Here is a 144179-nt window from a genome sequence, read left to right on the forward strand (position 1 = left end):
TTCACATTTATGTGATCATAGCCTTTGTGGCAGATGTGGTAATATCTCATTGTGGTTTTGATTTGCATTTCCCTGATCCATGATGTTGAGCATCTTTATAAACCTGTTGCCTATCTGTATGTGTTCTTTGGGAAAGATGTCTATTTGAGTCCTCTGCTCATTTTTCCTTATTTTTTTAATATTGCACGAGTTCTTTATATATTTTGGATGTTAATCCCTATTAAACATTTGATTTGCAAAAATATTCTCCCATTCGATAGGCTGCCTTTTCATATTGATGGTTTCCTTTACTGTGAAAAAAAGCTTTTTAGTTTGTTTTAGTCCTGTTTGTTTTCCCCTTCTACTCCTTGCCTGACAAAATCAGTTCAAAAAAGTATTGCTGAGACCAATGTTTAAGAGCTTATTGCTTGTTTTCTCTAGGAGTTTTATGGCTTCCAGTATTTAAGTCTTAAACCAATTTTAAGTTCTTTCATTTACGATGGAGGAAAGTCATACAGTTTTACTCTTTGGCATGTAGCTGTCCAGGTTTCCCAGCACAGTTTATTGAAGACCTGGTCTTTTTTCCATTTATCTTGTTGCCTCACTTATCCATAGGTTAATTGGCCTTATAAGTGTCAGTTTATTTCTGGGCTCTCTAATCTGGTTTAATTTACATGTCTGTTTTTGTGCCAACTCCATTCTGTTTTGATTACTGCCATTTTATTGTGCAGTCTAAAATTCAGGAGTGTGATACACTCTCTTTGTTCTCCATTCCCAAGATTGTTTTGTCTATTTTGTGGCTTTTGTAGTTCCATACAGACTTTAGTATCTTTTTGTTCTGGTTTTGTGAAAAATGCCTTTGGTACTTTGATAGGAATTGCATTGAATCTGCTTTGAGTAGAATGGACATCTTAACAAAATTATTTCAATCTGGAAATACAGAATATCTTCCCATTTGTTTCATTATTAATTTCTGTCATCAAAGTATAGTTTTCAGAGTACCTGTCTTTCATCTCCTTGGATAAATTTGTTCTTAGTATTTTTTTGTTAAAATTATAAATGGGAATTGTTTCTGAATTTCTCTGAAAGTTTATTAGAGTATAGAAACACAATAGATTTTTTTTATATATTAAATTTATATTCTACAGTTTTACTGAATTTCTTCTAAGGTGTATGTGTATGTGCTGTCTTTAGGGCTTTCTATATGGGTATCCTGTCATCTGCAAATAGTGAGATTTACTATTTTCTTTCTTATCGAACGGCTTAAATATTTTTCTCCCCTAATTGCTGTGGCTAGTACTTCCAATACTACATTGAATAAAAAAGGACATTGGGAATCCTTGCCTTATTCCTGATCTTAGAAGAACTTTCTGCTTTTCACTGTCAAATATGATGTTAGCAGTGGATTTGTCATATTTCATTATGTTGAATATGTTCCTTCTATACCAACTTTGTTGCTACCTTAAGTTTTTTTTTTTTTTTAGATTTTATTTATTTATTTGAGAGAGAGACAGTGAGAGAGAGCATGAGCGAGGAGAAGGTCAGAGAGAGAAGCAGACTCCCCGTGGAGCTGGGAGCCCGATGCGGGCCTCGATCCTGGGACTCCGGGATCATGACCTGAGCCGAAGGCAGTCGTCCAACCAACTGAGCCACCCAGGCATCCCCCTTTTTAAGTTTTTAAATTCCAGTTACTATACAATATAGTATTAGTTTCAGCTGTAGATTTCAGTGATGATAACTTATAATACCCAGCATTATCACAGCAAGTGTCCTCCCTAATCCTCATCACCAGTTTAATCCATCCTTCCCCCCACCCCCTACCCATCTCTCCTCCAGCAACCCTCAATTTCTTTTCTACAGTTGAGTCTATTTTTATGATTTGCTTTCCCCCTAGTGTTCATCTGTTTCTTAATTCCACATATAAATAAAGTCATATGATATTTATTTTTCTCTGACTGACTTATTTTGCTTAGCTAATACTCTCTAGCTCTATCAACATCAATGAAAATGACAAGATTTCATTCTTTCTGATGGCTGAGTAATATTCCATATATCAACATACCATAGCTTCTTTATTCACTAGTCAATGAACATTTGGGCTATTTCCATAATTTGACTATTGTTGATAATGTTGCTATAAATATCAGGTTGCATGTGCCCCTTTCCATTAGTATTTTGTATCCTACCCAGTAGGGTAATTGCTGGATCATAGGGTAGTTCCATCTTTAACTTTTTGAGGAAACTCTGTACTGTTTTCCAGAGTGGCTGCACCAGTTTGCATTCCCACCAATAGTGTAAGAGGGTTCCACTTTCTCCGCATCCCTGCCAACATCTTTTGTTTCCTGTGTTGTTAATTTTAACCATTCTGACAGGTAAGGTGAGAGCTCATTGCAGTTTTGACTGGCATTTCTATGATGAGTGATGTTAAACATTTTTCATGTATCTGTTGGACATCTATGTTTTGTCCTTGGAAAAATGTCTATTCATGTCTTCTGCCTATTTTTTAATTGGATTATTCATTCTTTTGAGTGTTGAGTTTGATAAGTTCTTTATATATTTTGGGTATTAACCTTTTATCATATTGTCACTTGCAAATATCTTCTCCCATTTTGAAGATTGCCTTTTGGTTTTGATTTTTTCCTTTGCTGTGTAGAAGCTTTTTACCTTGAAGTCCCAATATTGTTTGCTTTTGTGGCCATTGTCTCAGGAGATGTATCTGGTAAGAAGTTGCTACAGTTTATATCAAAGAGGTACTGCCTGTGTTCTTTCCAGGATTTTGATGTTTCCCATCTCACATTTAGGTCTTTCATCCATTTTGAATTTATTGTGTATGGTGTAAGAAGGTGATCCAGTTTCATTTCTTTTTGCATATTGCTGTCCAGTGTTCCCAACAGTGTCAAAGGGATTTTTTTGCCACTGGACATTCTTTCCTGCTTTGTTGAAGATTAGTTGGCCATGGAGTTGTGGGTCCATTTCTGGGGTTTATACTCTGTTACGTTGACCTGTGTGACTATTTTTGTGCCACTACCATACTGTCTTGATCACTACAGCTTTATAATAGAATGTGAAGTCCAGAATGGTGCTGCCTCCAGCTTTGCTTTTCTTTTTCAAAATTGCTGTTCATGGTCTTTGTGGTTCCATACACATTTTTGCATTGTTTGCTACTTTTTATTGGAAATAATTGCTGAATTTTGGCAAGTTTTTTTTCTTAAATGAAAAAAACTTAAATAATCACATTTATCCTTTGTTTTATTTTGTGGTGTATCCTGTTGACTTGTGATACTAAGCCACTCTTGCTTCCCTGGTGTATAATCCTTTTAAAGTATTATTGAATTCTGTTTGCTGATATTATGTTGAATATTTTTGTATCTCGATTGATCAGGAATATTGGCCTGTAATTATCTTTTCTGTGGTGTCTTTGTTTGGTTTGGTATCAGGTTAATGCTGTCCTCATAAAATAACTTGGGGACATTTTATCCTCTTCAAGGATGGAATAAATTAAGAAGAATAGGTAGTAACTTTTTTTTTCCCTAAAGATTTGTCAGAGGAGGGCGGAAACAGAGCACAAGCAGGGGGAGTGGCAGACAGGGTAGAAGCAGACTCCCCACTGAGTAGGGAACCCGATGTGGGATTCAATCTCAGGATCCTGGGATCATGACTTCAGCCAAAGGCAGATGCTTAAACAATTGAGCCACCCAGGCACCCCGATATTAACTCTGCTTTAAAGTTCACCTATAAAGCATCCTAGACTTTCGTTTGAGAGTTGATTTATTGATTCAGTATCATTATCAGTAACTCGTCTTCAAATTTTCTCTTCAATATTCAGTCTTGGCAGATTGTAGGTTTCTAGAAACTTACCTGTTTCTTCTTCTAGATTGTCCAATTCGTAGTGTGTAATTGCTCATATCAGATATTTAAGAAGTTTTGTATTTCTGTGTTATTCATGGCAACTTCTTTCAGTTCTGATTTTATTTGAATCCTCATTTTTCTTGCTGTGTCTGACTAAAGGCTTCTTAACCTTTTTTCAAAGAACTGGCTGTAGTATCCTTGATCATTTCTTTTTTTTTCTTTTTCTTTTTTCTTCTTTTCCTTTTTCTTTTTATTTTGTGGTGTATTTTTTGTCTATTTCTGCTCTGATCTTTTAATTTTCTTCTAATTTGGGGGTTTTGTTTTACTTTTTCTAGTTCTTTTGAGTATAAAATTTTAGATGGTTTTTTTTGTTTTGTTTTGTTTTTTCATGTAAGCCTCTATCATTATGAACTTGTGTTTTTGCTACATCCCATAGGTTTTTGGAATGTTGCATTTCCACTTAGTTTGTCTCAAGGTATTTTTTGATTTCCTCTTTAATTTCTTTTGAACCACTGGTTGTGCAAGTTTCTGCTCGCCTAATGTTACAGAGAAATGGCTGTATGATTATGGTGTGTGGGTTTTCCCCATCTCAGCTGTCTGAGGTTCCAGCAGTATTTAGGGCTCTCCCTTTGGCCTGACTGGTTGGGGTACCCCACCTATCTGCTGTGGCTATGGTGGTAGATGGAGTTCTACCCAGGCCTGGCTGGCTGAGTAGCTGTGTTTGCTGCTACAGCTGTGGTAGTGGGTGGGGCCTTCTCTCCCAGCCAAGTTTGCAGAGGTGCCTCAGTAGCTATCTTAGCTGCCGGGGTTGGCAAGGATCTCAGCAGGGCATGCCCACCAATATTAGCAGGTTAGAGCCTTCAAAGATGATATCCACAGAGGTCAGATATACCAAAATAGAATGTGATTACAAAAATGGTGCTCAACAGTCTCCTTTCCCAGAGGATATCTCAGCAATTTCTGCCTCTGACAGAGGTCTCATGACTAGTAAGTCTCTGTCACCTATGTTCTAGGCACTTTGGCAACTGGTGGTTTATCACTGGGTCCTAGAGAAAATGAGTCTGTGTGCAAGAACTTTAGGTAATGTATAGCCCAGTATCATAGCTCTATGGATTTTCTTGACATAATCCGTATTAGTTTTCAAGGTTTGGCTTTGGGGTTTCATCTCTCCTGTGTAAGATCTAAGGGATGGAATGCCTGATGAGCTCCAACCCACTATTCCTCAGGGAAAAGGTTTCTCTCTTTTAATAATATAGTGGACACACAATGTTACGTTAGTCTTAGATGTAACTTAATGATTTGACAAGTTCATACCTTATGCTATGTTCATCACAAGTGTACCAACCATCTTGTTACATTGCTATTACAGTATTATTGACTGTATTCCTTAGGCTGTGCCTCTTATTCTGTGACTTATTCATTCCATAACTGGAAGCCTGGATCTTCTGCTTCCCTTCAACCATTTTTCCCAACGCTTTCCCCTCTGGCAACTATTAGTTCTCTCTATTGGTTGGATTCTACTTTTTGGTTATTCATTTGCTTTTGTTGTTGTTTTGTAGATTCCACTTATAACTGGAGTCCTAAGGTATTTGTCTTTCCCAGCCTGAGTTCACGTAGCATAATAACCTTCTGGGTCCACGCGTTGTCTCAAATGGCATGATCCCATCATTTTTATGGCTGCATAATATTCCATTGTATATCTATACCACATTTTCCTTATCCATTTATCTGTTGATAGACACTTATGGTACTTCCATATCTTGACCATTATAAATAATGCTTCCATAAACATAGGGACACATATATCCTTTTGAATCAATGTTTTCATTTTCTTTGGGTTGATACCCAATAGTGAACTTTTTGCATCATATGGTATTTCTGTTTTCCACACTGTTTTTCACAGTGGCTGTAACCATTTACATTCCTACCAGCAGTACATAAAAGTTCCCTTTTATTCACTTCCTCACCAATGCTAGCTATTTCTGTTAATTTGATTTTAGTCATTCTATTTGGTGTATGTGATAGTGCATTGTGATTTTGACTTGCATTGCTTGGATGATTAGTGATGTCGGGCATCTTTTCATGTCTATTGTCCATCTATAAGTCTTCATTGGCAAAATGTCTGTTCAGATCCTCTGCCTATTTATTGAGTTGGTTTGTTTTGTTTTGGAGGTTGAATTGTATGAGTTCTTTATATATTTGAGATATTAATCTCTTTATCAGATATGTCATTAGCAAATGTCTTCTTCCATTCAATAAATTGTCCTTTTGTTTGATTGACGGTTTCTTTCACTGTACAGAAACTTTTTATTTTGATCCAGTTTCAGTGTTGTTTTTTTTTTTTAAGAATTTATTTATTTGTCAGAGAGAGAGCGCGAGCACAGGCAGACAGAATGGCAGGCAGAGGCAGAGGGAGAAGCGGGGTCCCTGCCAAGCAAGGAGCCCGATGTGGGACTCAATCCCAGGACGCCGGGATCATGACCTGAGCCGAAGTCAGCTGTTTAACCAACTAAGCCACCAAGGTGTCCCCAGTTTCAGTGGTTTATTTTGGCTTTTTGTTTCCCAGGCTTTAGAAGACCATGTAGAAAAATATTTCTATAGCTGATGTTAGAGAAATTACTGTCTATGTTTTTCTCTAGGATTTCTAGGTTTTAACGGTTTCGGATCTCACATTGAAAACTTCAATTCATTTTGATTTTGTTTTTGGTGTATGGTATTAGAGAGTGGTCCAGTTTCATTCTTTTGCATGTAGGTGTCCATTTTTCACAACACCATTTATTGAAGAGATTGTCCTTTTTTTTTCTAATTGTATATTCTTAACTCCTTTTTCATAGATTAGTTGATTATATAATCATGAGTTTAACTCTGGGGTGTCTATTCTGTTCCATTAATTTCTGTGTCTGTTTCTATGCCAGTACTGTACTATTTTGATTACTATGGCTTTGATGTTTATCTTAAAATCTGATATTGTGATAACTCCAGCTTTGTTCTTTTTTTCTCAAGATTGCTTCAGTTATTTGGGGGTCTTCTGTAGTTCCATAAAAATTTTAGTATTTTGTAAAGAAAAATAAATGCTGTGGGTATTTTGGTAGGGATTGAATTAAATCTATAGATTTGCTTTTCAAAATATTTCAAAATATTAGTTACTCTAGTCTGTGAACACCTTTACATGTGTGTCATCTTCAACTGCTTTCATCAGTGTTATATAATTTTCAGAGTACAAGTCTTTCACCTCTTAAGGTAAATTTTATCCCTAGGTATTCTTTTTCTCAATTGTAAATTTTTAAAAAATTTCTTCTATTTCATCGCTAGTATGTAGAAATCCTACCTATTACTAGGTATTAATCTTGTATCCTGCAACTTCATTGAATTTTTCTAGTAGTTTTTTGGTGGATATTTGAGAATTTTCTATATATAGTATTATGTCATCAGCAAATATAACTGGTTTTTTTTTTTAAATAAACATATAATATATTTTTATCCCCAGGGGTACAGGTCTGTGAATCGCCAGGTTTACACACGTCACAGCACTCAACTAAACACATACCCCCCCCAATGTCCATAACCCCCCCTCTCCCAACCCCCCTCCCCCCATCAACGCTCAGTTTGTTTTGTGAGATTAAGAGTCAATTATGGTTTGTCTCCCTCCCAATCCCATCTTGTTTCATTAACTCTTCTCCTACCCCCTTAACCCCCCATGTTGCATCTCCTCTCCCTCATATCAGGGAGATCATATGATAGTTGTCTTTCTCCGATGGACTTATTTCGCTAAGCATGATACCCTCTAGTTCCATCCACGACGTCGCAAAAGGCAAGATTTCATTTATTTTGATGGCTGCATAGTATTCCATTGTGTATATATACCATTTCTTTATCCATTCGTCTGTTGATGGACATCTAGGTTCTTTCCATAGTTTGGCTATTATAGACATTGCTGCTATAAACATTCGGGTGCACGTGCCCCTTCGGATCACTACGTTTGTATCTTTAGGGTAAATACCCAGCAGTGCAATTGCTGGGTCATAGGGTAGTTCTATTTTCAACATTTTGAGGAACCTCCATGCTGTTTTCCAGAGTGGTTGCACAAGCTTGCATTCCCACCAACGTTGTAGGAGGGTTCCCCTTTCTCCGCATCCTCGCCAGCATCTGTCATTTCCTGACTTGTTCATTTTAGCCATTCTGACTGGTGTGAGGTGATATCTCATTGTGGTTTTGATTTGTATTTCCCTGATGCCGAGTGATGTGGAGCACTTTTTCATGTGTCTGTTGGCCATCTGGATGTCTTCTTTGCAGAGATGTCTATTCATGTCCTCTGCCCATTTCTTTTTTTTTTTTTTAAAGATTTTTATTTATTTATTTGACAGAGAGAGATCACAAGCAGGCAGAGAGGCAAGTAGAGAGAGAGGAGGAAGCAGGCTCCCTGCTGAGCAGAGAGCCCGATGCGGGGCTCGATCCCAGGACCCTGAGATCATGACCTGAGCCGAAGGCAGCAGCTTAACCCACTGAGCCACCCAGGCGCCCCGGCCTCTGCTCATTTCTTGATTGGATTATTTGTTCTTTGGGTATTGAGTTTTCTAAGTTCTTTAGAGCTTTTAGACACCAGCCCTTTATCTGATATGTCATTTGCAAATATCTTCTCCCATTCTGTCAGTTGTCTTTTGGTTTTGTTCACTGTTTCCTTTGCTGTGCAAAAGCTTTTGATCTTGATAAAATCCCAATAGTTCATTTTTGCCCTTGCTTCCCTTGCCTTTGGAGATGTTCCTAGGAATATGTTGCTGCGACTGAGGTCAAAGAGGTTGCTGCCTGTGTTCTCCTCAAGGATTTTGATGGATTCCTTTCTCACATTGAGATCCTTCATCCATTTTGAGTCTATTTTCGTGTGTGGTGTAAGGAAATGATCCAATTTCATTTTTCTGCATGTGGCTGTCCAATTTTCCCAACACCATTTATTGAAGAGGCTGTCTTTTTTCCATTGGACATTCTTTCCTGCTTTGTCGAAGACGAGTTGACCATAGAGTTGAGGGTCTATTTCTGGGCTCTCTATTCTGTTCCATTGAACTATGTGTCTGTTTTTGTGCCAGTACCATGCTGTCTTGATGATGACAGCTTTGTAATAGAGCTTGATCCGGAATTGTGATGCCACCAACGTTGGCTTTCTTTTTCAATATTGCTTTGGCTATTCAAGGTCTTTTCTGGTTCCATATACATTTTAGGATTATTTGTTCCATTTCTTTGAAAAAAATGGATGGTACTTTGATAGGAATGGCATTAAATGTGTAGATTGCTTTAGGTGGCATAGACATTTTCACAATATTTAATCTTCCAATCCAGGAGCATGGAACATTTTTCCATTTCTTGGTGTCTTCCTCAATTTCTTTCATGAGTACTTTATAGTTTTCTGTGTATAGATTCTTAGTCTCTTTGGTTAGGTTTATTCCTAGGTATCTTATAGTTTTGGGTGCAATTGTAAATGGGATGGACCCCTTAATTTCTCTTTCTTCTGTCTTCTTGTTGGTGTAGAGAAATGCAACTGATTCTGTGCATCGATTTTATATCCTGACACTTTACTGAATTCCTGTACAAGTTCTAGCAGTTTTGGAGTGGAGTCTTTTGGGTTTTCCACATATAGTATCATATCATCTGCGAAGAGTGATAGTTTGACTTCTTCTTTGCCGATTTGGATGCCTTTAATTTCCTTTTGTTGTCTGATTGCTGAGGCTAGGACTTCTAGTAGTATGTTGAATAGCAGTGGTGATAACGGACATCCCTGTCGTGTTCCTGACCTCAGCGGAAAAGCTTTCAGTTTTTCTCCATTGAGATGATATTTGCGGTGGGTTTTTCATAGATGGCTTTGATAATATTGAGGTATGTACCTTCTATCACTACTCTTTGAAGAGTTTTGATCAGGAAGGGATGCTGTACTTTGCAAATGCTTTTTCAGCATCTATGGAGAGTATCATATGGTTCTTGTTCTTTCTTTTATTAATGTGTTGTATCACATTGATTGATTTGCGGATGTTGAACCAACCTTGCAGCCCTGGAATAAATCCCACTTGGTCGTGGTGAATAATCCTTTTAATGTACTGTTGAATCCTATTGGCTAGTATTTTGGTGAGAATATTTGCACCTGTGTTCATCAAGGATATTGGTCTGTAGTTCTCTTTTTTGATGGGATCCTTGTCTGGTTTTGGGATCAAGGTGATGCTGGCCTCATGAAATGAGTTTGGAAGTTTTCCTTCCATTTCTATTTTTTGGAACAGTTTCAGGAGAATAGGAATTAGTTCTTCTTTAAATGTTTGGTAGAATTTCCCCTGGAAGCCGTCTGGCCCTGGGCTTTTGTTTGTTTGGAGATTTTTTTTTTTAATTTTATTTATCCACTTGACAGACAGAGATCACAAGCAGGCAGAGAGGCTGGCAGAGAGAGAGGAAGGGAAGCAGGCTCCCTGCCGAGCAGAGAGCCCGATGCGGGACTCGATCCCAGGACCCGGAGATCATGACCTGAGTTGCAGGCAGCGGCCCAACCCACTGAGCCACCCAGGCGCCCTGTTTGGAGATATTTGATGACTCTTTCAATCTCCTTACTGGTTATGGGTCTGTTCAGGCTTTCTATTTCTTCCTGGTTCACTTGTGGTAGTTTATATGTCTCTAGGAATGCATCCATTTCTTCCAGATTGTCCAATTTGTTGGCATAGGGTTGCTCATAGTATGTTCTTATAATTGTCTCTATTTCTTTGGTGTTAGTTGTGATCTCTCCTCTTTCATTCATGATTTGATTTATTTGGGTCCTTTCTCTTTTCTTTTTGAGAAGTCTGGCCAGGGGTTTATCAATCTTATTAATTCTTTCAAAGAACCAGCTCCTAGTTTCGTTGATTTGTTCTATTGTTTTTTTTGGTTTCTATTTCATTGATTTCTGCTCTGATCTTTATGATTTCTCTTCTCCTGCTGGGTTTAGGGTTTCTTTCTTGTTCTTTCTCCAGCTCCTTTAGGTGTAGGGTTAGGTTGTGTACCTGAGACCTTTCTTGTTTCTTGAGAAAGGCTTGTACCGCTATATATTTTCCTCTCAGGACTGCCTTTGTTGTGTCCCACAGATTTTGAACTGTTGTGTTTTTATTATCATTTGTTTCCATGAATTCTTTCAATTCTTCCTTAATTTCCTGGTTGACCCATTCATTCTTTAGAAGGATGCTGTTTAGTCTCCATGTATTTGGGTTCTTTCCAAATTTCCTCTTGTGATTGAGTTCTCGCTTCAGAGCATTGTGGTCTGAAAATATGCAGGGAATTATTCCAATCTTTTGATACCAGTTGAGACCTGATTTAGGACCCAGGATGTGATCTATTCTGGAGAATGTTCCATGTGCACTAGAGAAGAATGTGTATTCTGTTGCTTTGGGATGAAATGTTCTGAATAGATCTGTGATGTCCATCTGGTCCAGTGTGTCATTTAAGGCCTTTATTTCCTTGTTGATCTTTGGCTTGGATGATCTGTCCATTTCAGGGAGGGGAGTGTTAAAGTCACCTACGATTATTGGATTATTGTTGATGTGTTTCTTTGATTTTGTTATTAATTGGTTTATATAGTTGGCTGCTCCCACGTTAGGGGCATAGATATTTAAAATTGTTAGATCTTCTTGTTGGACAGATCCTTTGAGTATGATATAGTGTCCTTCCTCATCTCTTATTATAGTCTTTGGCTTAAAATCTAATTGATCTGATATAAGGATTGCCACTCCTGCTTTCTTCTGATGGCTATTAGCATGGTAAATTCTTTTCCACCCCCTTACTTTAAAACTGGAGGTGTCTTCGGGTTTAAGATGAGTTTCTTGTAGGCAACATATAGATGGTTTTTTTTTTTTACTTTATTTATTTGAGAGACAGAGAGAGAGAATGAGAGGGGAAGTCAGAGGGAGAAGCAGACTCCCCATGGAGTTGGGAGCCCGATGTGGGCCTCGATCCGAAGACTCCAGGATCATGACCTGAGCCGAAGGCAGTTGCTTAACCAACTGAGCCAACCAGGCGCCCCGATGGGTTTTGTTTTTTGATCCATTCTGATACCCTGTGTCTTTTGATTGGGGCATTTAGCCCATTAACATTCAGGGTAAGTATTGAGAGATATGAATTTAGTGCTATTGTATTGCCTGTAAGGTGACTGTTATTGTATATTGTCTCTGTTCCTTTCTGATCTACTACTTTTAGGGTCTCTCTTTGCTTAGAGGACCCCTTTCAATATTTCCTGTAGAGCTGGCTTGGTGTTGGCAAATTCTTTCAGTTTTTGTTTGTCCTGGAAGCTTTTAATCTCTCCTTCTATTTTCAATGATAGCCTAGCTGGATATAGTATTCTTGGCTGCATGTTTTTCTCGTTTAGTGCTCTGAATATATCATGCCAGCTCTTTCTGGCCTGCCAGGTCTCTGTGGATAAGTCTGCTGCCAATCTAATATTTTTACCATTGTACGTTACAGACTTCTTTTCCCGGGCTGTTTTCAGGATCTTCTCTTTGTCACTAAGACTTGTAAATTTTACTATTAGGTGACGGGGTGTGGACCTATTCTTATTGATTTTGAGGGGGGTTCTCTGAACCTCCTGGATTTTCATGCTTGTTCCCTTTGCCATATTGGGGAAATTCTCTCCATTAATTCTCTCCAATATACCTTCTGCTCCCCTCTCTGTTTCCTCTTCTTCTGGAATCCCAATTATTCTAATGTTGTTTCGTCTTATGATGTCACTTATCTCTCGAATTCTCCCCTCGTGGTCCAGTAAATGTGTGTCCCTTTTTTGCTCAGCTTCTTTATTCTCTGTCATTTGGTCTTCTATATCGCTAATTCTTTCTTCTGCCTCATTTATCCTAGCAATGGGAGCCTCCATTTTTTATTGCACCTCATTAATAGCTTTTTTTATTTCAACTTGGTTAGATTTTAGTTCTTTTATTTCTCCAGAAAGGGCTTTTATATCTCCGAGAGGGTTTCTCTAATATCTTCCATGCCTTTTTCGAGCCCAGCTAGAACCTTGAGATTCGTCATTCTGAACTCTAGATCTGACATATTACCAATGTCTGTATTGATTAGGTCCCTAGCCTTTGGTACTGCCTCTTGTTCTTTTTTTTTTTGTGGTGAATTTTTCCGCCTTGTCATTTATTCCAGATAAGAGTATATGAAGGAGCAAGTAAAATACTCAAAGGGTGGCAACAACCCCAGGAAAATATGCTTTAGCCAAATCAGAAGAGATCCCAAATCATGACGGGGGAGAAAGGGGATAAAAAGAGGTTCAGAAAGAAAAAAAAAAAGAAACAATTAAAAAAAGAAAACCAATAAAGAAAAAATAGAAAAAGGAAAAAAATTATATATATATATATATTAGATAAACTAGTTAAAAAACGTTAAAAAAGAAAAGGGTAAAAGTTAAAAAGATTTAGCAGAAGAAGAAAAAAAATTGAAAAAGAAAAAAAAATTAAATTAACTGCAAGGCTAAAGAATCATGGGGAGAAAACCATGAGTTCCATGCTTTGCCTTCTCCTCCTCTGGAATTCCGCTGCTCTCCTTGGTATTGAAACTGTACTCCTTGGTAGGTGAACTTGGTCCTGGCTGGGTTTCTTGTTGATCTTCTGGGGGAGGGGCCTATTGTAGTGATTCTCAAGTGTCTTTGCCCCAGGCAGGGTTGCACTGCCCTTACCTGGGGCCGGTCTAAGTAATCTGCTCAGGTTTGCTTTCTGGAGCTTTTGTTCCCTGAGCGCTTTCCATAGAGTTCCGGAGGGCGTGAATGAAGATGGCGGCCTCCAGGTCTCCGGCCCGGAGGAGCCGAGAGCCCAGGGCCCCACTCCTCAGTGCACCCTCAGAGAACAGCGCCCAATTACTCCCGTCACCCTGGCTTCTGGCCATGCTCCGAGCTGACCGAGCCTGCGACCGGTTCAAGGTAACCCCGAGATTAGAACTCACTCATTGGCTCTGTCTCTGTAGCTGACTTCCCCATTCTAATACCTGTAAACTCTGCGACACTCTGACACCCCCGATCCTTCTGTGACCCTGCGGGACCTGAGGACTTGGTGACCCTGCGTGGGCTTCACCCCAGTTAAGCCTCTGGAGCGATGTTCCTCAGCGGAACAGACTTTTAAAAGTCCTGATGTTGTGCTCCGTTTCTCCGCTGCTTGCCGGGAGCTGGCCTGTACCCCCGTGGTCTCTCTTCCCATCGCCCTGGAATCACTTCTCCGCCAGTCCTACCTTTCAGAAAGTGGTTGATTTTCTGTTTCTAGAGTTGCTGTTCTTCTTCTCTTCGATCCCATTGGATTTGTAGGTGTTTGCAATCTTTAGATAAGCAATCTTTAGATAAGCTATCTAGCTGATCTCCCACTACCTGAAGTAGTCTCAGCCTGCTACTTCTCCGCCATCTTGACTCCTCCTCCCTAATATAACTGTTTTAACGCCTTTACCAATATAGATGCCTCATTTGTTTTTCTTGTCTTATTGCTGTGGCTAGGATTTATAGTGCTCTGTTGAAAAAAAAGATTTCAAGAGTAGACCTCATCATCTTATTCCTGACTTGAGAAGGAAAGCTCTCAGGTTTTTACCATTGTGTAAGATGTTAGCTGTGGGTTTTTTATAAATGGCATTTAACATATTGAGGTATGTTTCCCACTAACTCCACTTTGTTGAATTTTTATCCTGAGTATGTTAAATCTTGTCAAATGCTTTTTCTGTGTCTATTGAGATGATCATGGTTTTTATTGTTGATGTGATCTAGGACATTGATTTGAATATTAAACCACCCTTGCATCCTGGAATAAATCCCACATGATTATAGTGAAATGATCTTAAATATATTATGTGTGGTTTGCTACTATTTTGTTGAGGATTTTTGCATCTTCATTGGGGATACTGGCCTACAGTTGTTTTTGTTTTGTTTTGTTTTGCTTTGTTTTGTTTGTGGTGTCTTTAGTTTTGGTATCAGGGCAATGCTGGCCTTGTAGAATGTATTGGGAAGCTTTCCTTCCTATTGTACTTTCTGGAATAGTTTGAGGTGAATAAGTATTACCTCTTAAATATCTGGTAGAATTCATCTGTGAATCCATGTGGTCCTGGACTATTATTTTTTTTTTTCTATTACTGTTTCAATTCTGTTACTTGTAACTGGTATGTTTGATTTTTCTGTTCCTAGTTGAGTTTTGTAGGATTATATATTTTTAGGAATTTACCCATTTCTTCTGGGTTGTCCAGTTTGTTGGCATATAATTGTTCTTAATATTCTCTCATCCTTTTGTATTTCTGTGTGGTATCAGTTGTTCTTCTCATTTCTGATCTTAATTATTTGGGTCCTTTCTTGATGAGTCTGGCTAAGAGTTGGTCAATTTTATTTTTCCTTTCAAAGAACCAGCTCTTGATTTCCTTTTTTCCTTTTATGTGGTTTATTTCTGTTCTGATCATTTATTTCTTTTTTTCTACTAACCTTGGATTTTGTTCTTTTTCTAGTTCAGTTCCTGTTAGGTATAAGGTTGCTTATTTCAACTTTACCTTTTTCTTGAGGCAGGCCTGTATTGCTACATATTTCCCTCTTAGAAGTGTTTTTGCTGTGTCCCAGAATTTTTTGGTGGAACTTTGTGTTTTTTATTTTCATGTGTCTCCATGTATTTTATTTCTTCTTTGATTGCTTGGCTGACCCATTGAGTGTTAAGTATCATGTTGTCAAATCTCCATATGTTGGTGTTTTCTTTTTAGTTTATTTTTCTTGTACTTATTTCTAGTTTCATACCATTGTGATAAAGAAAGATGCATGATATGATTTCTGTCTTCTTAAATTTATTAAGACCTATTTTATGGTCTAATATGTGACCTCTTTTGGAAAATGTTCCATGTGTACTTGAAAAGAATGTGTATTTTATATTTTGGATAGAACATTCCATGCATATCTGTTACGTCCATCTGGTTCAAGATGTCATTCAAAGACATTGTTACCTTACTAATTTTTCTTTCTGGGTGATCTGTTCATTGTTATAAGTAGGGTGTTAAATTCCCCTACTATTGTATTACTATCAATTACTTCCTCTATGTCTGTTGATACTTGATTTATGTATTTAGGTGCTCCAGTGTTCGTTGTATAGTTACTGATGATTGTTATATCTTCCTTTGGACTTATCCCTTTATCATTATATAATTGTCCTTCTTTGTCTCTTTTACAGTCTTTTTTTTTTTTTAAGCCTATCTTGTCTGATGACTGCCTTTTTTTTTTTTTCCACTTCCATTTGCATGGTGAATATTTTTCCACCCTTTTACTTTCAGTCTGTATGTGTCTTTAGGTCTGAGGTAAGTCTCTTATAGGCAGCGTATAGATGGGTCTTGGTTTTTGTTGCTATTATTGTTTTTATCAATTCTGCCACCCTGTGCCTTTTGATGGAGCCTTTAGACCAGCCCTCCTCTTTGCCAAGTTTTATTTCCAAGAAACCATGTTCATTCTGTACTCCATCATTTTTAACACATAACTTTGAACTCAATATATTTGTATCAACTGACAAAGGCGAATAACCATGTTCTATCTCATCTGGAACTTTTTGATGGGCTAGTTCCTTTTTTATCTTCTTGCCTTTCTTCCCTTCCTTTTTCCCTATTTTCATGCATCCTTTTCCCGCCCTTTGGTTGGTCTAGTTGCCAAGATTGCTTTATTTTATATTTTGCTCCTTTTTTTGAAGTTTCTATCCACACATGCTATTTACTGTGATTTATTGTAGTTAACTTTTAGACTTTCTCCAGAAGTCTATTTTTTTTTCTTTTCACCATGAACTATAGTGAGAAAAGAATACTTTGTATTATTTCCATTTTTGTACAGCCTGAGGAAATGGCAAAGAAATGGATAAAACTCAGCTGAGGTGATATGTATTCCAGTTGGAATAGCTCAGATTGGTTTCCCCTCCTGAGATGTAGGAAGTAATAACATTTATTCTTCCCAGCTCTGGCTATGGTAAGTTGGTTACAACATTCCAATGGGAACAGACCAGAGAGATGGGTTTTCCAAGATTCATTGTACTTAATCAAGTTGTGTGAGGGCGGGAGTCATTACTCCCTTAGCAGCCCGCCTTCAACTCTAGATCATATTTTGTCTTCATTTTATAGCCATCAAGCCCTTCCATCTTTCCAAGATCAATTACCTACTTTATTTTTTTTTATTTCTTATCATAGGGATTCTCAGTATTTCCAGTATTTTACTTTCCAGAATTTCCAAAGTGTTCTCAAGCATTAAAGTTTTTCAGTTCCTCTAGAACCATGAAAGCTGGGGTGAACATCCATTGTCATATGTCACATGAAGCAAAATATGTCAGTGATATTCCTAGATGATAAATAGGTCACAAATAATAGGTTCCTGATAGATTAAAAAAAAAGCCACTTTAAGAATGGATGTGTCCCCTCTCCCCACTTCCCTAATACAGGAGAAGTGATTCCTAAATCATATACCTTCTAGTTGGGCTTTTTAGTTACGTTTGTGCAAAGCCATCCAGAACACTATGCCTTCCCTAATGAGAAAGATTGCCTTAGACAAATTAGATTGAGCCCTGTGTTAAAGGAGTGTTTCTACCTTAAAACTCTCCCTTTGGCAAGTAAATAGTATGTAAGGATAAGGTATTTATAGGCAAATTAGATTTATTAATGAAAAATGGAAACAGCTTTAATATTTCCCAAAAGATAATTATGTGGACAGTGGTTGTTCTCAATCATGTGAGATCATGAAAACTTAAAGTATTTAAATACTTTAAATGACAGTAAAAACTGATAAAATGTTATAACTAAGCTGTCAGCTCTACAAGGTCAAATACAGTGTCTATGCTGTTCACCATTTTATCCTCATGTCTATTATAGTGTCTGACAGTATAAATGGACTAAAAAAGGAATAAAATGAAGAATGAATCTGACTATTCTCCTGCAAGAAAGGGGGAGGAAGTGAAAGATGCTATAGTGTAATCAATTCTGAGATGCCACTTATGAATAGACTCACATCTAAAGTATACTACAGACCTGATACTACAGACTTTTTTTCCCCTCCCAAAGGAACTTGAAGTTTTTGAGTCTTCTAATGAATTCAGACCATTTAAAAGTCTCAAAAGAAATCTACATCACATTGAAATTCTACCAAGTTCTAAGAAGCCGCATTTTTCTTAGCTTAGCTCCTAATTACTATGAAATTTTGACAAGTATTTCACACATTCAAGATTTTGTGCTCTATTTTTCAGATCCTTTAATCATCTCTCCATATCAACATGTCAGTGCAGAACCAGGGAGGGATACCACAGTCAATAAGGAGTGGAACAACCCAGTGCTTCCTCCTTTCAAGCCTGGAGTAACAGACAAGATACAAAATAAAGCATAGCCACAAAGCCAGGCTGTCTTTTTCAAAGACCAACTGAAATTTAATAAAAGAGGAAAGTTTTCATTAAGCTGTAGAAACAGAAAACAAAGTTTGAGACATTGTACTTTTTAGAGAAGTCAGAAGAATAGAAATTGAAATTTTAAAAAGTTAGGGTTTTGTAACACATGGTCAGGTATCTTTAAAGTACCTACTCTGCAAAGATTCATGTAGGATTACAAAGAGGGAGAACAATATGACACTTCTCATTTTTCAGCGCTTCAAAGTTTACTCATCTGATCCTCACAGTTTTGTGAACTGTTAGGCTTACTCTCAATGAGGTAATAATTCCTAAGAGATTGTCCATTCATTTATTCACTCATTCAGCAAAGTAGTGTGGAGTCACTTGGCTAAGCACAGGATAAAATACAGAACCTGACCATGTTGTGGACAGGCAGACAAATGAACAGATAAATAAGAACAATAAAATTCTGGCTATCAGGTAGAAATTCATAGTTCAATCACAACCTCATTCTCTGCTAAAATAAATCATACCAAAAATATTCATGAGGCCTTGCTTGAAATACATACAAAAAGGTTCAACCTAAATGTTTTGAATGATGGGAGCAGATTAAAAAAGTAGAAAACATGCTATTTCACATAAAAACTTGAAATTTTTCGGCTTTTCCAGTGGTAAGCCCGTGGAGGGAGAATGAAGAACATGAACTCTGGGACTTGTATTTGCCCTGCTTTCCAGCTGTGCAAACTGGCCAAATTATTTAATTCCAGATACTTACTTTCGTTGTCCTGAAATTTGAGTAGTAATAGCACTTTTCTTATGTGTTTTGTGCGGATGACCTCAAGTTAGGATATAAAGGACTTAGAATGTTGCCTGGTTAATATGAAGTAGTTTTTTTTTTTTTTTTACTTTTTTTTTTTTTTTTAAAGATTTTATGTATTTGACAGAGACACAGCAAGGGAGGGAACACAAGCAGGGGGAGTGCGAGAAGGAGAAACAGGCTCCCCGCCCAGCAGGGAGGCCAATGCGGGGCTCCATCCTAGGACCCTGAGATTATGACCTGAGCAGAAGGTAGAGACTTAGTGACTGAGCCACCCAGGCACCCCTAAAAAGTAGTTTATAAGTGAAAGCTGTTACTCAAGATATGTCATTTCATAAATGGCAAACACAACACAGTCTGAACATATTTTTTAAAAAACTATATTTGTTTATTTTCACTTATGTATGTAAACGCACATATAAAACTATTTTGGAAGCCTATATATTCAACTATTAACAATAGTTAACATTTGAGTGAGGACTAGAGGTCTGGGGTAATTTTTTTTTTTTTTAATGAGGGATTTTTCCAGTTGTCCCAGCATCATGTATTGAAAAGACTGTTATTCCCCCATTCTATTAAATGATTTTTGGCACTGTATTTGAAAATCAATTGACCATACACAGGTGGGTGTACGGACTCTCAATTCTATTTCTTTGATCTATAGATGCTTCTGCCAGCACTACCCTGTCTTAATTACTCTAGCTTTGTAGTAAGTTTTGAAATTAGGAAGAGTGAGTCTTCCTACTTTGTTTTGTAATTTTTTTTAATTGTTTTGGCTACTCTGGGTCCCTTAGAATTCCATGTGACTGTTTGACTGTTAAAATCATGTTGACAATTCAAAAAATCAACTAGTTATCTGTCAGATTGCCTTGAATCTCTAAATCGATTTGAGGAATATTCCCATCTTAATAATATTCTAACCCTTGAATATGACGTTTCTTATTATTTAGATCTTTGATTTTTTTTCAAATATTTTGTAATATTCAACATATCTATTGTGCACTTTTATTAAATTTATATGTAAGTATTCTTTGGGATGCTACTGTAAATGGAAATTTATTTTGGATTGTTTGTTGCAAGTATATAGAAAAGCGATAGATTTTTTTTTTTTTTTTTTGGTATGTTCTTGTATCCTGGACACAAGAATGTATTTGTTAGCTCTAATAGTTTTTAAATGAATTCCTTAAGCTCATCTGTATGCAGGATTTTGACATCTGCAAATAGTTTTACTTTTTCCTTTCCAATCTGGATGCCATTTATTTCTTAATTGCCCTGGCTAGAACCTCTATTGCAATGTTTAATAGAAGTGGTAAGAGTGAACATTTTGTAGTTCCTGATCTTAGAAGAAGCTAGTCTTTCACCATTCAGAATAATGTTGGCTATCCATTTTTCAGAGATGCAGCTCATCAGATTGAGGAAGTTCGCTTATATTTCTACTTTTCTGTGTGTTTTCATCATGAAAGAGTAGACTGTCAAATTCTTATGTATTGAGATTATCATGTAGTTTTTTGTTTATGCTTTATTGATAATGGTGTATTACATCATTTTTCAGATGTTAAATCAACTTTTCATTCCTGGGACAAGTACCACTTAATCATGTTATATAATTCTTTATATGTTATAATGTAGTTTGTTAATGTTTTGTTGAGGATTTTGATGTCCATATATAAATGAGAAATTGGTTTGTAATTGGTGATTTTTTTTTTTTTTGATCTGTTAACAAGGAAATACCAGCCACACAGAGTTGGAGAGTGTTTTCTTTGGTAGACCTTGTGGCAAAAAGGGTATTTTTTTTTTTTTTAAAGGCTGGATAAATTCAGCCATGAAGCCATCTGTTCCTGGGTTTTTCTTTGTTGGCAGTTTTTTTAGTCCTAATTAAAACTGTTTGCTTACTATCAATTTCCTTAGGTTGTTTATCTTTTCTGACATTAGTTTTAGGAGTTTGTGACTTCTTAGGAGATGTATCCATTTCATTACAGTTATTTAATAACCTGCAATGCTTCAGTATTGATTTATAATCATTTGTGTTAGATCAGTCCTAATGTTCCCTTTCACTTCTGATTCTAGTAATTGGAGTCACTTTCCCACCTCCCCACCCCCCAGTTAATCCAGATGGAGGTTTGTGAATTTCGTTGACCTTTTCAAAGAAACCTGCTATTTGTTTCATCAGTTTTCTATATTTTTTTCTATTTTCTACTTCGCTAATATCTATTCTAATTTTATTTTTTGCTGTTTAGTTTAGGTTGATTTCTCTTCTTGCCAGTTGCTAAAATTGGAAGGATTAAGTTTTTAACATTATTTAAATATGAGTTCCCTCTAAGGACTGTTTTAGCTTTGTCCTGTATGGTTGATATGTTGTGTCTTCATTTTCTTTACCATCAAAGTAGTTTTCCAACATCTTTGAATTCATATGACCCACTAGTTATTTAGGAGTGTGTTTTTAAATTTCCACATATTTTTGATTGCTCCAAATTTCTCTTGTTGTTTCTAAATGTTTTATGCATACTTTACCACAAAAAAAAAAAAAGCCAAAGGAAAAGAAAAGTACTATGTTAACTGTAAGAAGAAATTAGCAATAAAAGAGTAACATGGTAAACTTAAATCCAAGCATAGCAAAAATAGAAGTGGGCAATACACTTTAAAGGACAGAGATCATCACACTGGATAAAAACAAGATCTGACTTTTTTATATTTATAAAGGAAACAGATAAATCTAGACATTCCAAATATTAGATTATTTAAAATATATTTTTATCCTTTAATTTTAATGTTTTTAGATTATGCAAATATCAAACTTAAGATAGCTAGTATGACTGCATTAATATCAAACTAGGGTTGAAGACCAGGAATAAACTGTAGAAAAAGAGAAGGCTTTGTCATAATTACAGAAAGGAAACAAATCCTGCCGAAAACATGGATGTACTTAATAAGATAATTTGAGAAAACATCAAACCAAAAGAAATAAGACTGACTAAAAGGAAAATGGGCAATTCCATAAACCTATTTGGATATTTTTTACTAATTGATTTTTTTTAAAGCAATAGATGATTAAGTATACAGAAGATATGAGTAATACCTGGGTTGTTTTAAGGTTGGATTTCCTGAGAAACAGACTCAAACTGATATTTGCATACAGAAATCTAATGAAGAATACTTTTGTAGATAACTTTAAAGATGGAAGAAGATTGAACAGAACTGAATTGCTACAGAATAAAATTAAATTAAGTGTAGTTTTGGTATAAGGATAAATATTGGAGTTCAAAAATGACCAATATATATATAGTCAATAGAGGACAAGATGCCAACGTAATAAGGAAAGGACTCTTTACAACAAATGTGATTTGACAAACTGCTTATGCAGGCAGGAAAAAAGAACACATAAAAATATAAGATAAATACATAACTGTTACATATGACAAAGGACTTTTATCTAGCATGTATAAACAACTACTACAAATCAATTATAAGAAAGTTGATCCATTTTTAAATGAGAAGTCTAGAACAGACACTTTGCAAAATAAGAATAGCTAATAAGCACATGATAGGATTTTCAACCTCATTAGTCATCAAGAAAATGCATACTGAAATCATGACCCACCATTCTGCCACACACTATAAAGAATAAAATTAATATTTACAATGTCAAACATTGAGCAGCATATGAAGCAACTAGATCTCTCAAACACTGATTTGAGTGTAACATTGTTCCATTACTTGGAAAAAGAGCTTAGTAATTTCTAAAATACCAACATAAAGACCCATAAATTTCACTCCTGTTTACCAAAGAGAAATGAAAATGTCCACAAAAAAAATTGTAAAAAAATGTTTATTTCAGCCATATTCATTACCGCCTCAAACTGGAAAATACTCCACTATCCCTCAACTGGTTAAAAAAAAAAAAAAAAGACCTTTTGGGAAAACTTATACAATCATTCTCAGCAATAACAACAAGAAATGAATCACTGATACACTCAGCAGTACAGATGGATTTTTAAAAAATGATACTGAACAAAAGGCAAACAAAATAATATACTGTACAATTTTTTTAAAGATTTTATTTATTTATCTGAGAGAGAGAGAGCACAAGCAGGCAGAGTGGCAGGCAGAGGCTGGAGAGGGAAGCAGGCTCCCTTCCGAGCAAGGAGCCCGAAGCGGGACTCGATTCCAGGACCCTGGCATCCTGACCTGAGCCGAAGGCAGCAGCTTAACTGACCGAGCCACCAGGCATCCCTACTATACAAATTTTAAAAAGATTTTGGGAGAGTGGGGGAAAGTGCCAGACTGAGCAGAGAGCTCTGCAAGAGGCTTGATTGCAGGACCCTGAGATCATGATCTGAGCTGAAGGCAGACACCCAACTGAAACACCCAGGCACCCCCGCTGTACAAATCCTAAAATGAAGTTCTAGGAAAGACAAAAGTAAGCTATGGTGATAGGGTAACAAACCCTATCAGTGGCTGTTTCTGTGCCAAGAGTAGGAAGTAACAGGGGAGGTCATTGTTTGGAAAAAGCCCAAGGGAACTTTCTGGGGTCATGGAAATATTCTGTATCTTGATTGCAGTGACAGTTACATTGGTAGATTAATTTCTTTAAACTTACTGAAATGTACACTTAAAATAGTGCATTTTATTATATGTAAAGTACCTCATTTTAAGCCAAAATTTAATACATTTCCCCTTGAAAAATAAAACTAGTTAAAAATGAAACCTCGTAAATCAAAAATCAAATCTAAGACACCAGTGATAGAGGAAGTTATGGTTTAAAAAGTACTAATCTAGTTAAATATAGGATTAAATGATTGTCATAATTATGGTATAGAATATAAATTTTGAAAATTTGATTATGAAATATTAGCATACATGATGGGGTTAGGAGTAGGGAGAGAAAGCTTAGGACATTACTTTCATCAGCTTATTTCAGGTAAATCGTTCTAATTATAAACTTTTATTCCAGATTTCAAATGTACACTTACACATGTAAAACCTCTTTTGGTCAAAATTTTTTAAATAACTTCTATACATATATAAAGGCACTGTTAATGTGAGAGGGTCCAAGGATACATTTACATTGAAATACCATGTTTAGTCATTATATATTAGGCTCAACCATTAAAGGTGTGCTTTAAAGTTAATAAAGATCTTTCCTGGACACAAAAACTGAAGATTTAAATTAAATAGTAAAGCTGGAAAAAATATCCCCAGAAAGCAGAGATACTAAGAGTAAGGTTAAAAGAGTACCATATATTTGAAGTAAGCCTGGGACTGGCAAAAACTAAAGCATTTTTGCCAAACTCAGTGACATGAGTATATATGAATATTCTAAGAGGTTTGCCATCACAACAGAATGATTTAGCTCCAAACTCCCAACCTCTGTACTCTTCTGTTAAAGTACATATTCCCTGAAAGAAGACTCTAGTGAGACCTCTTGGATCAACATCAAAAGTGGATTCATTGTCTATGGCCAGAAAGGGCTAGGGTGCTGTTAAATGGACCTGAGCAGATGGCACCTACTCCAGTGTAATTCCCACAGAAGGGAAATTAGTTGTGAGCTGGGAAGACACCCCAAAATGTGCCTACTGCATCAGATACTTAGTTTTCTTTTATTCTTCATATTTTATTCCCTATTTACAACATTTGTTTCTTTTGTTGAAATTATGTTCTTCCAAGTATCTCAGAGAAAGTCCACCTGGGTTTATCTAGTTCTTTGCAAGTCCTTTTGCTCCAGTTCTAACAGTGGTAACAGGTTTTGGTTTTTTTGTTTTGTTTTGTTTTTAAGCATTTATTAGAAGAATTCTCTAGATCAATTAAACAAAAAAACTAAAGATGACGTTCACATAATCTGTCTTATATTGTTAAATTATTAAACAGTTCTAGGCTTATCTGAAGTAACCTAGTTCAGCCCCCAAATAATTATTAAATAGGCCATGTGAAATTAAACTTTTTAAAAGTTAAATTGTAAGGCAGCTGATTAATTTTTATCAACTTATTTACCTTAAGCTTTTAATAATTTTATAACATTAAACTAATGGTCAATAACTTTAAAGATACACAGATTAGGAGTAAAGGTTTTCTTTAAAATTCATTGGTATCTCATTAATATTTCTTTGCACATATTTCTGGCTTCATGAGGAAATTAGATTTGACAATCTATGTAGTTTTCTCATGCTATCATGTATGATAATTGTGTAGTGGAAGAATCAGGTTTTAGGACTTAGACAAACGGAATTCAAATCTTAGTTCTGCTCTTTGATCAGGTATATAATTGTCTTCAATTTCCTTAGCCACTCTGAATCTCCATTTGAGTCTTAGAATAGAAAAAAGAGGCATAACATGATTTGTAACTATACAATACTGATAATGAAAACGTGATTGCTTCATAAAAGGCTACACTTACCAGTTTTTCCTACAACATATAAAAGGATGAAGAAAGAAAAGCTAACACATGGCTGAACATAATGGATATCGAATGAATCTTTGCTTAAGAAGGGAAGAAAGGAATGAGAATAGAGTTTTGTGATTCCTAGCAGCAGATATGAACAAAGGCATGGAATAGACTATCTTAAGAGCAAATGAAAAAGGAGGGAAAGCTAATAGCTTTCTATTTCTAGAAGTTGTATTCTTTGAATGTACAGACTTTGTGGTGCTTTAGAACTAAAGTGTACTTTGGTAATTTTATCTACCATCTGTGGTCATACCTTTTCCATTGTCCCCATGTCAGACATCTCAGACTAACTTCTGCCTCAGTGTCAACCCCCTAAATATCAGTGACTTCAGAAATTAGGTGACTTGAGCCAACACCATTCTGTCATGGATTAAGCAACTCATTGTCTTCATTCTGAGACACAGGATGAAGGGACAATTCCTATTTGGGACATTTTTGATGTTAAGGTAGAGGGAAAAGGGAATAATTTCAGAAGGACATGAAAGTTCCAAAAGCTTGTACTCATCAATAACCCATATCATTTCTGCTAAAATTTTATTGTTCAAAACAAGTTCCAGGTAAGACTGAAGTTGCTAAGTTGGGGTATGTTATCCTCAAATAAGAAAAGATAGAGAATATTTTGTGTAATACTCTATTAGAGGCTCCATTCTTTCTCTTAAGATTTTATTTATGTATTTGGGAGGGAGAAGAGGGAAGGAGACCAGCAGACTCTGTGCTGACCATGCAGAGCTCAATCCTACGACCCTGAGATCATGACCAAAGCCAAAATCAAGAGTCAGATGCTCAACCAACTGAGCCAACCAGGTGTTTAAAAAACAACAGCAGCAAAAAAGCAACTTATGAATTAGATAAGTACTTAAATATTGCTATAGATATAAATTTGTACTTCATTCTGATTTTAATGATAGATCCAGTATCCTATCATTATATGTCCAGTATACCTTAAACAAGAACTCCCTCAATGTCTGGCTGATGTATCAACATATATAAAGGTTTGAGTATTGGCCTTCATTATGCAATGAAAATATTATCTTTAACTGTCATGAATTGTTACATGACCAAAAGTTATGGATAACTATTGAAACCCAATTCTAAGGAGAATTTCTCAAGTCTAAAATATGAATTAGGAAAGAGCTGACTTTAGAAGGGAAGTGAAAATTAGCTTTGTCAGCTTAGTAAGATTACCATTGACATCTATTGGGTAGAAAATTAAGCAAAAAATTTAGTCACCTTGTGAGAACTATTGTTCTGATTGGCATGTGTTAAATGAAAACCCTTCCAGAACTAGCTATTAATTTCCTTTTGGCCACCCAATTATACTTGGAAGTCATCTTTTATGGCATTATTATAATGGCTATTTCACAGTAATTTCATTGAAACATGTACCAATCCCTCTGTTCATATATATTAAGCATCCCTGTGTGCTGGTTGTTGCAATATGCATGGGAAATAATATCCAACAGCTTCTAATATTAGGGTTATTCATTGTACAAGAAACAATATTAGCTGCTATGTATAATGCTGAAGGCTTGGAGACTTTACTCTTCTTGTAAACTAACTGGTTTCCTGTCAGTTTCATTGGTGCAGATAGACTACATGAGAACCCTGGTTCAGAAAATAACTGTTTCACTTACACCAGTAGCTAGAGTAGTTGCATTTATGTTTGCATTGTGTTTCCAAGTCCCAATTTCTACATGGCTAAGTGCAGAAAAACAGCACTTGCACCTGCTATGTGTTAGAGGAGAAGAACTTTGTGATTAGGACCCTAATATATCATAATATGCCTGTCCTTTGCTCCAGAGGGAAATGTTATGTTTGAGAATAAGCGTGCTTGCTCTTAACTTTGGGTGGGAACCCTATCTCTGTTTTTCAAGGCTGTTCTCCCTATAAACATCCTTACAAAGATAGCTCAAATAAAGAATAGTAACTGCCTTTTTTGAGACTTGCCAAAACATGAGAGCACCCTGGAGACTCCTCTTTCAACAGTATCTCCTCCTCATTGATGCTGTCTGAGTTCCTGGTGGATTTCTCCAGGTGTACCACTCTCTGTTGCCCACCTTTATTAATTTGAACAATTCAGGCTAGAACCAAGTTCATTAATTTCTTTCATATATTATTGAAGATGGCCATCATCAGGACTCAAAATAGCAGGAGGAGACCAATCTGCAGTATCAACAATTCCCCCGAGCTGTATTTAGCTAGCTGAATAAATTCCATAAACTACCAGGGTCTACCATAGAATCTCAGGTAATTTTCTTCTTAAATTTCTGAATTTAATCTTTTTGGTCTAAAACCTTTAATCCAGGTACAAAAAAGTGTAACCTTGATGACACAGACTTAATCTAATCCCACAAGGGGGAATGTTTTGTACAATTTGGCCATGTATCAAAACTCTAGCCATTGAGTTGTTGGTTATCTGAATGTGTTCCATAGCTAAGATAACGTTACTGATCGTGTCAGCTAAATTAGGGATAACTTTTTTTCCTTTTTTAAAATTTAAAGTCAGCCAACAGATAGTACATTACTAGTTTCAAAGGTAGAATTTAGTGATTCCTCAGTTGCATATAACACCCAGTGCTTTTCACATCACATGGCCTTCTTAAGAAGGCATTAATGCCCATCACCTAATTACCCCATCCCCCTACCCACCTCCCCTCCAGAAACCCTCAGTTTATTTCCTATAGTTAAGAGTCTCTCATGATTTTTCTGACTTCCCATTCAGTTTTCCCTCCCATCCACTATGATTCTTTGTACTCTTTGTTATGTTCCACTTATGAGTGAAAACCTGATAATTGCCTTTCTTTGACTTACTTCACTCAGCATAATACCCTTCAGTTCCATCCATATTGATGTAAATGATAAGTATTCATTCTTAATGATGGCTGAATAGTATTCCATTATATACACACCCACATAATGGCTTACCATATATGTGTGTGTGAGTTTAGACACATACACATATATATAGTATCACATCTTATGTATTCATCTGTCGATGGACCTCTCAGCTTTTTCCCAGTTTGGCTATTATGGACATTGCTGCTATGAACACTGGGTACATGTGGCCCTTTGGATCATTACATTTGTATCTTTGGGGTAAATACCCAGTAGTGCAATTGCTGGGTCACAGAGTAGCTCTATTTTTAACTTCTTGAGGAACCTTCCTATTGTTTTCCAGAGCAACTGTACCAGCTTGCATTCCCACCCACAGTGTAAAAGGGTTCTCTTTCCCCACAGCCTCACCAGCAATTGTTTCTTGTTAATTTTAGTCATTTTGACTGGTGTATGGTGGTATCTCACCGTGGTTTTAATTTGTATTTCCCTGATACCAAGGGATGTGGAGCATTTTTTCATATGTCTGTTGGCCATTTGTATGTCTTCTTTGGAGAGATGTCCATGTCTTCTGCCCATTTCTTGACTGGATTATTTGGTTTTTGGGTGTTGAGTTTGATAAGTTCTTTATAGACCTTGGATACCATCCCATTATTTGATATGTCATTTGTGAATATCTTCTCCTGTAGGTTGCCTTTCAGTTTTGTTGACTGGTTCCTTTGCTGTGCAGAAGACTTTTATCTTGAGGAAGTCACAATAGTTCACATTCACATTTGTTTCTCTTGCATTTGGAGACATCTCTAGCAAGAAGTTGCTGTGGCTGAGGTTGAAGACGTTGCTGCCTTCATTCTCTAGGATTTTGAAGGATGCCTATCTCACACTTAGGTTTTTCATCATTTTGAGTTTATGGTGTAAGGAAATGATCCAGTTTCATTTTTCTATATGTGGTTGTCCAATTTCCACAGTACCTCTTTCCACTGGATAGTCTTTCTGCTTTGTTGAAGATTGGTTGACCATAGATCTGAGGGTACATTTATGGGTTCCCTGTTGATCTATGTGTTTGTTTCTATGCCAGTTCCATACTGTCTTGAAGATTATAGCTTTGTAATAGAGCTTGAAGTCCAGCTTTGGTGTTTTTTGTTTTGTTTTTGTTTTTAATATCCCTATTAGGGTCTTTCTGGTTCCATGCAATTTTTAGTATTATTTGTTCCAGTTCTATGAAAAATGTCAATGGTATTTTGATAGGTATTGCATTGAATGCATAGATTGCTCTGGGTAGTATAGGCATTTTAACAATTTTTATTCTTCTAATCCATGAGCATACAATATTTTTCCATTTCTTTGGGTCTTCCTGAATTTCCTTCATAAGTGTTCTGTAGTTTTTAGAGTGCAGTTCCTTTACCTCTTTGGTTCAGTTTATTCCTTGGTATCTTACAGTTTGGGGTGAAATTGTAAATGGGATCAACTCCTTAATTTCTCTTTTTTCAGTCTCATTGCTAGTGTATAGAAATGCAACTGGGGGCGCCTGGGTGGCTCAGTGGGTTAAGGCCTCTGCCTTCGGCTTGGGTCATGGTCCTAGGGTTCTGGGATTGAGCCCCACATTGGGATCTCTGCTCCGCGGGGAGCCTGCTTCCTCCTCTCTCTCTGCCTGCCTCTCTGCCTACTTGTGATCTCTGTCAAATAAGTAAATAATATCTTTAAAAAAAAAAAGAAATGCAGCTGATTTCTGTGCACTGATTTTGTATCCTGCCACATTACTGAATTGCTGTATGAGTTCTAGCAATTTGAGGGTGGAGTTTTTTGGGTTTTCCACATAAAGTATCATGTCATCTGTGAACAGTGAGAGTTTGACTACTTCTTTTCCAATTTGAAAAACTTTTGTTTCTTTTTGTTGTCTGATTGCTGAGGCTAGGACTTCTAATACTATGTTGAACAAAATGGTGAGAGTAGGTCACCCCTGTCATGTTCCTGACCTTAGGGGGAAAGCTCTGTTTTTCCCCCATTGAGAATGGTAGTCCCAGTGGACTTTTCATTATGATATTGAGATATATTCCTTCTGTCCCTACACTGAGAATAGTTTTAATCAAGAAAGGATGCTGTACTTCGTCAAATGCTTCTTCTGCATCAGTTGAGAGGATCATATATTGTTTGTCTCTTCTTTTGTTAATGTGATCTATCACATTGATTGATTTGTGAATGTTGAATCACCCTTGCAGCTCAGGAATAAATCCCACTTGGTGGTGGTGAATAATCCTTTTAATGTACTGTTGGATCCTATTTGCTAGTATCTTGGTGAGGATTTTGGCATCCATGCTCATCAGGGATACTGGTCTATAATTCTTCCTGGTGGAGTTTTTGTCTTGTTTTGGGATCAAGGTATTGGTGGCCTCCTAGAGTGAGTCTAGAGGTTTTCCTTCCATGCTTATTTTTTGAAACAGTCTCAGAATATATGTTCTTTAAATGTTTGGTAGAATTCCCCTGGGAAGTCATCTGGCCCTGGGCTCTTGTTTTTTGGGAGATTTTTGATGAGTGCTTCAATTTCCTTGCTGCGTATGGGTTTCTTCAGGTTTTCTATTTCTCTTTCAATTCTGGTAATTTATAAGTCTCCAGGAATGAATCTGTTTCTTCCAGAATGCCTAATTTGTTGGTGTATAGCTGCTCATATGTTCTTAAAATTGTCAGAACTTCCTTGGTGTTGGTTGTGATCGTTCCTCTTTCATTCATGATTTTATTAATTTGGGTCCTTTCTCTTTTCTTTTTGATAAGTCTGGCCAAGGGCTTATCAATCTTATTAAATCTTTCAAAGAACCAGCTCCTAGTTTTGTTGATCTATTCTACTGTTCTTTTGGTTTCTATTTCATTGATTTCTGCTCCAAACTTTATTATTTCTCTTTTCCTGCTTGGTTTAGGCTTTATTTGCTATTTTCCAGTCCTTTAGGTATAAGGTTAGCTTGTATATTTGAGACTTTCTAATTTTTTGAGAAAAGCTTGTATTGCTATGTAATTCCCTCTTAGAACCACCTTTACTGTATCCCAAAGGTTTTGTTTTCATTTTTACTTGTTTTTGTGATTCTTTTTACTTCTTTAATTTCTTGATTGACCCATTCATTCTTTAGTAGGATGTTCTTTAACCTCTAAGTGTTTGAGTTCCTTCCAAAGTTCCTCTTGTGTTTGAGTTTGAATTTCAAAGCATTGTGGTCTAAAAATAAGCAGGGAACAGTATCAGTCTTTTGGTATTGGTTGAGACCTGATTTGTGACCCAGTATGCAATCTATTCTGGAAATGTTCCACATGCACTTGATATGAATGTATATTAATGTTGCCTTAGGATGGAATGTTCTGTGTATATCTGTGAAGTCTGTCTGGTCCAGTGTGTCATTCAAAGCCCTTGTTTCTTTGATGAGCCACCCATTGCTATGAGTGGGGTGTTGAAGTCCCCTACTATTATGTGTTATCAATGTGTTTCTATAATTTTGTTATTAATTAGTTTCTGTAAGTGACTTCTCCCAAATTAGGAGCATAAATATTTATAATTCATCTTCTTGTTGGATAGACCCTTTAAGTATTTTATAGTATCACTCTACATCCCTTACTACAGTGTTTGGTTTAAAGTCTAATTTGTCTAATATAAGGATTGCTACCCCAGTTTTCTTTTGATGTCCATTAACATGAGAAATTTTTCTCCACCCTCTCACTTTCAACTACAGGTGTCTTTGCGTCGAAAATGAGTCTCATAGACAGCGTATCAATGGATCTTGCTTTTTTATCCAATCTGATACCCTGTGTCTTTTTTTTTCTTTTTTTTAAATAAACATATAATGTATTATTAGCCCCAGGGGTACAGGTCTGTGAGTCACCAGGTTTACACACTTTATAGCACTCACCATAGCACATACCCTCCCCAATGTCCATAACCCCACCACCCTCTTCCTGTGTCTTTTCATTGGAACATTTAGCCCATTTACATTCAAAGTAACTATTGGAAGTGATGAATTTAGTGCCATTGTATTATCTGTTAAGTCCTTGCTTCTGTAGATTGTCTCTGTTCTTTTCTGGTCTATGTTACTTTTGGGATCTCTCTTCACTTACAGGATCCCCTTTAATATCTCTTGCAGTATAGTGATCATAAATTCCTTTAGTTTCTGTCTGTCCTGGAAGCTTTTAATCTTTCCTCCATTCTGAATGGCAGCTTTCTGGATAAAGTATTCTTGGCTGCATGTTTTTCTCTTTTAGTACCTTGGATATATCATTCCAGACCTTTCTGGCCTGCCATGTCTCTGTGGATATGTCTGATGCCAGTCTAATGTTTCTACCCTTGTACATTAAGGACCTCTTATCTCTTTCAGGATTTTTCTTTTATCTCTGAGATTTGCAAGCTTCACTATTATATGACAGGGTTTTGATTTATTTTTATTGACTGTTTTAGAGGGGAATTCTCTTGTTCCTCCTGGACTTGAATGCCTATTACCTTTCCTAGATTAGGGAAGTTCTCAGCTGTGATTTGCTCAAATATACTTTCTGTCCCTCTCTCTCTTCTTCCTCTGTATCCCCAATAATTCTGTTTTCCTTTATGGTATTGCTGACTTCTCAAAGCCTCCCATCATGATCAATTAGCTGTTTTTCTTTTTTTCTCAGCTTCCTTTCCATGATTTTATCTTCTATGTCACTGACTCTTCTGTTTCATTTACCCTAGCTATTAGAGCATCCATTTTAGCTGCATCTCAGTTTAAGTATTTTTAGTTTTGGCTTGATCAGATTTTAGTTCTTTAATTTCTACACTAAGGGATTCTGTAGTGATTTTTTTATGCTTTTTTCAACCCCAGCTAGTATCTCTATAATCATTTCTCTGAATTCTAACACACTTATAATCCATTTCTTTTTTTTTTTTCTTATAATCCATTTCAATTATATCTGTGACAGAGTATCCCCTCCAGGTCTCTCTTTTGCTGTGAATTTCTCCCTCTAGTCATTTCATCCAGAGAAAAATAGATGAATGAAAGAACAAAATAATAACTATCAACCTAATAAAAATATCAATATTTCAATGGCCTATCAATGATGCCAGTGAAATACACACTAGACAAACCCTAAGAGATCCAAAACCAAAAAAAGAAAAAGAGACTATAACCTCACAGGTGGACAAAACAACATGATACACTTTGTCCTGGAAGCATTTTGGTGTTTGTTAGAAGACACTCCCAAAATTGTAAAGAATACAAAACTTACAAACACACACACACACACACAAACACACACACAAAATAATTGAATACAGTAAAAGGAAGCAAAAAAAATGAATATACCTATAAAGTGTAAATGTAAAAGAGAAAGTTAAAAACTTAAAAACCAAGAGTTAAAGAGTTAATAAAATAAGGAACTAGTTTAAAAGTGAAAAAAATATTAAATTGAAAGACTAAAGACTCATAAAGGGGGGGGAAAAAAACCCTCGAAATTGATATCCTATTTTCCCCTGCCACAGTTTTTCAGTTTTGTGTGATCCATAAATTAGGTATTAGCCTAATGTTCCTGCTGTTCTTCTGGTGGAGAGGGTCCTGTTGCACTGATTCTCAGGTATCTTTGCCTGGGTCAAGTTGCACTGGCCCTTGCCAAGGGGCTGGACTCGGTGTAAGCTGCTTTTGGTTCCTCTGTTTGGCTTTTGTTCCCTGAAGGCTTCCTGCACTGTTTTTGCAAAATGTGGTGGTTTTTCTATTTGTAGAATTGTAGCAATTCTTTTCTTAGATCTTAGGTTGAATTCACGGTGTTCAGAATGATTTGATAGCTATCTAGGTGAATTTAAGGGACCAGATGAATCAAGGGCCCCCTATTCTTCTGGATCTTCTCAGAAATGAGGGATAAATTTCATACCACCTTTTCAAATTAGATAACTCCCATTTAGGAATAACTGCCCATGGGGTATGTATAAATAATGAGAACTTTATCCCTTGAAGAATCTCTTCTGAGTAATGGTGACCAAATTTTAGAGAGATTTGCACAGTGGTATAAGGGCTACATGAGCTACTGGTAGTGTTCTCTTAAATACTTGAATGTCTTCTAAGGTCAAGTCACCACGTTTTGAGGAAGAGGTCAAATTAATGCCTGGCTTACACATAAGCAAATGTACATGGTACCCTTGGAATAAAGTACTGTTTATAATTGTTGGTTCCTCCAAAGTAGAACCTGTATTGGTCAGAGATATAGGTTGACTGGAGTTCTACCTGGTTTCCTATCTGGCTGATAGATTTTAGGGTCCCCAGTTCTGTTAATTTAGTCAAGTCCTTATTGGGGAGGAATTGCTTAAGGGAAGTCAGTCCAACCTGTTCTGTTTGTCCGTGTTACAAGTTGGATTTAATTAGTCTGCCTCATGGGACTGAGCAAGGGCTGTAAAAGTGGGGGTGGGGAAAACATCCAGATGTGTTGGCAGATACTTTCCATGGGAGGTATAGGAGCTGCTTTTTCTAATAGGCTTCTCGGTAAGGTTAAGGGAGATGATGATCAAATCATGGTCACTGATGAGGGATGATATATCAAGTGGCCATTTCAATTTAAAGCTCTTATAACATTCTTGGAATGCAAAATCAAAGAACATTCCTTTGTGAAATAGGCTCCAGGGTTGATTCTGAGAAACACTTATTTGTAATGTACCTCTCTTCTGGTGTCTTTAGAGTGTTCTTCCACTTGATACCAGCATGCTAATTTACTGTTACCACACAATCAATATGTCCCAATTGTATGCCTCATCAGTAACTTCACCTTTTTAATAATCATGCTTGCTCACACCTAGCCTTCTCATTTAGAAAGGTTAAATATGAAAGAAAAAAAATGTATATTTCTAAAACTTATAGAAACCTATTTCCTCCCATTGGTCTGGGGTGGGCCCCTGAAAAGGGACTCAGTGTATAACATAGTCAGCCAGGATATTATTATCCTATGATCTAGGACAGTCAGTCCAACAGGAGAATCTGGGTGGCTGAAGCAGAATTAAACTCATTTCCTTTATGCCACTATTTTAAGTGAGCTGCCATCCAAATAGCATACCAGCCAAATTGGCCTGGGTTTTCCATTAGGAGAAAGTGAAAAGCTTTATGCCCAGGAGTGGTATGGGAGGAAATCTGAATTTTCAAAACAGGTCTATATAACCTTCTACCCTTTGATTTTAATCATTACCCAAAAGTAGCCACAAGGACATAATATCTTTCTGGTGGCAGTTGCAGTCAGTGACCAAACTGCCTTACTACGATGTGTGGATCAGGAGGAAGTGAGAAAGGGTAGTGTCAAAATTGTCATTTCTTGAGGAGGCTGTTGCAATGTATAATATCAGATATGTGGGGGTAAAAGGAGATACGGAAACTCTATTACCTCAATAAGCAACTCATTAAGTGCTTTTTATGAGAGCTCCCTATCAGACTGCAAATGATTTAGAAGTCCAAACATATGAGAAGGATTTTTAAGGATCATAATTGTGGCCAGATATACCTGAATATACAGAAATATCATAAAGAAAGTATAGAGTGACAAAACACCATTATTGCCTTCATAATGAATCAGTTTTGCTCTAGTCAATTTACAGGTATGGTTAAGAGTCCTGTGCTGTCCAATATGGTCTCTGAAACAAGATAAATAGGTGAACTTTTAGCATGTGTCATAAATCTAGCAAGTGGTAGAAACCTCTGCATCAGAAATAGTCCTTTATATTGCTCCAACCTATGGTGGTGAATGTATTGCCCTAATTGGTGATGAATCCAGGCAGCAATAGTGGCAATCTGAATAGTGCGAACTCAAGCAATCTAGCAATCTATCTCATCAGAGAATGGACCCTGACCGGGGACCTGTGCATGAGTCCAAGATGGTTCCATTGTTAGCCATGATTTGTTTCACTGTTTGTGGCTTCAGAAGGGGATTACTTTAAACTGCTAGTCTGTAGTGTACCAAATGGTATACTAAGCGGATAGGCCATTGCCAAAAGCCCAAAAGCCAGTGGAAATTAGAAGGCTCTGCAGGGGAAGTATTACCCATGCACCGGCCAGAATTATCACATCCCTTTTGGTTCTTCATAGCTGGTGCTTACATTGAATAGCTGCAGCAGCCCAGTGGGCACCACTGGGTTTCAGCTTAGGTGTCCCATCAGTGTAGTGAGAGTGAGCTGAGCTAGCAACTTTGTTTTAGATAATGAAGAAGATAAAAATTTCCCCCAAAGCAATAGTTGTCAGGTTTAATGCAAAGCCAAGATGACTCCCCAGGTCAGGCTTGCTGTGTTCTTATGTATATTACTTTCATTTGACAAATTAGACTTGATGGACCTTTCATACCTTGTTGGACACTGAATCTAAACTGACCAAAATAGGAAGGATGAGGCTGAAGAGTCCTTCAAACCTCCATGGGTTTGATGTTCAATATCAATAAGAACCCAATAGCAACCTGATAGCTTCTATAGCAATGTACCTGGTAACCATATCAAGAAGGCAGCAAGTCCAAAATCCAAATAGGTATATTCAGATGGAGGCTGCCTCTCTTTCAAGGAGATACAACCAAAAAATCATTTGTCTTAGATTTGTAGCTTAAAAGGTCTTTAGAGAAACCCAAGCAAAATACAGTGAATATAGTGAAGACACAACATAACCCATCTGCTCAAATCCAGGGATTAATAATAAAGTCTTTAAAGCAGTAAGAGAAAAAAGGTCCATTACCTAAGGGGTAATAACAACAAGAATAATAGTCCTCTTGTCAGAAACAATAAAGGTCAGAAGGAAATGGAAAGGCATGTTTAAACTGCTGAAGGAAAAAATTCATTTAGAAAAACTATCTTTCAAAACAGGGCAAAATAAAAACATTTTTAGTTGAAGAAAAGAGTAGAAAATTCATCTCAAGCACCTTGAATTGCAAGAAAAGTTAGAAAAAAATTCTTCACGCTGAAGGGAAGTGACGTCAGACAACTTGAATCCCTAGAAACCAAGGTTACTGGAAATGGTTAAACACAGAATATTGTCATTTTATTCTCCATTTTTTATAATCTATTTAAAGCAAAATTTTAAATGCTGAATGATATGTTTATAATGTATACAGATATAAATGCCTGGGGGTTAAATGAAAATATTCTATTTTTATAAAGTCCCTATATTTTACACAAAATAATAAGCAGATTGTGATAATGTAATGATTTCTATTGTAATCTTTAGAGCAACCACTGAAGGAAATAATGCAGGAAAGCTCAGCAAAAAAGCCAAATGATGAATCAAAATAGAATATTAAAATAAACTTCTTTAACCTAAAAGTAGAAAGGAAATAGTAACAACAAAGTAGATGAGTCAAATTGAATACAAATATCAAATGGCATATTTGATAATACTAACATAAAAGTAGACTATAGACTTGAATTAAAAGGCAGAAATGATCAGACTAGATAAAAACCAAGACTCAACCATTGTCACTGAGTTGTGTTCTAAATATGGAATAATCTAAACTTGACATTTTCATAGACCATAGGGACACTGTTAAGTAACTAAACTTAAATCTTAAATCAGCAAATATGAACAGATGAAAAATGAGACTGAGCAAGAGTCAGACTAAAATTTGTTATTGTTATCACAAGAGTGCAGTCCTAAATCCTGAAGAGAGAAAAGTGAAATCTGAAAGGTATTTTAAAAGAAAAAACTGGAAATGGTGACAAATTGGATACAAAATGGGAAGAAAGGATGAAAAATAATTTTGAACTTATTATGAAAGCATTTTGAAATTAACATATTGTGCAACGCTTTTTCTGTGAATTCAGTGATTTTTAGTGGTTGCCATAAAGGAAGCAAATATATTTGTTTATCCGATTGCCACCCACCCCCTTTGGCCACAATTAGTGCAAATGGGTTCCAGAATGGGAGAGAGTCACTATCCAGAGCCTTGAATTATGGGAAATGGCAGAACCCAATTAATTCATGAGAGAAATTGAGTTGCTACCAATTTTGTTCAGGAAGTTTGTTCTCTGTTCCTCAGTGAATTTCACCTTCTGATACTATCAAAATACTCAGCTGTCATTTTCTTTTTCCTAATCTTACTAATTCTTACATGTGATTCTGTATGTAATGGAAAAGCTTATCTTGCTGAGGAAGTAAAACTCCAGATAACTTGGTTATAATACAAAGAACCCACAGTGTGTTTGCCATCACCACTCAGTATGTAGAGATGTGCACAACATGTTGTGAGAATCCAGAGTAAATTCCACACATAAATCACATTCAACCTCAGTATGTCTAACTTACAAGTAAGTGATACCTGCAATTAAATCTGCTTTGGTTTTTCCATGAAATGAAAATGTTACTCTTAAAATCATTTTAGGAATTTCCCTGGAGTGCTGGATTGATTCAAGAGCACATTGTGTTTCATTTTTTTGTTTTTGTTTTTGTTTTTTTTTGCCAAATCTCATGGGGATGTTTGGCTGAACAGAATTTCCTTTAATGTCAAAGGCGTCCCTATGTTTAGATCAGCTTTATAAGCTCCTATCAGAACAAGAAATAGCCTAGTGGAGATAATACCCCTGTAAAGGAAACATTAATAATCCAAATAAATCCCAACTGTCCTGAGGAGATAAGATGTGAAGACATGACTAGAAGGCTGAATGTAGATTGAGAAAGAGATGTCAAGTACACAAAAGACTATTCTAAGAAGGAACCCACCTACTATTCTCGATATGAATACATGGTTTTAGACATTGTTATAGTGGTTTACTAAAGCAAACACTGCAAGGCTGATAAGAGTTATTGTGTTTCCTAAAAGCACATATCCCCCATCTCAGAACATACATTGCATTATAAAGTCAGGTGAACGAGCATCATGTAAAGTAATTCTTCAGTTTTCTTCCCTTTCCAGTCCTGCTGAGATGTCCTCACCTAAAGCAAAGGGATTTTACATTCAATGGTAAATATAAATTATTTAAGAAAGTAAATTTGTTTCTAGATAGTTAAAGCACAGTCTTGGATAAAATATGTATTTTTGATTATAATTACTGATTTTTGTTTCTTGGGCTATATTGTTCTCATTTAGGTAGCATGTACAAGGACAGAATTAATCCCCATTAGGACTGTGTCCTATATACATAGCTGCTTACCTGATTAGTCCAATCAGGGTACCAGAATCTTGAGTCTAATTTTATAAAGTGGTCATAACAAAATAGAGTGTTTTTTAATTGGGAAATATTATCTCCCTTTTATTCTCTCCTATAAGAACTATATAAAATTTCATCTACACACATAAAATGAACTGTAAAGTAATTCAGTGGCTCTTGGTCTATTTGTAGTTCTAATTACCATGGAGCTGATGATAATCTCTAAGCATGTGATAAGGGACTAGTTTTGCTCTTCTGAGTTCTCTTTTTTGGATATGCTCTGATGTCTGCTTCTTTCTTTGGGTCCTAATGACTTATTTCTCCTTTTGCTTATGGGACAGCCATTGGCAACTGATTTCTATAGAAGCTGTGTTTTACTCCCACAGGTTCTGTACAATGTTAGCTTCCTCGTTCTCATATTATCAAAAATAGTTGTGGGCTCTTGCAGGCCTCTACTCTCTACCTTAGGGATGTGGCTGTGCTCTGTGTCACCCTTGTCCTCTGAAATCAGTATTATCTTGGGTGCTATGGAGATGCAAGGACATCTAAAATCTCTTCAGTGGAAAAAGTCATTTTCTGCCCAGAGATTTTATAGAAGTTGTGCTGCAATCTAGTGTGAGCCAGTGTATGAGGTTCTTTCTGGGTTGATAATGGGAAGTCTCCAATAGCTTAGAGGCAGTTGGGAGCTATAATCTTACTACTACAGGTAGCAGGTTATAGTGGAAAAATCCTGTCATAAAGGATCAAGGTGTATTAGCAAGCATGCACAAAAACCATGGAATGTGGGGCGCCTGGGTAGCTCAGTGGGTTAAGCCTCTGCCTTCAGCTCAGGTCATGATCTCAGGGTCCTGGGATCGAGCCCCGCATTGGGCTCTCTGCTCAGCGGGGAGCCTGCTTTCCCCCCTCTCTCTGTCTGTCTCTCTGCCTACTTGTGATCTCTCTTTTTGTGTCAAATAAATAAATAAAGTCTTTTTAAAAAAATCATGGAATGTGTTCAGTATTAATAATGTAATTCCAGGTCTCTGACCATGTCATTGTGCCAACATAACTATACATAATTATTAGAGATGGATGTGACATCATTCTAGAGCATCACTGACTTAATGTTTTGGTTGGGATAGATGTCAAAACTCACAGGTAATTGTGATGGTTAATTTTATGTATTAACTTGACTGGGCTTTGGGGTGACCAGATACTTGTTCATACATTATCCTATTTCCATAAGGGTGTTTTTAAATGAGTTTAATACTTAAATAGATAAACTAAGTAAAGCAGATTGCTCTTCCTAATGTGGATGGGCCTTATGTCATCAATTGAAGGTCTGACTAAAGCAAACAGGCTGGCCTTTCCCCAGGTAATAGGGAATTCCTTCTGCCTGTCTCTGAGGAGAGACACCGGTTTTATCTTTATTTCAGACTTAGAGACTGAAACATCAATCGTTGAGTTTTGAGCCAGCCAGCCTTCAGACTAGAACTTACATCATTAGCTCTCCTGGATCTCCAGCTTGTCTGCTATAGATCTTGGATCTTGTCAGCCTTTGTACTTGTTTTAGCCAATTCTTTATAATAATTATATATTTGATATCCTATTTTTTCTATTTCTCTGGAGAATGCTAATACAGTGGTAAAATACAAATCTCATTTCAGAACCCTAAATCTAAGATTACATCCTGTAGGACTGATCCTATTGGGTATGCTGATTCTTATTCTCTGTTCTTCGGAGTGAAACATGTCACCATGAACAATAACTCCACACCTATCTTAACTGACACTTAGTGCACTGATGAAAACCATTTTCTCATCCAATACGTTAGCTTTTAAGGGCTCTGATTTGATTGGGGATAAAAACACAAAGCTTCTTGACTAGAAACTCAAATGGTTACAGGCTTGTGCAGTCCAGTCAAGGAACTTGAAATGTTCATTCATTGACCCTAAATAATAGATTAAAAACAACACATGTTGTCTATGCTGAAGTATTTTAAAATCAAGTACAGACAATATAACATAACCAACTCCTTACCACTAGCACATTGGCAGTAAAACCCTTCCTATATAGCTCACTAACTTTCTCTCAGTGACAGTAACTTGAGGTCCTTTATTCCTTTTATTCCTTTATTCTTCTATAATTCCATGTCCCATATTTGGGGCTATCCAATAACTATGACATTTCATAATTTGTATAAGACCAAATATTCAGATCAACTCTATTCACACTTTTAAAAGCATTTAGAGATAGGTGTCTTAATGTGACACAATCTTACACATACTCACATCTCAGCTCATGAGCTTCTTTGAAGATAAAGTTTCATTGCCCAAGTATAACGTTCCGGCAAAATCTCATGGAAGCAAATTTCATGGTTTCTGGGTTCCTTTGAATGTATGAATTTAGAGACGCAAAACCAACATTCACTCCATATTATTCTAGCCTCAGTTGGTTAGCTCTTTCTTTAAACTGATTCCAATTCCTTTATTTTTTTAGAGAACTTGTGAGGGGGTATGATGTAGAGTCTGAAGCAGGCTCCACACTCAGCACAGAGCCCAACGTGGGCTTGATTTTATGACCCCAAGATCATGACCTGAGCCAAAATTAAGAGCTGAATGCTTAACCAACTGAGCCACCTACCAAGTGCCCCCAAATATTTCTGATTCCTAAACAGACTGATTCATATTTATTTATTTATTTGAGGAAGGAAATAACATATTTCTCAGTCTCTTTACATTTAAAAAAGAATACCACAGAAGCCGGGGCTGGTGTTGATCGCCTCCTATGAAACTCTGGCATATAGACTAAATCATCTAGAAACTAAAAATCTCTTCCCTTTAGATAATAGCTTTTGTATTTTAACAAAACCATTGCTGGTAACCTTCTGATACTGACTTAGTTTAGCAATGCCATTAAGGCTCTTAGTCTGATTACTACTAACTGCACTAGTTTTCAGCCTCCAGTGCAGTGACCAATATAAATTCCAAATATATGAAAAAAGTACTACTACAAGCCAAAGGCCATATCCAAATAAATTATCTCTCCCATAAGTTGACATTTAACACCGGAAAGCAACAAATTAAGAGAATTTCCAGGTCTAATCTGAGTGCTTCTGGGGGAACAATTGGTTCCTTTCTCCTTCCTCCTTCTCACATCATACTGGGCTATCAGGAAACCTTCAGCTCCATTTTGAGTTTTAAGGTATAATAACACTATACTCCTTAATTAACCTCACAACTCATTATTTGACCTAAAATTTGGGCCATCTCAACCTGAATTCAATCTGAAATGGAAGCATCAGACATCTGGTCCCCAAGTTTAGTCAACTAATGTGCAAAATATTTTCATAATTCCTTAATAAATAGACCAGCTAGCTAGAAAAGGCCAAGCAGTTATTTGAGTGGATTCCTGTTATCTGATTAAATTTTGCAGACTGTTTAACTTGCTATTTCCAGGTTATTTTAAGTGGGTTCCTTTCTAGTAGGTCAGAATTTACTACTAATTTCTATGGCCTAATTGGATAGACTATTCTAGCACTTTCTAGACTTGATGACCCAAACTGTAGGGGAGGAAACAGATGTTATGATTAATTTCACTCTTGCATCCTCTTCTTCTCTCCAGAATGATTTGGAAGCCCCTACCAAATCCAGAGAGGCCACTACAGGCTATGAAGGTCAGGCAGTTTTGTTTTAGCAGGTTTAGTATTACTCTGTAAACCTGGAGGGTAAAGGAGGGTAAAGCACTGCAGGGTCACTCCCTCCAGGGTCTAGGTCAGAAAAAATTACATTGATTCACAATTTCAGGGAAGAAGAGAGCATAGTTAAAGCCTTGATGGTAGCAGGGAAGAAATTAGAGGCAGAAGATGAGGAGCACAATGGCATAAGGAAATGTGGCGTCACCCCCATCATCCCAAAAAGTAGCAGGGCTGAACTGGTTGGTAGAGATTAGAGCGCCTGTGTAGGCAGAAGCAGCTGATGAAGTACCTGTTTAATAATCAGATCAGTAGCTGCCTGTGCATTGCGATAAGGTAATGCAAATGCCATGAGGTTAAGTGGGGGGAGAATGATGCTGAGTCTTCAACTGACAAGTTCTAATTGTCCTGTAGGACTGGCAAAGGATCAGCCTCCTAAGGAATACCCTTCAAAAAATACCAAGTGGAAACTTCAGGGCTTTCAGGCTGCTTAGAAATCTATGTACTTTTTCAGTGTCTGTCATTTAAAGGAGCACTCAGCCCGGCAGTGTTTGCCCGTGTTAACATGACTGAGGGGAAGGAGCTAAACAAATGGGCACAGAACAGGCTGAATTTCAAAGTTAGCAATTGGGAAGCCATATTTAAGGCTGGTTTGTTTCTTTCTGAAATCGGTATTGATAATTGTTCAGAAGAACGCTCTGGAATCCTATAGATTCACATTCTCGCTCCACTACCCACTGTGTAACCTTGACAATTTCTCTGTCTTGGTTTACTTAACCTATAAAATGAGGAAACCAATGTTGAGAGGATAAAAGGGATGAAGGGTATGGAGGGCTTGGACCAGTGCCCAAAGCCAAATGATTGATAACAGATTTTCATTGGGATTTCTCATGGCTCCCACATGCTGCTTGGTCTGAAAGAAAAGCTTTTAGAATTCTGTTTTCTCTTGACAAGGAGAATGAGCGCGATTGGATGCCCCCTTTCTGTGTGCCTTTTTAGGTGGGGAGATTTGGGTGGAGATTAGAAGAAGGAAGTTTCCAATGAGACCTCCAGGGAATGGTAACACCCACGGAAGTCTACTTAGAAGAGGGTGACAGGCTCCCACACAGATGGGAGTAAGAGTTTACTGCTGTTTTGTTCTTTTCATATTTGAGGCAGAAAAGCCTCCTGATGACCACTTTTGGCATTTTCATCACACTGCCAGTTCCAGATGTCACAATGGATAACTTGGTGGCGCTAAGCTATTTCCAGAAATCTGTTGGAAAATGGTTTTTGAATGAAAGAGGCCCAGCACCTTACACAGCTAAACTATTACAGGTTTTGTGAAGGGTCAAAACCTTTTGCTAAGTTAATGAAGTAATAGTCTTTCACCTACAGCTTATGTCACCCTCTCAGTTCCATTTACTTCCTTGCCCATTTTCTCTTCAGAATGCAAGGCCGTTGCAACTGAGCTTCATCTCTTTCTGTTGAGGCACCTGTTCTTTATTCATTTAGTTACTGTGTAGCATTTTCATGTTCAGAAAACCACAACTGCTGTCATGAAATGACCCTAAGGTAATAAACCATGGATTATCTTTAATACCTGGTAAAGAATTTTGAAGTTATAAACAAGTAAAACAATTTGCTGTCACTGTTATGTCCACATCAGATTTACCTAATGAGACAATTTTGTGGCAAAATCGTTTGATGACACAAATCATTGTAAAGATGGTGAATGGATATCCCAATTTTTATGTACTTTGCTTTCAAACTGGATGAGAACTGGAGGTGGGAGTTGTGCAGGGAATGCTCCAAAATCAAGTTCACTAAAGAATTAGAGAAATAATTTTAAAGTGAGCAAGCACCTGTAAGACTCACATCATGTTTAGTATAAGAAATGTGTAAATTGCTTTAAATCTGTTATGGAATAAAATTTTTAAGTGCATGTCGTACATGCATTCACATTGATATTTTATACCAAGTTCTATGTTATCCTATGAAAATCACTGGGATCAAGAAGTACCAAAAGAACTTTCTTATTTTTCTTTTTTGCAGTGATGTGTTACCATTTTGTAACAAAGCTCTCTCTAAAGAACACCAACCAGTTTATATAATGTGTATATATACATGTATATACATTTATACATGAATTATGGGGGGGTGTATAGTCAGTTCACTGACAGTATTATTCATTGTATTTGCCTGCTAAAATGACTTTTTAAAATATTTCCCATAGTTTCAGTAGCTTAAACATCTGGAATGGTGGGAGACAGAATAAAATAACTGATTTTTCAGAATTGTAATATACATTTAAAAATGCATAAAATGGAAAAAGAAAAGACAAAATAGAGGTAAAGGCAAGCTAAGAGAAGAGATAAAAGCAAAGGAGAAGTGTAGAGTAAGAAGGAAAGTAATGGGGTATTGAAGAAAAATAATCAGAAATTAGGGAAAGGAACTAAAAAAGAATGTGGAGACAGTCTCTCAATTATCTATGATTGAGAGGCTCAGAAATAGTTCCCTGAGGGAAGACCTCTTCACTAAAGAATAGTTGAAGAAGAAGAGAATGCTACAAGCTACTCCTAGGAATGAAGACATACTGGGAAGATATCTTGCCAATCATCAATTAAAAGTACAGAAAAGCAGACTTGAAAATAGCCCTTAAAAATGATCATTTCTTATACTTCACCTCCTAAAATACACGTAATTTGCATCCTTTCTATTTATTTATTTTTCCTTGTAGCCCTGTAACTCTTAGAGATGGAATTTGCCTGCGTGGTGTCCTATAATTTTAATTGGGAATTTATAGTCCACTTACACAGTAAGTCCAAAGGCAAGCATTTGTGGGCATTGGGCCCACTACTAAAAATATCTGAGTCCAGGTTTCTGTGACTTTTCTTGGCTTTTCATTAATGGTCTTAAGCTGGCTGCTCCAACCTCAGCTCTCATACTCATATCAGACAGAAGGAAAGGAGATGGTAAAAGGTAAAAGGACATGATTGTGCTGACTCCGTTCACTTTAAAGGAGATTTTCAGGAAGATCGGTCAGCTACTTACATTTTTATTTCCTTGGCCAAAATTGCATTACTTGGCCTTTGCTGTTTGAGTGAAGGACAAGGTAGTGCACATTTTTAAAACTGAGCCCATTGGTTGCTGCCTACACAATTGGAATGTCAGTAACAAAAAGGAGAAGACCCCTCCTTTTGAATTAAGTAAATTTACTGAAACTAAAATAATACAACTGGCTTTACCATTTCTTTCATATTAAAGTATTAGATTTTTCAGTGAATACCTACATCTTATTAAAAAAAAATCCTGAAGCCTAACTCAATGTTTAATAATTGCTATATTTTCTTTTCTTTTAATATATTCCCAATAATCACCAGGGAAAATTGAAAACCTAAATGCAGATGAAGGGGTGCCTGAGTGGTTCGGTCAATTAAGCGTCTGCCTTTGGCTCAGGTCATGATCTCAGGGTCTTGGGATTGAGTCCCGCATTGGGCTTCCTGCTCAGCAGAATATCTGCTTCTCCCTCTCCTTCTGCCCTTCTCCCCTGTTTGTGTGTGCTTGCTCACTCTCAAATAAATAAAACCTATAGAAAAGTAAAAATAAATGCAAATGAATAAACTTACATGAATAAAATCAACATGAATAAAAAAGGATGAAAATACTTCTTGCATCAGTGGTATGGATGTCCACAGTCTCTGGAAATATTTAGGAATTGTCAACAAAACTCCTTATTTTAAATGTTTGGCAGCTTATAAAGGGATATGATTATGAATTGGAATAGTTTGGCTGCATGAAAGAAAAAGTCTGAAATAGCAATGAGGTTAAAAACACAAGTATGTAGGCCAGTCTCAGTTATGGTTTGATGAATTACTCAGCCACCTAACTCGCTCCAGGTTTCTGCTCAAGTATCTTCATTACCGGGCTCCTATCTGCAAGGCTGCTTTCTTGACAAAGATGAATTCTGGGTTCAAGCCATCTTATGTTCAATACAGGTCATAAGAAAAGTGAAAAGGACAGAAGCTGGGGATTTGAGTCAGCACCTCCCATCTGCAACTTTGCAGGAAACCCCTTCCCACACTCCTGCATATGTTTTATGACAGCGACATAGTCACGTGCCCATACCTTGTTGAAAGCTGGAAAAGGAAGGGAAAAATTGATTATGTTGTCACTCTAAATAAACATTTAAAGAATTCAGTTTATATGGAAGAAATGGAAAATAAATGGGTGGTAATTAGTGGCATCTGCCAGAGCAAGTTAAACTTCTACATGTAGCAATTTTCAAGGGATCTTGACCCGAGTAACTAGGGCAGTGTCCACCCAGCCACATTTGTGATTGGAAATAGTAGCTTAATGGCACAGATAACACAGAAACAACAAAAAAGGCTTGGGTTGCATACTGTAGCACATGTACCTTTGCAGCTCTGCTCTTGCCTTCTGCTCCTGTTCAGACAAGGTGGAGCATTTGGTAACCTCTCCTACAAATCCCACATATTCAACCTTGGAAGACTGGCTGAATAATAGAGATGTCAGGGAAGGTTTGTGCAGGGAAAAAGATGATCACTTTGCCTGTAATGCGAGAGATGTCCTTGTATGCCACATCAAACCACTTGGTCTTCCTTCATGGGCTTTTTCCCCTTGGTAGCCATATCTCTACCCTCTTTTCCAACTCTTGCTTCTTCAGAAGCTCCTCCTGTCTTCTGTTTGGCCAGACCCTTAGTCAAATTTTCAGAGCCTTCATATCTTATCCATGGCGACACCAACAACAAACCTGGAATTCCTCTCCTCCCAACCTCCACCCACTAAATGAAGACCACACAGTGTCCCTTAATTAACATCACTACATATTGGATAATTATTACATTTTTGCTATTATATATAGCAAGGTTCTCAATTCTTAGCAAAGTACAAATGTATATAAATTGGTGTCTTGTGGCTCTAGGACTTTGAGCTCCAGTGTAATGTAGAATGTAAATTCCACAAGGACTAAGGCTGTTCTGCTTGACTACCAGTGAGAGCTATGAGCATCAGTGAAGAAAATCATTACCAAGTGTTGATTTTATTCCTCATGGGGCCCAACATACCTTCTCTGTAGCTATGTGTACTCTCCTTGGTGGTTGCTTTCAACAAATGTTATTCCAGAGTCTTTTCCGCTTATATTTTTCCAGCTGCTTTTGTGGTGAACATTAGAAAAAAAAATCTGATTTTTTTTTTCTTCCAATAGTACTAGAAAGTGTGTGCTCCCCATAGGACTAATAGAAATGGCCACCATTGGGGCACCCAGGTGGCTCAGTGGGTTAATCACCTGATTCTTGATTTCAACTCAGGTCATGATCTCAGGGTCATGAGATTGAGACTTACCCTGGGCTCCGCACTCAGTGGGAACTGTGCTTGAGAGTCTATCCCTTTGCCCCTCCCCCTCCTCACAGTTATTTGTGTGTGCTGGCTCTCCAATAAATCTTAAAAAAAAAAGCGAGAAATAGCTACCATTTATTATACTTTACTATATGTGAAGCATAGTGCTAGGTGCCTTATAGGTATTATTTCATCCTTTATATGGCGCTTTAAGCTAGTTATCTTTTATCTTAATTTTTAAAATTTAAATATAGTTGAAATACAATATTATATTGGTTTCAGATGTACAACACAGTGATTTGACATTTATATACATTACAAAATGATCAATGTGAAAAGTCTAGTCACCGTCTGTTACTATACATAGTTATTCAGTATTATTAACCCATCTCCCCCCCCGCCCCACCTCCTCCCCTCTGGCAACCACCAGTTCTCTGTATTTATGAGTCTATTTCAGTTTTGTTTTATTGGTTCATATTTTGATTTTCAAATTCCATATGTAAATGAAATCATATATAGTATTTGTCTTTCTTTCACTTATTTAACCTAGCATAATACCCTCTAGGTCCATCCATTGTATAGCAAATAACAAGTTTTTATTTTTTTATATCTGAGTAGTAGTCTATTATATATCCGTATGTATGTATATACTGTATCTTCTGTATCCATTCATCTCCCAGGAGACACTTAGGTTGCTTCCATATCTTGGCTATTGTAAATAATGCTACAATAAAAGTCTTTATGAATTAGTGTTTACATTTTCTTCAGGTAAATACTCAGAATTTCTGGATTTTGATATTTCTATATTTCTATATTTAATTTTTTTAAAGATTTCATTTATTTGAGAGAGGGGTGGGGGAAACACAGAAGGAGAATGAGAGGGAGAAGTAGACTCCCTTGGACAATGTAGGACTCAATGTCCTCAATGTAGGACAATGTAGGACTCAATGTAGGACTCCAAGTAGACTGCTTGGACAATGTAGGACTCAATCCCAGGACCCTGGGATCATGACCTGAGCTGGAGGTAGACACTTAACTGACTGAGACACCCAGATGCCCTCTGTATTTAATTTTTGAGAAACCTCCATAATGTTTCCCACAGTGGCTATACCAGTTCACAGTCCACCAACAGTGCATGAGGATTAGTTTTCTCTGCGTCCTTGCCAACATTTGTTATTTCTTTTCTTTTTGATGCTAGCCATTTTGACAGGTTTGGGGTGATTATCTTATTGTAGTTTTGATTTGCATTTACCCAATGACTAGTGATACTGAACATCTTTTCATCTGTCTGTGACCATCTGTATGTCTTCTTTGGCAAAAAGTCTATTTAGGTCCTGTGCAATTATTTAATTGGATTTTTTTTTAGTGTGGAGTTGTATAGGTCCCTTACATATTTTTGTTATTAACCCCTTATCAGATACATAATTTGCAAATATATTCTCCCTTTTAGTAGGTTGCTTTATTTGATTTATTAATGGTTTCCTCTGCTGTGCAAAAGCTTAGTTTGATGTTGTCCCTGTTGTTTTTTGTTTTTTGTTTTTTTTTTTTTGCTTTCATGGTTTAGGGTCTTTCATGGTTCCTCATAAATTTTAGGATTCTTGTTCTAGTTCTATGAAAAATGCCATTGATAGTTTGATGAGAAATGCTTGAATCTGTAGATTGCCTTGGGTAGTACAGACAATTTAATAATATTTTTCCAATCCATGAGCATGATATATCTTTCTGTTTGTGTCATCTTCACTTTCTTTCATCAATGACTTATACAATTATATTCTTATATTCAGAGTATCAGTCTTTCATCTTGTAGGCTAAATTTATTCTAGGAATTTTATTCTTCTTGATGCAATCATGTTGTTTTCTAAATTTCTGTTTTTGCTAGTTCATTATTAGTGTATAGAAATGCAACAAATGGGCACCTGGGTGGTGCCCAGGTGGGTGGCTCAGTGGGTTAAGCCTCTGCCTTCGGCTCAGGTCATGATCTCAGGGTTCTGGGATTGAGCCCCGCATCCGCTTCAGTCTCTCTGCTCAGCTGGGATCCTGCTTCCCCCTTTCTCTCTGCCTGCCTCTCTGCCTACTTGTGATCTCTCTCTCTAATAAAATCTTTAAAAATAAATGAATAAAATCTTTAAATAATGCAACAAATTTCAGATGTTCTGTATTTTGCAACTTTACTGAGTTTATAAGTACAAAGAGTTTTTTGGTGGTCTTTGGGTTTTCTGTGTATAGTATCCTGTCATCTGCAAATAGTGACAGTTTTGCTTCTTCCTTTCCAAATTTTTTTTTAAGATTTTTTATTTATTTATTTGACAGAGAGAGATCACAAGCAGGCAGAGAGGCAGGCAGAGAGAGGAGGAAGCAGGCTCCCTGCTGAGCAGAGAGCCTGATGCAGGGCTCGATCCCAGGACCCTGAGACCACGACCTGAGCCGAAGGCAGCGGCTTAACCCACTGAGCCACCCAGGCGCGCCCCCCTTCCTTTCCAATTTTGATGCCTTTTATTTTATTTCCTTGTCTGATTGCTATAGGTAGGACTTCCAGTACTATGTTCCATAAAGTTGGCAAGAGTGGAAATTCTTGTCTTGTCCCTGATCTTAGAAAAAAAGCTTTCAGCTTTCTACCACTGAAAATGTTAACAGTGTGTTTGTTAAATGTGACTTACATTATGTTGAGGTATGTTCCTCTGATATTCACTTGTTAAGAGTTTTACTGTAAATGGATGTTGAATATTGTCAAATCATTTTTCTGCACCTATTGAGATGATCTTATGATTTATGTCTTAATGTGGTTTATCACATTGATTTATTTGGAGATAATGAACCATCTTGTATCCCTGTAATATTGTATCTCACTTGATTGTGGTGTATTTCTTTTTAATGTATTGTTGAATTTTGTTTGCGAATATTTTATTGCATATTCTCAAATTTATGTTTATTAAGGATATTGGCCTGTAAAATTTTTGGGTTGGGGGAGACGTGTGCTTGTCTGGCTTACTGTCAGGTTAATGCTGGCCTGGTAGAATACATTTGGAAGCATCCCTTCCTCTTCAATGTTTTGGAATAGTTTGAGAAAGATATGCATTAGCTCTTCCTTAAATATTTAGTAAATTCACCTGGGAAGCCATCTCCTGGACTTTTATTTCCTGGGACTTTTTGATTACTGATTTAATTTCATTTCTAGGAATGAATATATTCAGACTTTCTATTTTTTCCTAATACAGTCAGAAAATTTCATGCTTCTAGGAATTTATCCATTTCTTCTGGGTTTCCCAAATCACATATAAGTGTATATAAAATTTTCTTAATCTTTTTTTATTTTTGTGGTGTCAGTTGTCTTTCTATTCCATTTCTGACTTTATTTGAATTCTCTTTTACTTGATGAGTCTGGCTAAAGTTTTATCAATTTTGTTTATATTTTCAAAGAACCAGCTCTTATTTTCATTGAAAAAATTTTTTGTCTTTTTCACTCTAGTATTTATTCTTTCCTTCCTTCTACTAACTTTAGGCTTTTTTTTGTTCTCCTTTTATGAATTCTTTCAGGTGTAAAATCAGGTTTGGTTTGGTGTTCTTGTTGTTTAGATTTTTCTGATTTCTTGACATGGACCTGTGTTAATATAAATTTCCCCCCTAAGACTGTTTTAGCTTGGGTACCTGGGTGGCTCAGTTGGTTAAGCATCTGCCTTTGGCTCAGGTCATGATTTCAGGGACCTGGGATCAAGTACCATGTCAGGCTCCCTGCTCAGCAATGAATCAATTTCCCCCTCTTCTTCTGACCCTCTGCCTGCTTATACTCACTCACTCACTTACTCTAAATAAATAAATAAATAAATCTTAAAAATAAATAAATAAATAAAAACCACACACTTTTTCCTGCATCTCATAGATTTGGAGATGTTGTGTTTTCATTTTCATTTGTCTTCAGGTATTTTTTTATTTCTTCTTTGATTTCTTTGTTGGCCTGTTGTTTAGTAGCATGTTGTTTAGCCTCCATGTGTTTGTTTTTCCATTTATTTTGTTGTCATTGATTTCTAGTTTTATACTATTGTGGTTGGAAAAGGTGCTTGATAGGATTTATATCTTAAATTTATTGAGGTTTGTTGTAGCCTAACTTGGGATCTATCCTAGATGCACTGGAAAATAATATGTATTCTGCTGGTTTTGGTTGGAAATTTATGTATCTATCTGTTAAGTATATCTGGTCTAATGTGTTATTCAAAGCCAATGTTTCCTTTCCAAAGCCAATTTTCTGACTGGGTTATCTACCTATTGATGTAAGTAGGGGTATTAAAGTCCCCTACTATTACCATATGACTGTCATTTTTATCCCTTTACATCTTTTAATACTTGCCTCATATATTTGGGTGCTTTTGTATTGGGTACATAGATATTTATAATTGTCATATTCTCTTACTGGAGTGATCCCTTTATCATTATGTAGTACTCTTTTTTTGTCTCTTGTTAGTCTTTGATTTTATTTTGGCTGATATGACTATTTTTACCTTAGCTTTCTGTTTCCATTTGCAAAAATAACTTTTCTATCCTTTCACTTTCAGTCTATGTATGTCCTTCAGTATAAATTGAATCTTTGGTAGATGGTCTTGTTTTTTACCCATTCAGTCATACTATGTCTTGGGGCATTTATTCCATTTACATTTAAAGTAATTATTGATAGGTATATACTTACTGCTATTTGTTAATGGTTTCCTGCTGCTTTTATAGTTGTTCTCAGCTATTCTATTTCTTCTATGGCATGTGATTTGATGATTTTCATAGTGTTATGTTTGTATTCTTTTCATGTTATTTTTGGTGTATCTGTTACAAAGTTTTGGTTTGTGATTACCATGAGATTTATATATAACACCCAGTGTATATAGAAGTCTATTTTAAGTTTTTGGTCACTTAAATTTAAATAAATTCTTGAAGACTTAGATTTTCACTACTCCCTTCTTTTATGTGTTTAATGTCATATTTTACATCTTTTTGTATATCCCTTAACTAAATAATACAGATATAGTTGATTTTACTCCTTTTATCTTTTAGCCTTCATAGTACTTTTGTAAATAGTTAATGCACCACCTTTAATATGTGTTTACTTTTACCTATAATTTTTTTTCTTTCAAAATTTTCTTACTTATAGTTACGGTCTTTTTAGTCCCTTTGACATTTCTTAAATCTGGCTTAGTGATGAACTCCTTTAATTTTTGTCTGGGAAACTCAAATCTGAATGGTAATTTTACTGGAAAGAATATTCTTGGTTGTTGACTTTTTTCTTTTCAGCACTTGAACATATTATGTCACTCCCTTCTGGCCTGCAAAGTTTCTGCTAAAAAATCAGATCATAGTCTTATGAAGTTTCTCTTGTATGTAACTACTGGCCTTTCTCTTGCTGCTTTTGAAATTCCTTATCTTTTACTTTTGCCATTCTAATTATTATGTATCTTGGTGTGGCCTTCTTTGGGTTTATCTTTTTGGGGGCTCTTTGTGCCTCCTGGAACTGGATGTCTATTTTCTTCCCCAGGTTAGGGACAATTCAGCTATTATTTCTTCAAATATATTTTCTGCCCCTTTCTCTCTTTTCCCTTTCTGAGACCCCTATAATGTAAATTTTACTATGCTTGATGTTGTCCTGGAGACACTTTAAGCTATCCTAATCTTTATTTGTATTTGTTTTATTTATTTAATTTTTTTAAGACTTGATTTTGTCAGAAAGAGACCAAAAGAGAGGGAGGATGTGCACAAGCAGGGGGGCACACAAGCAGAGGGAGAAGCAGGCAGAGGGAGATGCAATTTCCCCAATGAGGAAGGAGCTCAATACAGGACTCAGTCCTAGGACCCTGGGATCATGATCTGAGCCAAAGGCAGATGCTTAACTGACTGAGCCATCCAGGCATCCCTATCCCCTTTAGTTGTTGTATTCTTCATCTCTGATTGGTTCTTTTTTAATTATCTCTATCTCTTTGTTGAAGCTCCCTGTTTATTCTTCTCTCAAGGTCAGTGATTATCTTCATTACCATTACTTTGAACTCTTTATCAGATAGATGGCTCATTTCTATTTCTTTTAGTCTTTTTTTCTGAGCTTTTTTCCTAATGTCTTTCATTTAGACCTTATCTTCTGTCTCATTTTTTTTGCCTGGTTCTCTGTATTTGTTTCTATGTAATAGGTACATCAGTTATGTCTCCTGGTCAAAGGCAAAAGGAATTGCCTTTTGTAGAAAGCATCCTGTGGTGCCTAAAAGTGCAATCCTTCATGGTCACCAGAATCAGGTGCTCTAAGAGTGCCCCATATTTTTGGTTGTATATTTTCTCCTATTACAGGTAGGTTGCTACAGATGCACTCGCTGATGGGGCTGACCCCCTGCCCAGCTCCTGTGACTTCTACAGACTCACTGCTAGATGGGGTTGCTCATCCCCACCCCCCTTTTCACATGACTGGCTGAGTGTGTCAGCTGCAGTTGCTATAGATGCACTATTAGGCAGGGCTGCCACCTCTCCTCAGGGGTCAGCCTCTTTGGAGGGGCACCAGTCTCAGCTGATATCACCTGCTGGGTGTGGTGGGGTGGGAACCTCTTGGGGGATGCCAGTAATGCCCAGTTTTCCTACTGGTATGGCAGATTGCTGGCTACTTCAGAGGGACACCTTGGCAGGTGGAGTGGGTGGTGGTCAGTCTGCTGAGGAATATCAGGTTGAATGAAGATTGCTAGTATAGCAATGGAAAGTATCAGAACTAGTGCCACCAGTGTCACACCAGCTTGGCAAAGCTGGGCAAGAAAAATGTTACTCACTAGTGCTTCTGTTTCCAGAGAAAGTTTCCATAAACCCCTGCCCCTCTTGTATATACCCTAAAATTAGTCAATAAATCTTTTTCACATAGGGCTCAGATGTTTTTTCAAACTGCTCCCTCTGTGCTAGTTATTGGACCAAGTAAAATTGCATGTGAGTCCTTTAAGAGCAGTCTGTTTCCTATAGCCCTGTGGCTCTCCCAAGAGTAAACCCCACAGACATTCAAAACTCCTACCATTAAGCCCACTGATTTTCAAAGCTAGATGTTATCGGGGCTCATCTTCCCCAGTGTGGGGCTTGAAACCTTTGCTCCTCTGTACCTCTGTACCTCTGACCACTTGTACATCACCATGCCAGTAGTGTAGGTCCCAATCAGATCATGTCTCCAATACTCCTATGCTTCCCAGTGTGGATTTTTCTTTATATGTTTGTGGAAGAGCTATTCTGCTGGTCTTCAGCTCAGTTCTCAGAAAGTTGCTCCATATGTAACTACAGACTTGGTATGTCCATAGGAAAAAGTGGGCTCAGGATCCTCCTATTCCACCATTGTGATTGGGCGAGTGTAGTATCTAAGCAGATCATAACTAAAATGTTTGAAAAGAAGCCTTTATTAAAATTGTATGTTTATACTAATACAGAAAAAATAAAATCATAAACTATGTTTTATTATTTACATAGTTTTTTTCTCTACTTGTGACAATTTTATCATAGTCTTGGTAGTTAAAACATTTCCTATCCAGTAATCCCTTTCTTCCTTCTAGGAGATTAAGAGTAAGGTACTTGCCTCTGTTCTCTCCCTGGGACCTCTATGCCTTACTTATGATAATTAACAACTCTGTGACATAAAGATGAAGAAGAAACTTAGATATTAAGTAACATCCCCAAGGTTATGTAATTAGTAACAAGACAGGAATTTAAAGTGAACTATCAACCACAAATTTCATCCTCCTTATCATTAATATATTCAGTCCTTTACATTCTTAGTATTGGAAGAGGCTTTCCCATAAACAAATAATAAAATCTTGAATGGGCTAAACCTCAAATGACCATATTACTCATTAAAAAGAGTAAGCCAGTATGTGCTCTCTTGCTCTTTCTGTCAAATAAATAAAATATTTTTTTAAAATGTGCTGGTAATGTTTAATGACTGGCTATCCAAATACCTGTCATTTTTAGCATTTGCTGATTTCCATGATATAAACATTCCCTCTATGGCTGATATCAAGCAATCAATCTGATGGAACTGAAAGGAGTTGAGAAAAGATATGCAGAAGAGGCTGTCATTATCCAGTGTGAGCCAGCACATCAGTGACTCTATGAGAATTAAAAACATTGTCTATGCTTTGCTTCAACAATTACGTCATTAATCTGTGAGCTAAATAAGGTGTATGTGGTATGGAAAAGAGTTAGAATTTTCAGCAAGGTCAATTAAAATTGAATCCTGGCTATGCTACTAAATAACTTATAGTTAATATACATGTGTATATATCTACACACATATCACACACGATTTCATTTTATTCATCCATCAACAAGCATTTAGGTTGTATCCATATCTTAGTTTTTATAAGTAAAGCTGCAGTGAACATGGGGATACTGATACCTTTTTGAGTTAGTTTTTATTTCCTTCCAACAAATAACCTAGCAGTGGAATTACTAGATCATATGGTAATTCTACTTTTAATTTGTTGAGGAGCCTTCATACTGTTCTCCATAGTGACTTCACCAATTTACATTCCTACCAAAAACATACAAATGTTGTCCTTCTTCCACATCCTGTCCAACACTTGTTATTTCTTGTCTTTCTTGATAATAGCCATTCTAACAAATATGGGGTAATATCTCATCGTAGTTTTGATTTGCACTTCCCTAAGTAGTGAGGATGGGCACTTTTTCATATACCTATTGCCCATCTGTATATCTTCTTTGGAAAAATGTTTAGATCCCCTGCCCATATTTTAATTGAATTGTTTTTTGTTCTTATTATTTGCAATTGAGTTGTATGAGCTTTTTAATATATTTTGGATATTAACCCCAATGAGATCTGTGATTTACAAATGTGTTCTCCCACTTGTTAGGTTGCCTTTTAATTTTGATGATTTCCCTTGCTGTGAGGAAGCTTTTTATTTGATGTAGTCCCACTTGTTCGTTTTGCTTTTGGTGCCTTTGCTTTTGGTGTCAAATCCAAAAAATTATCACCAAGATCAACAACAAGGAGCTTATGGACACTTTTTTCCCCCCTAGGGGTTTGATGGTTTTAGAGCTTATAGTCAAGTCTTTAATCCATTTTAAGTTGATGTTTGTGTATTGTATAAGACAGTGGCCCTGTTTTATGCTGATTTTTAAATACTTTCTTTTAAAACACCATAAAACCTGTGCTGGATTAGCGCAGGTCTGACAGATTGACTATGAGTTTTCAGCTTCTAAATTAGTGAATGAGGAGGGCTTGGATAGCAAAAAAGTAGAGGAGTCTGAACAAGAAGATACAGAGACAAGAATAATGAAGAGAGGGGCATTTGGGGCATTCTTCAGGCAGAGTAGAAAGTCTGCTGCTGCTGGAGAGAAGCACTCTTGAAGTAGACAAGCTTGGATCAGTATCACTGGGAGAAATTGAGTGTGGTCTAGAATTCCAAGAAATATGATTTTTCCACTGTAGGAAATGAGTTTTTATCAAAGAAAGTGGGATAATTAATCTGGTAGTTTAGATGAATTGAGAATGGGAAAGCAGTACATGTTTTTTTGTTGTTTTTTTTTTTAGATTTTATTTATTTATTTGACAGAGAGATCACAAGTAGGCAGAAAGGCAGGCAGAGAGAGAAGGGGAAGCAGGCTCCCTGCTGAGCAGAGAGCCTGATGCGGGGCTTGATCCCAGGACCCTGAGATCATGACCTGAGCCGAAGGCAGAGGCCAACCCACTGAGCCACCCAGGCACTCCAAGTATCTGTATTTTTTTTAAGTGCCTTCTCCTTGGAGTGCTGCTGTGGTGTAGTCAGTTAAGCTTCTGACTCTTGGTTTCAGTTTGGTTTCCTGGTTGTGATCTCAGGGTCCTGGGTTTAAGCCATGTGTTGGGCTCCATACTCAGTGCAGAATCTGCTTAAGACTCTTCCTCTCTTTCCCTCTGCCTCTCCCCCTGCACAGTCTCTCTCTAAAATAAATAAATCTTAAAAAACCAAAACAACAACAACAACAACAACAACAACAACTGGTCAGGCTGACTGGATTTGCAGCTGGCTTATCACTTTATAATGCTGCTCCTGTGAAAAAGACATTTTATCTTTCTGGGTCTCATGATCTGATTATTGTGAAGATTAAATGAATTACTGATTATGAAGTATTTAGGTAGTGTCTAGCACATAGGAAGCATTCCAAACAATGTTAATTGTTACTAGCTGTGTTCAGATAAAGGAAATGAGCAGCGGAAACATTGGTTAAGAAGTCACTAGAACTAGAGGGTATCATACTTAGTGAAATAAGTCAGTCAGAGAAAGACAACTATCACGTGATCTCCCTGATATGAGGAAGTAGAGATGCAACATGGGGGGTTTGGGGGGTAGGTGAAGAATAAATGAAACAAGATGGGATCAAGAGGGAGACAAACCGTAAGTGACTCTTAATCTCACAAAACAAACTGAGGGTTGCTGGGGGGAGGGGGGTCGGGAGAGAGGGGTGGGGTTATGGACATTGGGGAGGGTATGTGCTATGGTGAGTGCTGTGAAGTGTGTAAACCTGGCGATTCACAGACCTGTACCCCTGGGGATAAAAATACATTATATGTTTATAAAAAATAATAATAATAAAAAGAAATAAAATTGGATATTAAAGAAAAAAAAAAGAAGTCACTAGAAAATGCAGGTGCCAAGAGTTAAATGAAAGAATCAAAGGCATTTGATGGATTTAAAAAGTATAAAAGTAAGGGAGGAGTCAAGATGGCGGAGAAGTAGCAGGCTGAGACTACTTCAGGTAGCGGAGATCAGCTAGATACCTTATCTAAAGATTGCAAACACCTACAAATCCAACGGGAGATCAAAAGAAGAAGAACAGCGATTCTAGAAACAGAAAATCAACCACTTTCTGAAAGGTCGGACTGGCGGAGAAGTGAATCCAGGGCGACGGGAAGATAGACTGCGGGGGGGACAGGCCGGCTCCCAGCAAGTGGCAGAGCAACGGAGCACAAAATCAGGACTTTTAAAAGTTTGTTCCGCTGAGGGACATTGCTCCAGAGGCTAAACCAGGGTGAAGCCCAGGCGGGGTCAGCGTGGCCTCGGGTTCCGCAGGTCACAGAAAGATCGGGGGTGTCTGAGTGTCGCAGAGTTTACAGGTATTAGAATGGGGAAGCCGGCTTCAGAGACAGAGCCGAGGAGTGAGCTCTAAGCTTGGGGTTACCTTGAACCGGTCGCAGGCTCAGTCAGCTCGGAGCGCGGCCGGAGGCAGGGTGACGGGAGTAATTGGGCGCTGTTCTCTGAGGGTGCACTGAGGAGTGGGGCTCTGGGCTCTCGGCTCCTCCGGGCCAGAGACTGGGAGGCCGCCATCTCCATTCCCGTCCTCCGGAACTCTACAGAAAGCCTCAGGCAATAAAAGCTCCTGAAAGCAAACCCGAGTGGATTACTCACCCAGCCCCTGGTAAGGGCGGTGCAACTCCTCCTGGGGCAAAGACACTTGAGAATCACTACAACAGGCCCCTCCCCCAGAAGATCAACAAGAAACCCAGCCAGGACCAAGTTCACCTACCAAGGAGTGCAGTTTCAATACCAAGGAGAGCAGCAAAATTCCAGAGGAGGAGAAAGCAAAGCACGGAACTCATGGCTTTCTTCCCATGATTCTTTAGCCGTGCAGTTAATTTAATTTTTTTTCCTTTTTCAAGTTTTTTTTCTCTTCTTCTGCTGAATTTTTTTTAACTTTTCCCCTTTTCGTTTTTAACTAGTTTATCTAATATATATTTTTTTTTCAGTTTTTATATTTTTGCTTTATTGGTTTTCATTTTTTAATTGTTTTTTTTTTCTTTCTGAACCTTTTTATCCCTTCTCCCCCCCCTCACGATTTGGGATCTCTTCTGATTTGGCTAAAGCATATTTTCCTGGGGTTGTTGCCACCCTTTGAGTATTTTACTTGCTCCTTCATGTACTCTTATCTGGACAAAATGACAAGGCGGAAAAATTCACCACAAAAAAAAGAACAAGAGGCAGTACCAAAGGCTAGGGACCTAATCAATACAGACATTGGTAATATGTCAGATCTAGAGTTCAGAATGACGATTCTCAAGGTTCTAGCCGAGCTCGGAAAAGGCATGGAAGATATTAGAGAAACCCTCTCGGGAGATATAAAAGCCCTTTCTGGAGAAATAAAAGAACAAAAAATTTAACCAAGTTGAAATAAAAAAAAGCTATTAATGAGGTGCAATAAAAAATGGAGGCTCCCACTGCTAGGATAAATGAGGCAGAAGAAAGAATTAGCGATATAGAAGACCAAATGACAGAGAATAAAGAAGCTGAGCAAAAGAGGGACACACAGCTACTGGACCACGAGGGGAGAATTCGAGAGATAAGTGACACCATAAGACGAAACAACATTAGAATAATTGGGATTCCAGAAGAAGAGGAAACGGAGAGGGGAGCAGAAGGTATATTGGAGAGAGTTATTGGAGAGAATTTCCCCAATATGGCAAAGGGAACAAGCATGAAAATCCAGGAGGTTCAGAGAACCCCCCTCAAAATCAATAAGAATAGGTCCACACCCCGTCACCTAATAGTAAAATTTACAAGTCTTAGTGACAAAGAGAAGATCCTGAAAGCAGCCCGGGAAAAGAAGTCTGTAACGTACAATGGTAAAAATATTAGATTGGCAGCAGACTTATCCACAGAGACCTGGCAGGCCAGAAAGAGCTGGCATGATATATTCAGAGCACTAAACGAGAACAACATGCAGCCAAGAATACTATATCCAGCTAGGCTATCATTGAAAATAGAAGGAGAGATTAAAAGCTTCCAGGACAAACAAAAACTGAAAGAATTTGCCAACACCAAGCCAGCTCTACAGCAAATATTGAAAGGGGTTCTCTAAGCAAAGAGAGACCCTAAAAGTAGTAGATCAGAAAGGAACAGAGACAATATACAATAACAGTCACCTTACAGGCAATACAATGGCACTAAATTCATATCTCTCAATACTTACCCTGAATGTTAATGGGCTAAATGCCCCAATCAAAAGACACAGGGTATCAGAATGGATCAAAAAACAAAACCCATCTATATGTTGCCTACAAGAAACTCATCTTAAACCCGAAGACACCTCCAGATTTAAAGTAAGGGGGTGGGAAAGAATTTACCATGCTAATGGACAGCAGAAGAAAGCAGGAGTGGCAATCCTTATATCAGATCAATTAGATTTTAAGCCAAAGACTATAATAAGAGATGAGGAAGGACACTATATCATACTCAAAGGATCTGTCCAACAAGAAGATCTAACAATTTTAAATATCTATGCCCCTAACGTGGGAGCAGCCAACTATATAAACCAATTAATAACAAAATCAAAGAAACACATCAACAATAATCCAATAATCGTAGGTGACTTTAACACTCCCCTCCCTGAAATGGACAGATCATCCAAGCCAAAGATCAACAAGGAAATAAAGGCCTTAAATGACACACTGGACCAGATGGACATCACAGATCTATTCAGAACATTTCATCCCAAAGCAACAGAATACACATTCTTCTCTAGTGCACATGGAACATTCTCCAGAATAGATCACATTCTTGGTCCTAAATCAGGTCTCAACTGGTATCAAAAGATTGGGGTCATTCCCTGCATATTTTCAGACCACAATGCTCTGAAGCGAGAACTCAATCACAAGAGGAAATTTGGAAAGAACCCAAATACATGGAGACTAAACAGCATCCTTCTAAAGAATGAATGGGTCAACCAGGAAATTAAAGAAGAATTGAAAAAAATTCATGGAAACAAATGATAATGAAAACACAACAGTTCAAAATCTGTGGAACACAGCAAAGGCAGTCCTGAGAGGAAAGTATATAGTGGTACAAGCCTTTCTCAAGAAACAAGAAAGGTCTCAGGTACACAACCTAACCCTACACCTAAAGGAGCTAGAGAAAGAACAAGAAAGAAAGCCTAAACCCAGCAGGAGAAGAGAAATCATAAAGATCAGAGCAGAAATCAATGAAATAGAAACCAAAAAAAACAATAGAACAAATCAACAAAACTAGGAGCTGGTTCTTTGAAAGAATTAATAAGATTGATAAACCCCTGGCCAGACTTATCAAAAAGAAAAGAGAAAGGAGCCAAATAAATCAAATCATGAATGAAAGAGGAGAGATCACAAATAACACCAAAGAAATAGAGACAATTATAAGAACATACTATGAGCAACTCTACACCACCAAATTGGACAATCTGGAAGAAATGGATGCATTCCTAGAGACATATAAACTACCACAAGTGAACCAGGAAGAAATAGAAAGCCTGAACAGACCCATATCCAGTAAGGAGATTGAAACAGTCATCAAAAATCTCCAAACAAACAAAAGCCCAGGGCCAGACGGCTTCCCGGGGGGAATTCTACCAAACATTTAAAGAAGAACTAATTCCTATTCTCCTGAAACTGTTCCAAAAAATAGAAATGGAAGGGAAACTTCCAAACTCATTTTATGAGGCCAGCATCACCTTGATCCCAAAACCAGACAAGGATCCCATCAAAAAAGAGAACTACAGACCAATATCCTTGATGAACACAGAACAAAAATTCTCGCCAAAATACTAGCCAATAGGATTCAACAGTACATTAAAAGGATTATTCACCACGACCAAGTGGGATTTATTCCAGGGCTGCAAGGTTGGTTCAACATCCGCAAATCAATCAATGTGATACAACACATTAATAAAGAAAGAACAAGAACCATATGATACTCTCCATAGATGCTGAAAAAGCATTTGCAAAGTACAGCATCCCTTCCTGATCAAAACTCTTCAAAGAGTAGTGATAGAAGGTACATACCTCAATATTATCAAAGCCATCTATGAAAAACCCACCGCAAATATCATCTCAATGGAGAAAAACTGAAAGCTTTTCCGCTGAGGTCAGGAACACAACAGGGATGTCCGTTATCACCACTGCTATTCAACATACTACTAGAAGTCCTAGCCTCAGCAATCAGACAACAAAAGGAAATTAAAGGCATCCAAATCGGCAAAGAAGAAGTCAAACTATCACTCTTCGCAGATGATATGATACTATATGTGGAAAACCCAAAAGACTCCACTCCAAAACTGCTAGAACTTGTACAGGAATTCAGTAAAGTGTCAGGATATAAAATCGATGCACAGAAATCAGTTGCATTTCTCTACACCAACAAGAAGACAGAAGAAAGAGAAATTAAGGGGTCCATCCCATTTACAATTGCACCCAAAACTATAAGATACCTAGGAATAAACCTAACCAAAGAGACTAAGAATCTATACACAGAAAACTATAAAGTACTCATGAAAGAAATTGAGGAAGACACCAAGAAATGGAAAAATGTTCCATGCTCCTGGATTGGAAGAATAAATATTGTGAATATGTCTATGCCACCTAAAGCAATCTACACATTTAATGCAATTCCTATCAAAGTACCATCCATTTTTTTCAAAGAAATGGAACAAATAATCCTAAAATGTATATGGAACCAGAAAAGACCTCGAATAGCCAAAGCAATATTGAAAAAGAAAGCCAAAGTTGGTGGCATCACAATTCCGGACTTCAAGCTCTATTACAAAGCTGTCATCATCAAGACAGCATGGTACTGGCACAAAAACAGACACATAGATCAATGGAACAGAATAGAGAGCCCAGAAATAGACCTTCAACTCTATGGTCAACTCATCTTCGACAAAGCAGGAAAGAATGTCCAATGGAAAAAAGACAGCCTCTTCAATAAATGGTGTTGGGAAAATTGGACAGCCACATGCAGAAAAATGAAATTGGATCATTTCCTTACACCACACACGAAAATATACTCAAAATGGATGAAGGACCTCAATGTGAGAAAGGAATCCATCAAAATCCTTGAGGAGAACACAGGCAGCAACCTCTTCGACCTCAGCCACAGCAACATCTTCCTAGGAACATCGCCAAAGGCAAGGGAAGCAAGGGCAAAAATGAACTATTGGGATTTCATCAAGAGCAAAAGCTTTTGCACAGCAAAGGAAACAGTGAACAAAACCAAAAGACAACTGACAGAATGGGAGAAGATATTTGCAAACGACATATCAGATAAAGGGCTAGTGTCAAAAATCTATAAAGAACTTAGCAAACTCAACACCCAAAGAACAAATAATCCAATCAAGAAATGGGCAGAGGACATGAACAGACATTTCTGCAAAGAAGACATCCAGATGGCCAACAGACACATGAAAAAGTGCTCCATATCACTCGGCATCAGGGAAATACAAATCAAAACCACCATGAGATATCACCTCACACCAGTCAGAATGGCTAAAATGAACAAGTCAGGAAATGACAGATGCTGGCGAGGATGCGGAGAAAGGGGAACCCTCCTACACTGTTGGTGGGAATGCAAGCTGGTGCAACCACTCTGGAAAACAGCATGGAGGTTCCTCAAAATGTTGAAAATAGAACTACCCTATGACCCAGCAATTGCACTACTGGGTATTTACCCTAAAGATACAAACGTAGTGATCCGAAGGGGCACGTGCACCCGAATGTTTATAGCAGCAATGTCTATAATAGCCAAACTATGGAAAGAACCTAGATGTCCATCAACAGACGAATGTATAAAGAAGAAGTGGTATATATACACAATGAAATACTATGCAGCCATCAAAAGAAATGAAATCTTGCCATTTGCGACGACGTGGATGGAACTAGAGGGTATCATGCTTAGCGAAATAAGTCCATCGGAGAAAGACAACTATCATATGATCTCCCTGATATGAGGGAGGGGAGATGCAACATGGGGGGTTAAGGGGGTAGGAGAAATGTAAATGAAACAAGATGGGATTGCGAGGGAGACAAACCATAAGTGACTCTCAATCTCACAAAACAAACTGAGGGTTGATGGGGGGGAGGGGTGTTGGGAGAGGGGGTGGGGTTATGGACATTGGGGAGGGTATGTGCTATGGTGAGTGCTGTGAAGTGTGTAAACCTGGCGATTCACAGACCTGTACCCCTGGGGATAAAAATATATGTTAATAAAAAATAAAATTTAAAAACAAAACAAAAAAAAGGTATAAAAGTAAAGACAGTTTTTTTTCTTTTTTAACTTAACTAATAAGAACAATGTGCCAACCTGACAAAAATAAGAAATTCTCAATGAAGAATCTTGTGATCAGGGAAGATGCGTTCAACTTCCCATGTGAGTAGAATTTGAGATGAAATATACAAATGTGCTGTGAGCAGTTAAAGATCTAGGACAAGAGGTAGATTGCAATTTAAATACGACCTATTTACTGAACCTTGAGTGATGTGTAGCATTTTATGTTTAGTGCTTTGGGAAAAAAACAGATCAGCAAAGCAAAATCTATGTTGTCCATCTAACAAGATGCAGTCTATTTAACACAGAAAATTAGACAAGGATGACCATTCCACCAGGTAAGCATTAAAGACAATGTGGCAACAGAGCTCTGGATGTTCACAGAAGAGAACGATCATGTTGGAGATGGAGGAACATCAGAAGCTTCGAGAAAGGCTTCCCACATGATATGCAGTGATGTGGTACACAGTTGGAGGGGGGCAAGTAAGCTTGAAAAAACACATACTGTGGAATACATAGGGCATATTGGGGATCCAGGCTCAAGTTAGTTGGGCTGGAATGTGGAGTTTCTTTGGGTGTACACATTGTTAAAGCAGGAAATAAATGGTTAGGAACATATTACAGAAGGTCTTAATGTCAGGATGATGACTTTCTTTTAATGCATTAGTGAAGAGTTGGCACTGAGCATTTTGGCAGTGTAGTAATTCAAGGAATCTCTGCTTTTGAGAGAATGCCATTTTCAAATAGTACTCAGTAGATGGAAAAGGCAGATAATTACATGTGATACAATCTGCGTGATTTAGCACAGACTATGTGAAGGTGGTGAGCCTGAAGATGAGATGTGCATTTAAGGAAAGCACAGTTGGGCAAGGCAGCTGGTACCCAGGAAAACATCTGCAACTCAGAAAAAGAGACTGAGCTTTAAACTGCAAGTCTAATAATCACCTAGAAATCACTATTGAAACCATAAGGTGAATGGAATTGTCATAGGAGCAAATTCAGAAGAAAGGAATTCAGTGTGAGAGCCTTGGGTGATGCATACACATAAAGAATGGGAAGAAGAAGAAAACTTAGTGAAAAGGACAGAAAAAAGTGTTCATTTCAAAGGAGAAGCCAATATAGGTCACTGTCATGGATAACAAAGACACAAGAATGCCAGACAACAGAGAGCCAAAATCATGATAGAGGATGAGTTCCTGCGCTGCCTCCACTTTTTTCCTTCAAAGAAAAGGATGTCTTCTGGGAAACCGCACACAGCTCCATCCAACGAAGGGGAAAGCCCTACACTGGGGGATGGAATAGGAACAACCAGAAAGAAATCAGAAGTCTAAAACATTCCCAATTACAAATAAAAAATGTAATTGGATTTCTTGGAATTTATCTACATAATATATACCTATATAAATTATTTAGATTTTTAAAGTTGTTTACTTTCAATGGAAATGCGAGGTTCTATATAGACATATCTTGATAATGTCACTCCATAACACTAAGGAACCATTCTGTAGTTCAAGATTTTACCAGCCTTGGGACTAATGACATTTTGGGCTAGATATTTGGTTGTTTAGGACTGTTCTGTGATTATAGGATGTTCAGTAGTATCCCTAGCCTCTGCCCACTAGATGCCAGTAGCATCCCTCAGCAGTTGTGACAACCCAGAATTTCTTCAGTTACCAAATATCCTTTGAAGGGCAAAATTGCCTTCTCTCCCCACTGCATTGGAAACCACTGCTATAGTTTAATAGTAGACAGAATAAGGTTTTTTTTTTTTCCCTTCTTCTTCCTCTTTTCCTTCTACATGAGAAAGAAAGCATACCTAGGCAATGAATTTCCTGGAGAATAAAATTATAGTTACCAGATTTGTGACATAAAGATGTTACATACATATACATAAACATATACATATATTGGCAGAAAGAAAAAAGTTAGCTTTTAAGTATCTAACGAGTGGAAGAGACTGAAGTTATAAAACCACAAAATAAATTAACCATTATATCTAAACAGATATGCCAGAGGGTAGTATTTCCATTTAGTGGCAAATACAATTAAGCAGACATTCAGTTTGAAGCAAATAAAATTCTCCATATATCTGGTGGCATCTTTACACTGATACAAATTGCAGTGAGAACCAATTTGTATAAATCACTATTATTCCTCAGAGAGATATATAGACCAAGCAAATCTAATGTGACAGATGTTATAAATGTCATCATTATGTTTTTTCATTTCAATTCAAACAGTTCATAGACTTCCTGCACTGATTGTATTAAATAGGAGATTGGATCTTCTCACATCAAAAAAGACAACAGCCTTGTCACATAGTAAATTAGTTCACTCAAGTTGAACCATTTACCTTCCTGTGGATAAAATGGGCTCCATAATACGGTAAAACAAATACCTTGGATCAGAAATAGTCTGAGAATCTACCTGGAATCACAGATCAAGACAAAACAAAAGAAATCTAGTCCAAATGTAAGCAATCTTAGATAAGTCTGTGCAAAATAAATATTTATATTTTTTCATATCAGTACATATCAAAATGTACAATATAAGGCCATATCAGTGGATTATAAAGGTCCCAATTCCCATATGCAGACACTGTAAGAGCAGTCTTGCAGCAGAAGTTGGCAATTTCTTTTCATTCCCTCAAATGCAGTGGATGATGTAGAGCAGAATTTATCTGTCTGCATATGTAGGTCTGTAAAGCTATTTCATGAGAAATATTATTTCCTCCTAAGATATTTCTTAAAATAATAATATACTACTATCTCTTAGGGGTGAGTTGACTATGTAATCTTAACCACAAAATGCAGACTCTATTTTAAGATCTTTCTCAGAATAGTAAGTTTCATACTTAAAATATTTATATACATATTTCTGTACATTTATGAATGTGATGTATTATATATATCTATATATATAGATATATATATATATAAAATCAAAATAAAGCAACATTAAAGATTATTCTTTGAATGAGTAGCTACCTATGTAACCAGTGTATCCTGGGGTTTATTAGATGTTATGGACTGAGTTGTGTTTCCTAAAAATTCATATATTGAAGCCCTGCCCCCCACTGTGACTGTATTTGGAAATAGGGCCTATAAGAAGGTAATTAAGATTAAATGAGGTCTTGAGATTAAGGCCCAAATCCAATATGACTGGTTGTCTTTATAAGAGGAAGAGGCACTAGGGAGGCATATGTGCAGAGAAAAGGCCATCTGTAAACCAGGGAGAGGGGCCTCAGGAGAAACCTAAACTGCTGAACCCTTAATCTTGGACTTCCAGCTTCTAGAACTGTGAGAAAATAAATTTCTGTTGCTTAAGGCACCCAGTTTATGATCGCCATATTCTGTTATAGCCACCCTAACAAACGAACACACCAGAGATGGTTATGTTTACCTAAATTTCCCCAAACCTCTGTGCTCACTGCTATCAACTCTTAGATGTATAAGAATTTGAAAGATTCTACCTCTGTAAATAGTCCCCAAAGGCCTTACGAATTCATATGCTTCTATGCAAAATGAGAATCAAGTAAAACTCTATCCTTTCCCAGTTGAATAGCAAGGAATGTAACCCTGTCAAGACAGGACTTGAAACCGCTGGTTTTAAGGTCAGTTGCCCAAGAAAGTTCAGGCTGCTGTCATCTCAGGGTATTGCCTTACAGTGATGGTAGTAGAAAATCTGACACAGATGCTACTGTCTTAAAGGACTAGCTTGGAAAATGCACTGCCGCCATCATATTCTAGATGTCATTTCTACAGAAAAAAATTGTGGCCGTTGTTGAATACAGATCTAAAAGCAGCAGAGACAAAACACCTAGCCACATGGAGCTTGTAATTCTAACGAGAGAAGTAGCAATTCGGTAAATTATCTTGTGTTTAAATAAGAGCGTTTTCATGTAACTAGAGTACCTAATGTAATTCTGGAGGCTGAAGAGGTTTCTTTGAAGAATGCTGTGCCCAGAATTATGACTAAGTCAACTACTTGGAGAGTTAACCAATGAACCACATCAGTGAAGACGTGAGGAAGCACAGAGCTGGGGGAAACCAAGCAACAGAATGCCTGTATGCTAGACAGCAGTGAATATGAATGAAGGCACTAGACAGGCAGTGGGAGAAAAGGCTGGTGAGAATATGTGCTCGAGTAGGTAGGACAGGAGCAAAGCCCATGCAATGTGATGCTTGCAAACCACTTTTTGTGTCTGGCAAAACCTGAAATCTACTTTGTGATGCTTTCAGGTGATTAATTCTATGTCAAATAATTTCGAAACAAATTACCTTGAAGTGATAATTTAATGTGTACATTGGCAATAATTGAGCGATCAAATGAGATTAATTCAGTTGGGTATGTGAGAGGAGTTCTGTGGAGCAATAATTGAGCGGTCAAATGAGATTAATTCAGTTGGGTATGTGAGAGGAGTTCTGTGGAGCAGGTGCAGAAATTTCCTGTGTTTGCTCCGTTGCTTAAAATGTATGCTGGTAGATATGTGAAATACTTAAGGTATTTGGAATGGAGCTAGAGAGTATGTTCAAAATGTGCAAAACTCTTTGACTTCTGATAATTGTCTTCACTTGCCCACAAAGGAATGGGTTGTTTCCTAGTTTGTTACAGCCTCAGATGTCAGCTGCTTGATGAATTACAACTTCTGAGACTAATTCTTTGCCAAACTAGAGTTGCCCAGAGTTTGGGAGTTAAGACTTCTAAGACCAGAACACCACCCACCTGCCACATGCTGTGCTCCTGGCAGAAAGGCAAAAGCATGTAATTCCCACTGCTATGCTAAACACCCTACTTGGTCTTAGACGTAAGAATTGTATCTTCAGTGGCAGGTCAACTAATCTAGTAAGTATATCCTCAGTACGTGCTATTACTAAAGATTCTGGCTTACTTTTGAAATAATTTCCAAGTCAGAGTAGTTTCTGAAAGTCTAAAGCAGCCACTGCTTCAGTCCCAATCTATTATAACCCAGCCTGATGATTTCAGCAAATGAGTCTTAAATGCAAATGGCTCAACAATGCTTTTAGCCTATAATTTATTTCCAAGACACGTATTATTGTCTACCCTAGAGCTGCTGAAATTGTTAAAGCCTGAAAAATAGTGATGCCTTTAAAAATGAAAACTAAGTCATTAGGGATGGCCCTCAAAATACCCCCCAGGTAATCATGGGATTCATAAAGCAAAGACAATTGGTGAAATAAGACTTTAAGTCCTTATTATTGAGCTACTTGATAGTCTATATAGTAAAGATTTAAACTTTACTAGGTAAAAAGTACTGGTTTGTCCAAATCTTATTCTCACACATTTCCACTCAATCCTGCACTAAAAGTAAAACAAAAACAAGAAATTTCTCCCAGGCTACATCCATAGTACTTCTATAACTTACAAACAGGCAATACTCAGTAAAAAGACATGTGTTATAGGCTACCTGGGTATGATGCATAAGAGAACCAATTTCCCTCCAAGGGGAATACTGTCTAATGGAAGGGAAAGATATCATTATAAATATAATAACCAACTATGAACTGACAGGTGCTAAAACTGAAGGATAAGAAGGTTTGGTGCCAGTTGATCATGAAATAAGAAAAATAAGAAAAACATAGAGATTTTTCATAAAGTTAAATATATTTAGTTGAAAAAACTCAACTTAGGGACACCTCAGTCAGTTAAGCCTCTGACTCCTAATTTTAGCTCAGGTCATGATCTTAGGGTTGTGAGATCCTGCTCTAGGCTCGAGCACTGGGTGTGGAGCCTATTTAAGTTTCTCTCTCTCACTCTCCCTCCGTCCCTCCCTATTCCTGAGTGTGCCTGCATGTACCTACTCTCTCAAAAAAAAAAAAAAATCAAAATCTTAAAATTAGATAAAGGTCCTTCCTGATTTTTTAGGGGGTAAACATAATAATTTTATATAAAGATGGTGTTATAGATAGTAAGATGAAAAATCCAGTGATGTACCAGAATCTCTTTCCTGAACATGTTCCCCTAAGTATCTGAGATCCACAGTGACTCCTGAGCTCTCATACCTGTGAATCAGAGAACAATTCCTTCAAAAAGAGGAATCCTTGCAAGCTGGAGAGACTATAAAATAAAAGCTGTTCTAATTGTAAGCACTGAAAGTTTCAGTCATCAAAATGGTGAAAGAGCTTTAGTTTTTCAAGACCACTACAAATGAAAATTGAGTTTTTAGAATGTGCAATTAGAGTATGAACTCGATACAGCATATTATTAAACTTACTCTGATGTTGATGAAGTTATGCAAATATGTTCTACTTGACAGAAAAAACAATTAGTGTCAAAATAGGAATAATTGTCATGCTGAATCTTGCTCCTAGAAACTGCAATGCTCCAGCAAAATTAGAATAACAATTTACAGAGATTTTAGTATCTGCATTTTAATAAATACTGCTGTTTTGGACATCAGAATATATCTTAACCATGGACTTTCATAGAGCAGTTACAAACATCAAGTTACCTTAAATACCAAATGACAACTAGTGCAGACTATCATTGTGATGAAAGCCAACATCCAAGATGATCTGGGGAAATATAAAAGTACTTTAAAAATATAAATAGGTATAAAGAGATGCTGGTAAACTCTCCTGATCTAAGAAAATAAGCTGACAAAGTTGAGTTTGCTATGAAGAAACTATGATGTATCTCAATATCTTAAATATCCAAGGAAAAGTACTAAGTAACTAAAAGGTGGAAGGAGTCAATTTTCTTGCAAGCTAAAAGGTAAAATGAATATAAATAAAATCATATCAAACAGGATTTGTTTATTGCAATATATTTTCCCAAAAAAGAAAAGGAAGAACAAGAATATATTCCTAAGGAAGATAAAAAAGTTAGAAAAAAGAAAAATAAAATCCTGGATCCATTTATTAGCTACTGAAGTACATTGAGAGTTTCAGAGCACATGTAGCTGAAGACACATTTCCATTGAAATTAGTAGATACATGTATCAATTATAAAATTTAAATTATTTCCATCATGAAAATCTTTTGAAAAATACATTAACACTTGAGTAAACCTGAATAAAAAGTGAACTTTTATTTTTAATTTTATTTTTTATTAACATATATTTTTATCCCCAGGGGTACAGGTCTGTGAATCGCCAGGTTTACACACTTCACAGCACTCACCATAGCACATACCCTCCCCAATGTCCATAACCCCACCCCCCTCTCCCAACACCCCTCCCCCCCATCAACCCTCAGTTTGTTTTGTGAGATTGAGAGTCACTTATGGTTTGTCTCCCTCCCAATCCCATCTTGTTTCATTTACTTTTCTCCTACCCCCTTAACCCCCCATGTTGCATCTCCTCTCCCTCATATCAGGGAGATCATATGATAGTTGTCTTTCTCCGATGGACTTATTTCGCTAAGCATGATACCCTCTAGTTCCATCCACGTCGTCGCAAATGGCAAGATTTCATTTCTTTTGATGGCTGCATAGTATTCCATTGTGTATATATACCACTTCTTCTTTATACATTCGTCTGTTGATGGACATCTAGGTTCTTTCCATAGTTTGGCTATTATAGACATTGCTGCTATAAACATTCGGGTGCACGTGCCCCTTCGGATCACTACGTTTGTATCTTTAGGGTAAATACCCAGTAGTGCAATTGCTGGGTCATAGGGTAGTTCTATTTTCAACATTTTGAGGAACCTCCATGCTGTTTTCCAGAGTGGTTGCACCAGCTTGCATTCCCACCAACAGTGTAGGAGGGTTCCCCTTTCTCCGCATCCTCGCCAGCATCTGTCATTTCCTGACTTGTTCATTTTAGCCATTCTGACTGGTGTGAGGTGATATCTCATGGTGGTTTTGATTTGTATTTCCCTGATGCCGAGTGATATGGAGCACTTTTTCATGTGTCTGTTGGCCATCTGGATGTCTTCTTTGCAGAAATGTCTGTTCATGTCCTCTGCCCATTTCTTGATTGGATTATTTGTTCTTTGGGTGTTGAGTTTGCTAAGTTCTTTATAGATTTTTGACACTAGCCCTTTATCTGATATGTCGTTTGCAAATATCTTCTCCCATTCTGTCAGTTGTCTTTTGGTTTTGTTCACTGTTTCCTTTGCTGTGCAAAAGCTTTTGCTCTTGATGAAATCCCAATAGTTCATTTTTGCCCTTGCTTCCCTTGCCTTTGGCGATGTTCCTAGGAAGATGTTGCTGTGGCTGAGGTCGAAGAGGTTGCTGCCTGTGTTCTCCTCAAGGATTTTGATGGATTCCTTTCTCACATTGAGGTCCTTCATCCATTTTGAGTCTATTTTCGTGTGTGGTGTAAGGAAATGATCCAATTTCATTTTTCTGCATGTGGCTGTCCAATTTTCCCAACACCATTTATTGAAGAGGCTGTCTTTTTTCCATTGGACATTCTTTCCTGCTTTGTCGAAGATGAGTTGACCATAGAGTTGAGGGTCTATTTCTGGGCTCTCTATTCTGTTCCATTGATCTATGTGTCTGTTTTTGTGCCAGTACCATGCTGTCTTGATGATGACAGCTTTGTAATAGAGCTTGAAGTCCGGAATTGTGATGCCACCAACTTTGGCTTTCTTTTTCAATATTGCTTTGGCTATTCGAGGTCTTTTCTGGTTCCATATACATTTTAGGATTATTTGTTCCATTTCTTTGAAAAAAATGGATGGTACTTTGATAGGAATTGCATTAAATGTGTAGATTGCTTTAGGTGGCATAGACATTTTCACAATATTTATTCTTCCAATCCAGGAGCATGGAACATTTTTCCCTTTCTTGGTGTCTTCCTCAATTTCTTTCATGAGTACTTTATAGTTTTCTGTGTATAGATTCTTAGTCTCTTTGGTTAGGTTTATTCCTAGGTATCTTATAGTTTTGGGTGCAATTGTAAATGGGATGGACCCCTTAATTTCTCTTTCTTCTGTCTTCTTGTTGGTGTAGAGAAATGCAACTGATTTCTGTGCATCGATTTTATATCCTGACACTTTACTGAATTCCTGTACAAGTTCTAGCAGTTTTGGAGTGGAGTCTTTTGGGTTTTCCACATATAGTATCATATCATCTGCGAAGAGTGATAGTTTGACTTCTTCTTTGCCGATTTGGATGCCTTTAATTTCCTTTTGTTGTCTGATTGCTGAGGCTAGGACTTCTAGTAGTATGTTGAATAGCAGTGGTGATAACGGACATCCCTGTCGTGTTCCTGACCTCAGCGGAAAAGCTTTCAGTTTTTCTCCATTGAGATGATATTTGCGGTGGGTTTTTCATAGATGGCTTTGATAATATTGAGGTATGTACCTTCTATCACTACTCTTTGAAGAGTTTTGATCAGGAAGGGATGCTGTACTTTGCAAATGCTTTTTCAGCATCTATGGAGAGTATCATATGGTTCTTGTTCTTTCTTTTATTAATGTGTTGTATCACATTGATTGATTTGCGGATGTTGAACCAACCTTGCAGCCCTGGAATAAATCCCACTTGGTCGTGGTGAATAATCCTTTTAATGTACTGTTGAATCCTATTGGCTAGTATTTTGGCGAGAATTTTTGTTCTGTGTTCATCAAGGATATTGGTCTGTAGTTCTCTTTTTTGATGGGATCCTTGTCTGGTTTTGGGATCAAGGTGATGCTGGCCTCATAAAATGAGTTTGGAAGTTTCCCTTCCATTTCTATTTTTTGGAACAGTTTCAGGAGAATAGGAATTAGTTCTTCTTTAAATGTTTGGTAGAATTCCCCCCGGGAAGCCGTCTGGCCCTGGGCTTTTGTTTGTTTGGAGAATTTTGATGACTGTTTCAATCTCCTTACTGGTGATGGGTCTGTTCAGGCTTTCTATTTCTTCCTGGTTCACTTGTGGTAGTTTATATGTCTCTAGGAATGCATCCATTTCTTCCAGATTGTCCAATTTGGTGGCGTAGAGTTGCTCATAGTATGTTCTTATAATTGTCTGTATTTCTTTGGTGTTAGTTGTGATCTCTCCTCTTTCATTCATGATTTGATTTATTTGGGTCCTTTCTCTTTTCTTTTTGATAAGTCTGGCCAGGGGTTTATCAACCTTATTAATTCTTTCAAAGAACCAGCTCCTAGTTTCGTTGATTTGTTCTATTGTTTTTTTTGGTTTCTATTTCATTGATTTCTGCTCTGATCTTTATGATTTCTCTTCTCCTGCTGGGTTTAGGCTTTCTTTCTTGTTCTTTCTCTAGCTCCTTTAGGTGTAGGGTTAGGTTGTGTACCTGAGACCTTTCTTGTTTCTTGAGAAAGGCTTGTACCACTATATACTTTCCTCTCAGGACTGCCTTTGCTGTGTTCCACAGATTTTGAACTGTTGTGTTTTCATTATCATTTGTTTCCATGAATTTTTTTCAATTCTTCTTTAATTTCCTGGTTGACCCATTCATTCTTTAGAAGGATGCTGTTTAGTCTCCATGTATTTGGGTTCTTTCCAAATTTCCTCTTGTGATTGAGTTCTCGCTTCAGAGCATTGTGGTCTGAAAATATGCAGGGAATGACCCCAATCTTTTGATACCAGTTGAGACCTGATTTAGGACCAAGAATGTGATCTATTCTGGAGAATGTTCCATGTGCACTAGAGAAGAATGTGTATTCTGTTGCTTTGGGATGAAATGTTCTGAATAGATCTGTGATGTCCATCTGGTCCAGTGTGTCATTTAAGGCCTTTATTTCCTTGTTGATCTTTGGCTTGGATGATCTGTCCATTTCAGGGAGGGGAGTGTTAAAGTCACCTACGATTATTGGATTATTGTTGATGTGTTTCTTTGATTTTGTTATTAATTGGTTTATATAGTTGGCTGCTCCCACGTTAGGGGCATAGATATTTAAAATTGTTAGATCTTCTTGTTGGACAGATCCTTTGAGTATGATATAGTGTCCTTCCTCATCTCTTATTATAGTCTTTGGCTTAAAATCTAATTGATCTGATATAAGGATTGCCACTCCTGCTTTCTTCTGCTGTCCATTAGCATGGTAAATTCTTTCCCACCCCCTTACTTTAAATCTGGAGGTGTCTTCGGGTTTAAGATGAGTTTCTTGTAGGCAACATATAGATGGGTTTTGTTTTTTGATCCATTCTGATACCCTGTGTCTTTTGATTGGGGCATTTAGCCCATTAACATTCAGGGTAAGTATTGAGAGATATGAATTTAGTGCCATTGTATTGCCTGTAAGGTGACTGTTATTGTATATTGTCTCTGTTCCTTTCTGATCTACTACTTTTAGGGTCTCTCTTTGCTTAGAGAACCCCTTTCAATATTTGCTGTAGAGCTGGCTTGGTGTTGGCAAATTCTTTCAGTTTTTGTTTGTCCTGGAAGCTTTTAATCTCTCCTTCTATTTTCAATGATAGCCTAGCTGGATATAGTATTCTTGGCTGCATGTTGTTCTCGTTTAGTGCTCTGAATATATCATGCCAGCTCTTTCTGGCCTGCCAGGTCTCTGTGGATAAGTCTGCTGCCAATCTAATATTTTTACCATTGTACGTTACAGACTTCTTTTCCCGGGCTGCTTTCAGGATCTTCTCTTTGTCACTAAGACTTGTAAATTTTACTATTAGGTGACGGGGTGTGGACCTATTCTTATTGATTTTGAGGGGGGTTCTCTGAACCTCCTGGATTTTCATGCTTGTTCCCTTTGCCATATTGGGGAAATTCTCTCCAATAACTCTCTCCAATATACCTTCTGCTCCCCTCTCTGTTTCCTCTTCTTCTGGAATCCCAATTATTCTAATGTTGTTTCATCTTATGGTGTCACTTATCTCTCGAATTCTCCCCTCGTGGTCCAGTAGCTGTGTGTCCCTCTTTTGCTCAGCTTCTTTATTCTCTGTCATTTGGTCTTCTATATTGCTAATTCTTTCTTCTGCCTCATTTATCCTAGCAGTGGGAGCCTCCATTTTTTATTGCACCTCATTAATAGCTTTTTTTTATTTCAACTTGGTTAAATTTTTTGTTCTTTTATTTCTCCAGAAAGGGCTTTTATATCTCCCGAGAGGGTTTCTCTAATATCTTCCATGCCTTTTTCGAGCTCGGCTAGAACCTTGAGAATCGTCATTCTGAACTCTAGATCTGACATATTACCAATGTCTGTATTGATTAGGTCCCTAGCCTTTGGTACTGCCTCTTGTTCTTTTTTTTTGTGGTGAATTTTTCCGCCTTGTCATTTTGTCCAGATAAGAGTACATGAAGGAGCAAGTAAAATACTCAAAGGGTGGCAACAACCCCAGGAAAATATGCTTTAGCCAAATCAGAAGAGATCCCAAATCGTGAGGGGGGGGGGGAGAAGGGATAAAAAGGTTCAGAAAGAAAAAAAAAAATTAAAAAATGAAAACCAATAAAGCAAAAATATAAAAACTGAATATATATATATATATATATATATATATATATATATATTAGATAAACTAGTTAAAAACGAAAAGGGGAAAAGTTAAAAAAAATTTAGCAGAAGAAGAGAAAAAAAACTTGAAAAAGGAAAAAAAATTAAATTAACTGCACGGCTAAAGAATCATGGGAAGAAAGCCATGAGTTCCGTGCTTTGCTTTCTCCTCCTCTGGAATTTTGATGCTCTCCTTGGTATTGAAACTGCACTCCTTGGTAGGTGAACTTGGTCTTGGCTGGGTTTCTTGTTGATCTTCTGGGGGATGGTCCTGTTGTAGTGATTCTCAAGTGTCTTTGCCCCAGGCGGAGTTGCACCTCCCTTACGCAGGGCTGGGCTGAATAATCAGCTTGGGTTTGCTTTCGGGAGCTTTTGTTCCCTGAGAGCTTTCCATAGAGTTCCGGAGGATGGGAATGAAGATGGCAGCTTCCCAGTCTCCGGCCCAGAGGAGCCGAGAGCCTGGGGCCCCGCTCCTCAGTGCGCCCTCAGAGAACAGCACCCAATTACTCCCGTCACCCTGGCCTCTGGCCATGCTCTGAGCTGACCGAGCCTGCGACCAGTTCAAGGTAACCCCGAGCTTAGAGCTCACTCCTCGGCTCTGTCTCTGTAGCTGACTTCCCTGTTCTAATACCTGAAAGCTCTGTGACACTCAGACACCCCCAATCCTTCTGTGACCCTGCAGGACCTAAGGCCACGCTGACCCAGCGTGGGCTTCACCCCGGTGAAGCCTCTGGAACCCTGTCCCTCACTGGTACAGACTTTTAAAAGTCCTGATTTTGTGCTCCGTTTCTCCACCACTTGCCGGGAGCTGGCCCATCCCCCCCGTGGTCTATCTTCCCGTCGCTGTGGATTCACTTCTTCGCCAGTCCTACCTTTCAGAAAGTGGTTGATTTTCTGTTTCTAGAATTGCTGTTCTTCTTCTTTTGATCTCCTGTTGGATTTGTAGGTGTTTGCAATCTTTAGATAAGCTATCTAGCTGATCTCCCGCTACCTGAAGTAGTCTCAGCCTGCTACTTCTCCGCCATCTTGAACCCTCCCCGTGAACTTATTTTTAATCTAAAGTGAACACACAGAGGTTTTCAATCCTGTTGGGGTTGGAAATAGGAGAAAAAGAATCCTAGAGGTAGGATCCCCTTTTTCACCATTACAGGGCTAGAGATCTTGGCCTGGGGATGCTAGAGGAACCTTCAGTTAGATGTGTCCCCAACTCTTCTCATCCTCTTTTTCCTCAAACCAAAGCCACACGTCTTTATGGTTCATCTACTTTTTGTTTCCACAGCCACCTCCCTTTTTCCTCTATTACCTTGTCTCCTGTTCCATGCTACAAAAATATAGATCTGAATTGTGTTCTACTTAAGCACATGGAATTGATCTCCATGCCTTTGTGTAATGTCCACACTTCTTATTAGGCTATGGATAACTCTCTACAGTCCAGCTCTTTTCTCCCTCTCAAGAAGTCCATTCCCTAGTTCCACTTACACCTATCCTTCTGTCCTACTGGTCTAATTTCCAAATTACATCAGGTATCTTATACCCCCATGATACTCTAACTCTAGTATCCTTTGTCCGGAATGCCATTCCCCAATCTGTCTCAAAACTTAACTCCAAATCCTTTGTGCAGACATCACCTAGTCATTCTAAGCAATCTTACATCTTTGGTCTTTCAACATATTCTGAACATGCTTTTATAATATTACCTAAACTTTTTATTGTGTCATAGCATTTATGAGTCCTCCTTCTCCATAATAGATTATAAATTCCTTGAGGGTAACATTCCTATCCCAATGCCTAACGGACAATGTTGCTAAGTAGATGTGGTTACATCCTACTATCCTACCAATTGTTACTGCACAAAGTCCTAGATAAGCTAGAAAAGATAGAGACACTTCAGATTGTAATAACAAGTTGTAATTTTGTTATCCTCTCACAGTCAAGACTCTACCAAAGCAAGTAAATGGAATTCTCATAGTCATCTCAAAGGTGCATATTTTGTCCTAACTTTATATCGTAAATACTTTTCTCCTCCATTTTTATAATTTGCTTTATAGATTTTGGCCTTTTCCATATGTTAACAATCCCATTATTTTGAATAGGGAGAATGTGTTAGAATAATACTGAATTAGAGCAATCATACTGGGAACCCTTGACATATTCCTGACATGTTTCCATTAGCAATGATAACTCATGCAGATGACTTATGAGTAGGCTAAGGAACTGTCCAGTTACTAGTTTGCTAGCAGTTATTAATCATTAATAGGTATTTAATTTAATAAAATATTTTTCATATTTGAGGCAATTGTTTCTCTTAATTTTTAAGAGATGTAGCAAACTACATCTATAAATCTGCTTTTGAATGTTAAGCATCATTACATTCTTGAGAAAACCTAGTATGGTCATGATACATTTTTTTAAAACAAATGTTTGGTTTGGATGCTTATATTTTTCTAAAGATATTTGCATCAATGAGCAGAGTTGGCTGTAATTTTCCTTTTTAGTTATTTTTGTTTTTTTATTCTAAGTCTTCATTTTCATTTTCTATTTATCTTATATTTATACATCTATTTATTCACTATAACAAAAACTGTTACTGTTAGGGTTGTATTTTTCTTAACATAAATTTGTATAATCCCCTTGTTCTCATCTTTCCACCCATGTCAGTCCTCACCTCCTATCCAAAAATGTAGGCATTATTCAGATTTCTCCGTGATCTCACAATAACATATAAAATTTGTGAATGTAAAATATATACACACACACATACACACATATATGTATTCAAACAAATTAATTTGGGGTGATTTTTTTAATGAAAATTGAATATTCTACATCTTTTTCCTACCTTTTAGCACTTCACTTTTATTCATTTGATAGTTCATAGAAATATTTCCAAATCAAATAGTAACTCTAATTCTTTCTAATGGCTGTGTTATATTCCATGATGGGCAGATATCGTTATATAATAAGCAGTCTTTATTACCAGGCATTTGCCTCTTTTCTTTTTCTATGAAAGCTGCAGTTAATACCATTGTACTTGTGCTTTAATTTCTATTATGGTTTCCTAGGAAATATATTTTTGGAGACCTATAAATGTATATTTGTAAATGTATCAGTAAATGTTTAGTAATATATCATGCATACCAAGTAATGCACAAACTATAAATGTACACCACCAAATTTAACATAAACAAGATACTCCATTGTTGAACTTCACATAAGATCATATAGCGTACATTTCATTGTGTATGATGACTTTTGCTTAAAATGTGTGTGAAATGAATCCGTGTTTCACATAAAAATATTTGCATCATTCTCATTGTATGGCACTCCATTGTATTAACTGACCACACTTTATCCAATCCTCCATTAAACATTTGGGTTGTTTCTAGTTTACGGTGGTAAGTACTGGTGCAGTAATGTACATCCTTCTACATATCTTTTGGTGCACATAGGCCCACTTATACAAAGAAATGGAATCAGTGGGTCATTGGATGTACTTTTATTCCACTTTAGTGGAAAATGCTGTGAAGTTATCTAAGGTTGGAGTACCAATTTACACTTCCTGTGGTAGTATACAAGGCTTTCCATTATGTCACACTCTTACTGACACTTGATACTAGCTTATTTTACTTTTTTTTTTTTTTAGCCATTTTACAAATGTGTCATGATAGCTCATTATGTTTTCACTTTCGGTGTGTTGAAGGCTAATGAAATTTAGCAGTTTTTTATTTATTGGCCATTTGGATATTGTTTAATAAATTGGTCAGATCTTTGGTTTATTTTCCTATTGTATTGTCTTCCTTTTATTGGTTCATAGTAGTTCATATATTCTGGATTCATATATCTTTTCATTTTACCTTTTCACTTTCTGTAATAGAATCTTTTGATGAATCGATACTTTAAATTTTAATATAGTTTGTCTATCAGTTTTTTATTTCATGGTTTATGTTTTTATGTCCACCATAAGAAATCTTTGCCAACCCAAAGCTTATTGAGATATTCTAACATATTTGCTTCCAGAAGTGTTATTGCTTTATCTATGACATTTAGATTTACAGTCCTTCTGGAATTGATTTTTGCATATGGTGTGAGGTAAGTGCCAAGATTAAATATTTTTCTATATGGGTACCCAGTAGACTCAGCATCAATTACTGAAGAGACTTTTCTTTCCATGCTATATTACAGGGTCATCTTTGATCTTAATCAAAGATGTGTGGAGTCTCTTTTAGATTCTCTATTTTGTTCATTTATTTTTATTAGTCTGTTTTGCATCAACAACACATGGCCTTAATTAGTGTTGCTTTATAATAAGTTTTAGATACCTAGTAGTAACATTCCTTCAACTGTGTTCTTTTACTGATTTGTCCATTCTTGGCCCATTGGATTTTCATATATATTTAAGAACCAACTTGTGAATTTATACACCTATATTTGGGGATTTTCTTTAATTTACAGATAAATTTGGAAATAACTGGCATTTTTGCAGTTCTTAATATTGCAATTCATTAAGTTCCATTTACTTGGACAGGTCACCTTTATATTCTCTCAAAAATGTCTTGTGATTTTTAGGTCTTAAACAACTTTTAGTTTTACTCTTTGATATTTGGTTCTTGATGCTAATGTAAATAGTATAATTTCAAGAGGACATGAGTTTGTAATCGTATGTTATTACATAGAAATATATATAATGACTTTGTATCTAGAGATCTTGTTAAGTTCATTTTTCAATTCTATTTTAATATTTTGGTTTTTCTGTGTACATAGTGACATGAGATGTGAATTATGACCATTCTATTATTTTTTCCTAAACTGTATGCTTTGTTGTTCTTGCCATATTGTAGAAGAGCAGAATTTTCATAATGTTATACAGTGTTGGTCAGCAGTAGTAGTAATGGACATCTTCATCTTATTTATTTCACAAGGAAAATTCAAAAGTTCACCATTAAATAGAATGTTATATATGTATTTTTATATATTATATATAATTCTATATTACATATTATTGATATATTTATATACAATATATAAATGTCATCTATAAATTATATATATTTATATTATATTTATATATATTATAATGTTATAAATATATAAATTTTGGGTTGTTTAAAGTTTTTATTTAAATTCTAATTAGTGAGCCTATAGGGTATTATTGGTTTCAGGAGTAGAATTAAGTGATTCATCACTTACATATAACACCCAGTGCTCTTTACAAGTTGGAGCTTACATACACAGTGAAGTCCACAAATACTAAGTTTTCAACCTATCTAATATTTACATGTGTGTATACTTTTGAAGCCACCACTGAATCAACCATCTTGAATCCTGGTACACTGCAGGTATCTCAGGATGCTCAGATGTGGTCTCCTCCCATTTCTACCAATATGTCTTGCCTAGTGGCTGAGCCAAATTAGTGTTAAATGGGTAAGGGAGTTCACTGGTGAAATTTAAAAATTATTTTCTGGAGCACAGAGTATGATGAGAAATGTGAAGTTAACATTTGCAGGACAAAGATTCAGCCTTTTTTTCCTCTTCAGGGTTCATTTTTCCCTTCTGTTCTGTTGAAAACATCTAGCTCCATGCAAAATCCTAAAAGCTACCTTATCATCCTGAGATGATACCAATTCAATGAAATTTAAAACACTGCTCTTTGCTCTTCATATGTGACAGCAGGGAAAAAAATATAGTGAAGTGGGGAGCAAAGTGAATTAACATAAAATATGTATGTTGGGGATCTGATCTCAAAATAGAGTCACAAGAGAATTGAGCACACTAATACTAAGAAAAAACCTAAAACTTTAAAAATTACATACCTTTTAAAATCATGAAAGAATGACCGACACAAAGTTTAAAAAAATAATATCTGAAAAATGATGGCCCCTCAGAGATGAGAAAGACCAGCAACACTCTTCTTCTTCTTTTTTTTTTTTTTCTTAAAATGTATTTACTTGAGAGAAAGAGAGGGGGAGGGAGAAGCAGACTCCCAACTGAGCAGAGAGCCCAACATGGGACTCAATCCCAAGACCCTGAGACCATAACCTGAGCTGAAGTCAGGTACTTAACCAACTGGGTGGCTTTTTACTCTTTACTTCTTTATGCCCCAACACTCTTTACTTCTTTATGCAGTTGTTGAGTCTACAGAAAAAAGAAAATGGGTGAAAAAGTAAGACCATTATAGGCAAAGGAACATTAAGGAGAAATCAGCTGAGATTTTTCTACTACAATTTGGCTCAAATGGTTGCTAACCAATTCTCCACATTTAAAAAATCTGGGTAACTGAGCCATGGTCCTAGAAACTTGGAAGCTGATTAAATGTCAAAGCCTTGTGAGAGGGCAGGATCTAATAATCCCACTGTGAAAAACTAGGATATTCACCTAACCACTGGTTAAAGTGAAGATAAAAGTATCTGAGTATCAAAAGAGCAAAGCAAGTCCCTTCTGGAAGAACTTATTATCCACTTGACTCTTTACTGATATTTTATACCTAAAGTACAGGACACACAAAAATAACTTAGAAGGACATCTGGGTGGTTCAGTCGGCTAAGTGCCTGCCTTCAGCTCAGGTCATGATCCCAGGGTCCTGGGCTTGAGTCCCACATTGGGCTCCCTGTGCAATGAGAAATCTGCTTCTCCCTCTCCCTCTGCTTCTCCCCCTGCTTGTGCATGCCCACTCACTCTCCTAACAGATAAATAAATAAAAAAGAAGAAGAAGAAGAAGACCTGCAAAGTGGCAGGTCAATGTGACCACAGTAAAAAGTTAAAAAGTCCCAAGAAGCAGAACCATAGATGAGACACAAATGCAAGAATTAATAAAGTAAAATAAATAAATAAGAATTATAAATAAGTGATTTAGAGTAAAATGTGGATGGAATGGTGTAAAGATGGAGAGTTTAAATAGCAAAACCAATGCTAGAGCTAAAAATTATATTTGAAATGAAGCATTAATTTGATTGGCTTAAAAGTAGATTGGATACTAAAGAAAATTATATTAACTTCAAAGGTCATCTGAAATTAAAAGCACAGAGAGAAAAAAATATAAATTTAAAAATTGGGGGTGAGAGCCTTTTAAGAGACTGTCAATATTTCCCTATATGCATAGTAACAAATAATTAGGAAATAAAATTGAAAATATAGTTTACAGTAGCAGCCAAAAAAAATAATTTTAACCACATGTAAGAACTATACATTGAAAATTGGTGCAGGAAGTTTAAAGGCCTAAATAAAACTAGAGAGATACTCTTGTCATATTGTCATAAATTGAAAGTCTGAATATTAAGATGTCATTTCTCCTGAAGTTGATCTATAGAATCACATTTAACCCCTTCCAAATTCTAGTAGGTTTTTATTTTAGAACTTAAAGTTGAAGAGTGCCTGGGTGGCTCAGTTGGTTAAGCAACTGCCTTTGGCTCAGTTCATGATCCCAGGGTCCTAGGATCGAGCCCCACATCAGATTCCCTGTTCCACAGGGAACTTGCTACAAACAAACAAAACAACAACAACCGAAAAAACACCTTAAAGTTGAAGGGCACGTAAGTGCTCAATTGGTTAAGCACCTGCCTTTGGCTCAGATCAGGATCCCAGAATTCTGGGATCCAGCCCCACACTGGGCACTCTGCTTGTCAGGGGAGTCTGCTTTTTCTGCCTCTCCAGCTCACTTGTGCACGTGCTCTCTCTCTCTCTTGCTCTCTCTCAATTCATTAAAAAAAAAAAAAAAGCTTAAAGTTGATTGCTCATAAAAGAATTATAAACCTTATAATAGATACATAATTACATATTAATATATTTTAAATAATCCTATATGTTACATATTATTGAATTAGATTCTAAAACTTTTAATACATAATTATAAGTTTATATTTTATATACAAATTTAAAGAAGAGCCAAGGCAGTCTGGAAAGAGAAGGCTGATGTACTGTATCTCAACATTTAGAATAAAACTACATTAATTGAGCCAATGAAATACTAGCATATATGTGAGCAAATAGAGTAATGGAACAACAACAAAAAAGTCTAGAAATAAACCCCTGTATGTAATTACTTGATTTTGAGAGCAGTTCAGTAAGGTAAGGGGAGGTTTATTCAATTAAAAAAAAATTTATTAGGGTTCCCCAGAGAAACAGAACCAATTGGATATCTATAGATATAGGTGTAGATAAAAGGAAATTTATTATAGGAATTATCTCGTGCAGTTGTGGAGTCTAGGTTTCACAAAATACTTCCTCTGCAAGCTGGAGTACCAAGAAAGCCAGTGACATCATATAGTCTAAATCTTAAGGGTAGGTGCTTATGTAAGTCCCAAAGTCTAAAGACTCAAGAACCAGTAGTTCCATGAGTTTAAGAGCAGGAAAAGATGAATGTCTTAGCTCAAGATAAGAGAATTAACTCTTCCTTCACTTTTTTGTTCTATTCAGACCTTCAGTATATTGTATGATGCCCACCCACCTTGGTGAAGGCGGATGTCTTTTTTTTTTTTTTTTTCTGTTAGGGTCAGGGGAAGGACAGAGGAGGGGAGATAAAATTTTAAGCAGGCTCCATATGCATCACAGTCCTGGTATGGGGTCCCGTCTCACAACCTTGAGATCTCACAACCCTGAGATCATGACCTGAACTGCAATCAAGATTTGGATGCTTAACCACTGGAGCCACGCGGGAGCTCCATGGGTGGATGTCTTTAGCACTTTGATTCAGTAGACTGAGTTATCTCTTACAGATACATCCTTACAGGTACACCCAGAGATAATGTTTTACCAACTAGCTGGGCCTCCCTTTACTCAGCGAGGTTGACACATAAAATTAATCATCATAACACATATTGATGGAGAAATATATATCCAAATGGAAAAAAAAAGTTTATAAAATTTGTTACTATTGATCCCCCACATCAACCTTTCCACCAAAATTAATACAAAATGGATTTAAATGTCAAAGATAATATTTTAAGCTTCTAAAGAAAATATAAATATGGCATAGGCAAATATTTCTTAATTAGGACAAAAAAGATGCTAAGCCTAAAAATAATTTGACTTAAAATTTAAATCTACACACCAAAAGATAGATTTAAGGAAGTAAAAAAACAAACCATAGACTTGGAAAGTATATTTACAAAACATGTATCTGACAAAGGATTTATATCCAGAACATATTAAAAAGAGCCTACAAATAATTAAAATGCTAACTTTTTTTTTTTCAAATAACCAAATTATTTGGGCAAACACTTCAGAAAACAAGATATCCACATGGTCAATAAGCATATGAAAAGCTTCTCAATGCCATGACTATAATACAAATTACATTCACAATGAGACTTTAAAATTAATAACAAACACCATACATACAAACCAGCTAACGTTAAACTCCAAGGATTTGTAAGGATGTAGAGTAACAAGAACTTTTATATTTAGAGTCTAATGTTGTACAACCACTTTGGAAAACCATCTGCTAGTCTCTAATATCAAGTTTTGATCATATGAACCAGCAACTCTCTGTGACAATGCACATCTTGCACAGGAATCTTCATTAAAATTTAATTTACAGGGGCGCCTGGGTGGCTCAGTGAGTTAAAGCCTCTGCCTTCAGCTCGGGTCATGATCCCAGTGTCCTGGGATCGAGCCCCGTATAGAGCTCTTCGCTCAGCGGGGAACCTGCTTCCTCCTCTCTCTCTGCCTGCCTCTCTGCCTACTTGTGATCTCTGTCAAATAAATAAATAAAATCTTTAAAAAAAATTTAATTTACAGAAGTTTATAACTAGAAAGAACCTGAATTTTAGGCAATGATATATTGAGTCAATAAATTGAGGGCTCTAAGACCTCCAAACATACTAATCCCCAGCTGCTATGAAGAGGAAGCAAAAATTTGTTAGGTGATTTGGTGAAATCTAAGAGTAATTATTCCTGCCCTGCAATGGACTGAACATTTATCTGCCCAAAATTCATATGTTGAAACCCAATCCCCATGGTGATATTTGGAGATGAGGCCTTTGGGAGGGGTTAGGCCATGAGAGTAGAGCTCTCACAAATAGCATTAATGCCCTGATAAAAAAGACCCCAGAGATGTCTCCCACCCATTCCTCTCATGTTGAGATCAAAGTGAAAGTAGAGCTCTCTAGGGGATGAAAGTGCAGCATGGGGAATATAGTCAGTGACATTATAGTAGTGTTGATTGGTGATAGATGGGAGCTACACTTGTGGTGAGCAGAGAGTTTCACAGAGTTGTTGAATCGCTGTTACATACCTGAAACTAATGTAACATTATCAGCTGTATTAAAAACGGGGCGGGGGGGGGGGGGCAAGCTTATTAAGGAAATGAGCTCTTACCAGACACAGAATTGCTAGTGCCTTTATCTTAGACTTCCCAGAACTGCAAGTTCATACAGTTCCCAGAATTTTAAGAAATTTCTGTTGTTTATAAGCCATGCAGTATGTGTTATTGTGTTAAAGCAGCCCAAACAGACTAAGACATACACCCCACACTTCATTTTACAACCCATATATGGGGCAGACAATTACTGGTGAGCAACTTATAGGGGCTCCTTTTGACCTTGAAGCAATCTCCCAAATGTTTCCATCCATTAGCAATTCCACCTTCAACTGAGCTTCTCATGAGACACAGGAGCATGTGGTGAGACTTCTGAATTTAGTCGGTCTATTAGGACACTTCATGTGTATGAAATGAGTTCTCTAGTCCCAGGTGACATTGTGTAATATACCTTACAAATAATAATTCTGTAAGTCCATTAGTAGAGGTACTGGAAAAGGTAATTGATAGTATATTTCTATCTTTGTGAGATCAGCCCCTTTTTCCCCTCTATAAACAATCAGTCTGGTGTCAGGGTGCCTGGGGGAGTCAGTTAAATGTCTGCCTTCAGCTCAGGTCATGATCCCAGGGTCCTGGCATCAAGCACCTCATGGGGCTCCCTGCTCAGCAGAAAGAACCTGAAGTAGGAGCCTACTTCTCCCTCTCCTCCCAGCTTGGGCTCTCTCTTGCTAACTCTGTCACTATCTGTCTCTGTCTCAAATAAATAAATAAAAATAAAAATTTTAAAAAATATATAAACAATCAGCGGTTAGCTGGTTTCTTTGGAAATGGTGACATTTTGGTCTCAATATTGGTCTCTGTTATTAGCAGGTTTTGCACTCAACAATAATGATATGTAGCTAAGCTTTTGCAAGGGAAGGTACTGAGCCTCAATCCCTTTATCAGGGCCTCATTGTATGTGAGTTCATGGGCAAACACCAGAGTGCCTGGGGGAAAAGGCTGACATCCAAGAATGAATCTTATGCATTAATTATTAAGAATGTCTACTATTGTGGATATTCTTGATCGGTGTTTATGTAGAACATGAATACCTTTATATCCTGTGCCAAGATATTCATCAACTTACTTCACTCAGACTTAGTTGTCACCAATTTTCCAATTTTAAGTCCCTGATTTAACAGGCAACATATAGGATCACATATGAATTAGTGTTAGTCCTTACCATGGGTTTTCTCTATGTTATGTAAGTGAACAACCAGCTCACTGGGAAGATACCCATCACTACTGTCTTTCTCTTTTTTCCTTTTCCACCTAGGGAGAGAATACTATGTTGATTTATTTATAATCCAGATCTTTCCTTTTTTTCTTTTCTAACTCATTTCACAGCACTTTCCATGAGGCCGTAACCGGGATGAAGAAGACACAGTGAAGCAGCAGGAGTAGGCATTGAAATCTCAACCACTTTGTGCATTTTAACCCATACATTCTGGACCTGCTAGTGCAGGATTTTATGCTATTTCCATTTTATAATACAATTACTGCTGAAAATGTTCCAGTTCTATGATTTGGTAAATTATGTAACACCAAATATATAGCAGGTACATAACAAGCGATTTAGATTGCGTAAATACTTAACTGCCCCGTAGTCATGTGTTCAGTTTCTCCTAGTGCCCAGTAGCAAACCAGGGGCTGCTTTTCAAATGGGGTAGAGTTGTTAGTTGAAGAGCGCAAAGAGGACAAAACTGAACCCCAGAGTTCGCAGGGTCCGCACTGCAGTTCTTCGGCGGGGGCTTGCTAGATGTTTCATTAAGCATCTCTCTGGCACAGATTTTCTCCAAAACAGCATGTGTATGGGTCACTTCCCAATGACAGGCAGCTTACACTGCAGCCTGTACTTCCTGCAGAGATTTTTTGCAGCAGGGCCACACCCAAATCAGGAGTCTTCCAGTTAACCCAGTAAACACCCTGAAACAGTGTGCCTTAATAAATGATAGCCCCAAATCTAGAGTACCATCACAATTGGATCTCTTTCTTCACTGATGAGCAGGGCAAATTATAGCAGTTTCTTTTTTACTTTATAGGAGATACCCAGCTTGCTGCAGATCAGTGGGTCCAGAATTTCACCATGGCCAGCCTCTGAGTGTTTGTAGATCTTGCCCACCCTCTGGCACACATGTATTACTTTGTACTCTTTAAGTGCAATGAGGAAAGCTTATTAGAATAATGAGCTAGCATAATGTTATGTGGGATATCAGGAAAATCAAGCTCCCTTTGGACTATATAATGAAAGAACAAGAGGGTTAATATGGTCCAGTGACAAGATTATGATCATCCACCATTGCCAATATGTGAAGATAAACAACTTCTAACCACCCTTACTCATACCAATAAGGGGAAAACTTTCCAAGTTAATATCTGTATACTAGGTTGCCAAGGACTGTGTTGTTTTTCTCCAAAAAAATCAAGAAAGATAGCTGTAGTTAACATCACTGTCTAATTAAGCTTGTGCTGATGTATAACAGAAGACCTCTGGCTTTTGCACTGTTCAAATAAGATAAAAGGGAATAAATGGTTCCCATTCCATGTATTAGAAGATGGTACCTTGAGAACCACTAAGTTAGAAAAATACCTGATTGCTTATCCGAACCATAGAACAAGGTATATGATGGTGAGTAGAGTTCTCAAAGTATGATCCCCAGACTGGAAGCATCACTACCACTTACAGACTTAGATGTGCAGATTGGTGGGCTCCATAAGAGACCTAGACTCAGAGACTTGGGGCAGAGGCAGATTGGCTAATCTTCCAGGCAACTCTGGTGTATGGCAAGTTTTGAAAGCCACATTCTCTTTACTTATTAGACTAAGTCTCAATTCTTGGACAGGGAAAATCCAGCACAGGATATGTACAAGCTTTCAATGGACTCATTACAAGATAATGGATTGGAGTCAGAAGTTTATCACCTAAACTTCATCATTCCCCTCTTTGACTTGTGAAACGTAGTAATGTTTTCCGTACCTAGGGGATTTGCCTCAGTGAATAGCCAGTACCTAATTATGCCCCAAAGTCCAGAATTATGTATGGTGTTATCATTTCTAAAGTCCAAAAAGCTGATGGCAAGTGGCCATACGTATCTCTGGAGAAGACTTGAGCGATGATTAATAGTATATTGTACTAGTTACATTGTAGATCTCCTTTCCTATTAAGGGGCCCTAGGTCCATAAATTAGCCTAAATCTGTGTATTGTGTAAGAGATCACAGTTCTCCAATATACTTAGCAGATCTGTGCCACAGATCTAGAATTTGTCTTTCTATAAATGTAAAGGAGAGCTGTAAAGACCCTCCAATGTATTTCTAGGGATCTTGTAGTCAATTAACAATCACCTCACAGATCCTTATGTATTGAAATATTCTGATTACCACTCTGTCCCTGTGAATTTCTGTGAAAATTGTTCCCAATTTCCATTGCTGATTTTTTAAGTACAGCAGCCTGAGCTTTCCCATGTAGAAACTTATTCTTTTTAAAAATAAGGGACATAATTTCATTTCAGTATTATTCACCATTATCTCTGGTCTACAGAAGTCAGGTACCACAGAACTTACTATGGAAACTGGAGCCACGACAATACTTACTATGGAAACTGGAGCTCTCTTTTCAAAGCATTTTTAAAAATTTTCTTTTTGCTTTATTGAGACATAATTGGCATAGAGTACTATATAAATTTTAAAACTACAATATGATGACTTACATATATTGCAAAATGTTTACTGCAGTAGGTTAATATCCAGCACCCCATATAGGTATGTTTTTTCTTATATTTTTCTTTCTTTTCAGTGTGACAGTATTCATTGTTTTTGCACCACACCCAGTGCTCCATGAAATCCATACCCTCTCTAATACCCACCACCTGGTTCCCCCAACCTCCCACCCCCCACCCCTTCAAAACCCTCAGATTGTTTTTCAGAATCCATAGTCTTTCATGGTTCATCTCCCCTTCCAATTTTCCTCAACTCCTTTCTCTCCATCTCCCCTTGTCTTCCATGCTATTTGTTATGCTCCACAAATAAGTGAAACCATATGATAATTGACTCTCTCTGCTTGACTTATTTCACTCAGCATAATCTCTTCCAGTCCCATCCAAGTTGCTACAAAAGTTGGGTATTCATCCTTTCTGATGGAGGCATAATACTCCATAGTGAATATGGACCACATCTTCCTTATCCATTCATCCGTTGAAGGGCATCTTGGTTCCTTCCACAGTTTGGCGACCATGGCCATTGCTGCTATAAACATTGGGGTACAGATGGCCCTTCTTTTCACTACATCTGTATCTTTGGGGTAAATACCCAGTAGTGCAATGGCAGGGTCATAGGGAAGCTCTATTATTAATTTCTTGAGCAATCTCCACACTGTTCTCCAAAGTGGCTGCACCAACTTGCATTCCCACCAACAGTGTAAGAGGGTTCCCCTTTCTCCACATCCTCTCCAACACATGTTGTTTCCGGTCTTGCTAATTTTGGCCATTCTAAGTGGTGTAAGGTGGTATCTCAATGTGGTTTTAATTTGAATCTCCCCAATGGCTAGTGATGATTCACATTTTTGCATGTGTCTGATAGCCATTTGTATGTCTTCATTGGAGAAGTGTCTGTTCATATCTTCTGCCCATTTTTTTTATATGATTGTCTGTTTTGTGTGTGTTGAGTTTGAAGAGTTCTTTATAGATCCTGGATATCAACCTTTTGTCTGTACTGTCATTTGCAAATATCTTCTCCCATTCCGTGGGTTGCCTCTTTGTTTTGTTGACTGTTTCCTTTGCTGTGCAGAAGCTTTTGATCTTGATGAAGTCCCCAAAATTCATCTTCGCTTTTGTTTCCTTTGCCTTTGGAAACATATCTTGAAAGAAGTTGCTGTGGCTGATATCAAAGAGGTTACTGCCTATGTTCTCCTCTAGGATTCTGATGGATTCCTGTCTCACATTGAGGTCTTTTATCCATTTTGAGTTTATCTTTGTGTACGGTGTTAATGAATGGTCGAGTTTCATTCTTCTACATATAGCTGTCCAGTTTTCCCAGCACCATTTATTGAAGAGACTGTCTTTTTTCCACTGTATATTTTTTCCTGTTTTGTCAAAGATTATTTGCCCATAGAGTTGAGGGTCCATATCTGGGCTCTCTACTCTGTTCCACTGGTCTATGTGTCTGTTTTTATGCCAGTACCATGCTGTCTTGGTGATCACAGCTTTGTAGTAAAGCTTGAAATCAGGTAACGTGATGTCCCCAGTTTTATTTTTGTTTTTCAACATTTCCTTAGCGTTTTGGGGTCAATTCTGATTCCATACAAATTTTAGGATTATTTGCTCCAGTTCTTTGAAAAATACCGATGGAATTTTGATCAGAATGGTATTAAAAGTATAGATTGCTCTAGGCAGTATAGACATTTTAACAATGTTTATTCTTCCAATCCAAGAGCGTGGAATGGTCTTCCATCTTTTTGTGTCTTCTTCAATTTCTTTCATGAGTGTGCTGTAGTTCCTCAAGTACAGTTCCTTTACCTCTTTGGTTAGGTTTATTCCCAGGTATCTTATGGTTCTTGGTGCTCTAGTAAATGGAATGGATTATCTAATTTCCCTTTCTGTATTTTCATTGTTAGTGTATAAGAAAGCCACTGATTTCTGTACATTGACTTTGTATCCTGCCACGTTGCTGAATTGCTGTATGAGTTCTAGTAGTTTGGGGGTGGAGTCTTTTGGGTTTTCCATATAAAGAATCATGTCGTCTGTGAAGAGAGAATGTTGACTTCTTCGTTGCCAATTTGGATACCTTTTATTTCTCTTTGTTGTCTGATTGCTGTTGCTAGGACTTCTATTACTATGTTGAACAAGAGTGGTGAGAGTGGGCATCCTTGTCGTGTTCCTGATCTCAAAAGGAAGGCTGCAAGCTTTTTCCCATTGAGGATGATATTTGCTGTGGGTCTTTCATAGATAGATTTGATGAAGTTCAGGAATGTTCCCTCTATCCCTATACTTTGAAGCATTTTAATCAGGAACGGATGCTGGATTTTGTCAAATGCTTTTTCTGCATCAATTGAGAGGACCATGTGGTTCTTCTCTCTTCTCTTATTAATTTGTTCTGTCACATTGGTTGATTTGCGAATGTTGAACCATCCTTGTAGCCCAGGGATGAATCCCGCCTGGTCATGGTGGATAAACTTTTTAATGTGCTGTTGGATCCTGTTTGCTAGGATCTTGTTGAGAATCTTAGCATCCATATTCATCAGTGATATTGGTCTGAAATTCTCCTTTTGGGTAGGGTCTTTGCCTGGTTTGGGGATCAGGGTAATGCTGGCTTCATAGAAAGAGTCTGGAAGTTTTCCTTCTGCCTCAATTTTTCGAAACAGCTTCAGGAGAATAGGTGTTATTTTTTCTTTGAAAGTTGGTAGAATTCCCCAGGGACTCCATCAGGTCCAGGGCTCTTGTTTTTTGGGAGGTTTTTTGATCACTGCTTCAAACTCGTTACTAGATATCGGTCTGTTCAGGTTGTCAATTTCTTCCTGGTTCAATTTTGGGAGTTTATAGTTTTCCAGGAATGCATCCATTTCATCTAGGTTGCTTAGCTTATTGGCATCTAACTGTTGATAATAACTTCTGATGATTGTTTCTACTCCCTTGGTGTTAGTTGTGATCTCTCCCTTTTCATTCATAATTTTATTAATTTGGGCTTTCTCTCTTTTCTTTTGGATTAGTGTGGCCAATGGTTTATTAATGTTACTGACTCTTTCAAAAAACCAGCTTCTAGTTTCATGGATATGTTCTACCATATCTCTGGTTTCTACCTCATTGATCTCTGCGTTAATCTTGATTATTTCCCTTCTTATGTGTGGAGTTGGTTTGATTTGTTGTTGATTCTACAGTTCTTTAAGGTGTAGAGACAGCTGGTGTATTCTGGATTTTTCAGTATTTTTGAGGGAGGCTTGGATAGCTATATATTTCCCCCTTAGGACCGCCTTTGCTGTATCCCATAGGTTGTGGACCTAAGTGTCTTCATTCTCATTGGTTTCCATGAATTGTTTCAGTTCTTCTTTGATCTTCTGGTTGATCCAAGCATTCTTAAGCATGGTGGTCTTTAGCTTCCAGGTGTTTGAGTTCTTTCCGGACTTTTCCTTGTGATTGAGCCCGTTTCAAAGCATTGTGATCTGGGAATATGCAGGGAATAATCTCAGTCTTTTGGTATCGGTTGAGTCCTGATTTGTGACCCAGTATGTGGTTCTATTCTGGAGAAGGTTCCATGTGCACTTGGGAAGAATGAGTATTCTGTTGTTTTAGGGTGGAATGTTCTGTATATATCTATGAGGTCCCTCTGGTCCAATGGGTCATTCAATGCTCTTGTTTCTTTATTGATTTTCTGCTTCAATGATCTGTCTATTTCTGAGAGAGGCGTGTTAAGATCTCCTACTATTAATGTATTCATATCAATATGACTCTTTATCTTGATTAACAGTTTTCTTATGTAATTGGCTGCTCCCATATTGGGGGCATAGATATTTACAATTGTTAGATCATCTTGATGGATAGTCCCTTTAAGAATTATGTAGTGTCGTGGGGTGGGGTTATGGATATTGGGGAGGGTATGTGCTATGGTGAGTGCTGTGAAGTGTGTAAACCTGGCGATTCACAGACCTGTACCCCTGGGGATAAAATATATGTTTATAAAGAATTATGTAGTGTCCTTCTGTATCTCTGACTACAGTCTTTAGTTTAAAATCTAATTTATCTGATATGAGAATCGCTACCCCGGCCTTCTTTTGAGGCCCATTGGCATGAAAGATGCTTCTCCATCCCTTCACTTTCAGCCTGGGTGGATCTTTAGGTTCACAATGGGTCTCTTGTAGACAACATATGGATGGGTCCTGCCGTTTTATCCACTCTGCAACCCTGTGTCGTTTTATGGGCACATTTAGGCCATTCACATGGAGAGTGATTATTGAGAGATACGTGTTTATTGACATCGTGTTATCTTTGAAGTCTTTCTTTCTGTAGATTGTCTCTATATTTCTGTTCAATGCTATTCTTAGGATTTTTCCTCTTTTATAGAACCCCCCTTAATATTTCTTGCAGTGTCGGCTTGGTGGTTGCATAGTCTTTTAAGCCTTGCCGGTCTTGGAAACTCTTTATGTCTCCATCCACTTTGAATGTCAGTCTTGCTGGATAAAGAATTCTTGACTGCATATTCTTCTCATTTAGTGCCCTGAATATATCTTGCCAGCCCTTTCTGGCTTGCCAGGTCTCTGTGGACAGGTCTGACGTTATTATGATGGGCTTTCCTCTGTAAGGAAAGAGCCTCTTTGTCCTAGCGGCTTTCAAGAGATTGTATCTACAATTATGATTCCTCAATTTGACCGTCAGGTGCCTTGATGTTTTTTTGGGATCTATAATCTTGGGTGGAGACCGTTTGGCCTCTAGTATATGAACGCTGGTTCCATTCACGAGATTGGGAAAATTCTCATGAAGAACTCGTTCCACTATATCTTCTAGACTTCTTTCTTTCTCCTCCCCTTCAGGGATTCCAATAATTCTGACGTTGGAACGTTTCACGGCATCATTTATTTCCCTGATTCTGTTTTTGTGGCTTCTAAGCTGTTTGTTCCAGGCTTCCTCCTGATCCTTCCTCTCTATCTGTTTGTCCTCCAGATCACTAATTCTATCTTCTGTCCCAGTTACCCTAGCTTTTAGAGAATTTAGATTAGATTGGAACTCACTGAGAGCATTGTGAACCTCATCCCTGGTAGCTTTCAGCTCTGCCCTAACATTGTGAACATCATCCCTGGTCGCTTTCAGTTCTGCCCTAATCAATTCCGTTTGGTCATCCATGGCTTTCTCCAACCTAGCTATTGCCTGGATAATTGTTAGCCTGAATTCTCTTTCCGACATATCGTCTATGTTGATAGCCGTTAGCTCTGTTGCAGAAGGCCCATCCTCTGTACTTTTCTTCTGTTGGGCATTCCTCCTCCTAGTCATTTTGGTGAGAGATGACTGAACGGATGTAGCTGGATGTATCGACCGTGATGCAGTCAAGGTGCACCCTGGAATGCTTCTGAGCAACAGGGTTCCCCACCCAAATGAGAGAAAAAAGAAAAGAAAGAGAGAGAGAGAGAGACAGGAAAAAAAGGGAAGATAAAAGAGAAGGTTCAGCACAAATAGGCCCCAAGGTAAGATTGATGAAGTATACAAACAAAGAGACAAACAAAAAGACTGATAAAAGTATATGACAGAGGAAAAAAATATATATATATGCAAATAAAGGAAGAACGTCCTCAAAAAGAACCCCAAGTATAAGATTTATATACTATCAGGACAAACACAAAAACGCAGAAACACAGGCGGAAGAAAAAGATGGGAGAATGGTTATAAATTCTCAGTGTGGGCGAGGAAGGTTGTTTTGATTCTTCCTGGATGTATCTTGGTATCTTTTTTAAAGGACTCAACTTTCCTAAGATAAAGGGGGATTAAAAATTGGTTTACCTACAGGGGTAGCATTGATTGGGGAAAGGGGATTACCTTGAAGTTTAAGTCTATATGAATGTTAGAAAATAAAAATAAAAAAGGAATAAACTAGACTAAAGTAAACTAAAATTTAGGAAAAAAAATTAAAAAAATAGAAATGCAAAAGAAAAACACAGGTGTATGTATCAAAAAGTTCAGGTTAGAGGGGTATTATGGAATTTGATGTACTGGACATCTCACTGTGATGGCAAAGAGGTTAAAAAATTATCTATATAAAAAAAATGAACCAGAATAATGGGAACGAGTTAAAAATAAAAGTTGTCCTATGAAGTAGTGGTGGTTGTTCTCTTGTAGTCTTTTTTTTTTTCTTTCCTGGTTGGTTTTCTGGGGGAGGGGCCTGCCATGTGGGTTTTCAGTCAATGATGTTCTCTGAGTTAAGTCCTCCCGCCCCACTCCAGGGAGTGGACTCTGAGGAAACTGGTTTTTTCAGGCTTTTGTTCTCTGGAGGTTTTTATGTTTGTTCACTTTTTTTTTTTTTTCTCGCCTTGACCGCTTTTGGTGGCTTTTGTAGGTTTAGAGGAAAGCAAACTGCACCCTGACCTCCCTCTCAGAGAGAAGCCTCAGCCTGGTCTCCTGTGGGTGCTGCAAAGCCCATATAAATTCCCACTTGGCTGCTGGCAGAGCAGGTTCTGAGTCGTGGTCCCTGGGGATGCAGTATCTTCTGATTGTACCCAATACAATGGCAGCGGTGGCTGGCTGAGCAGCTCCAGAGCGCCTGAGAGGTTCCAAGCAGTGATCACACACTGAGATTTTCCCACTGGCCCCGGACTAGTAGTGTCTGGTCTTTCAGGGTCTAATAGCGCCCGGCTTGTGCGCACCTCTCTAAGGGGAGGCTGTCGGTTGTGCACGCGTCTCAGGCTCTGAGAGCAGGGCGCGGGTCTGAGAGCACCAGGCTGGGCCTTCGTGCACCTCTCTCAGGGGAGAGTTTGGGGCACGCATGCATCTCAGGCTCTGATACAATGGTGCGGGTCTAGGAGCGCAGGGGTGGGCCTTCTCGCACCTCTCTCAGGGGAGGGTGAGGGGCACGCAAGTCTCAGGCTCCGTAGCATGGCTTGGTGTTCTGCTGTCTGGTGAGGTTCCCAGCCCCTCACTGGATTGGACCCCACGCAATCTCAGGCGCGCTGGAGGCTCAGGGACCAAGACCTGGTTTCTCTGCCACACTCTCTCTGGTTCAGCGCCAGGGGAGGCTGTCATGGGTTTGGGGACTTAAGCCCTGTCCCTAGCCTGTCCCGCACCATTGTATCAGAGCCTGAGATGCATGCGTGCCCCAAACTCTCCCCTGAGAGAGGTGCACGAAGGCCCAGCCTGGTGCTCTCAGACCCGCGCCCTGCTCTCAGAGCCTGAGACGCGTGCACAACCGACAGCCTCCCCTTAGAGAGGTGCGCACAAGCCGGGCGCTATTAGACCCTGAAAGACCAGACACTACTAGTCCGGGGCCAGTGGGAAAATCTCAGTGTGTGATCACTGCTTGGAACCTCTCAGGCGCTCTGGAGCTGCTCAGCCAGCCACCGCTGCCATTGTATTGGGTACAATCAGAAGATACTGCATCCCCAGGGACCACGACTCAGAACCTGCTCTGCCAGCAGCCAAGTGGGAATTTATATGGGCTTTGCAGCACCCACAGGAGACCAGGCTGAGGCTTCTCTCTGAGAGGGAGGTCAGGGTGCAGTTTGCTTTCCTCTAAACCTACAAAAGCCACCAAAAGCGGTCAAGGCGAGAAAAAAAAAAAAAAGTGAACAAACATAAAAACCTCCAGAGAACAAAAGCCTGAAAAAACCAGTTTCCTCAGAGTCCACTCCCTGGAGTGGGGCGGGAGGACTTAACTCAGAGAACATCATTGACTGAAAACCCACATGGCAGGCCCCTCCCCCAGAAAACCAACCAGGAAAGAAAAAAAAAAAGACTACAAGAGAACAACCACCACTACTTCATAGGACAACTTTTATTTTTAACTCGTTCCCATTATTCTGGTTCATTTTTTTTATATAGATAATTTTTTAACCTCTTTGCCATCACAGTGAGATGTCCAGTACATCAAATTCCATAATACCCCTCTAACCTGAACTTTTTGATACATACACCTGTGTTTTTCTTTTGCATTTCTATTTTTTTAATTTTTTTTCCTAAATTTTAGTTTACTTTAGTCTAGTTTATTCCTTTTTTATTTTTATTTTCTAACATTCATATAGACTTAAACTTCAAGGTAATCCCCTTTCCCCAATCAATGCTACCCCTGTAGGTAAACCAATTTTTAATCCCCCTTTATCTTAGGAAAGTTGAGTCCTTTAAAAAAGATACCAAGATACATCCAGGAAGAATCAAAACAACCTTCCTCGCCCACACTGAGAATTTATAACCATTCTCCCATCTTTTTCTTCCGCCTGTGTTTCTGCGTTTTTGTGTTTGTCCTGATAGTATATAAATCTTATACTTGGGGTTCTTTTTGAGGACGTTCTTCCTTTATTTGCATATATATATATTTTTTTCCTCTGTCATATACTTTTATCAGTCTTTTTGTTTGTCTCTTTGTTTGTATACTTCATCAATCTTACCTTGGGGCCTATTTGTGCTGAACCTTCTCTTTTATCTTCCCTTTTTTTCCTGTCTCTCTCTCTCTCTCTTTCTTTTCTTTTTTCTCTCATTTGGGTGGGGAACCCTGTTGCTCAGAAGCATTCCAGGGTGCACCTTGACTGCATCACGGTCGATACATCCAGCTACATCCGTTCAGTCATCTCTCACCAAAATGACTAGGAGGAGGAATGCCCAACAGAAGAAAAGTACAGAGGATGGGCCTTCTGCAACAGAGCTAACGGCTATCAACATAGACGATATGTCGGAAAGAGAATTCAGGCTAACAATTATCCAGGCAATAGCTAGGTTGGAGAAAGCCATGGATGACCAAACGGAATTGATTAGGGCAGAACTGAAAGCGACCAGGGATGATGTTCACAATGTTAGGGCAGAGCTGAAAGCTACCAGGGATGAGGTTCACAATGCTCTCAGTGAGTTCCAATCTAATCTAAATTCTCTAAAAGCTAGGGTAACTGGGACAGAAGATAGAATTAGTGATCTGGAGGACAAACAGATAGAGAGGAAGGATCAGGAGGAAGCCTGGAACAAACAGCTTAGAAGCCACAAAAACAGAATCAGGGAAATAAATGATGCCGTGAAACGTTCCAACGTCAGAATTATTGGAATCCCTGAAGGGGAGGAGAAAGAAAGAAGTCTAGAAGATATAGTGGAACGAGTTCTTCATGAGAATTTTCCCAATCTCGTGAATGGAACCAGCGTTCATATACTAGAGGCCAAACGGTCTCCACCCAAGATTATAGATCCCAAAAAAACATCAAGGCACCTGACGGTCAAATTGAGGAATCATAATTGTAGATACAATCTCTTGAAAGCCGCTAGGACAAAGAGGCTCTTTCCTTACAGAGGAAAGCCCATCATAATAACGTCAGACCTGTCCACAGAGACCTGGCAAGCCAGAAAGGGCTGGCAAGATATATTCAGGGCACTAAATGAGAAGAATATGCAGTCAAGAATTCTTTATCCAGCAAGACTGACATTCAAAGTGGATGGAGACATAAAGAGTTTCCAAGACCGGCAAGGCTTAAAAGACTATGCAACCACCAAGCCGACACTGCAAGAAATATTAAGGGGGGTTCTATAAAAGAGGAAAAATCCTAAGAATAGCATTGAACAGAAATATAGAGACAATCTACAGAAAGAAAGACTTCAAAGATAACACGATGTCAATAAACACGTATCTCTCAATAATCACTCTCCATGTGAATGGCCTAAATGTGCCCATAAAACGACACAGGGTTGCAGAGTGGATAAAACGGCAGGACCCATCCATATGTTGTCTACAAGAGACCCATTGTGAACCTAAAGATCCACCCAGGCTGAAAGTGAAGGGATGGAGAAGCATCTTTCATGCCAATGGGCCTCAAAAGAAGGCCGGGGTAGCGATTCTCATATCAGATAAATTAGATTTTAAACTAAAGACTGTAGTCAGAGATACAGAAGGACACTACATAATTCTTTATAAACATATATTTTTATCCCCAGGGGTACAGGTCTGTGAATCGCCAGGTTTACACACTTCACAGCACTCACCATAGCACATACCCTCCCCAATATCCATAACCCCACCCCACGACACTACATAATTCTTAAAGGGACTATCCATCAAGATGATCTAACAATTGTAAATATCTATGCCCCCAATATGGGAGCAGCCAATTACATAAGAAAACTGTTAATCAAGATAAAGAGTCATATTGATATGAATACATTAATAGTAGGAGATCTTAACACGCCTCTCTCAGAAATAGACAGATCATTGAAGCAGAAAATCAATAAAGAAACAAGAGCATTGAATGACCCATTGGACCAGAGGGACCTCATAGATATATACAGAACATTCCACCCTAAAACAACAGAATACTCATTCTTCCCAAGTGCACATGGAACCTTCTCCAGAATAGAACCACATACTGGGTCACAAATCAGGACTCAACCGATACCAAAAGACTGAGATTATTCCCTGCATATTCCCAGATCACAATGCTTTGAAACGGGCTCAATCACAAGGAAAAGTCCGGAAAGAACTCAAACACCTGGAAGCTAAAGACCACCATGCTTAAGAATGCTTGGATCAACCAGAAGATCAAAGAAGAACTGAAACAATTCATGGAAACCAATGAGAATGAAGACACTTAGGTCCACAACCTATGGGATACAGCAAAGGCGGTCCTAAGGGGGAAATATATAGCTATCCAAGCCTCCCTCAAAAATACTGAAAAATCCAGAATACACCAGCTGTCTCTACACCTTAAAGAACTGTAGAATCAACAACAAATCAAACCAACTCCACACATAAGAAGGGAAATAATCAAGATTAACGCAGAGATCAATGAGGTAGAAACCAGAGATATGGTAGAACATATCCATGAAACTAGAAGCTGGTTTTTTGAAAGAGTCAGTAACATTAATAAACCATTGGCCACACTAATCCAAAAGAAAAGAGAGAAAGCCCAAATTAATAAAATTATGAATGAAAAGGGAGAGATCACAACTAACACCAAGGGAGTAGAAACAATCATCAGAAGTTATTATCAACAGTTAGATGCCAATAAGCTAAGCAACCTAGATGAAATGGATGCATTCCTGGAAAACTATAAACTCCCAAAATTGAACCAGGAAGAAATTGACAACCTGAACAGACCGATATCTAGTAACGAGTTTGAAGCAGTGATCAAAAAACCTCCCAAAAAACAAGAGCCCTGGACCTGATGGAGTCCCTGGGGAATTCTACCAACTTTCAAAGAAAAAATAACACCTATTCTCCTGAAGCTGTTTCGAAAAATTGAGGCAGAAGGAAAACTTCCAGACTCTTTCTATGAAGCCAGCATTACCCTGATCCCCAAACCAGGCAAAGACCCTACCCAAAAGGAGAATTTCAGACCAATATCACTGATGAATATGGATGCTAAGATTCTCAACAAGATCCTAGCAAACAGGATCCAACAGCACATTAAAAAGTTTATCCACCATGACCAGGCGGGATTCATCCCTGGGCTACAAGGATGGTTCAACATTCGCAAATCAACCAATGTGACAGAACAAATTAATAAGAGAAGAGAGAAGAACCACATGGTCCTCTCAATTGATGCAGAAAAAGCATTTGACAAAATCCAGCATCCGTTCCTGATTAAAATGCTTCAAAGTATAGGGATAGAGGGAACATTCCTGAACTTCATCAAATCTATCTATGAAAGACCCACAGCAAATATCATCCTCAATGGGAAAAAGCTTGCAGCCTTCCTTTTGAGATCAGGAACACGACAAGGATGCCCACTCTCACCACTCTTGTTCAACATAGTAATAGAAGTCCTAGCAACAGCAATCAGACAACAAAGAGAAATAAAAGGTATCCAAATTGGCAACGAAGAAGTCAACATTCTCTCTTCACAGACGACATGATTCTTTATATGGAAAACCCAAAAGACTCCACCCCCAAACTACTAGAACTCATACAGCAATTCAGCAACGTGGCAGGATACAAAGTCAATGTACAGAAATCAGTGGCTTTCTTATACACTAACAATGAAAATACAGAAAGGGAAATTAGATAATCCATTCCATTTACTAGAGCACCAAGAACCATAAGATACCTGGGAATAAACCTAACCAAAGAGGTAAAGGAACTGTACTTGAGGAACTACAGCACACTCATGAAAGAAATTGAAGAAGACACAAAAAGATGGAAGACCATTCCACGCTCTTGGATTGGAAGAATAAACATTGTTAAAATGTCTATACTGCCTAGAGCAATCTATACTTTTAATACCATTCTGATCAAAATTCCATCGGTATTTTTCAAAGAACTGGAGCAAATAATCCTAAAATTTGTATGGAATCAGAATTGACCCCAAAACGCTAAGGAAATGTTGAAAAACAAAAATAAAACTGGGGACATCACGTTACCTGATTTCAAGCTTTACTACAAAGCTGTGATCACCAAGACAGCATGGTACTGGCATAAAAACAGACACATAGACCAGTGGAACAGAGTAGAGAGCCCAGATATGGACCCTCAACTCTATGGGCAAATAATCTTTGACAAAACAGGAAAAAATATACAGTGGAAAAAAGACAGTCTCTTCAATAAATGGTGCTGGGAAAACTGGACAGCTATATGTAGAAGAATGAAACTCGACCATTCATTAACACCGTACACAAAGATAAACTCAAAATGGATAAAAGACCTCAATGTGAGACAGGAATCCATCAGAATCCTAGAGGAGAACATAGGCAGTAACCTCTTTGATATCAGCCACAGCAACTTCTTTCAAGATATGTTTCCAAAGGCAAAGGAAACAAAAGCGAAGATGAATTTTGGGGACTTCATCAAGATCAAAAGCTTCTGCACAGCAAAGGAAACAGTCAACAAAACAAAGAGGCAACCCACGGAATGGGAGAAGATATTTGCAAATGACAGTACAGACAAAAGGTTGATATCCAGGATCTATAAAGAACTCTTCAAACTCAACACACACAAAACAGACAATCATATAAAAAAAATGGGCAGAAGATATGAACAGACACTTCTCCAATGAAGACATACAAATGGCTATCAGACACATGCAAAAATGTGAATCATCACTAGCCATTGGGGAGATTCAAATTAAAACCACATTGAGATACCACCTTACACCACTTAGAATGGCCAAAATTAGCAAGACCGGAAACAACATGTGTTGGAGAGGATGTGGAGAAAGGGGAACCCTCTTACACTGTTGGTGGGAATGCAAGTTGGTGCAGCCACTTTGGAGAACAGTGTGGAGATTGCTCAAGAAATTAATAATAGAGCTTCCCTATGACCCTGCCATTGCACTACTGGGTATTTACCCCAAAGATACAGATGTAGTGAAAAGAAGGGCCATCTGTACCCCAATGTTTATAGCAGCAATGGCCACTGGTCGCCAAACTGTGGAAGGAACCAAGATGCCCTTCAACGGATGAATGGATAAGGAAGATGTGGTCCATATTCACTATGGAGTATTATGCCTCCATCAGAAAGGATGAATACCCAACTTTTGTAGCAACTTGGATGGGACTGGAAGAGATTATGCTGAGTGAAATAAGTCAAGCAGAGAGAGTCAATTATCATATGGTTTCACTTATTTGTGGAGCATAACAAATAGCATGGAAGACAAGGGGAGATGGAGAGAAAGGAGTTGAGGAAAATTGGAAGGGGAGATGAACCATGAAAGACTATGGATTCTGAAAAACAATCTGAGGGTTTTGAAGGGGTGGGGGGTGGGAGGTTGGGGGAACCAGGTGGTGGGTATTAGAGAGGGTATGGATTTCATGGAGCACTGGGTGTGTTGCAAAAACAATCCATACTGTTATGCTGAAAAGAAATTTTAAAAAAAATTTTTACATGAAAGAAAAGGAACACTACAGATAAAATAAAAGCCCCTTTCACTGTCTTTAAAAAGAAGTTATATATTTATTTGACAGAGAGATCACAAGTAGGCAGAGAGGTAGGTGGGGGTGGTGGAGGCGGGAGGCTCCCTGCTGAGCAGAGAGCCTGATGCAGGGCTCAATCCTAGGACCCTGGGATCATGACCTGAGCTGAAGGCAGAGGCCTTAACCCACTGAGCCACCCAGGCGCCCCAGCCACTCTATCTTTTAAATTGGAGAATTTAGTCCACTTAAATTTAATGTAATTATTGATAGGAAGTACTTATTGCCATTTTGTTCATTGTTAACTTGCTGATTTGTAGTTCCTCTTCCCTTCTTGTCTCTTCCTTTGTGGTATGATGACTTTCTTTAATGTCGTACTTAGAGATCTTTCTTGCTTTTGCATATTGGTTTTTGCTTTTCGTTTGGGTTGATAATATAAGTTTGAACACATTCTAAAGCTGTATATGTTTACTCTTCTCTACATTTTAGGTTTCTGAGGTCACATTTTGTATCTTTATCTTGTGCATCCCTCAAATTATTACTATAAAGTTATTTTTACTTGTCTTTTAACCCTCCCTTACCAGTTTTTTAAATTGTTAATTCCTTACTTTTACTATATATTTACCTTTACCATGTGAGATTGTACATTCATATGTTTTCCTGTTACTCATTAGCACACATTCTTTTCAACTTAGAGCTTGTTTAAAATTCATTGTAAGTGCAGTTTACTGTTGATGAATACCTTCACTTTTTACTTACCTATAAAGATCTTTATATTTCCTTGAATTATGAATGATAATCTTGCTGTAAATGTATTCTTAGTTAAAATTTTTTTCTTTGAGCACTTTGAATATACCTTGCCACTTTCTTCTGGTCTGCAAATTTTCTGCTGGAAAATCTACTAATGGTTTTACAGAGCTTCCCTTGGATGTAACAAGCTCTTTATCCATTTTTTTTTTTTAAGATTCTCTTAATCTTCTGACATTTTAATTATATTGTGTGTTGGCATGGGTTTCTTTAGATATCTCTTACTTGAAACCCTCTGGGATTTCTGGATCTAGACATCTGTTTTCTTCATGTTAGTGAAGTTTTCAGTCTTTATTTCTTCAAATAAATTTTTTTTGCCCTTTCCCTGTGTCTTCTCAGTCCCCTATAATGTGAGTGCTAGCCCAATGGATGTCTTAGTCCTTTAAGCTGTCATTAATTTTTTTCTCCCCATTCTGATTGGGAGACTTCCACTGCCTTGAATTTGAATCAATAACTTCTTCTTCATCTAGTCTTCTGACAGACCACTTTACTATATTTTTCAGTTCCATTATTTTATTCTTCAATTCTGTAAATTCTATTTGGTACACTATTATTTTGTCTTTTTGTTGAAGTTCTCATTGTGCTTATCTGTTTTTTGCCGAAGTTCAGCAAATCTTTTAACCATGACTTTGAACTCTGTATTGGGTAAATTATTATATTTATTTCATTAATTTTTCTGAGGTTATATATATATATATATATATATATGTATATATATATACATATATATACATATATATAATATGTGAACATATTCCTCTCTTTTTTTATGCTTTTACGTTTTTTATTTCTTTTAGTGTAACAGAATTCATTGTTTATGCACCACACTCAGTGCTCCATGCAGTACGTGCCCTCTATAATACCTACCACCTGGCTCTCCCGACCTCCCATCCCCGGCCTCTTCAAAACCCTCAGATTGTTTTTCAGAGTCCATAGACTCTCATGGTTCATCTCCCCTTCCAATTTCCCTCAACTCCCTTCTCCTCTCCATCTCCCCATGTCCTCCATGTTATTTGTTATGCTCCACAAATAAGTGAAACCATTTGATAATTGACTCTCTCTGCTTGAGTTACTTCACTCAGCATAATCTCTTCCAGTCCTGTCCATGTTGCTACAAAAGTTGGGTATTCATCCTTTCTGATGGAGGCATAATACTCCATAGTGTATGAACATATTCCTCTCTTTCTTCTTTTTGCTTGACTCTTCAGTCTCTGTGCATTAAATGAAACAGACAGTTTTTCCAGTCTCGAAATAATTTGTCTGGTGTCAAAAATAAAACTTGTTTTTTAACCCTGCCCTAGCACTGGTTGTCATTTAAACAATGTGTTTGTCTAAGTGGCCTGTTTATTTTGGTTTATTCCAATATAATTATCATACAGTATTATACTAGTTTCAGTTGTAAAACATAGTGATTCAGATATTTTATGCATTACTCATTGCTCATCACAATAAACCTATTCTTAATCCCCTTCACCTATTTCACCCATCCTTCAACCCACCACACCTCTGGTAACCACCAGTTCTCTATATTTAAGAGTCTGTCTCTTTGTTTCTTTTGTTTCTTAAATTCCACATATGACTGAAATCATATGCTATTTGTCTTTCTCTGACTTATTTCACTTAACACTATACCCTCTTGGTCCATCCATGTCATTGCAAACAGCAAGATTTCATTTTTTATAGCTGACTTATATTTCATTGTGTGTATATACACACACGCACGCACACACACTCGTGTGTGTGTGTGTGCGTGCGTGTGTGTCCCAATTTATCCATTCATCTCCATGACATCCATGTCATCTTCCATGACAGTTGACTTGCTTCCCTAGTTTGGCTATTATAAATAATGCTGCTATAAACATAGGGATGCATATATCTTACATATTTTCAAATTACTGTTTTTGTATTCTTTGGGTAAATACTCCATACTAAAATTACTGGAACATATGGTAATTTTATTTTTAATTTTTTGAAGAACATCTGTACTGCTTTCCAGATTGTATTCCCACCAACAGTGCATGAGTGTTCCTTTTTTTCTGCATTCCTGCCAACAATTGTTATTTTCTTGTGTTTTTAATTTTAACCTTCTGACAGGTGTGAGTTGATATTTCCTTGTGGCTTTGATTTGAATTTCCCTGATGATTCATGATATTGAGCAACTTTTCATTTGTCTGTTGGCCATCTATATGTGTGTGTTCATGTTCTCTGATGATTTTTTAATTGAATTATTTGGGTTTTGTTTGTTTGTTTTTGGTGTTCAGTTGTGTAAGTTTTTTATATTTTTTTCTATACTAACCCCTTACCAGATAAATTATTTACAAATATCTTCTCCCATTCAATAGGTTATATTTTTGTTTTGTTGACTATTTCCTTTGTTGTGCAGAAGTTTTATATTTCCATGTAATCCCAATAGTTTAATTTTAATTTTTTTCCCTTTATTGGTAGACCTATCTAGAAAAATATTGTTATGGCCAAAGTCAGAGGAGTTACTGTCTGTGCTCTCTCCTAGGATTTTATGGTTTAATGTCTCACATTTAGGTCCATATTCCATTTTGAGTTTATTTTTGTGTATAGAATGAGAACGTGATCTAGTTTTCATTATTTTGCATGTAGCTGTCCAGTTTTCCCAGCACTATTTGTTGATGAGATGAGATGGTCTTTCCCAGTGAATATTCTTTCCTCCCTTGTCAAAGATTAATCGACCATATAATTGTGAGTTTATTTCTGAGGTCTCTATTCTGTTCCACTGATCTGTGTGTATATTTTTTGTGCTAGTACTTTGTGCTAGTACTTTTGTGCTAGTACTTCTACAGCTTTGAAATACAGCTTTGAAAACTGCGATTGTGATCCCTCCAGTTTTGGCCTTTTTTTTTTTTTCAAGATTGCTTGAATTAATCAGGATCTTTTTTGATTCCATACAAATTTTAGGATTTTTTTTTTCTAGTTTTATGAACATCGATGTTGGTATTTTGATAGGGATTGCATTCAGTTTGTAAATTGCTTTGGGTGGCATAAACTTTTTAACAATATTCTTCCAGTTCACAGACATGGAATATCTTTGTGTTATCTTCAATTTCTTTTATCAGTATTTTATAGTTTTCAGAGTGTGTCTTTCCCCTCCTTGGTTGAGTTTATTCCTAGGTACAATTTTTGGTACAATTTAAATGGAATTTTTTGGTACGAATTGTAAATGATACAATTTGGTACAATTTTTTGGTACAATCATAAATGTAACTGTTTTTATTTCTCTTTTCTGCTACTTGATTATTAGTGTATAAAGATAGAACAAATTTTTATATATTGATTTTTTTTATCCTACGGCTTTCCTGAATTCATTTATCAGTTTTAGAAGTTTTTCTGTTGACTTTTTAGAAAATTCAACAGAAAACTTTTGCAATCACCTGTAAATACTAAAGGTTTTACTTCCTAACCAATTTGGATTCTTTTTACTACGTCTTGTGTGATTGCTGTGGCTAGGACTTCTAGTGTTCTGTTGAATAAAAGTGGTGAGAGTGGACATCTTTGTGTATTTCTGATCTTAGAGAAAAATCTCTCCCTTTTTTTTTTACTATTGAGTATGATATTACTTGTGGTATGGTCTTTATAATGTTAAGGTATGATCCCTCTGAACCTACTATGTTGAGAGTTTTTGTCAAGAATGAATGTTGTACTCTGTCACATGCTTTTTCTGCATCTATTTAAATGATCATGTGGTTTTATCCTTTCTATTAGTGATGGGATGTATTATTTTTATTGATTTGCAAATATTGAACCACACTTGCATCCTGAGAATAAATTCTATTTGATTGTAGTTAATGATTTTTTAAATATATTGTTGGATTCAGTTTGCTAATATTTTGTTGAGGATTTTTGCATCTGTGTTCATCAGGGATGTTGGCCCATAGTTATCTTTTATTTTAGTGTCTTTATCTGGTTTTGGTATCAGGCTATTACTGATTTCATAGAGTAAATTTGAAAGCTTTCATTCCATTTTAATTTTTGATAATTTGAGAATGGCAGGTATTCACTCTTTGTTTGGTAGAATTTACCTGTGAAGTTGTCTGGTCCTGAACTTTTGTTTGTTGGGAGTTTTTTGATTACTGATTCAACTTCATTGCTGATAATTTGTCTGTTCAATTTTCTATTTCTGTTCCTGTTTTGGGAGGTTGTATATTTCTTCCAGGTTGTCCAATTTGTTGGCATATAGACTTTTTTATATAACATTCTCTTAAAACCCACTGTAGTTCTGTGGTTTTTGATGTTATTTCTCCATTTTCATTTCTGATATTGAGTTTGTTTGTTTGTTTCTTTCTTTCTCCTTCCTTCCTTCCTCTCTTTTCCTCTTTCTTTCTCCTTTCCTTTCTTCTTTCCTTTCCTTTCCTTTCCTTTCCAACTGACTAAAGCTTTATCAATTTTGTTGATCTTTTCAATGAACCAACTCTTGCTTTCATTGATATGTTTTACTGGTTTGGTTTGGTTTGGTTTCTCTTTCTTCTCTAATCTTTATTATTTCTTTCCTTCTACTGTTCTGTGTTTTGTTTGTTCTTCCTTTTCTAGCTCCTTTAGATGTAAGGTTAGGTTGTTCATTTGAGATTTTTCTTGCTTTTTGAGGTAAGCCTATATTGCTATAAACCTCCCTCTTAGAACCACTTCTGCTATATCTCAAAGATTTTGGACCATTGTGTTTTCATTATCACTTATCTCCATGTATTCTGTACTTCCTCTTTGATTTCTTGTTTGCCTTATTCCTTGTTTAGTAGCATGGTATTTAACCTCCTTGTATTGTGTTTTTTCTAGATTTTTTTCTTGCAGTTGATTTCTAGTTTCATAGCATTGTGATCAAAAAAGCTGCATTGTATGACTTTGATCTTCTGGAATTTGTTGAGGCCTGTTTTGTGGGTTAATATGTAATCCATTCTGACAAATATTCCATGTGTCCTTGAAAAGAATGTGTATTCTGCTGTTTTAGGATGGAATATTCTGAATATATTTGTTAGATTCATCTGGTAAAATATGTCACTCAAAGCAATGTCTCCTTTTTTATTTTCTGTGTGGAATATCCATTGATGTAAGTGGGGGGTTAAAGTGTCCTATTATTTATCACTGTTAATTACTTCCTTTATCTTATTTAATGGCTGCTTCATATATTTGGATGCTCTCATACTGGATGGATAAATTTTTACAATTGCTATTATCTTTACACTGGATTGTTTCCTTATGATTATATAATGTCCTTCTTTACCTCTTGATAGAGTCTTTGTTTTAAAGTCTATTTTGCCATATATAAGTATTGCTACCCTGGCTTCCTTTTCACTCTCACAGGCATGATAAATGCTTTACCATCCCTTCATTTTCTTTTCTTTTTTTTTTATTTAAGATTTTATTTACTTATTTGACAGACAGAGATCACAAGTAGGCAGAGAGGCAGGTGGGGGGGCAGAGAGCCCAATGCGGGGCTCAATCCCAGGATCCTGAGATCATGACCTGAGCTGAAGGCAGAGGCTTAACCCACTGAGCCACCCAGGCACCCCCACCCCTCCATTTTCAATCTTCATGTGTCTTTCGGTTTGAAATAAATCTTTTGTAGGCAGCATATAGATGGGGCTTGGTTTTTTGTTTTTTGTTTTTTTCTAATCTATCCCTTCTTCTTATGTCTTTTGATTGGAGCAGTAGTTCATTTACATTCAGATTATTGATGGGAATGTACTTATTGCCATTTTGTTACTAGTTTTATTATTGTTTTTGTAATTCTATTTCTTCTCTTGCTCCCTCCTTTCATGATTTGCTGTCTTTCATTACTGATATACTTGGATTTCTTTCTAATTTTTGCATATCTGTTACCAGTTTTTTATTTGTGGTTGCCATTAGGTTAATAAATAACATCTTATACATACAGCAGTCTATATCATTTGGTCATTTAAGTCTGGACCCATTCTAAAAGCACTATATTTTTATTTCTCTCCCTCATCCCACATTTTAAGTATATTTACTCATACTTTGTGTCTTTAATTTTGTAAATCCCTTTACTGATTTTTATAGATATACTCAATTTTACTGCTTTTACACTTCCAGTTTTTCTAATTCCTCCAACTTTTGTTTGTTTGTGAAACTCTTTAACTCTTGTTCTAGTCTGAATGATAACCATGTTGGAAAGAGTATTCTTGGCTTCAGGTTTTTCCCTTTCAGCCCTTTGAATATATCCTGCCACTCTCTTCTGGCCTGCAAAGTTTCTGCTGAAAAATCAGCTGACAGTATTTTGATGTTATAGGGTTTCCCTTATATGTAACTGTTTTCTCTTACTATTTTGCAAATTCTCTTTATCACTAGTTTTTGCCCTTTCAATTCATATGTGTCTTGGAGGGAATCTCCTTGGGTTGATTTTGTTGGGGGTTTTATGTGCATCCTGGATCTGGATATCTGTTTCCTTCCTCAGATTGAGGACATTTTCACCTATTATTTCTTTAGGTATATTTTCTTCCCTCTTTTCTCTTTTGGGATCCCTATAATGTGAATGTTATTACTGAGATTCCTTATGTCCATTCTCATTTTTTGATTTTTTTTCTCCTGTTCTGCTTGATTGTTTTTATTTACTGTCAGGTTGCTGATCTGTTTTTCTATATTCTATAGGCTATTTTTTATTCCATTTACAGTATTTCTATTAAAGATTTTATTTATTCATTTCAGAGACAGAGAGTGCGAGCAGGGAGGGTCAGGGGAGGGGAAAAAGAATCCAAAGCAGACTCTGCACTGAACTCAGAGACTTACTCAGAGCTTAATCTTACAACTGTGAGATCACCACATGAGTTTTACTGACTGAGCCCCCAAGATGCCCCTATAGCATTTATAATTTCAAGTACTGAGTTCTTGATCATTAGTTCTTTTTTTTTTTACATTTTTCTCTCTTTGTTTAGGGTTTTACTGGGGTCTTCCCCTCTTTCACACAGTTGAGTGAGTATCTTTATAACCATTACATTAAATTTTTTCCCTCAGCATATTACTTATCTCTGTTTTGTTTATCTCTCTTGCTGTAATTTTGTCCTGTTCTTTTGTTTGGGACACAGTCCTCTGTCTCATTTTGTCAGTGAAGGATCTCAACACTTAGATTCAGGCTGATGTAAGCCAGGCCTGAGGTACCAGCTTATAAAGTATGCAAATATATATATAATCCTTTGGGACTGTAAGCATAAGCCCCACTGACCACCAGAGCCAGGTGTTCTGGAGTTGTCCCTTGTGAATCAGTCAAGAAAATTGGGGCTTGAGGGAATTGCTCCTCAGATTGAAGCTTCCGAGTAAGAAACTGGCCTATTTCACAAAACATCTACATGGGTGGGGCACCTGGGTGGCTCAGTGGGTTAAAGCCTCTGCCTTTGGCACAGGTCATGATCCCAGGGTCCTGGGATCAAGTCCCACATCGGGCTCTCTGCTCAGCAGGGAGCCTGCTTCCCTCTCTCTCTGCCTGCCTCTCTACCTACTTGTGATCTGTCTCTCTGTCAAATAAATAAGTAAAATCTTAAAAAAAAAAAAAAGTCTACATGGGTGTTTTATCCTGCTATCTGTGCAATGCCTTGATGACAGCCTGTCAAGAACTGTCTCTACAATTAGTTACAGTCTCTAGGACTCAGAAATGCAACTCCAGTTGGCCTCTAACTCCAGGCAATCATTGGGTATCTCCTGAGCTGCAGCTCCAAAAACCAGAGCACTAGACATAAAACCAGGGCACCTCTGGAAGATAGTGGCACTATGGAGCATGGCAGGGGGAGAGAGACAGTGTTCAGATGGCAGCTGTTGGTTGGAGCAAGGCAGTGGGGGAGCATAAAGATAGCACTCTGGAGTAAGGGTTGAGGGTAAAGCCTAGGATTTGGAGAAAGAAGATGGTGTGCATAGAAGGTGCCTACCAGGCTTTGTCTCTGGAGATTTTCCCAGAAGACCCCTAGATCCTAATTTAGATGCTTGCCCATCAGGTTGATGCTTTATAATTAGAAATGAGCTTCTTTTCCAAAGTGTGGGCATGATCAGCTGCTTCTGAACTGGCTCTGGGATGAGTGACTACAAATGTGTGGGTGTCTTTTAAGAGCCATTTCTCAGGGGGCACCAGGTGGCTCTGCCTTTGGCTCAGGTCATAATCCCAGATCCCTGGGATCAAGCCCCAAATCGGGCTCTCTGCTCCGTGGGGAGCCTGCTTTCTCCTCTCTCTCTGCCTGCCTCTCTGCCTACTTGTGATCTCTGTCTGTCAAATAAATAAAAAAAATCTTAAAAAAAAAAAAAAGCCATTTCTCAGATCACTATACCCTTCCAGGCATCACTGAAGTAAGCCGTGTTTCTTTACAAAGCTAGATGTTTGGGGAGCTTTCAGGTAAGGTTCTTAAAAATTGGAGTTCCTGATGTGGGGTTCAGAGCCTTCATTCCATGGGAGAAGCTCTGAGTTTTTAGTTCCCTCCTGTACTATAGATAGGTGTTGGAGCACCTGGGTGGCTTAGTTGGCTAAGCCTCTAACTCTTGATTTTGACTCACATCATGATCTCAGGGTCATGAAATTGAGGCCTGCATCAGGCTCCATACTCAACATGGAGTCTGCTTAAGATTCTCTCCCTTTCCCTCCACCCCCCCCGACCCCATTCTCTCTCTCTCTGTCTCTCAAAAAAAAAAAAAGAGTTTATGGTGGGATTGTATCACAGTTTCTTTGATATATTTTTTTTAATAGTATGCCCAATGTATAATTGTTGCTTTCATAGTTTTAGATTTTTTCAGAGGGACTTATTCCAAATAGCTATAGATTCAACAGTTGGGAAGAAGGTGAATTCATGATCTTTCTATGTTGCCATCTTGAATTGGCAACATCAGTGCTTTGATATCTTATGTGATTAACTTACTAAATTCTCTTATTAGTTGTAATCATTTATAGAATTTTCTTCACCTTAACCATCAAGACTAAATTCCATCTATAAATTTTTTACTGATTTCACTATCCATATGTTTTTCTCCCTTTTTTTTTTTTTTGTTTTTCACAATCTATTCAAAATGAGCTACCCAAAATTATTTTACTTTTATGGAATAAATTAAGTTTTTGCAGCAGGCTGCTTTTTTTCTGTGATGGGTCTTTTCTGCTGGCATCTTTCCAGTTGCTAGTTTCTTGGCAACTGCAACCCTTTTTCCCACCAAAGAGTTATTCTGCTTCTTAACACCTATAACCTTCTATTTCTTCCCTACCAGTGTTTACTTGCCTCGAACCCCTTCTCATCTGATTTGGCTTCTAGTGCTGCCACAACTTTATCCACCCAGAGATTGTGATTTTTGGCCTGGTGAAGAGTGCTGTTCTGGTTTACAGTCTTTGAATATGAGTTTAGCTTCAAACATCATTCTCAGATTTTTCAGTGGATTCTTCTTTAAGACTCTATGATGAAATTTTTGTGTTGTTCTAAGAGGGATCTGTGGATCTTTGTCATTTTTGAGATTCTGTTAAGGTCTGTTTTGAAAATTGTGTGGATAGAAGATTGTATTTACTCTTGAGGGCAAATCATCTATCTTAAAGAAAGCACTTTTAGTCCAAATGTAGAAACATTCCACATGCTCACCAGGAGTAATTTTCAAAATGTTCAGTTTACATTAAGCAGAGTAATTCTCAAGATGTTTCTGAAAACCTTGATGACACTTGCCTTTAGTGATGATTCAGAGCCCCCTGCTCTGCATACAATGACCACTTCTCATTTTGCTTTTGCAGCTTCTATTTGCTGAAACACATGGAACTTTACAATATCATTCTAGGCCCTAAGTTTCTTAAGAGGCAAAGTAGACTCCATAGTCATCTCTTAGCTTTCAACTTTATTTTCAGGCACCAAAGGAAATTCAGGAACTTCCTCAATATGATGACTTTAAATGCAACCAGGACTGGTAAGGCCAAAGCAGCCAGGGCAGAGCAGACGACATAACACTTCTGTGTTGTGTTCATTCTGTTTCCAATGGTGCAAGGTTTTGGTTGGTGGAAACATTGGGTTTCACAACACATCTCCAAAAGCACTCTGGATGGAACTGTGAGTCACACCATCTTGAATTCTGGGAATTCAAGGCACACTCTCTTCATACCCCAACACTGAGCACTGGTTTGATGCCCTGCCAATTGACTTACAACATAGTGCTGTTTTTGTTGCACAAGCTGAACAAAGTTCACAATATCTGGTCAAATGGAAGCCTTGAACACAGCAGGCAGTTACATTTTTGCCAGATAACTTCCCCTCTTTGGAATAAACTGATATCAGTTGTTGCCCCACACCATAGTGGGGGAACCACTACACTCCTCTCAACCCAGTAATTTCCACAGGAAAAGCTGTCCCCTATCCTACTGGGCTAGCTAGAACTTTTTTTTTTTTAATTTTAAGATTTTGTTTATTTACTTGAGAGAGCGAGAGAAGCAGGCTCCCTATTGAGCAGAGAGCCTGACATGGGGCTCTATCCCAGGACTCCAGGATCATGACCTGAGCCAAAGGAAGATCCTTAACCACCTGGCCACCCAGGCACCCCTGGCTAGAACTTCTTAAATATATATTAAAAACAAGTGATATCAGGATTCTTCATTTTATTTTCTATTTATATTGAGCATTTTAATATTTCATTATTGTATCTGAGGAATACTGTAAGCTTTTATAAAACATTTTATCAGGTATCTAATTTATCTATTGCAGTATAACAAGTTACTTTAAAAATTAGTTCCTTAATATTATTGCCACCTCCTTTTTCTGCCACTTCTGGTGCTGTTTCTGTGCTCCTTTGGTGCAGAGCTGGTACCTCTTTATAAAGCAGCAGCTGAGGACCCTCTAGCACATGCCATGGCCTACAAAAAAGCAAAGGAAGGAGTCCAAACTGAGAATAGTGATCATATTGATTTGAAGGTTACCACCTTCTGTGGTGTAGTTTAAAATTAAGAGAATATACTACTTAGTAAACTAATGAAAGCCTATTGTAAATGACAGCATTTGTCCATGAGGCTGATCAGATTTCAATTTGATGAGCAGCCAGTCTATGAAACAGGCACACCTGCACTGTTGGAAATGGAGAATGGAGATAGAATTGATGTGTTCCTGCATCAGATGGGAAGTGTCTACTAAAAAGGAACCCTGCTACTTCAAAACCCCTTCCTCCAGACCAAAAAATATTCTCAATTAGAAAACCACAAGTTGGTTCCACCACATTCTGACTTACTACAATGTAGTTTTCTCTATTCTTTCATTTTTCCCTTCCCCCATTCATTTATTGTACATAAGGTAACTGTGTATGTGCACAAGCGTATTACAGTTTGTAAAAGTAAATGGCCAATCATATATTTTGATTAACATCAAAAGGAGAAGGAATGACCTAAAAATACTGGTTCTGTGAAAATACCCTCTTTTTCCATTAGTGCTATGCTCATTCAGCTCTTATCTTTATATTCTAGTAAGTTATTTTGCTCTCAGTGTTTAACAGTAACAAAAAGAACATCAAAATCCTTGCCTATCTTGTTCAATTGGAGTATTTTAATGTTTTTCATTATCATTATAAAACCAAAGATGATTTTATAACTTTATTATACATATCTATTACATGTAGGGCAATCTGTCTTTAAGGATAAATTACTCTAAAAGAAATGAATTCCAGGTAGTTTTCCCTTCATGTCAATCATTTTATTTAAATAATCTTCTTATTTAAAATGAAAAAAAAATGTCTCAAAGCAACATAAAGTATATTATTTCATATTACTTATGGGGTATGAATCTTGGAGCACCTTAGGAGTATGATTATGGCTTCTCATAAAGATGTATTCAAAATATCAACCATGAATATGGTCAAAGTGTCAATCAGGGCTCTAAGCACCTAGATTGGAGTTGGAGTATCAGCTTCCAAAATGGCCAATTCATATGGCTGGCAAGTTGGTGCTTGTTAGATGGAAACTTTAGATCCTTTCCACATAGACTTCTCTGTAAGATTGCTTGAATGCCCTTATGACGTACCAGCTGGCTGCCGTTAGAGTGAGCAATCTAAGAGATAGCAAAGCAGGAGACAAAATGTTTTTATGACAGCCTTCCAATCATATAATGTTATTTCCACAATATCTTATTGCGGCCCAATACATTGTAAGAAGTAATTATATAAGTGCATGAATACCAGAAGGTAGGGATCAGGGATGTCTGGTCCGGGTGGCTCAGTCATTTGAACATCTGCTTTCAGCTCCAGTACTGATCCTGGGGTCCTGGGATTGAACCCTGCATCAGGCTCGCTGTTCAGTGCGAAGCTTGCTTTTCCCTCTCCCTCTGCCTGCTGCTCCCTGTGCTGTGTTCTCTCCAAATAAATAGATTAAATGAATGAATGAATAAATAAATAAATAATTCTTTTTTTAAAAAAGGGATTATGGGGGACCATTTTAGACTAACTGCTATATCAAATTAGTATCTATCTTCTATGAATAGTTTTGTCCTATTTTATCAAATTCTTTATCAGCATTTGAAGTGATCATGAGATTTTCTTTAATATGTAAATATAATTAATTACTTTAGATGATTAATAATCAACCAATCTTCTATTTTAGATATATCCCAAAATCATATGATATAAAGTACATATTTGGAATTACTTTTGAGTATTTGCTAGAACTAACAAAGCCATCTGGGCCAGTTATTTCTTTTATAGGTAAATATTACTATCTTTTTAACACCAAGCATTCTGTTCAGGTTTTCAATTTCTTTTTTCTTAAAATTTTAAGTTGTCCACTGTAGTCTCATAAAGTTGATGTTATTCGTATTACTTTTCACTCTCTATACCATGCAATATATCCCTTTTTTCATTCTAGATACTCTTTATAATTTTTCTCTTTTTCTCTTGATCAGTCCTTCCAGAAGATAATCTGTTTTTCATTACTTTCAAAGACACAACCTTTGACATTGCTGATCCTCTATTTCATTTTCCCTCCCAAATTTCCAAATCTATTTCATATTTGATCTTCATAATTTACTTATAATTTTGGTCATATATGCTTTTTCTATGCATAAATAAGTATATATTCTTGATGCCTGTAGTTTCCATAATTTGTAATTCAGAGTCACATAATTATCTTTTATCTATTTAATTGACCATTTGCTGAAGGAGATCTTCCACTATAATAGGGAATCACATCTCATTATATTTTATTTTTTAAAAATATATTTGAAGCTATATTAACTGACATATTCTAATTAATAACCATTATAGTTTTGCAAAATAAAACTTGTCATTATTGTTTAAAACCATTTAAGCCTAGACTCAAATGTGAAACCTGCTCTTTTCAGACGTGAAAAGACAGAAAGCTTGCCTCTTAGCGTCTCTTCTAAGGAAATTACTTGAGGTTGTTCAGCATCAGAATAATAAAGTAATCCAAGAGAAGGAAGTCCCAGGATCTAAAAACCATGGATCCACCTAGATAAACAATAAAGGGAAGACCAGGAATGAGATCTCTATTAAAAAAAAAAAAAAAAAAACAGCTGGGGTGCCTAGGTGGCTCAGTGGGTTAAGCCTCTGTCTTTGGCTCAGGTCATGATCTCAGGGTCCTAGGATTGAGCCCTACATTGGGCTCTCTGCTCAGCGGGGAGCCTGCTTCCCCTTCTCTCTCTGCCTGCCTCTCTGCCTGCTTGTGATCTCTGTCTGTCAAATAAATAAATAAAAAATCTTAAAAAAAAAAAGGAATCAAAAGATTACTGTTGAAGATACAGAGGTTTATATATGTTTTTACATTCAAAATAGAAAGGATAAAATATCTAAAATGTAAATATGAAAAACTGAGGAGAAACTGTCTGTGAGCTCCATACTCTTCTTTCATATCTGGATCTCAAAAAAAATTTCTACAGTTAATCAAAGAGTGATGTATTTTCTGGAATTATGAAAATACTCATTTACTTCTGAAAGGCTGATGAAATTATTCAAGAAATTCCATGTGTTTGTAGTCAGATGCAACATCTCACATTGAGGGTAAGAGCTAAGTATTCCCTATCCTATAAATAAAAGGGTGGGTCACTTTGAAACTTTGTGGCTTCCTTTATGTTATCATTCTAAGACATATCAAAAATATCCCTCTTCAAAGTAAGATCTGAATGGGCTGACTAGATGTTGGTTGTAGAGGAATCTGCTAGGCCATGCTCTTCTGAAAGAGAGTGAGTTTCTTGGCAATTTCAAGACAGAATGCTTGCCAGCTGGTGAGGGGAAAGTTGCCAACACTTGAACCAAAACAATAAATGAAAATTTCCTCAAATTTGGGGAACTGGACCAATAAGCAGACAAAAAGACAACTTGGAAGTTAGAGAGCATGTCCTGTAATGACTGCCTGAAGCCCAGAGGAGTTTTGATGCCTTGCCTTTATGGGACAGTTGCTGCTTGCTAATAGTATTGGGCTGGCATGAAAGTATAGCAGCAACTGGAACCCTGGCTTTTGTAATCTATAAACCCATGGTTTACTAGTGAGCAGGATGGTGATGGAGTCTGATGATAATTTTCAGCTCATGGTAGAGGTGGGGGGATTAATCCTTTATGATAATATAAACCCAACCACCATGAGTTGAGTATAGCTTTGAAGAAAATTCTTCAGGTGAAGCAATTATAGCATCTTGGTGATGTCCAAAAAGAAATTCACTGAAAAGCTAAGCAAACAGGCATTTATTTGGGCAATTAAAATTGCAGTTTGGGAGACACAGAATCAAGTAGAAACTTAATTTGTGTTCTAAGGAAGACAGAGATTGAACAACGTTAAAAAGTCAAAGGTTCTAAATGCAGTTCTCATTTAGGTCTTCTATGCAAAACAAGGATTAAAACTAAATTAACTGGGATTACTGTAGTTAATATGCAAATGGTGGATCAAAACTTGTTAAACTACATTGGCTCCTTTCAAAGAGAAAAATATGAATGATTCAGGTGTCAAGATGAGAAGAAATTTAAGTTCAGGCTGAAGACTGTGTCTGGCAAAAAGTTGGTAATTCCTCCTTCTTAAGGCCTCCTGACCCTATTTTAAAAGAGACTCTCTCAGCTAGGCTTGATTGTTCAGTTTTGAAACCTCCTATACATTTCCTTTTTTGATCAAGATCTTTCTTAATAAGAAAGCATCAAAACCAGTCTTTTGGTTTTGGTCCCATTGCATTGCCAGAGTGGTTAGTACCTGCTCTGGGTCTATCATGTCCCTCAGAATGGGGACTCTCATATTCTTATATATCTCTAAGCCTATTTTCTGCAAGTCCTAGGATTATATTTGAGAAAGAAGGAGGAGGCCTTTTAGGGAGAGGGTCTTTAGGCTATGGTCAATTAAGGTTTAATTTTTTGTTGTCAAAGTGTAGGTCTGATTAACACTTTTTAAGATCCAACCATTCTTTTGGCATTTTGAGTAGAAGAACTACGTGAAAAAATGCACATTACAAACAGCTTAAATATAACAATTAAGATACAAGTTATGATAATGACTAATAGTACAACTTGTAAAACCAAACACAAAAGAGCTCCAAGCCCCAAGAGAGTGAACAAAATACTAGAAAATGTAAAAAGCCATCCTGGGGAAAATTTCAAACATATCTTTAGGGAGCTGACCAATGTAAATAGCTTAATAGTTTTTAGTTTTACCTTTTTTAGGGGTTGATCTATACCCAGCAAGCACTGTTTTCTGTTGTATAGGCTCCTACTTGGGCAGCTAGAAGGTTATCTGAAGCTATTCTGTTGACTAGTGTGACTCAGTGTAGGGAGTCTAGGGGCCTCTGTTGGGTTCTAATGGTTCTAGAAATGGACAAGACAGTTTGCTTACAGTTTGAGTGAGATTTCCCATCATAACTTAGAGAGCACTGCCCCCTCATCGCCTTGCCTATGTCTGCCCAAGAGAAAAGGTTTGCCTTTGATTCCATAAAACAAAGCTGGGAGGACAACCTTGACTCTGTAAGAACTGTAAGAACCATCCTGGTATTCTGAGAGATATGGGTATTAGAATGCTGAGGGCCCTCTTTTTTGAGCTATGAGTACCTTGAGATTGTTTTGTAACCAATTTCAGGACCTGAAAAAGGGTAGCCTAAAAAGCAAGTAAAACCAAGTTCCCACTAGTTGTCAAGGCGTGTATAGGCCCAAGGCTAATGATCATAGCCACAAACAAAAATATATCCTTTAGGGGCACCAGATTGGTTTTAGAAATTGAGGGATTGGTTAGTAGGTACAGAAGCTGTAATATTAAAAGAATGGTAGAGGTAGGATATAGTGTGTTGATCATTGAAAATGGTGATGGTGGTGGAAGTATAAATACAGGCCTGGTCCTGAGTCTGGGGAAAGCAGTCTACTCAGATGTCGTCTGCTTCTCATCCTCATTAATTTGATTCAGAGATATCCAGTGTCTGTAAAGGACCACATTTCAGGTGAAGCCTTCTTTAGCTGTGAGATGTGTACCCAAGCCTCAATACTTTTTTAGTTTTACAGCATTGTTAGTGGTCTGAAGCATTTGGTAAGATCCTTCCAACAGGGCTCAAGGGCTGTCTTTCTCTGACAACATCTCCGGAATACCCAGTCACCAGGACCCATATTGTGACCAACAGGATCCTTTGAATTGGGATCCTAAAAAGCTTTTTTAACCTATTGGTGATAGGCTTGAGCATATGACATTAGAGACTTTCACTAGCAGGTCATACTACCATAACACAATAAAGGATCAGCAGAAGTTTATATTCTGATAGAATTCTAAGAAGTTTACAGAGTTTCTGTTAAGGCTTCTGAAGGCTTCTGAAGGCTCTGGGAGCAAAAACGGTTTTTCTGGGATTAGAGACCTAAGAGATTAAATCAATATTGCTGGTAGACTGTTTTTGCAATACTGTAGAAGTCTCACTACCAATGTCTATATTTATAATTTGAAACATTTAAAATGTACTGTAGTGTGTGAAGGAACAGAAAAACTAAAAAAAAATGTGGTTAATTAGGAAGCCAGGAAGAACCAAGCAGCTCTCTTGGGTTTCCCATAGCCCTGACTGTTCTTTACTTTATAGTCATTATCCATCCATCTTAATTTCTGATTTAGGGGTACACTATTGCCATGTTACAAAGACATCAGGATAGCAGAAGTCTGATAAAAAGGGACCATATTTCACAGAAGCAGAAAGGGCTTGATGCATATGTGCCAGTTGTATAAATACAATATAAAGAAGGTTCAGTGTTACTTTGACAGTGCTTCCCCTGTAATTTACATATCAAATAAGCCTAATTAGTTTAATAAATCCTTTCGAATATTCCAGAGCAGAAAGACTTCATTTAGATTTGAAGAACTTTGTCAAAAATATCTTTTAAAGATTTTATAGTATTTGCCTAAATAGGATCACAGGTCATTATGAAACTTATTATGTAGCAGTTAAAGAAACTTTCATAATCTTATCAGAAGTAGACCAAAACTCCAAAAAACTTTGTCCCTTTAATAGAAAACCAAATTCTAATTTGGTATCTGCTTATGAAATTAAAGTTCATTTTAAAATAACTTCTTTTAATTCTTAGCCAGCTTGATCACACATTAAAATTCCTTTTTAAAGATTAATTTTATGCAATCCTTCTACAAACTTTTTCCCCTACATTCTGATTTTATCCTGTTTTTTTGTTGTTGTTGTTGCTGCTGCTATAGTTGTTGTTGTTTCTTTAAACAACCAACCTCACTTTAGGAAAACATTACTTTCAACAAAAAAAATCTCAAAACACACACACACACACACACACACACACCTGCCACATCTCCATTTCTCATACTTTCTCTTATTGAAAACATATCCTACATTGCTGGGATTTTGAGATTTCCTTTATTATTCCTAGTAGATTTAGTTCCATATACTAGAATTCTTAACCCTTAGAAACCTTAACCTGTAGAGAAAACTAAGGAATAAGCATTGTGAACTGGGCTAAAAACAGAATTTCACCAAATAAATTTGATGATCGAATTGGCTTTATTAAATGATTAATGAATTGGACAGCCCATCATCTAGCAAATAGAGAAGCAATCCAAGTTGTATAAAATAGAATGTTTTATAGGAAGAAGGGTGCAAGGAGGTTATTAGCAAAAGAAAAAGACTGTTCCAGGCAAGGTCATTCCCCTTTCAAGTAAAGGACAGGGCATCTTATCATACAGATTATTCCTCTTCCTGTGGCCGGGGGGGGGGGGGGGTGGGGGGGGGTGGGGGGGGGGTGGGGGGGGTGGGGGGGGGGTGGGGGGGGGTGGGGGGGGGTGGGGGGGGTGTGGGGGGGGGCTGGTGATGGACAGTGCTCATGTGACTAATAGTGTCACTGGTGCTGACCAGAAAATTCCTAACTGACCAGCAGAGAGGTTGAAACTGCAATTTGGGTATTAGACCCCTCTTTGAGAACTCTAAGTGCCAGTTTTCTTTCTTATCAACTCCCCCCTTTTGATTACACTCTAACTGAGAGATGTAATCAAATTGTAAAGCATTAGAACCACTTACAGATACCACTCTGCAGTTAACATTTTGTTTATTTATTTTTTTTTTATGTTTTATTTCCAGTAAAAGTAACTTACAGTGTTATATTAGATTTAGGTGTTCAATATAGTGATTCAACAGTTCTCTACCTTACTCAGTGCTCATCATGGTAAGTGTATGATGATTAATCTTCACTTTTTTCACCTGTCACTCCACCCATTTCTGGTAATGATCAGTTCTCTGTAGTTGTGTGTTGTTTTGGTTTATCTCTTTTTTCTTCATTTTCTGTCTTAACACATATGAGTGAAATCATATGGTATTTGTCTTTCTCTGACTGACTCTTTTCACTTATCATTATACCATCTAGAATTATCCATGTTGTTGCAAATGGAAAGATTTCATTCTTTTATGGCTGAGTAATATTCTATTGGGTATATATGCTCTGTGTGTATGTACACCATATACACACATCTTCTTTATCTGTTGACCTGTCCAATGAAATTTAGATTGCTTCCGTAATTTGACTATTGTAAACAATGCTGCTATAAACATAAGGTTGCATGTATCTTTCTGAATTAATGTTTTTTGCATTCTTTGAATAAATAACAGGTAATGGAATTACTGGATCGTATGGTAATACTGTTTTTAATTTTTTGAGAAACATCTGTATTGTTTTTCAGTGGCTCCACCAGTTTGCAGTCCCACCAGCAATATACAAGGGTTCCTTTTCTCCACATCTTCTCCAACACTTGTTTTTGTTTCATTTTAGCCATTCTGATAGGTGTGAGGTGATATTACATTGTGGTTTTGAATTGCATTTTTCTGATGATTAGTGCTATTGAACATCGTGTGTGTGTGTGTGTGTATGTTAATAATCTGTATGTCCTTTTTGGAGAAATTTCTGTTCATGTCTTCAGTCCATTTTTTTTTAAATTGAATTATTTTTTGCATGTTGTGGAAGTTCTTTGTATTTTTTAGATACAAACACTTTATTGGATGGATCATTTGCAAATATTTTCTTTCATTCAATAGGTTGTCTTTTAGTTTTGTTGACTGTTTTATTTGCTGTGTAGAAGCTGCTTTGTAGTATATCTCAATACTGGGATTGTGATAGCTCCAGTTTCGTTCTTCTATTTTCAAAGATTGTTTTGATTACTCAGAGACTTTTGTGATTTCATACAAATTTTAGGATAATTTGTTCTAATTCTAGAAAAAATACTGTTAGTTTTGGGGCACCTGGGTGGCTTAGTTGGTTAAGCATCTGCCTTCCACTCTGATTATGGTCTCAGGGTCCTGGGATCGAGTCCCATGTCAGGCTCCTTGCTCAGTGGGAGCCTGCTTCTCCCTCTGCCTCTTCCCTCTGTTTGTGCCTGCTCTCTCTCTCAAACAAATAAAAATCTTTAAAAAAAATTTTTTTAAGTGCTGTTAGTATTTTGACAGGGTTTGTATTAAATAGGTAGATTGCTTTGGGTAGTATGCACATCTTATATTTTCTCAATCCGTGAGCTTGACCTATCTTTCCATTTGTTTGTGTTACCTTCAATTTCTTTCATAAATATTTTATAGCTTTCAGAGTACAGGTCTTTCATCTCCATAATTAAATTTATTCCTAAGTATTTTATTCTTTTTGGTGCATTTGTAAATAGGATTGGTTTCTTAATTTCTTTTTCTGCTGCTTCATTATTAATGTATAAAAATCCAATGGATCTCTGTACATTTATTTTGCATCCTGTGATTTTGCTAAATTCATTGATCAGTTCTAGAAGTTTTTGGTGGATTCTTTAGGGTTTTCAGTAAATAGTATCATGTCATCTGCTTATACTGAAACTTTTACATCTTCCTTACCCATTTGAATGCCTTTTGTTTCTCTTCTGTGATTGCTGTGGCTAGGACTTCTAATATTATGTTGAATAACAGTGGCATGAGTGAGCATCTCTGTCTTGTTCCTGAACTCAGGGGAAATGTCTGGTTTTCACCCTTGAATATGATTTTCACTGTAAGTTTTTCATATGTGGCCTTTATTTAACATTAATGTATTCCCTCTAATTTTGTTTAGGATTTTTATCATGAATGGATGTTTTACTTTGTTTTGTCACATGCTTCTTCTGCATCTACTGAAATGATCATATGGTTTTATCCTTCCTCTTATTGATGAGATATATGATGCTGATTGATTTGCAGATGTCGAACCAGGCTTGCATCCCAGGAATAAATCCCACTTGATTATAGTGAATGATTTTTTAATGTATTGTTAAATTTCATTTGGTAATATTTTGATATTTTGTTGAGGATTTTTACCTCTATGCTTATCAGAGATATTGGCCTGCAGTATGTTTTTTTTTCTTTCTTTCTTTTTTTTTTTTTTTTTGGTAGTTCCTGTGGTTTCAGTATTAAGGTAATGCTTATCTTATAGAATGAATTTGGAAGCTTTCCTAACTATTCTGTGTTTCAGAATAGTTTGAGAAGAATAGGCATTGACTTTTCTTCAAATGTTTCGTTGAATTCATGTGTGAAACATCTGGTCCTTGACCTTTGTTTTTTAGGAATATTTTGATTACTGATTCAATTTCTTTGCAGGTTATCACTCTGTTCAAATTTTCTATTTCTTCCTGATTAAGTTTTGGGAGGTTATGTTTTATGAATTTATCTATTTCTCCTAGGTTGTCCAAATTGTTGGAGTATGATTTTTCAGATTATTCTCTTATAACTCTTTGTATTTCTATGGTGTCAGTAGTCTTTCTCCTCTTTCATTTCTGATTTTGAGTCCTTTCTCTCTCTCTCTCCTTCTTTCTCTATTTTTGTTTTTTGATGAGTCTAGCTAAAGGTTTATGAATTTAGTCGAACCTTTCAAGAATCAGCTCTAAGTTTCATTGATTTTGTTTGTTTCTAGTTTGTTTATTCCTGCCGTAGTCTTTATTATTTCCTTCCTTCTACTAGTTTTGGGTTTTGTTTGTTCTTTTTCTAGCTCCTTTAGGTAGAATGTAGGTTGTTTATTTGAAATTTTTATTCTTGAGGTAAGCCTGCATTGCTATACACTTTCCTCTAAGAACAGCTTTTGCTGCATCACAAAGATTTTGGACCATGTGTTTTCATTTTCATTTGTCTCTATGTAGATTTGATTTCTTCTTTGATTTCTTGTTTGATCCATTTATCGTTTAGTAGCATATTATTTAACCTCTATGTGTTTGTGTTTTTTCCAGATTTTTTTGTTGCATTTTCATTTTCATTTGTCTATGTATTTTAAATTTCTTCTTTGATTTCTTCATTGAATCATTTATTGTTTAGTAACATGTTATTTAACTTCTATGTATTTTTATTCTTTCCAGATTTTTTCTTGTTGTCGACTTCTAGTTTCATAGTGTTATGTTTAGAAAAGATGCATGGTGTGACTGCAATCTCTTGAATTTGTTTAGACTTGTTTGTGCTCTAACATGTGCTGTATTTTGGAGATGTCCCATATGCACCTGAAAAGAATGTGTATTCTGTTTTAGAACAGAATGTCCTGAAAATATCTATTAGATCCATCTGGTCCAATGTGTCGTTCAAAGCCACTGTTTTCTTGTTGATTTTCTGTTTGGATGGTCTAGCCATTGATTGTACTGGGATGTTAAAGTCTTCTTCTATTATTATATTACTGTTGATTACTTCCTTTATGTTTCTTAATAGTTGTTTTATATATTTCAGTGCTCCTATGTTGGGTGCATAAATACTTACAATTGTTAAATATTCATGTTGGGTTTTCCCTTTATGTCATTTTTATAATGTTTTCTATTAAAGTCTTTGTTTTAAAGTCTGTTTTGTCTGATGTAAGTACTGCAACCCAGCTTTCTTTTCACTTCCATTTGAATGAAAAATGTTTTTCCATCCATTCATTTTCAATCTGCATGTGTCTTTAGATCTGAAATTCATCCTTTATAGGCAGTATATTGAAGAGTCTTGGTTTTTTTTATCCATTCCAGCACACTACATCTTTTGGAGCATTTAGTCCCTTTACATTCAAACTAATTTTTTTTTCAAAGTAATCATTGGTAGTTATGTAATTATTGCCATTTTGTTACTTATTTTATGGGTTTTGTTATTCTTCTCTTATCCCCTTTTTCCCTTGCTCTCTTCTCTCACTATAAGTTAGTTTGGGTTCCTTATTTTTTAGTTTTTGCATATATATTACTTATTTTTGATTTTTGGTTACCCTTAGGTTTGTATATATAACACATTCTGCAGACAGCAGTCTATGTTGACTATCACCTAAATTTGTACCCATTCTTAACTGGTTACCTCCAAGCTTTAGATATATGTTGTCATACTTTACATCCTTCTATTTTGTTAATCCCTTGACTGATTTTAATAGATATACTTAATTTTAGTGCTTTTGTGCTTCCTAATTTTCTTCTACTTGTGATATTCCTTTCTGCTCAGAGTCCCCCTTTAACATTTCTTGTAGTGTTGGTTTAGTTTTCATAAACTTCTTTAACTTTGGTTTGGGAAGCTCTTTATCTTATATTGTGAATGATAGTCCTGCTATATAAAGTATTCTTGGCTGCAGGTTTTTTCTTCTTCTTCTTCTTCTTCTTCTTCTTCAGTAATTAGAGTATATCATGCCAGTTTCTTCTGGCCTAAAAAGTTTCTGCTGAAAAATCAGTTGATGGCTTTATGGGGTTCTCCTTGCATGTAACTGTCTTTTTTTCTCTTGTTTTATCACTACTTTTTGCCATTTAAATTACTATGTGATTTGGTGTGGACTTCCCTGGTGTGATTTTATTTGAGTTTCTCTGTGTATCTTCAATCAGGATTTCTGTTTCCTTTCCCAAACTTGGGAATTTTTCAGCTATGATTTCTTCAAATTTTCTGCATCCTTTCCTCCCTCTTCTCCTTCTAGTGTCCCGTTAACGCAAACCTAAGTATGGTTGATGTTTTCTCTGAGTTCCTTCAGCCTATTTTCATTTATTATTATTTTCTCTTTCCTGATGAGCTTATCTTGCATTATTCTGGCCTCCAAGTCACTGATCTGCTCTTCTGCTTTCTCTAACCTACCATGTATTCCATCTAGTGTATTTTTAATTTGTTATTGAGATCTTTATCTGATTAGTACTTTATGTTTTCTCTCTTTAATAAATGCCTCAGTGAGGTCCTCCACTCTTTTCTCAAGGCCAGTGAGTATTTTTATGACCATTAATTTAAATTCTCTCTCATGCATATTACTTCTCTGTTTTCTTTAGCTCTTGTGTAGTGATTTTGTCCCTGTTCTTTCATTTGGGACATATTCCTTGGTCTCTTCATTTTGTATAACACGGTGTCCATTTCTGTGTGTTAGAAAAGTCAACTACATCTCCTACTCTTGAAAGTAGTGGCATGTAGAGGAAGGGGTCTTATAGTCCCCTACAGTGTAATATCCCCTATTCATCTGCAGTGGCAACTATGTATGTTATGCATGCCGTACTATTGTGACTGAACCACTTTTGCCTTCAGTCCAGTCATTTGCAGTGGCTCTCATTGTCTGCTGTGGGCAAGATTTTGTCCCTGTGTTGTTAGTAGACCAGTGTGGGGCCACTTTGGTTGAGTAGCATGAGGCATTTGCCAGAGATGCAGTAGTACCAAATTGCAGGGCACTTCCCTTTGCTTTCCCCAGAGAATCTTCCATTGGTGGGCAGGTTCTGTAGTTAAACCAAGGTTATTTCCCCAGCCTGCTATTAGGGTCACAGTCAGATTGGTGTGAATGGTTGTCTTACCCTCTTTCCAGATCAAGAGTCGCTTTGGATTGGTGCTATACCTTACTGGGTCTCCTTACACATTGCCTGGCTTGTAGCACATCATGGATGGACTCCAGAGTGTGTAGTGGAGGAGGTAGGTCTGCAGAAAATGTAGGGGCGAAGTCAATGCTGTTAGCAAGGTTTGCACAGATCTGCTATGGGGAGGGGACCTGGAGCTCCTTTAGTAAACTCCTACCACAGGGCTGGAGGAGATGAATCCATAGGAATATAGGGCCAAGACACAAAGTGCCAGCAGGTTCCTTGGTGTCTGCTACAGGAAGGACCTATAACTACCCAAAACTGCAGATCCCAGCTGGACTGGAGTGAGCAGATCTGCAGAAGCATGAAGGGCTGGAGAATGCTGTTAGCAAGCTAGGTGGAAATTATTCCAGCTATACTACTTCCTACAGGTGTCCATGGGTCTATGCTTGGGGGCTGGGGAGGGAAATGACAACTGCCATCTCTTCTCTTGAACAAGTCTCCCAAAGATCCCTTCCCCACTACCCACCCATCATATACTCTGAGATTAGTAAACAAATCTCCCTCCCTTACACCTCTGGCATTTTTCAAACTGCTGCTTCTATATTGTATCTTTGTGAGTGTGCTTGTTTTGCTGTTTCTTCAAGGGTGGAGACCCAGTTTCCTATTGCCCTATAGGTACTACCAGAGAGGAGCCCACTGATTTTTAAATGTCCAGGTGTTAATGGTAGGAACTCATGAAATTAGGTTCCTCTGGTCTTCAAAGCCAAATATTATGGGAATTCATCTTCCCTATGTGGAGTCCCTCTCCCTGGGGTGCTAGTGTGAGGCTCTGTTTATCTCTATTCCCCATGTCCATGGTATCCCTCCCTCTTAGGGACAGTCCTGAGAGTCTATTTAGCTCCTCACCAGTCTCTGACCTTCCTCCCCTCATCAGTGTGGCCTCCTTATTTTTAGCTTTGGAGAATCTGTTCTGCCAGTCTTCAGGACATTTTCTGTGTGTTTTTTTTTTAAACATTGATATAGGTGTTACCTAGGTATATCTGTGAAACAAAGTGAGTTTAGGATCCTCCTACTCCCTCATATACCCCACGAGTACAGTTCAGTTTTTGTAGCTCCTTTGGTATCTATATGTCCTGATTGATTGATTGATTGATTGATTGATTTTTGCTTCTGTGATAGTCCTAGGTCATGGCTTCCCATTCACAATGTTTAAGTTGGTTATTTACCTCATTCCTTAGATGCCTCAGTCTTAGGAAGATCATTTGATGGTTAATTTGGTGGTTAATGCCTACAAACAGGAATTTAAAACTTTTGAGAGACTATAGTGCACCCAGGGAGATTATTATGATTACTATAAGCAGGATAATTCCCAATATATTTGGAGTATACTTTGGAATCCTTGTCTCCAAGACCTACACCAATGAAAATCAAATAAGTCAAAGACCAAACTCATGGAGGGAGTTACTTTTTTTTTTTTTTTAAGCCAAGTGACTTATTCCTATGTAACTGAGTTTTAACTTACCCAGAAGGGTTAATCCAGGCATAGCAGGTAGTGTTAGACACAGCACAGACACCTTGCTCATCTCAATGATAATCAAGAGCTATTCTATTAATAAGGAGAGTGACCAATGAGATGTCTTATTTTTTTTTAAGATTTTATTTATTTATTTGACAGACAAAGATCACAAGCAGGCAGAGAGGCAGGCAGAGAGAGAGAGGGGGAAAAGCAGGCTCACCACCAAGCAGAGAGCCTGATGCGGGGCTCAATCCCAAAACACTGGGATCATTACCTGAGCCGAAGGCAGAGGCTTTAATCCACTGAGCCACCCAGGCACCCCAAGATGTCTTATTTTTTTTTCTTGTGAAAAGTCAGACAGTGTTTTTTTTTGGTACCCTGAAATAAAAGAGACTACCTTACTGTAGCAGTGGCCTGGGAGATACTAATGAGGTTGCCATCCTTTTAGGCCAATGCCAGAGGAAAGAAAAGGAAGAGAGAAAGGATTTTATATTTTGTTGAAGTATGAAGTCTTGATCTGGTGTCTTGGGTTGAAGGAGTGCACACGTTGATGTTAGTTAATTCTCCTCCTTGTCAATTTGATTTAGAGGTCTCTAGCATCTTTTAGTGAGTGTCAGTGGTCACAAGCACTTGGTAAGGTTGCTTCTAATGGTACATGGGCTGTCTTTCTCTGATGTTTTAAAATACCAAGTTACAAGGACCAAGATGGACAGGCTTTTTTGAATTAGAATTTAGAAAGGCTTTTTTTTTCTTTAAAGATTTTTTTATTTATTTGACAGGGAGAGAGAGATCACAGGTAGGCAGAGAGGCAGGCAGAGAGAGAGGGGGGAGGAAGCAGGCTCCCCGCGGAGCAGAGAGCCTGACGCAGGGCTAGATCCCAGGACCCTGGGATCATGACCTGAGCTGAAGACAGAGGCCCCAACCCACTGAGCCACCCAGGCGTCCCTAGAAAGGCTTTTTTAACCAGCTGATGACAGGCCTGAGAATAAAACATTAGAGATTTAACAGTAGCAAGTCATACTAACATAAGACAACAATGTATACTGATAGAATTTCAAGAATTTTGTAAGGTTTTTATTAAGGTATCTTTAATTTGTCCAATGAAGTGGGTGTCTTGATCACTGAACATAATGGAGAGTACATGCTAACTGGGAAACTTTATTTTTTTTTAACAATTGGGTTCTGTTTTACTGCAAGGGCATCAGCTTTGTAACAAAGAAAGGCTGTAACCCATCCAGAATTCATACATTTAGTAACAAGAACATATTGATAACTCACACTAAATGACAGCTTAATAAGGCCCAGTTTCAGGTTTTAAATTTTATGGAAGTCTGTACACCAGTGTCTATTCATAATTTGAGTCATTTTAAATGTACTATTGTGGGTGAAGGTATGTAAAAACTGAAAAGTGGGGTTTGTCAGGGAGCCAGAAAGAACCAAGTGGCTGTATTGGGCATCTGGTAGGCCTGTTTATTGAATTTATAGCCATTAGTTATATATATTGATCTGTTTTCAGAAGCAGTCTATTGGCATGTCACAAGAACATTAGAATGGCAAAAATCTGATGAGGGGACATTTCTGCAGAAATAGAATGGATATTATCTACATATGCCACAATCTTACAAATACAATTTAAAGAACACTTAGTATTATTTATTTGGCAGTATTTTCTATGTATTTTCCATATTAAATAAGCCTAATTAACAGATCTTTTGGAATATTCCAGGAATGTGTTTTCCATTTATTTTAATCTTAGTTCTAACCACTTATAAAATTCTTTTCTAAAGATACTTTTTTTCACATATTTTCTACAATTTTCTTTTTCATTTATATTTCACCTAGGTTTTCCTTCACTATACCCACCCAGTCTCATTTTAGGACAAAATTACTTTCTTTTCCTTCCACAAAAATGGATTCCCATTTCTTATATCTTCTTTAACAAAAACACATCTCTTATTTCTCTTGCATACAGAGTTGCTTCCCTTAGTATTTCCAATAGTTTTAATTATATTTATTAAATTTCTTAATGCTTAGAAACTTTAATTTCTGGTAAAACCTGATGGGAAACAAAGACAGAAGAAAAATTATTAAATTTCCTTACTACCTACAGCCCATTGACAAGTCCTTATAAAAGGCAGAGTGACATTCCTCTAGGGATTCAATTGCCTCAATGTTAGTATTTTTGCTAGGGCAGAAGGCAGTCCTAGACAGACTCCCCCCTCCCACCTCACCCCATCCTGTAAGTCTACTTTAACGTATAAAAACTCTTTTGGAAACTTCCTTTCTCTAAACCCCTCCAAGATAATGTTGATAATCATGCCCCAAGAATATGGCCCACTGATATACATCTGAAGGGTCTCATGACTAAGGTTTTATTGAATGGTAATAAATGACCTTTTCCCAACAGTAACTAGCCCCTTCAAGGTCCTGGAAACCTTGCTTCCAAAGTTCCTTACAGACTTACACTATCCTTAACCCCCTCCCAACTTGAAAGTGTATAATGAGCCCTTCCTCATGACCCCTGTGCTGTTCTTTCTACCTGTGGGTCCTGTCCCCAGGCTTTAATAAAATCACAATAGATTTCTGCACCAAAGATGTCTTAAGAATTCTTTTTTGGCTGTGAGCATCAAACCGTAACATTCTTTCCTACATCAAAAACTAAGTAGTAGACAATTGTGAATAGACTGTCCTATCAGCATTTTTTTTTAATTTGCAAATTTGTGAATAAGAATTTTTAGAAGTGTGCTTTTTTGTAGTATGATCATTCAGTAAAGCATAAAACATGTTTACTGACAGACTTAAATTTATCTATAGTTTCTCTGTGATAAGACACAGGTACATAAACCTGTATTTAATAATCAATATTTTAGCAATTTATCTTATTTGGAATAAAAACAGATATACAATTAATTCAACACAGCTTAATCATTTAATCTAGCAAAACTGCACATTTTTAGATTACCAAATATTTTGGAACTATTTAAAAGCTTATCTACAAACATTTAATTTATTCAACATATTTGTTCTTAAGAATTACCCATGAAAACTTCATGAGACAGATAAAATCAACCATCATTTTAAGTCGCTTTTGCTGAAATTGCAACAGATAAAACATGAATTTAATAAATTTAAGTAAAATAAAAGTTGGTTATTTGTATTATATTTGATATTAATAACTCCAAGTGACATGCCTATATTAATTAGTCTAATGGAGGATACTCAGAAGAGAGGCAAGCAGGGGCAAACCTCCCCTATCCTGAGATGATACTACCCTTAAAAAGAAAAAGACCTTCTACTTCACCCTGGAAGGAGCCCTCCACCAAACTTTCTTACATGAACAACTACCTAATAGGTAGATGAACACATGGACAAAAACCTGATTGGGTGACAGGCATATGGAGGGTTAATCAGATTAAAACAGCCCACCAACATTCTTCATAAGTACCCTAGACTTAGAAACTCTGGGGGTAACCCTCTTCAGTCCCCTCCTTCTTTGGGAGGTTTTGTACTCTCACTCAATAAACTTTGCTTTGTTGCCTACCACTCTCTGTCTGATCCACCTCTTCCTTCTTTCAACCTGTGTGACCAAGTGACATGGGAAATAGGCAGAAGGAAATGTAGATAAAATTACACACCCATTGAACCCACAGCCCACTGACAAATACTTGAGACAGGCATGGTATAATGTTCCTACAGGAAGCTCTAGTCTTAATTTTAATGCCTGGCATCAGTTCCCCCTCACAGCCCTGGGCAGCAGGGAGCCAGCTGGGAGAAGCACGCAGGGGTGGCAGCAACTCTTTCTGCCCCTGGATCCTGTCTCTGTGCTTTAATAAAACCACTATTTTGCACCAAAGAGGTCTCAAGAATTCTTTCTTGGTCATGGGCCCCAGGCCTCACCTAAATCCCAAAACTTCGTCATAAGAACTGTGGGCACTAAAGAAAAAGAAATCCTGAAACAAAACCATCAATCCCAAACTAGCTTTTATATCAAATATATATATTATATTTATCTATATATCATCTATCTATATTTTAGGTCCTGAGAACTTTAAAAGCATTTGTTTTTATCTTTCTGTGTTTCAGAATGCCCAATCTTTATAAATACTTCAAACCAACCAAATGTTATTTTACAAATCAATTTTAGCTTATACCATCAGGAGGTAGAAACACATTTTATAATACAAATATAAACATGTGTCAACATTACAGACAGATGCAGATCTTACAGCTTCTGTTTTAAAATTACTGCCATCAAATAGGTACAAAATTTACTACTTATAAAAGCTGGATCTGATCTTTAATATTTGTGGGGAATACATTTCAGATTTTTATTTGTCCCTGACAGGTTAACTTTTAAAAGGCCTTTACCCCTTGTTTTCACTTGATAAGAACTACCTCCCTGATATTTGCATTTTAAAGAGATGGGTGAGATAAGAATTCCTGCACAAGACCAAGCAGAACACTGTATATTAAAGGAACAGGGGAAAATGCAAGCACTTTCTAGAAAGACTTTTGTTTTCCTAAGGCCAGAATTTTTACATTTAATTTATTGGCTGTCCCAAAGATAGCCAAATAAGGAACCGACAGCTTGCATGTCACAGGCAGGCAGAAAGCCAATCGTGTTCTTAGGATGTAAAACAAGACTAGCAAGAAGGAAATAGTTATTGCTATATATATTGCTAGAAAAAGGATTAATACCAATGGGTCTGGATTTGGAAAGGAATGGGTAACATGTGATGAGGTTTTGGAATATAGTTGACATTAGCGGGGTGGTTCTGGAGCAACCGCCAAGAAAATTCCCGAGATGTGTTTGGTGCAAAATGGTGCTTTTATTAACACCACAGGGACAGGACCCATGGGCAGAAAGAACTGCTGTTGTAGGGTTGTGAGGGGTGGCTGATTATATATTTGGGAGTAGGGAGAGGTAAGGGGAAAAGGAGGTTTTCAGAAGAGAATGCTAAAGAGTACCTACAAGACACTGGAGGCTTGCATTGCCAAGTTGTTTGTTTTTCCCTCTAGCAAGGCATTAACTTTGAGATAGTTGGAAATTTCCTGGAGAAGTGTCCCTCATATCCCACCCAGGAGTGGGGGGGTGGGGATGGGGGGTGAAGGTTGCAGGATGTCAGCTTGTGCTTTGCTACCAGCTAGCCTTCTGTTCCCTCATCAGCATGATTTTTTTTTTTATGATTTGATTTATTTGAGACAGAGAGACAGCATGAGTGGGGGAGGGGAGTAAAGGGAGACAGAGGAGCAGACTCTGAGCAGGGAGTTTGATCCCAGGACCCCAAGATCATTACCCAAGCCTAAGGCAGTCACATAACCGACTGACACCTAGGTGCCCCAGGATAACATGAATTTTTATTTTGCCCTCTCAATTGTGCTCAGGAAGTAACCTCTCTTTTAAAATGCACAACTTTTTAGGATTCTCCCTGGTTTAAAGATTTTGTTTTGTTTTTTCTTTTCTGTAGCCCTTAGTCTTTAACCAAAGAGTGAAATATCTGAGGAGGATCGCTTGTAAATTCAGGTGGTTTTGTTTAAAATGTAATTGCCTCTTCAGAGTGGAAAGACAGTTGAGACAAAATATTAGTAGATGGAGTCCTCAGGCGAAGAAGGATAGGAGTAGGAGTCACCTCAGTCTTAGAGTTTTTTGTCTTAGGTATCGTGTGTGCGCGTGCACGTGTGCTTTTGTAATGAAACTTTTAATAAGACTATTTTGGAATCTTCAAGCCTTTTTTGGAAGCTTCACTATGCCAGTTAAAATAGACATCCCATTTTGTTTAATTTGGGAACACTTAATTTTAAGTGCACTTCTTAAATGAACAATCTTGTCTAATTGGAACATTCCCCATAATGGCCACTGTAATTTTAGGCGATTTTTGTTTGTTTGTTTGTCAGTTGGTTTTTTTGGGTTGTTGTTATTTTTTTAAATTTCTTCTTGCTAGATAACTGCAATTTCTGAAACTATAATTCTTAGATAAGATAAGCAGGTGTGTAGGAAGGTAGTGTGCTTGACTCTTTATAATTCAAATGTCTCATTGGCTAAGACTTTGGTTTTCTTGGAGCCAAGAAATCCAGTAGTCTGGAAAAGGAATATGCACAGGTTTGGGGATTGTGCATGTTACACAATTACACAGTGTACCTTATTGCCCACTTTTCCTGAAGTTGGCAGATGATCTAGTGTCAGTCTAACCTGTTCTGTAACTTCACTTATTATAGGAGTCTTTTTGAGTGGCAAGCACTGTAATATCCTTTAAATACTTAACCTGTGCCCATCAGTTTTTGCAGCTTTTTGGGTTCCTAAATGCCCACTAGCAATAGTCTTTATTTACACAAGATAAGACATACATTGGCCTTAATGTATTAGAAGTACTGCACTCTGCCCTTAAGGAGGTCCTATGAACACCACCACAATTCCTGTGAAAACTTACTTTTTTCACCCAGGCATCATGGACTGGAAAGCTAGGGGTTTGGGTCTACGAAAAAATATGGGTTCTGCTGGGCTCTGGGTGTAATTGTCCACCAGCTCAAGCTGACCATCCCTGTAGAGGAAAGCCAATTAGATCAGTACCTCAAATGTGAAATAGAACAGAACTCAGACTGAGAGGAATTTATACATAGCCCTCTGAAATGGCAAGAAAGACAGTGATCTCAAAGGGTTCCCAGATACCATGCCTGTAGTTCTTGTTCTCTCCAGATGCTGCTGTTAAGTTCACTTTGGATCCCACCACTCCCACCAAATCTGTTATAAATAAATAAATGAATGAATGAATGAATGAATGAATGAATGAATGAATAAAACACAACCAAGTACATTTGGAATCCTAATTGGCTTTATTAAATGGTGCATGAGCCAGGCAGTACCTCACCTAGGAACTAGAGAGGTAGAGCTCTGAGGAGTTGTACAAAATGAAAGGTTTTTATAGGAAGGAGGGTGGGGCGGGGAAGTTATGAGCAGAAGAAAAGACTATTTCAGGCTAGGTCACTTTCCTTTAATGCAATCCCTATCAAAACACCACTGACATTTTTCACAGAGCTGGAACAAACAATCCTAAAATTTGTATGGAACCAAAAAAGACCCTGAATCACCAAGGGAATGTTGAAAAAGGAAAACAAAGCTGGGGGCATCATGTTGCTTGATTTCAAGCTATAGCACAAAGCTGTGATCATCAAGATAGCATAGTATTGGCACAAAAACAGACACATAGATCAATGGAACAGAAAAGAGAGCCCAGGAATGACCCTCAACTCTATGGTCAACTAATCTTTGACAAAGCAGGAAAGAATATCCAAAGGAAAAAAGACAGTCTCTTCAACAAATGGTGTTGGGAAAATTGACAGCAACATACAGAAAAATGAAACTGGATAATTCTCATAAACCATACACAAAGATAAACTCAAAATAGGGGAAAGACCTAAATGTGAGACAGAAATCTATCGAAATCCAAGAGGAGAATACAGGCAGCAACCTCCTCTACCTTGGCAACAGCAACTTCTTGCAAGACACATCTCTAAAGGCATGGGAAACAACAGCAAAAATGAACTATTGGGATTTCATCAAAATAAAAAGCTTCTGCACAGCAAAGGAAACAGTCAATAAAAGTAAAGGCAACCTATAGGATGAGAGAAGATATTTGCAAGTGACAACAGATAAAGGGCTGGCACCCAAGGTCTATTAAGAACTTATCAAACTCAACACTCAAAAACCAAAAAGTTCAATGAAGAAATGGGCAGAAGACATGAACAGACACTTGATGAACTTCTATCGTTTTACTCACTCTCCTTTGTACATGAGATTTATTCCTCAACTCCGTGAGGCAAGAACTTAGCTCTCCCACTTCAACACCATTTTGGGCTAGGTTTCCCCTTTTTTTTTTCTGTTATACCAGCATTTAGATTTGCAAGTTTATGAACACATTTCATAATTTCTAGAATCATATGCCTTTTGAAATCTTCTAATGTAAGATAATATTTCCAAATGACAATAAGATATAATAATATTTCCAATGACAAACCTATGTTTAGTAATTACTGTTGTATTAATTTGTCCTGTTTAGAAAATGATCCAGATAATTAGTGAGGTTCCATTGTCTAATTTAACTTAGCAAAACTTAAAGGTTTTAAGTTACTAAAAAGATTTGGGAGACTTTTTAAAAGTTAAAAATTTTTAAATTTTATTTATATCTATTTAATTTACTTGTTCTTTATACAATGTTTAGGTTAGTCATGAAAATTTTAAGACACTAAACAGCCAACCATCATCTTTACATTATTTTTGCTGACAGATCACAAAAGAAAAAACATATAATTAGTAAATTCAGGCAAAATAAAAGTTTAAGTGCATTATATTTGATGTTGATAACTCTAAATACATGCCTGTTTTAATTAAAACAACATATTAAAACTAGCTTTTATATTGAATATTTTTCCAGATTATGTGAACCTAAAAAATGTTTGGGTTAGTTTCTATCTTCCTGAGAGTTTTAGAATTCCCAATTTTTAAGGCACTTGCTTTTAACCAACTAAATAAAGCTCTTTACTATTAACAATGCTATCCAGAGGTATAAAAAATCTCACATTTGCAATATGTGTGTGTGCGTGTGTACACACACATATATATATTTAATGCATATACACAGACCAATGTAAACACCTTACAGTTACTAATATTTGTGGAGAAGATTTTTAAGATTTCTATTTGTCCCTAGAATTAATCTTCAGGATGTGCTAGAATTTAGGCCCAAGAAACCTTTTAGCAGTGTGTGTTTTTAAAATGCCTCTTTTCCGTTTTTTCCCTCCTTCCGTCTCAGGTGATTGTTGGCCGTGTTTGTATTTTAAAGACATGATAAGATGGATAACTTTAAGGGATAGAGAAAGAAATATAAGTTCCTGGAAAAAGGACTTTGTTTTCCCAAGGCCAATAATTTACAAGCCTTTTAAGATAAACAGTGGAAGTTCTGGATTGGTAAAGAAATATATGAACTTTGAATTGCTTCTAGAGCTACATTTCTAGTTTTATAATGATTTGTAAGATAGGGGCAGTTACTTCCGGTTTCTTAAAGCACAGGCCTGTAACTTAAATGATATCATAGGTTTATCCATTTATCTAACTACATTACCTTCAATTTGCTTCTTTCCTTCTGGGTACATAGTTCAAATTTTAACTTAAAGAGGTCTTTCAAAAAAAAAAAAAAAAAGATTCCCATCAGGCTTTGAATATCAGTTTCCAATCTGGCGGACTTTTGACTGTAGAGCTATTTAAAAAATTCTATTTCGTTTTCTCCCAGGAACAGTAAATATTTCTGCCAGTATTAAAGACCCATCCCTTTGGTATAAGATGGGTTCCCGAAGAAAGTACAGAGGATACTACCCTCCCGACATTCAGAGTGATTCCCAAAGATAACCAAAAGAAGCCACTGTTTCTGGATTTCTTTTCTTTTAGTGCCTGCAATTCTTAGTCACAATGCTTTGAAGAATGAAGAGAGACCAGAAGAAGCCAGAAGATAGGCAGCAAAGCAGAGTTTATTTAGCAATAATACAAAACTCCCCAAGAGGGAGGGGACCCAAGATGGTTGCCCCCAGAGTTTCTAAGTCCAGGGATTTTGATGAGAATGTTGGCAGGGCGTTTTAATCTGATTAACCCTCCATGTGCCTATCACCCAATCACGTTTTTAGTCCACGCTCTCACCTACCTATCAGGTAGTTGTTCATGGGGAAAGCATGGGGCACTCCTTCCAGGGTGGTGTAAAATCCTTTTAGGGTGGGGCCCTTTGTCCCTGCTTGCCTTTCTTCTGACTATCCCTCATTACCACAACCTGTATGTCTCAGGCAGGAAGACAAAATGAGAAAACAGGTAGGAGATAGCTATTTCTTTGAGCCTGCAGGGCCTTCCTTGCCTTCAACTCAAAATAGTCCATATGCCAAGGTGCCATGTATTGGGGTAAACTTGCTCTGAACCCCTTCAGTCCTGCCTTAGAAACTTTAAAGAAAATTCACAATCTAGAAGCTAAAATGATTTTTTTTTAAATGATCTGTTTTGCTAAGGCTATATGGAGATGGTGGCTAGGAAGGGGTGGGAACAGCATGGGGAGAGAGAACAGGATGAAAGTGTTGAGAGGCTTAGGGGAAAGAATGGTCGGTAGGGCAAAGGGAGGGGGAGGAGGAGGGGTTTGTGAGGCTTCAGCTCATATACCTAATTTGAAAGCGTCTCAAAAGATCAATTAGCTTTTAAACATTTTGAGTTGACTCCTTGAAAGGAAGCAAACTTTTAAGTATTTTTTTTGGAGGCCTCCAGATGCCAATTAAAATAAACTTCCCACTCATTTGCTCTGATTTTTATAATCTTTCTCTTTCCAATTTTGCACACATTAACACAGGGATATCAAAAGATGGGGATATCCCATCTTAGCCAATGAAGTTTTAAATTATCCTGGGTAATGTGAGTCTAATAGGGCAAGGATTTATAACATGAAGGACCATATTCTTTAAACATAAATCCAATGGTGGTTTACAAAGAAGGTTGGTCATTTAGGGCTGTTATAGAGGAAATCTTTCCCGATGGATAAGATAGAATTTAACTTGAAAGAAAATGTGGCCACTTGAAAATAAGTTGAACACTTACTGGTAAATATCTTGTAACCCAAATCCTCCCCCATTTAAGGGGAGAAGGACATTCTCTCCTTGAAAGAGTGAGGATAGAACAGGTTACTTTGCTCAAAAAAAAGTCTGGCCTGGGGGCGCCTGGGTGGCTCAGTGGATTAAGCCGCTGCCTTCGGCTCAGGTCATGATCTCAGGGTCCTGGGATCGAGTCCCACATCGGGCTCTCTGCTCAGCAGGGTGCCTGCTTCCCTCTCTCTCTCTCTCTGCCTGCCTCTCCATCTACTTGTGATCTCTCTCTGTCAAATAAATAAATAAAATCTTTAAAAAAAAAAAAAAAAGTCTGGCCTGAACCTTGAATAAAAAAGGAAGGAGGCTCAGATCCAGGACAACTCACAGCCAGAACTCTGAGCCTCACCCATTGGAAATGCACAGAGAACCATGATCTCCCAGAGCCACCATCCACCTGTCTACACAGGCAACCAGGATCCAGTATCCATTCTTTTGGATCCTGCCAACTGTGCCAAGAAACATTACCTACTAAAGAATTCACTAAAAATTTAGGCAAACAAGCATTTTTTTAGGCAATTGGAATTAAAATTTGGGAGACCTATTCAAGTAGAAACCTGAACCCTGTTCTAGAGAAGACCGAAAAAGTGGAAGGGGTATAAAGGTAAATGGTCATATGGACAGTTCTCATTTATGTCCTCTAGGCAAAACAGGGATTGAAACCAGGTTAACTGGACTTGCTTGGGTTAATATGCAAATGAGGGATTGAAATTTGGCAAATGACATTGACTTGTTTATAAGTGAAGAATGCAAACAATTCAGATGTCATAGTGAGGAAGAAATTAACTCCAGGCTGAGGCCTTGTAGCTGGCAAAAAGTTCACAGTTCCCCCTCATGAGGTCATGCATAAATTCTTCACCCCTTAGGGCCTCCTGACCCTGTTTTAAAGGAGATTCTCCAGCGAGGCTGGCTTGCTCCATTTTCAATCTTTTACAGTGACCATGAGCAGGATGTAATATTTGATGGGAGCCACATTGCTGTTGCATTAAAGCATCCACAATTATTTTGAAAAGCATGACTTTCTTATTTTTTAATATATTATTACAATAAGTCACTTTATAGCATGTACCAATATACTATCCTGCTCTATTGGTCTTGAATTTTATATGTGTGAATGTCTTCCCTAAATTAGCCACAATAATACATTTTTTCTTCCCAGCCCTTAGGGAACAGTGTGCTTTAATTAACACATACATTACACAAGTATCTGCTCATCTTAGTCTTCTGCCTGAAAGGGATTGAAATTTGTTTCACCAAAGAAGCAAAATCAGCACACTTGGAGCCTGGGTGGAGGTATTCAGCATTTCAGAGGCTCAAGTGTCATAACTGGTTTAACTAAACAAAGCCATAATGTACATTTCAGAAAACTGCTGGGAAGGAAAATCAATTCTGTATTTCAATTGAATTCAAATAAATCCAGCACCATGTATCTGCAATCTGCATATTCCTGCTAGGATTTCTATGAATTATTTGCCATCAAAGTTTTACTTAAGCTTGTTTGAAA

The 144179-nt window shown here is 37.4% G+C and overlaps 1 long non-coding RNA gene and 2 pseudogenes across 1 annotated transcript; 1 reads left to right on the forward strand and 2 right to left on the reverse strand.

Annotated features, from left to right (window-relative positions):
• Positions 1-18029: 18029 nt before the first annotated feature.
• LOC125095916 (uncharacterized) lies at positions 18030-89857 on the reverse strand. The gene is made up of 3 exons (XR_007126002.1): positions 89641-89857; positions 89227-89315; positions 18030-18131 (listed from the first exon to the last, which is right to left on the reverse strand). It is a non-coding gene; the product is annotated as an uncharacterized LOC125095916 (long non-coding RNA).
• Positions 89858-115541: 25684 nt separating this feature from the next.
• LOC125095581 (60S ribosomal protein L4-like) lies at positions 115542-116623 on the reverse strand (annotated as a pseudogene).
• A 546-nt stretch (positions 116624-117169) lies between these two features.
• Positions 117170-117448, forward strand: LOC125095914 (small ubiquitin-related modifier 2-like; annotated as a pseudogene).
• Positions 117449-144179: the final 26731 nt, after the last annotated feature.

This window comes from Lutra lutra, chromosome 3 (genome assembly GCF_902655055.1).
Source record: "Lutra lutra chromosome 3, mLutLut1.2, whole genome shotgun sequence".
Lineage (NCBI taxonomy): Eukaryota > Metazoa > Chordata > Mammalia > Carnivora > Mustelidae > Lutra > Lutra lutra.